General features: G+C 37.7%; 1 protein-coding gene across 3 annotated transcripts; it reads left to right on the top strand.

Annotated features, from left to right (window-relative positions):
- The first annotated feature begins 44932 nt into the window (after positions 1-44932).
- On the top strand, positions 44933-140109 carry LOC123787927 (cullin-4B-like). Of its 3 annotated transcripts, XM_087859343.1 has the most exons (21): positions 44933-45155; positions 48810-48925; positions 55558-55661; positions 55904-55973; positions 58450-58523; positions 59211-59373; positions 59472-59561; positions 60759-60841; positions 61593-61660; positions 65815-65933; positions 80005-80197; positions 80987-81091; positions 81946-82056; positions 105649-105734; positions 105892-105897; positions 106622-106729; positions 114816-114929; positions 124067-124172; positions 124244-124416; positions 138078-138230; positions 140014-140109. In XM_087859343.1, exons 1-21 carry the CDS (start codon positions 44948-44950, stop codon positions 140107-140109), a joined length of 2346 nt encoding a protein of 781 aa, XP_087715469.1. In that variant the 5' UTR covers positions 44933-44947. The 3 variants fall into 3 exon arrangements, with proteins under 3 accessions (XP_087715469.1, XP_087715470.1, XP_087715468.1); XM_087859344.1 differs by lacking the exon at positions 105892-105897; XM_087859342.1 differs by lacking the exon at positions 105892-105897 and having other exon boundaries at positions 44948-45155; positions 55558-55673; positions 55916-55973.
- Positions 140110-144179: the final 4070 nt, after the last annotated feature.

Below are 144179 nucleotides of genomic sequence, written 5' to 3'. Positions count from 1 at the left end.
AGGTAACTCCATGCACACATGATGATGTTAGGAGCCATCTAGCATAAATGGGGAAGGAAAAATTAAAAGTGAGATATTTCCAAACATGTTTTTTTTTTCCAAAGGAAGAAATCACAAAACCTGCTGACAGCTGCTGACCTTCTTACCAGAATAGATCTTCTCTGCTCAATCCCATTATAAATGTTATGAATCCAGCCCAAAAGGAGATGTACCATGGCTCAGCATGAAAATTATTCATTCATTCTCCTTGACTCCTTTTGTCACTAGGGAAATAAGGAGTATTATAGCAACTGCAGATGGTCCCACACTGCTCAGCAAGTACAAAATCTTCTATGATGGAAAGAACGACAGCGAGTCCAATTGATGCTTTCAATCACTCCACAACAGCACAGGCTCTCTTGAAGTTTTCTGGAGAGCAGCTGGTGTGGCTTTGCCGTGTATAGCAGGTAAACCAGCAGTTTCTTCAAGGAGCTGGGCAATGAATCACAGCTCTTGATGGCACCTGTTTTACTGTCCTTTAGAGCCCTGCTGTCAGTCACCCAGCACCATGATTTCATAGGACTCCTTTAGAGGTCATTAGCTTGGGGGTTCAAGAGAGCACAGAGATAAATAGACCATGAGAAGACCTAGCTTCTGGCACATGTGATGCAGGAAGAAGGAATTTTGGAGATATTGGGCTAAGGATAGTAGGTTAAGGTTTTGCACAGAACCATTGAAGTCCACCAGTGGTGTGCTCAGCATAAGAAATGGATATCCAGGACCCCTGAAAACAGCCCTTTTCTTTCCCCTATAGGCATCTCATTCAATCTTGACAGTCTATCAGTGGAATCACCATGCACCCAGCCTGGACTCCAGACAACTTTGAGGCAATTCCCAGTTCCTTCAAATTTATGAAATATTTTTAAAGATTGTATTTATTTATTTTAGAGAGGAGGGGGAGGGAGCAGGTGAGGGGTAGATGGGGAGGGAGAGGAATAAGAAGACTCTGTGCTGAGCACAGAGCCTGACATGGGGCTCAGTCTCACAACCCTGGGATCATGACCTGAGCTGAAATCAAGAGTCAGCCACTTAACTGACTGAGCCACCCAGGTGCCCCAATATTCATGAAATATTTTGGTATGGCTGGTTGCCAGTATGTAGATAACCCATATTATGTCCTGTTTCTCCATCTTTCACACCTTCTATACTACAGGTATCTTATTGACAGATGAAATGACCACTGTGGGTTGTGCACACTTTCCCTTCCTTCCCCCAAACCCCTGCAAAAATATTGGAAGTGCTCGTCCAATTTCCCACCTTTCTTTCCTTCCCTGGCCTTTCAAATGAGTCTTGATCTCCAATACCTGTTGTGTAAATTTGATCACACAGACTTGGGAGATGGAGACAGTCAGCATCAGGGAGGTGATCAGATAGGAAGCTACACTGAAGAAAGCTAGGTCGGTGTTCCTGGCCAGAGCTGGGAGATGGGCAGAGGAGAGGATGCAGCGTGCCTTGGCTGCGGACAAGGAGGTAGTTTTATGTTTTCTGTGTGGGCAGGTATTGTGAGTAAATGGCACTAGAGAGGGTAAGGTATTAAAAAAATAGAGAATTTTAAAAAGGGAACGCTGAAAATATTGTTGATGTGTACCTTTTATACCTCCTAACACCTTTGAAGAGAGGCTAAGGAAGGTTTGTGTTGCTTTGGCTTATTACCTGAGCCTCTAGAACTTGACACCACTCAGAGACAGCGTGCTTAGGTCTCAGACCTGTTTTCTGTGCAAAAAGCAGTATAGTTTTGGGGAGAAGCCATTGTCTCAGTTGAGTCCAAGGGGAAGGGTCCAGCACAGTTTATGAGGACTCTCATCACACCACACACAAGGACCTGCTGATGTTGGAGATTACCTCTTTACTCAGAGTTAAGGACCTGCTAAAATGGGAAGCAGATACTTTTGGGGTATAAAGGAAGGGATAGGAGAAAGATGGCAGAGTTGAGAAGAGACTGGGGTGAGAATCCCCATGGAAGGACTTCAGCCATCTTGTCAGAATTCTACCCCATAATGCTGCCTGATGGAAGATGCCAAGCCTGAGCTAGTGGGGAGGGTCCTAGTGTCTGCAAAAGAACAAAGAAATGATGCCACACTAAAGGACCCAATGTCTAGTCAAAGGCAAACAGAAAAACAGTAGATTCTACATCTTGCCATGCATGAGCATGAACAGGCAATTGCGAGCCATCTGTATATGTTCTCCCTCCCTCCATGATGCAATGGGAGAGGTGCCTGAGAGCAGCCCATTTCCCCTGCCCAGCCTATCAACACCAAAAGTCAGAGCCACACATCCAGCCTCCACTGGGTGGAAGGAAAGAAGCTTTTGTGAAACTGATGCATTAAAAGGAACATGATAGAATCTTAAAGAACTGTAATGTGACTATCAATCAAAGATGAGTGAGTGGAAAGTTCTGGAAGCCTTGATATACTGCTAAGGGAGCTACTTTGCAATGGAAAGGAGAAATTTAACAAATAGTCACCAGAAAGCAATGAAACCGTGCTCTAGATAGAAGCAGGGCTGGCGCTCCTAATCACACCAGCTACATTTGTTCACATTTTTCTCCCCCATAGGATTATAATCCCCCTGAAGGCAAGGACCATATCTGCATCATCTCTCAGACACTTACAGAAGTCTTTCCCCAGACTCAATTTGCAAACATTAGAATTATCTGACTGTATTTCCATCAGAACTGCGAAGTCTTGAAGGCAAAGGCTGTCTTTTTCTGCTGTGTCCCCAGCTTCAAGAACAGACCTAGAACAGAAGGGTCATTCAATAAATGCTAGTTGGACTGTAGAAATTATGAAAGACAGATACCAACTGTAATGAACCGAATGATCCCCCAAAGATGCCCATATTCTAATCCCTGGGACCTAGGAGTATGTCACATGGCAAAGGGACTTACACAGCAAAAGGAACTTTACACATGTGGACTACGTTAAGAATCTTGAGATGGTGAGATTATTTTGGATTATCCAGGTAAACCCAAAGTAATCACAAGTGGCTTTATACGAGAGAAGCAAAGGAGTCAAATTCAGAAAAAGGAGATGTGATGGCAGAACAAGAGGTAGGGAGGATGAGCTTGAATTTGGAGGAAGGGGCTATGAGTCAAGAATGCAGGCAGTTGTGGAAGCTAGAAAAAAACGAGTCAGACTTTCCCTGGAGTTTCCAGAAGAAATGTCACCTGGCCAACACCTTGATTTTAGACTCCTGGTCTCCGGAGCTGTAAGAGAATACATTTATGCTGCTGGCATCCACTGAGTTTGTGATAATTTATCATAACAACAATAAGAAGCTGACACACCAATATAGGCCACTGTAAACATCGCTACTGAAGACCCAGAAAAGAAAGCGCCTGAAACGTCCTGACACTGGCACCTTGTGCAGCCCCCGAAGAGGCAAACAAGAAATAAGGACTGGGACCTGCCCAGCCCCACACTCTCTCATTATCATAATTACACCTCACTAGAACTCTCTCATGTGAAAATGTAGTCTCTGGATGCTTACTTTCTCTCTTAAATTTCTATGACGTTCTCTTTATAGCTTTTTCAAGCTTTGTCATCCCTTATTTCTAAGTACATAGTGGATTGTTTTTTTTTTTCCTTCTCCTTGTCTCTGTTTCCTCTAAGTTTGTTTACTATTTTGTCTTGATCTTTATCATGTTACAGATTCTATCAGATGTCTGATGATCCTTGCTTTTCTGCTTAAATTTGAAAGTGAAGAACTTAAAAGCCTCCAGGAAGTTCTGGGCACTATATGGCAGGGTTCTGAACTTTGACACTGCTAATGTTTTGGAAGCAAGAAGGCAAAGGAGCCCAGTCCCATGCTGAAGCAGTCCATATATTCAGCCTTTTGGAACACACAGCACAGAACACAGGACAGGGAAGGGAGAATGGATGGGGGCAAAAAACAAACAATAGACAGCACAGGTATCATATTCCTATTTTCAGAGAGGAAAACTGAGGATACAAGAGATTAACTTGGGGCTCCTGGGTGTCTCAGTCAGTTGGGCATCTGCCTTCAGCTTGGGTCATGATCCCAGTGTCCTGGGAGCAGGTTCCCTGCTCAGCCGGGACTCTGCTTCTCCCTCTCCCTCTACCCACCCCCTGCTCATGAGCGCTCTTTCTCTCTCTCTCAAACAAATAAAATATTTTAAAAAATAGAGAGAGATTAATTTGGCCTAGTCAGAGCTAGTAAATAGCAAAGAAAAAATTGAATCTGGGAGGCCTATGTTTATCTAAGGGTGGGGCTCTTTTACCTATACCAGGGTGAAGGTAAGTCTGGAACAGAAACGGTGAGTACATGGAGGAATATTTGAGTGTACATATTTCAGAGAGTGTATGAAATTCATCTTTAGATTTAACTTATGTTATTGAGCATTTACTATACCTAAGCCCCAGGACCTGAGATTAGGTGAGCAGCTAGTACAGGCAAGGCACACGCAGTTCATAATCCACCATCCTACCACAGCCTCTATTGTAGACCACACACTGCCAGGTGTCTGAAGCCTCCTCTACTGCAGGGGACATGATAAACAATTCAACATCTTTCCCAACTTTCTAGACAATGTTAAATTCCCTTGTTGGGCCTCCATGACCAGGTACTGTGTGGCCTCCTAAAATTTCTGTTGTACTTCCTTGTCCTAGTTTGTGTTCTGACTGAAAGCAAGCAGCTTTCCCTCCCAGAGCCCCTTGCCTGGGACAGCCTCCTCCTCTTTCTTGCTTACCTGTCTCAACCTCCAGGAATCCATGCTCCCACTGCACCCTCAACTTCTTCCCACCTAATGTCAGTTAAACACTATTATGATCGTTTCCTTTTCAGCCTCATATTTGAATGACTTAACCACTTCATCTCACTCTGTTCCATCTTCCTCAAGCATCTTGCTGATCCCGTGTTCAATTCCTATTGGGAGATCATGTGCCAATTACAGTCACACAAACACTGGTCTGCTTGGTGGTTTTACTTCTCATTTTAATATAACGAATTGGCAGATTGGTTTACTCATCTCAGCCTACAATTGATGTGGGACATCATCTGGCATCCCTTCAAATCTAAAACTTCCTGCATTGGGGCAAGCAAGCTTTCCTGCATCTCCACATGAGAGGTGGAGAGAACTGGCCAGCCTCTTCCAGATAAAGCTCTTTCCCTGCTTCCCATGTATTTGCTGTGTGAATTCGGGTTCAGAGGGCCATGTACTTGCTGGTAAGAAGTGTGGCTGTTTGATAATGGTGATCTTGTATCCAACAGTCTTGCTGAACTTGTTTATTATTCTAGCAGGTTTACTTAAGGTTTTTTTTTATATATCAGATGGTGTGATCTGTGAATAGAAAGTTTTAATTCTTTTTTTCCAATATGGATGCTTTTTATTTCATTTTCTTTCCTAATTCCTCTGTCTAGAATCACCACTGAAATGTTGAAATGAAGTGGCAAGAGTGGACGTCCTTGTCTTCCTCCTGATCTTAGGGAAAAAGAATTCAGTCTTTCATCATTAAGTGTGATGTTAGCTGGGGGGTTTTCATAGATGTCCTTTAATGGGTTGAGGAAGTTCCATTTTATTTTTAGTTTGCTGAGTGTTTTTATCATGAAATGGCATTAGATTTCACTAAATGCTTTCTCTGCATCTATTAAGATAACCATGTGGGGTTTTTTTCCCTTTATCCTATTGATATGGTATTACATTGATTGATTTTTGTGTTCTGAACCAACCTTACACTCCATAGATAAATCTAACTTGTTCATTGTATGCAATAATACATTTATAAACTACTGGATTTGGCTTGCTAGTATTTTGTTGAGGCTTTTTTCCTTCACATTCATGAGAAATATTGGTCTAGAGTTTTCTTTTCTTCTGATATTTTTGTCTTGTTTTGTTATCAGGGTAGACAGGCTCCATAAAATGAGTTCAAAAGTGTTCTCTCCTCTTCTATTTTGGGGAAAAGCTGAAAAATTGGTGTTAATTCATTAAATATTTAGTATAGAATTCAGGCCATCTGGGACAATTATTTTTTCTTTATGGAAATTTTCTGTAAATCACCAATTAAATATCTTTACTTGTCATAGGTAAATTCAGATTTTCTATTTCTTCTTGAGTCAGTTTGGTAGTTTTCCTTATTTGGCCATTTCTTCTATTTTTTTTTTTTTTGTTGTTGTTGCTGTTGTTCCATTCCTTCTAGATTACCTAATTTCTTGGCATGCAGCTGTTCACAGTAGTCTCTTGTAATTGTTTATTAATGTATATGCATGTATGTATGTAAGTATGTATGTATGTATATTAGCTCTGTAGTGACGTCCCTTCTTTCACTCCTGAATTTGGTAACTTGACATTCCCTCGCCCCTTTTTTTCCCTAGATAGTGTAGCTTAAGATTTGTCAGTTTTATTAAGGAACAACTTTCTGGTTTCTTGCTATTTTTTAAATTATTTTTCTATTCTCTATTTCATTTATTTCCATCCTAATGTTTATCATGTTCTTTCTTCTGCTTGGTTTGTATTTAATGTACTCTTTTTCTAGATTCTTGGGGTAGAACTTTATGTTATTGATTTGAAATTGTTCTTTTTCAATACATGCATTTGTAGCTAAAAGTTTTTCTCTGAGCATTTCTTTTGCTGTGTGCTATAAGTTTTTATATGCTGTGTATTCATTTTCATTAATCTGAGTATGTTCTAATTTCTCTTATGGTTTCTTTTTTTGATCCATTGGTTGTTTATGAGTGTGTTGCTCAGTATTAACATATTTATGAATTTCCTTAATTTCATTCTAGTGATTTCTAATCTAATCCCCTGTGGTCAGAAAACATACACTGTATGCTTTCAATATTTGTATTTTTATTGAGGCTTCTTTTATGGTCTAGCATATGGTATAGCCTGGGTAATGTTCCACATGCAATTCAGAAGAATGAGTATTTTATTGACACTGGACAGTATTCTACAGGTGTCTGTTGTTTACACCATTGAGGCCCACAGTTTCCTAGTTGATCTTTGTCCGAGTGATTCTATCCATTAAAATGTGAAGTTGCCTATTTTCCCTTCACTTCTGTCCATTTCTGTTCCATATATTTGGGGGCTCTGCGTTTATGTGCATATGTGTTTAAAATTGTTAAATCTTATCCCACCTTAGAAAATGAACAAGAATTCATTAATACTGTCTAATAGCTAGTGTATATTTAGTTTTCCCCACTTGTCCTTATATAATATATAATATATAATAGTTGGGTTTTTCAAATCAGAATTCAGTCAAAGTTCACACATTGCATTTGGCTTCATTTGAATTTTGTCATGGAGTCATTTTTACAAAATATTTGTAATTTTTAAAGTCTGTTAGCCACTTGTATGTCATCATTGGAAGAGTCTGTTCATATCTTCTGCCCATTTTATGATTTATTTATTTGTTTCTCCCGTATTGAGAAGTTCTTTGTAGATCTTGGATTCCAGTCCTTTATCTGTAGTGTCATTTGCAAATATATTCTCCCATTCCGTGGGCTGCCTCTTAGTTTTTTTGACTGTTTCCTGGCTGTGCAGAGGCTTTCTATCTTGATGAAGTTCCACAAGTTCAATTTAGCTTTTGTTTCTCTTGACTTTGGAGATGTGTCATGAAAAAGTTGCTTTGGCCAATGTCGTAGAGGTTGCTGCCTCTGTTCTCCTCTAGGATTTTGATGGATTCCTGTCTCACATCGAGGTCTTTCATCCATTTGGAGTTTATCTTTGAGTATGGTGTGAGAGATTGGTCAAGTTTCATTCTTTGCATGTAGCTGTCTAATTTTCCCAGCCCATTTATTACAGAGACTGCCTTTTTTCCACCAGATGTTATTTCCTGCTTTATCAAATATTAGTTGCCCAAAGAGCTGAGGGTCCATTTCTGGGCTCTCTATTCTGTTCCATTGGTCTATGTGTCTGTTTTTGTGCCAGTACCATGCTGTCTTTGTGATCACAGCTTTGTAGTACAGCTCGAAATCAGCCATTGTGATGCCCCCAGCTTTGTTTTTCCTTTAAACAGTTCCTTGGTGATTCGGGGCCTTTTCTGGCTCCATACAAATTTAAGGACTATTTGTTCCAGTTCTTTGAAAAATGTCCTCAGTATTTTGATCGGGATAGCATTGAAAGTGTAGATTGCTCTGGGTAGCATGGACATTTTAACTATGTTAATTCTTCCTATCCATGAGGATGGAATATTTTTCCGTCTTTTTGTGTCTTCTTCAATGTCTTTCAAGAGTGATTTGTAGTTTCTAGAATATATATTCTTTACGTCTCTGGTTGAGTTAATTCTGAGATAACGTATGGTTTTTGGTGCTATTGTAAATGGGACGGATTTCCTAATTTCTCTTTCTTCAGTCTCATTGTTCGTGTATAGAAATGCAACTGATTTCTGAGCATTGATTTTGTATCCCGCCACATTACTGATTTGCTCTATAACTTCTAATAGTTTGGGAGTGGCTTCTTTTGGGTTTTCCATATAGAGTATCATGTCATCTGCAAAGAGAGACATTTTCACTTCTTCTTTGCCAATTTGGATACCTTTTATCCCTTTTTGTTGTCTGATTGCTGTTGCAAGGAATTCTAGGACTATGTTGAATAATAGTGGCGAGAGTGGGCATCCTTGTCGTGTTCCTGATCTTAAGGGAAAGGCTTCCAGCTTTGTCCCTTTGAGAATGATATTTGCTGTATGCTTTTCATAGATGGCTTTTATGAGATTGAAGAATGTACCCTCTATCCCTACACTCTGAAGGGTTTTAATCAGGAAAGGATGCTGTATTTTGTTAAATGCTTTTTCTGCATCTATTGAGAGAATCATATGATTTTTGGCATTTTCCTTCTGGATAAAATCTAGGATACTGATCGATTTGCAAATGTTGAACCACCCTTGTATCCCAGGTATGAACCCCACTTGGTCATGATGGATAATCCTTTTAATGTACTGTTGGATTCTATAGCCAAGATCTTGTTGAGGATTTTGGCGTCCATATTAATTAGGGAAATGGGTCTGTAATTCTCCTTTTTGGTGGGGTCTTTGCCTGGTTTGTGGATCAAGGTAATATTGGCCTCATAGAATGAGTTTGGAAGCTTTCCTTCTGTTTCTACTTTTTGAAATAGCTTTAGGAGAATAGGTATTATTTCTTCTTTGAATGTTTGGCAGAATTCTCTAGGAAAACCGTCCGGTCCTGGAGTTTTGTTTTGTGGAAGGTTGTTTATCACTGACTCAATCTCTTCATAATTAATTGGCCTGTGTAAAAACTCAATTTCTTCCTGTTTCAGTCTTGGTAGTTTATAGGTTTCCAGGAAGGCCTCCATCACTTCCAGATTGCTTAATTTAGTAGCATAAAGCTGTTGAAAAAAGTTTCTAATAATCCTTACAATTTCATTGGTGTTGGTTGTGACCTCTCCTTTTTCATTCATTATTTTATTAAATTGGTTCCTTTCTCTTCTTTTGGATAAGTCTTACCAGTGGTCTGTCAATTTCATTAATTCTCTCGAAGAACCAGGTTCTAGATCTGTTGATCAGCTCTACAGTACTCCTGATTTCTAATTCATTCATTTCTGCTCTAATCTTGGTCAATTGCTTCCTTGTGCGTGGATTAGGACTGTCCCTCTGTTGCTGTTCCAGCTTCTTGTGGTGAGAATATAAAAACTGCATTTTAGATTTTTCTGTTATTTTGAGTGAGGCTTGGATGGCTATGTATTTCCCCCTTAGGACTGCCTTTGCAGTATCCCATAGGTTTTGGACTGTTGTGTTTTCATTCTCGGTGGTCTCCATAAATTGTTTAAATTGATTTTTGATTTCCTGGTTTATTGAATCATTCCTGAGCAGGATGGTTCTTAGTCTCCAAGTGTTTGAGTTTCTTCCAAATTTTTCCTTGTGGTTGAGTTCCAATTTCAGAGCGTTGTGGTCTGAGAATATGCAGGGAATAATTTCAGTCTTTTGGTATCAGTTGAGACCTGTTTTGTGTCCCAGAACATGGTCTATTCTTGAGAATGTTCCATGGGCATTAGAATAGAATGAGTATTCTTTGGTTCTGGAGTGTAGTGTTCTATATGTATCTATGAGGTCCAACTCGTCGAGTATGGCATTCAAAGCCTTTGATTCTTTGCTTAGTTTTTGCCAGGGTGTTCTGTCTATTTCTGATAGTGGAGTGTTGAGGTCCCCTACTATTAGTGTATTTTTATCTATATGTCTCTTTATTCTGGTTAAGCGTTGGCTTGTGTATCTTGCTGCTCCCCTGTTGGCGGCATATATATTTATAATTGTCATATCCACTTGTTGAATACTTCCTTTAAGAATAATATAGTGCCCTTCTGCGTCTCTAACTATAGTCTTTAGTTTAAAATCCAATCTATCTGATATGAGAATTGCTACCCCACCTTTCTTTTGAGGTCCATTGGCGTGAAAGATGGTATTGCATCCCTTTACTTTCAGTCTGAATGCCAGAATAATTAGGAAAAGATAAATAAATGAAGTAAATAGAACTTCCAATACCATGTTAATTAAAATAGAGAAAATGGACATCTTTGCCTAGTTCCTAATCTGAGGAAAAAAAGTATTTGGTCATTTACTACTAACTCTGATGTTAGTTGTAGCTTCTGTAGATGTTGTTTTTCAAGTTTAGGAAGTCCTTTACTCCTAGTTTTCAAAACATTTTTCTCTCTCTCTCTTTCTTTTTAATCATGAATGGACCTCAAATTTTGTCCGATACTTTTTCTATATTAATTGATATGTTCATATGATTTTCTTCTTTATCCCAATGATACGGTGGTTTATATTGATTGATTTTTTAAATTGAGATATACTTGATTCATAACATTATATTAGTTTCATGTGTGCAACATAATGATTCAATATTTATATATATGTTACAAAATGATGACCACAGTAAGTCTAGTTAAGACCCATAGGCCAGTGATGGGTAGTAAGGAGGGCACGTATTGCATGGAGCACTGGATGTTATACACAAACAATGAATCATGGGACTTTACATCAAAAACTAAGGATGTACTGTATGGTGACTAACATAATATAATAAAAAATTATTATTAAAAAAATAACCACCCATCAGCACACAGTTACTTTTTTTACTTGTGATGAGAACTTTTAAAATCTATTCTCTTAGCAACTTTCAAATATGAAATACAGTATTATTAACTACAGGCACCATGTTGTGCATCATCCCATGACGTACTGGTTTTATAACTGAAAGTTTGTACCTTTTGACCAACTTCACCATTTTGCCCATCCCCAAATCTTGTTTTTGGCAACCAGCAATCTGTACCCTGTATTTATGAGCTTTATTAATTGATTTGTAATTATTGAATAAGCCCTGGAAACCTTGGATAAGTCTCGCTTAGTCATAGTATATAATTATTTTTATATATTACTGGATTCGATCTGCAAATTATTTTTTGAAGAATTTTTTTCATCTAAGTTCATGATATACAGGCATATTGGCTTAAAATTTTCTTTTTTGTACTGTTTTTATCTTGTTTTTTATCAGAGTGATACTGAGCTCATAAAATTAGTTTAATAATATTTTTAAAGACTGAAGGGCTTCAGAGGGAAGATTTGTGGGGGATTGGGATAGACTGGTGATGGGTATTAAGGAGGGCACATATTGCATGGTGCACTGGGTGTTATACGCAAATAATCATGGAACATTGAATCAAAAACTGGGATGTACTGTATGGTGACTAATATAACAAAATAAAAATTATAAAAAAAGAAGAAAAAAGAAAAAATTTTGTAAAGAACAAATTTCTCTTTATTCTGTATTAGTCTTCTCTTTTATCATTTTCTGCTCATGTTTTTATTATTTTCTTCCTTCTGTGTGTGAGTTTCCTTGTGTGTGTGTGTGTGTGTGTGTGTGTGTGTGTGTGTGTGTGTTTAATTTTCTATGCTTTTCTTCATTTCTTGCAGGTGGATTCTTATTGATTTTTAGTGCTTTTTCTTTTTTAATATGCATGTTTAAACCACAAATTTCTCTCTAAACATGGTTTTAGCTGTATTCCACATTTCTGATGATATTTTTTATTGACATTCAATATAAGATATTTTCTAATTTTCATTATTAAATCTTTAATAGGGTTATTTAAAAATGATTATGTTGCTTAATTCCCAAATTATTAGTTTTTTCCAAATTATTTTTTTTTAATGGAATTTTACCTTGGTTACATTTATGTCAGAGATCATACCCTATAACTTCAATACTCTGAAATTTATTGAGACTTGCTTTATGGCTCAATATATGGTTAATTTTGATAAATTGTTGGTGCACATTTGAATGGAACTCTAGGCTTAACATTCCATGTTCATGAATCAAATCAACTTTGGTAATCTTTTTGAAATTTACCTGTTGATATTTTTATCTCCTTGTTTTATCCATTACCGAAAGGATGGTGTTGAAATCTCCCAATATAATTGCACATTTTTCTATTTCAACTTTTATTTTTGTCAGTTTTTGCTATATGTTTGAGGCTGTCTCATTAGGTGCATACAAAGATGTACTTATTATATCCTCCTGGTGAAATGAAACATATTTTTATCCTGTTTACTTCTAGTAATGCATCTTGTCCTCAAATCTACTTCACCTGATGCTAATATAGGCACTTCGCCTTTCTCTACACTTGTATTTACATGGTATTTTCCCACCCTTTTCCTTTCAATCATTCTATGCCTTTATTATTTAACTTGAGTCTCTTACAAACAACATATTGCTGCTGCTGTTGTTTTTCAATTCACACTAATATTCTTTGTCTTTCAACTGGAATGTTTAGTCCACTAACATTTAAAATGAATGCTGACACATTTTCTTTCTGCTGCCTGCCTTAGTTGTCCCTCCTCATCTTTGTTCCTTTTTTCTTTTTTGTCTTATTTTAAATTTATTTGTACCTTTACACTTTCCTCATAAGTTCTTGTTAGTTATATGTTCTTAACGATTTCTTTAGCAATTGCCATATAAACAATAATGTTCGTTCCTGACTTGTTAAAATTTAATAAAATTAGTTCTTTTCTGCTTTGTGGTTCTTTTACCTTTCTCATTTTCTACTTTGTCCACTCCTTTTTCAGTACAAAGTTTTCAGAGAACTCAGCCACTTACCCATTTCCTGTTATATAGTTCTTGAGTATTTACATTTTCTATAATGCGGTTATATATCACAAGATTTTTGGAATTGTGCTTGTTTGTATTAATTGGTCAATAAGTATTTAAATTTATCATTTATGTCTCTCCTCCATCTATGGGTAGTAAACGGTACAATGCTTTTGGTTTTTTATGACCACTTGATTGGCTTTGGCCTTGACCAATGAGATAGGAGTAGATAGGATTATGCCATATACAGGCAGAAGCTTTACACGTAGTTGTGTGGGTCAGTTCCACATTTTCCTTTTAGTCTCCCCCATAACAACGAGCACGTTTTTCATAAGGGCTATTCCTTCATAACCATCCTTATGTGATTGAGTAATAAATGTTTATAGTTGTAAACCACTGAGATATTAACTTTGTAATGAGGAAAGGCAGGCAATAAAGTGAGCTTCCATCCTAGGGCATTATCCTCTGTCTTTAGTGTAGGTGTGCTGAGAACATAGTTTTTAAGTTTCTGTTAACTTGAAAACTTTATTCCACATTCACTTTCCTTGCATTCTGTTTTGAGATATAACATAAAATTAGTAAGTGCACAGACTGATGAATTTTTACAGGGTAAATACACCTTTGTAATCAGAACCCAGATCAAAAAGCATGCAGCATCAGCATCACAGAAGCAACATTTTTCACATTTATGGCTATCCTGATTTTAAATATCATACATTAATTTTCCTATTTTTGAACTTTATGTAAAGAGATTCTTACAGTGTATATATTTTGTCTGATTTCTTTGTGCTCGTCAATATTCCAATATTTGAAAAATATTCACAATATGTAATTATATCAAACTTTACATCTTTAATGTGTTACACCTGCCAGTGGGAGTGCAGACACTACTAAGACAGTGTCTCAGCTTTAGTAGGCTCACAGTCTTGGGTGGATATAGGTAATTAAGTAGTGTGATGACTGTCACAACTGGAGTAAGTATTGGATTCTTGATTATTATGTAGTAAACAAATAAATAAAAACTTAGCTGTTTGCTACTTTTGTGGCAGCCCTATGCAATTATTGAACACATCATTATTGAGCAAATCCCTATGTTTATGGCACTGGGCTAAGATACAGCAAAGGTTATGATGTCTCAGCTCTCTTGTGACTTTGAATTGAGTTTAGCACAGATCCTGAACAAATAAAACAATAAATGTGTTGAGCACTGGGTGTTATACACAACAAAAGAATTGTTGAACACTACATCAAAAACTAATGACATACTATATGTTGGCTAACTGAACATAATAATAATTTTTTTTTAAATGAGGAAAAAAACACTTCTTGAATAATATAGCCATATTACTATGTAAAAAATTTTTAAATAAATGAATGATAACAAACAGTGATGCCTGCTGTGAGTTGAATATAGCAGAATGCTCTGAATAAGAGGACTGGAACAGAATATCCTTGGCAAGAAGTGATGAAGCTCCAAAGTTGAAGCAGCGTAGCTCAGTCAAGCACAGAAAGGTCAGGTGGTTGTGGCCTCAGGACCAAGGAAATGGTGAATGGCATGACATGAGACTGAGGAAAGCAACAGGACCCAGCCATGGCAAGCTTCAGAGGCTATGGTGGGAAGTTTAGTTTTTATCCTGGGAATAAAAGAAAGCCAATGCAGACCTTGAAGATGAAAGCTGAGAAGCAAAGGAGGAGAATGCTCAGGGTATTTTGGAGAAAAAATAGAACTGATAATGCTGTGACCCACCCAGGGACAGTGAGACCCCCTCATCTTGCTCAAATTTCAGGCGTAAGAAGTAGTGGAGATGAGCTTGAAGAGACACATCATGAAGGGTCTTGAATGCCAGGATGAGAGTTTGAAACATTACCCAGGGGGAAGAAAAAGTCGCAGAAGGATTAAATCTAAGAAAGGGACATGAGCAAAGAGAGGTTTGGGTATTGATCTGAGGGTGCTGAAGGATGGCTTAGAGTAGAGACACATGTCACCCTTGATTCTGAAAAGGCTGGTGCTCAGGCAAACTGGCACATTTGATATGGCACTTTAGGAAGAAAAATTAGAGAAAACTTGGATTTTTGTCTTCAGACTTTCCAGTTTCCAGGCCCACTCTGCAGACCCTGATAAATTTGGAAAATGTCACAAAGGTGAGGCTGTGAACAAGTTTCAGGGGTGGGAACCTAGTCCGGTCTCCCCTCCTCTTCTCCGAGGCATTGTTTCTTGACCATCCTTGTCCCTTTAGAAGCAGGCAGTCTGTGACTCTCTGCTTTGCCATGTTGCTCACTGAAGAGGCTCACTGATTACTGATAAGACCCAGAGGCTGAATGAGGCTGTGCAGTGGGGCAGAGATATGGGAGGGGCCACACTGATGGCTAGAAACCTGAGTAAGAAGGAGTCAGAATTAAACACAGTAGGGAGCCATGGGTGGCTTCTGATCAGGGGAGGACATGGGAAAATGGATATTTTAGGAAAATTTGCTTGGTAGTGGTAGGCAAGATAAGAGCATCATTTTGATAATGGAGCTAGTAGAAAGCAGTCGGATTTTAAAAAGTCATTACATATAAATGTAGGTTTCCATTCAAAAGGGATTGTATAGATATCTGAATATTTATGTTTCTAACTATAGAGAAAGCATGGTGCTTCAAGGGACATAATGACACATTTGAGTTTTAGCCAGAAATATATTATATGAATCTAAATTGTTTCTGTGTATATTATCACATTTTATTCCCATCACCCTTAGGAAGTGGGGATATATAGGGAACAGTCCCATTTTCAGAGTGAGAAAAATAAGCCAACATTTAAGCCCTTACCCTGGATGAAGAAGGCCATAGAAGACAGAGTCTGGTAGCTTAACAACCTGGATCATTGAAGCTAAGCCTACCAAGTGGTCTCCTCTTTCCATACGATAGACGCAAATCTAAGTTCCCAGCCCTGCTGTGTTTAACAGAACTTTATGCCATAAAGCAAATATTTTGTATTTCAGCTGCCCAAATACAGTATCCACTAGCTGTATCTGGCTTTTGAAGACTTGAAATATGGCTTATGTCAATGAAAATCTTTTTTTAAAAAATTTTATTAAACTATAGCTAATTGAAACTTAAATGTGAATGTCCACATGTGACTAATGGCTGGGACTTGAGCCCACTGCTCTTTGCTGAACTTTCTCCTTGGATTTTAATCACTCATCTGTCAACTATTGGGTTGCTTTTCTTTTCTCTTCTTTTCTTTTCTTTTCTTTCTTTTTTTTCTTTTCTTTTGTCTTGTCTTTTCTCTTCTTCTCTTTTCTTTTTAAATTTTGTATTATGCTAGTCACCATCCTTAGTTTTTGGTGTAGTGTTCCATGATTCATTGTTTGCCTATAACACTCAGTGCTCCATACAATATATGCCCTCCTTAATACCCATCACTGGCCTATCCCAATCCCCCACCCCCCTCCCCTCTGAAACCCTCAGTTTGTTTCCCAGAGTCCACAGTCTCTTGTGGTCCATTCCCCCTTCTGTTTACGCCCCCATTCATTCTTCCCTTCCTTCTCCTACCGATCTCCCTGCTATTTCTTATGTTCCCTAAATGAGTGAAACCATATGATAATTGTCTTTCTCTGCTTGACTTATTTCACTTAGCATACTCTCCTCCAGTCCCGTCCATGTTGCTGCAAATGTGGGTAATTGTTCTTTCTGATGGCTGAGTAATATTCCATTGTATATATGGACCACATATTCTTTATCCATTCATCTGTTGAAGGGTATCTTTGTTCCTTCCACAGTTTGGCTATTGCGGACAATGCTGCTATGAACATTGGGGTGCATATGGCCCTTCTCTTCACTACGTCTGTATCTTTGGGGTAAATACCTAGTAGTGCAATGGCTGGATCATAGGGTAGCTCAATTTTTAACTTTTTAAGGGACCTCCACACTGTCTTCCAGAGTGGCTGTACCAGCTTGCATTCCCACCAACAATGTAGGAGGGATCCCCTTTCTCCACATCCTCTCCAACATTTGTTGTTTCCTGCCTTGTCCATTTTTGCCATTCTAACTGGCGTAAGGTGATATCTTAGTGTGGTTTTGATTTGAATTTCCCTGATGGCTAATGATTTTGAACATTTTTTCATGTGTCTGTTAGCCATTTGTATGTCATCGTTGGAAAAGTGTCTGTTCATATCTTCTGCCCATTTTATGATTTGTTTGTTTCTTGAGTATTGAGTTTGAGAAGTTCTTTGTAGATCTTGCATACCAGTCCTTTATCTGTAGCATCATTTGCAAATATCTTCCATTCCGTGGGCTGCCTTTTAGGTTTTTTTTTGTTTGTTCGTTTTGGGGTTTTTTTTTGTTTTGTTTTGTTTTGTTTTTGACTGTTTCCTTGGCTGTGCTGAGCTTTTTATCTTGATGAAGTCCCACAAGTTCATTTTTTCTTTTCTTTCTCTTGCCTTTGGAGAGGTGTCATGAAAGAAGTTTGCTGTGGCTGATGACGAAGAGGTTACAGCCTATGTTCTCCTCTATGATTTTGATGGATTCCTGTCTCACATCGAGGTCTTTCATCCATTTGGAGTTTATCTTTGTGTATGTTGTGAGAGAGTGGTCATGTTTCATTCTTCTGCATGTAGCTGTCCAACTTTCCCAGCACCATTTATTGAAGAGATTGTCTTTTTTCCACTGGATGTTTTTTCTGCTTTATCAAAGATTAGTTGCCCAAAAAGCCGAGGGTGCGTTTCTGGGTTCTCTATTCTGTTCCATTGGGCTATGTGTCTGTTTTTCTGCTAGTACCATGCTGTCTTTGTGATCACAGTGGTTGCTTTTCTTAAGCTATTCATCAGAGAAACAGCATAACTGGGGAGGTAGGTCAAGCAGCAGAATGTCAGTTCAGAGTTCTTCATGGTGTGTTTGATGTGATAAAATGTCTCAGGAGGTCTGGGGAGTTGTAGGTTGAACTGGTCTTGGTTAAACAAAGGTAAATGAGGTATTTACTGCAGGACTTCTTTGAGTCTTTTCTATGCTAATGTCTCCTTAAAACTCCAAGCTAAAGAGATTCAGTAACTATAAGCCCATTTTCACAGAGAGTGTACTAAGGAGTGTATTTTTAAAAACTGATTTCAGAGAAAGAAAAATATGGCTGAATCAGTTATTGGTTGTGTCACCTTGAATTACTTCTTCAACCGGCCTTTTTTCAGTTCTCTTACTCAGCAAATGCTAATAATGTCTCCTAACTTAGAGGATGCAGTGAGTATGTGTCTGGCAAAGTGATTACTTAGGAGTGACTCAGGCCTTGCTGTTAATCATGGAAGGTAACTATACAGAGATGAGTAGTTCAGAAAGAAGTGGCACAGAGCCTGCTGTTGGGCAACAGGTTTTCAAATCTCTTCCCTCACCTTCATTTTCTGTCTCACCCAAAGGTTTGCAGTTGCCTGAGGGGTTTTGCATTTATACAGTGTTGTTTTCTTGAGCACTCTGTCCTTGTTCAGTACGTGTGTAGTGTGGGGAACACTTTTATAAGTTTGTTAGAGCGTGGTCAAGTGTGGATGCTGCTGCTGGAGACCTTGTGTGAGTGCTGTGTGTGTGAGTGCTGTGTGTGTGAGTGCTGTGTGTGTGAGGAGCATGTGTGTGTGTTTGGCCCATTGTATGTGCCTGTAAGTATAAGACAGTGCGTGTTTGTTTGTGTTTGTTGTGTTTGTGTGTGTTGTTGGGACCACGTTTTTAATTTGTATGGTGCTGCCAAGAGTGGATGCCTCTGCTGCAGCCCTAGTGTGAGTGCTCTGTGTGTTTGAGTGTGTGTGAGTTTGTATTTGTGTGGGTCCTAATTGGAAGCCTCTGGCAAAAAGACCATGAGTGTTTGTGCGTGTTTATTCTTTATGTGTATATTGTGGAGACCACATTGTGTGGTTGCTATGGCGGTGCCAAGTGTGGATACCTCTGCATCAGCTAGTGTGTGCGCTGTGTGTTTCAATGTGAGTGTGTATCTGTGTGTGTGTTTGTGTGAGGTCTATTGATTATGTTTATAAGAAAAGGACCATGAGTTCATGTGTCTTTGTTGTGTACGTGTTTATTGTGGGAAACGGTTTTATGAGTTTGTTAGAGTGTGGTCAAGTGTGGATGCCTTGCTGGAGACCTTGGGTGAGTGGTGTGTGTGTGTGTGTGTGTGTGTGTGTGTGTGTGTGTGTGTGTTTGAGTCCCCTTGCATATCCCTGTATGAATAATACCATGGGTGTTTGTTTGAGTTTGTTGTGTTTGAGTGTGTATGTGTGTGTTTGTCTAGGCTAATTGTGTATGCTTGTAAGAATACGACCATGTGTGTTTGTGTGTGTTTGTTGTGTACATGTGTTTTGTGGGGACCACGTGGTGAGTTTGTTACAGCAGGTCAGTATGGATGCCTCTCAGAGGCCTTGTTTGAGTGCTGTGTCTGTGAGTGTGTGTGGGTGTGTGTTTTTTTTTGTGTGTGTTTCTGAGGCCCTATGTTGGTTTGAGTATGCTTGTAAGGAAAAGACCGTGGGTGTTTTGTGTGTTTGTTGTGTATGTGTGTGCTGTGGGGACCACCTTTGTGAGTTTGCAATGGTGGTGTCAAGTGTGGCTGCCTCTCCTGGAGAAGTACTGTGAGTGCTGTGTGTATGTGTTTGAGTGTGTTTGTTTGTGTGACGCCCATTGTGTATGCCTTATAAGAAAAGGTCCATGAAGTTCGTGTGTCCTTGTTCTGTACGTGTGTGTTGTGGGGTACACTTTTATAAGTTTGTTAGCATGTGGTCAAGTGTGGATGCTGCTGCTGGAGACCTTGTGTGAGTGCTGTGTGTGTGAGAGTGTGTGTGTGTGTTTGGCCCATTGTAAATGCCTGTATGTATAAGACCATGGGTGTTTGTTTGTGTTTGTTGTGTTTGTGTGTATTGTTGGGACCACGTTTTTAATTTGTATGGTGCTGCCAAGAGTGGATGCCTCTGCTGCAGACCTAGTGTGAGTGCTCTGTGTGTTTGAGTGTGTGTGAGTTTGTATTTGTGTGGGTCCTAATTGGAAGCCTCTAGGAAAAAGACCATGAGTGTTTGTGTGTGTTTATTCTTTATGTGTATATTGTGGAGACCACGTTTGTGAGTTTGCTATGGCGAACACACTCACACACACAGCACCTTCTCTATACATATAGCCCTCCTGATATGGATCTAATTATATTCCGTGTCTGGTTTACACAATCAGTTTTTAATGTATGGATATTGGATAGTGCAGAAACAACTGTTGGTCAAGAAGGACAAGCAGCCTGGCAGCCCATACCCTCAATTACTGACAGAAGTAAGTCCTGTTTTTGGAAATTTGGGTCACTGCAGTTTTGTGTTTGGCCAGTGTGTAGAAGCCTGAATGAAGGGCAGAACATTAAACCAAAGAGCATTATTCTTGGGCTTTAAGACCCAATGGAATTGGCTTTTCTAGGTTTGGGACTTGCTTGGGACTGGTCACCCCTTCCTGCCTTCTTTCTTCTCCCTTCCAGAATGGTACTGTTGTTCCTCTGCCTGTCCCATCATTGCATTTTAGAAATGTCTGGTTTCGCAGTTCATACAACTAGAGAGGAATTTTGCTTCAGGATGGACTGCACCCAGAATCTTGCCTATACCTAATTTAGCTGATATTTAGGTGATGCTTTGGGCTTTGGACTTTAGAGTTTCTGCTAGGTTGATATTTGGGGCTGTTGGAATGGAATGGAATGGATGTACTCTGCATGCAAGGACATTAATTTTGGAGGACAGGGGTGGAATGTAATGGACTGAATGTGTCCCCTCAAAATTCATATGTTGAAGCCCTAGCCCCAACTGAGATGGTATTTGGAGATGAGGTCTTGGGGAAGTAATTAGAATTAGACAGAGTCATGAAGGATGAGCTCTCATGGTAGATTAGTGTCCTTATTAAGAAGAGACACCAGAGAACTTCTTTCCCACCCCCACCCCCCGCCATGTTAGAGCACAGCTAGAGGGTAGTCATTTGCTAAGCAGGCAAAGGGCTCTCACCAGAACCAGCTCTGTGCTGGTGCCCAGGTCTCAAGACTTCCAGCTTCCAAAACTGTGATGACTAAATGTCTGTTATTAAAGCTACCTTGTCTGTGGTATTGTGTTCTAGAAGTCTAAGCTGAATAAAATACCCACCTTAGACAATGCATTCTTTCTTGGCTGTAACTGCACTGATGTTCCTCTACATGGCCAAGCAATGATGAGGCCTGGCATGTAGTATTTACTTCATTTGTTGATGGAACTTAATGGCAGGGCAAGCCTGCTCATCCCAAATGGTACAAGTCTTTCACTGCTTGTGTACTCATATTGTGACAAAGTGACTGACTGGGAAATTATTGTTTTGAGAGAAAGAGCAGAAAGGAAAGCCAGTGGGGGTTGGTTTTACCTGTAAAAAGAACCTTTCTTATGAAGGGTAAGACTAGGGAGTGGCAGCATGAGCAAAGAAATGAAGCCCCTGAATGCAGAAAACAGGTCTGTGTCAACAGTGGCAAGGAATAATGGGGGATGAACTAGGTACCTAAGGTGTGGAGGCCTGATCTCAGCCCATTCTCATCCCAGAAGCTGATGTATCAGGGCACAGTCCTGCCAGCTGCCCTTCACTCCTTCACCTGCTACCTCAGCCTGTGAAGTTATTTCCCACATTTATTTTGCTTTCCCCTTACTCTGAAAGAAACTGTATTGCCTGAAGGTAGCAACCTGGAGAATTGTTGGCCAACCCTGTCTCTGATACCAGAGATGGTAGGCATGGACTCAGCTGACAAAACCAGACCTCCCAGGACAGCCCTGCTTTGTGAGAAAGAAAGGAGCTGGCGGTGAAAGTGAGGGGCATGGGATAACCATAAGGAAGGCAAATGCTCCGGGGATACACAGTCTCCTTGGGCATCTCTGGAGAGTAAGCCATTGGAGCAGAGGGTTCTTCAGGGTCCATGCCCTAGCAAAGCTAGGCTAGCCTCCACTGCCCCATGAAAACCACAATAGGTATGCCTGTATCAGTCCATATACCAGATACACAAAGTAGTAGTGACTGTCAGCACCCCAACTAATCAAGGCAGCATCAGCTGGCCCCTGCCCCACACTGAGCCAAAATGAAAGGAGAGGGAAGAAACTGCAAAGGAAATCCTCTTCTTCATGGGGCAGAAGCTTCTGAAGCCCATTCTGGAGGTTGCAAGGAGGAGAGGAATTTGTCATAATGGGTATTATGAATCTCCAGCCAGCAGCCCAGAGAGTCATACAACTACAGGTAACTTTCCTTGGACTTTAGCATCAGTAAGGTTGCTATAGGTTTTCCATGGGTCCTAAGAGGTGAGGTGGGCTCTGCCTGTCTCATCTGATTGATTACTGTCATTGTGACCAGGCAACATAAGTTAGGTCAAGTTTAATAATGCTTACAAAACATCGTGGCCCTGGGGCTTTAAAAGAAAAACAAGTATGTGTGAAGGAAGGTGGTGTGGTAGTGGAAAGAGTACATCCATCCTGTATTATAAATTCAAAGTCATTATTTAATGCAGTGTGAGGTGTTCTGGAAGATGTTCAACCCCTATAGGCCGCAGCCTCCTTTCTGTAAAATACTTGTCCCACATCATTTTTGTACAAGTTAAATCAGTCTAGTGTGAGGGCACTCCTTTTGCTTATATAATGTCGGTTTACACAATGAATTTGAAATATAACCCATTTATTTTGGGCAGTAACATAAACCTGCACAGTATTATAAACACTTTTTTTAAAAAATAAACACTTCCAAGTAGGATTTGGTATTCATTTTTTTTTTTTTTTTTAGTGAAATAACAAAAAAAGTCATGCAAGAAACGGATTTTAGGCAACAACCAGAATTAGTGAAGTATCAGGTCCTTCTTACATACATCACATGACTATAGCTCTTTGTAAGGCATTTTTGAAGCATCTTTTCCACCCAAACTGCAGACAAGTAGCAACTGAGTTAAGAATCATAACAATGGGGGCCCCTGGGTGGCACAGCGGTTAAGCATCTGCCTTCGGCTCAGGGCGTGATCCCGGCGTTATGGGATCAAGCCCCACATCAGGCTCCTCCGCTATGAGCCTGCTTCTTCCTCTCCCACTCCCCCTGCTTGTGTTCCCTCTCTCGCTGGTTGTCTCTATCTCTGTCAAATAAATAAATAAAATCTTTAAAAAAAAAAGAATCATAACGATGAAGCATGAGAGACTATGGGCTCTGAGAAACAAACTAAGGGCTTCAGAGGGGAGGGGGATGGGGGAATGGGATAGACTGCTGATGGGTAGTAAGGAGGGCACATATTGCATGGTGCACTGGGTGTTATACGCAACTAATGAATCATCGAACTTTACATCAAAAACCAGGGATGTACTGTATGGTGACTAACATAATATAATAAAAAATATAATAAAAAATATTATTATAAAAAAGAATCGTAACATCATTTTTAAAAACTGAGATATTATATAAGAGGGGTCATCTCTTTCTTTCATATCAGGAAGTACATTTGTGGTATGTTAAAGTACTAAACATAACCTCCTCCCCACTCCATCAATGAAACAGAATGACCATGCATGGAAGAGTCCACAAAGTAGAAGCAGCTGTGTCAGTGGAAACATCACTGGAGTCAGAAAGCTCCATGATCAAAAACTGGGTTCATCAGCTGTATGACTTTGGAAAGACTGCTCAGCATTTTTGATCTTTCTGTGCCCTCAACTGTAAAATGAAGATAATAATGGCTCATAGGGCTATTAAGTTACATAATATAACAGATTTAAAAAGTTATTTTTAACAATAAATAAATATGTTGGCACAATGCCTGGTATATAATGAGCACCCAAAGGTGCTCACTTAACCAGTATATTAGTGACATTGTTCTAAACACATTTTTTGTGTGCCAAATTCAGAGCCCAGTAGAGGAGTGAGCTCTCATCCCATTTACACATCCCTGGGCACACTTGCCTTTGTATTTACAGTTTCACTTTGCTGATTTATGCTCAGCTGTGGTGCACTCTGACTCTGACTGCTTTTTCAGCCATCTGCTATGTGAACAGAGATATTCCTGACAGATGTACCAAATTTTCTTTGCTCAGTCCCACAAAGCTAAGTAATAAATAGTAGAATGTTATTCGTGATGGTTGCTGACAGCTGTAACAGAAATGGTAACCCATTCATGTATGACACTGAAACTTCTGAATTTCTGTCTTGGAAATGTCTCCCAACTTTTATTTCCCCCCTTTTATTCTAGAAAGGGAGTTCTGTGAAATAATAAGTTATAATCACCAATGCCAGCTTTGACTTGTTTTTGGTTTCCTTAAACACAATCTATTATTTGTTTAGAATAGTAGCATTAAAGTGATTAATAATAATAATAATAACAGCAGTTTGTACTTATTGAACCCTAGGCACTGTGTAGACATTTAACACATTTATACTGTATAGTACTCTGGATAGCAGCTATTATCATTCCCATTTTACCGATGATGAAGAAATTAAGGCTCAGAGAGGTTAAGTAGCTTATTTCAGGCTATTCAGCAAGTAAATGGCAGAATTTAAATTCAAATCTAAGTCAGTTCAGTGCCAAAGCCCTGTGAGTTTCTACTGCATTCTGTGGACCTCCCTTTTTGGTTGGTATTTCCAGAGTGCTGCATAGGGATCGTTTTTATGTGTGTGTTGAATGAGTGAATGAATGCATGAATGCATGCATGCATGCATGCATGAATGAATGAATGAATGAATGAATGAATGAATGAATGAATGCATGAATGAATGAATACATAAGTAGTTTAATTCAAAATCCTTTCATAACCATGATGCACTGAGAAACACATTTTTCTGGCCAAATTAACACATTTTCCTCCCATTTGGTCATGTATCCCCTTGGGACAAACAACTGATGAGCTGACACACTCTCTGTGCTTTTCAGCAGCTCCTGCCAGGTGGGGAATGAGCTGTGTACATTTGCACTTGCAAACAAGTCCTCCTAGGACCCACAAACCCTGGGGAGAAAGGAGAAGAACAGGAGCTTCTGCACTGCTTACTTCTCTAGCAATGTTTACAAGAAATGAGAGATTTATAGAACTTGAGGAAACTGGCTGGAGAAACAGAAAACTAAAAGCAGACATGATAATGGGAACAGGTCTTGTGCCTCAGACCATCCCTGCCTGCCTGGAGACTTTCCCTGACTCAGGGACCTTGGGTGTTGGTGTTCTCCAGGCTGCTGTTTGTCAAAAACAGGAAAATAAGGCAGACGAGCATGAATGCAGTTACAGTATGAGGGCTTCCTACCAAAGGAATTTTGTCTAACTTGAGAGAGAATAGAAAGTCTACATGCAAAGCGCCTGGAAGGTGCAAGGAGTTAGGGTTTCATAAACAGTAGCTTGTGTGTTGATCATCCAGTCAGATTTGAACTCATCTTTGCCTCCCATCTCTGCCACTTGAGATGCTGTTACTCCCTATAGCTCCAGGTTTCCACCCCAGCAACTTGCTTGAGATCACAAAATTAAGACACACAGCCTATGCTGGAACTCATGACTTCCACCCCTTCTGTGCTTTCCGACACCAATCGAAGGTTGATCCTTCCATGGTGCTTTACTAAGTACTTTTACACAGGTAATCTCATTTCATGGCCATGACAGCCTTATTTTTACATCAATTTTATGTGTGAAAAATCTCAGACTCAGGTAAAAACATACCCCAGTTCACATAGTTAGTAAATTGTGCCTTGAGCCAGGTACACCAGGGTCATCATTTACAATGTTCTTGTTGTGCTGTACTATCCTGCTGTTAGGTGACGAGGTCCTTATACTTACTGGCAGAGGTCTGGGCCACCAGGTGCTGGCGCCCTCAGGTCCAGTACATCCTGGCAGGGAGAGGCCTCTGCAGGGATTTTCTGTCTACTCAGGAAGTCTGTCCTGTGAAGTTCTTTTGGTTTCCACCTGGGCTTCAGAGAGATCACTGCAGGGGCCTCTGTCTGCCAAGTCTCTGAGAAATTCACAAGCCCTTCCTGACTGCCACCCCCTTTGATTAAGAGACAGCACCGCAAGCTACTGGAGTGCAGGCCATTCATCTCCTAGAAAAAGGGCACCAGCTGAAGGGACAAGGTGATAAATCAAAGCATTTAGGGTCAGTTCAGAGAATGTTTGCCTTCCACACTGAGAACCATGCTTTTCCAGAATGGGGGAAGCATGGCTGATGGGTAATGTCATCTTGAGGAACATGTGCTGGGTTTTACAGACAGAAACATGCAGCTGTTCTTGTTCTTGTTTTGACAATGAATTCTAAAGCAAACCTCTCTCATCTTCTCTGTCTGTGTGCACGCTGATTAGCAGAGAATTGGGCACACAGGAAACGTTCTCAGTAATGGCTTGGTCATTAATTTAAAAAAGGTTTGTTTTAGATCATTCATTCATTCATTGATAAAATATTAACTTACTGTCTGCTAAGTAGTGAACTGATAGTGAACTGAAAATTATGCAATCATCATGCTAAAAAAAAAAAGGTTTTGTTCTTGTAGAATGCAGCCTTATTGGGAGACAGCCAGTAATTAAAGAACATATTTGAGTGTAAAACTGAAAAAAGGCCTGCCCAGGCATTTAGCCTAGTCAGGGGTTCAAGAAAAGCTTTGTCAAGAACATGGATCTTCAACTAATATCTGGCTTAATTAAATGAAGAGAGGAAGTAGCCATTCCAGATAGAGGAAGCAGCATGTGCAAAGTCCCCGTGGCAGGTAGGAATATACTAAAGATGGTTTAGTAGGTAGAGCAGAAAGAGGAATGGTACCCAAGAGGCTGAAGACATGGGAGAGGAGGGGACAGACCAGACAAATCTGGGCACCATATTCAGGAGGTTGTGTTGTCTGTCTTGTCTTTTCTTTTCTTTCTTTCTTTTTTTTTTTCTTTTCCTTTTCCTTTTTCTTTTTTTCTTTTTCTTTTTTTTCTCCTCCTCTTCCTCTTCCTCTTTCCCTTCCCTTCCCTCCCCTCCCCTCCCCTCTCCTCTTTCTTCTCTTCTTTTTCTTTCCTTTCTTTCTTTTTTTTTTTTTGATTTTTCTACTAAAGGGTTTACAGTTTATCATTGGTATTATCACAAGTGTTTGTTTGCTTATTTTAACTGACACTCTAGCTGTGGTTTGAATAACTGATTACAAAGGATTAGGGAGAATTCAAGGAAATCTGTTTAAAGACATTTGCAGCAGTCTAGAAAGAAAGGAAGGTGGCTTGGTCCAGATGGTGGTGGTGGCAGAAATTTGCAAGATGTTTAGAAGATAAAACCACAGTACTTGTGCAAGTAGGGCTTTGGCTTGAGCAGAGCTGCCCCTGACCTTCTGAGCAGCTCTGAGCCAGGGAAAGAGTCTGCTCTCTCAGTTCTGGCACCCAGTAGGTCATCAAACTCAGCCCCAACTCCTGCGCTCTACATAGTCTCTATTCTGTTCCATTGGTCTATGTGTCTGTTTTTGTGCCAGTACCATGCTGTCTTTGTGATCACAGTTTTGTATTACAGATCAAAATCCGGCATTGTGATGCCCCCAGCTTTGTTTTAACTTTTCAAGAGTTCCTTGGAGATTCGGGGCCTTTTCTGTTTCCATACAAATTTAAGGACTATTTGTTCCAGTTGTTTGAAAAATGTCCTTGGTATTTTGATCAGGATAGCATTGAAAGTGTAGATTGCTCTGGGTAGCATGGACATTTTAACTATGTTAATTCTTCCGATCCATGAGCATGGAATATCTTTCCATCTTTTTATGTCTTCCTCAATGTATTTCAAGAGTGATTTATAGTTTCTAGAATATAGGTCCTTTATGTCTCAGGTTAAGTTAATTCCAAGGTAACGTATGGTTTTTGGTGCTATTGTAAATGGGATGGATTCCCTAATTTCTCTTTCTTCGGTCTCGTTATTCGTGTACAGAAATGCAACTGATTTCTAAGCATTGATTTTGTATCCCGCCACATTACTGATTTGCTCCATAACTTCTAATAGTTTGGGCGTGGATTCTTTTGGGTTTTCCATATAGAGTATCATGTCATCTGCGAAGAGAGACATTTTGACTTCTTCTTTGCCGATTTGAATACCTATGATCCCTTTTTGTCGTCTGATTGCTGTTGCAAGGACTTCTAGTACTATGTTGAATAATAGTGGCGAGCGTGGGCATCCCTGTCGAGTTCCTGATCTTAAGGGAAAGGCTTCCAGCTTTTCCTCATTGAGAATAATATTTGCAGTAGGCTTTTCATAGATGGCTGTTATGAGATTGAGAAATGTACCTTTATTCCTACACTCTGAAGGGTTTTAATCAGGGGAGGATGCTGTATTTTGTCAAATGCTTTTTCAGCATCGATTGAGAGGATCATATGGTTCCTGAGTCTTTTCTTGTTGATATGATGTATCACGCTGATTGATTAGGGAATGTTGAACCTCATTTGCATCCAAGGTATGAATCCCACTTGGTCATGATGGATAATCCTTTTAATGTACTGTTGGATTCTATAGCCAAGATCTTGTTGAGGATTTTGGCGTCCATGTTCATTAGGGAAATCGGTCTGTAATTCTCCTTTTTGATGGGGTCTTTGCCTGGTTTGGGGATCAAGGTAATATTGGCCTCATAGATGAGTTTGGTAGATTTCCTTCTGTTTCTATTTTTTGAAATAGCTTTAGGAGAATAGGTATTATTTGTTCTTTGAATGTTTGGTAGAATTCCCCAGGAAAACCGTCGGGCCCTGGAGTTTTGTTTTTTGGAAGGTTGTTTATCACTGACTCAATTTCTTCATGAAATCAATTTCTTCCTGTTTCAATCTTGGTAGTTTATAGGTTTACAGGAAGGATTCCATCTCTTCCAGATTGCTTACTTATTGGCATATAGCTGTTGATAAAAATTTCTAATAATCCTCCAATTTCAATGGTGTTCGTCGTGACCTCTCCTTTTTCATTCATAATTTTAATAATCTGGGTCCTTTCTCTTTTCTTTTGGATAAGTGTTGCCAGTGGTCTGTCAATTTTATTGATTCTGTCAAAGAACCAGCTTCTAGTCCTGTTGATCTGCTCTACTGTACTTCTGGTTTCTGCTTGATTGATTTCAGCTCTAATTTTGGTCAACTGCTTCCTCGTGCATGGATTAGGCCTGTCCCTCTGTGGCTGTTCCAGCTTCTTGAGGTGAGAATATAAAAACTGCATTTTAGATTTTTCTATTCTTTTGAGTGAGGCTCGGATGGCTATGTATTTCCCCCTTAGGACTGCCTTTGCAGTATCCCATAGGTTTTGGACTGTTGTATTTTCATTTTCATTGGTCTCCATAAATTGTTTAATTTGATTTTCGATTTCCTGGCTTATCGAGTCATTCCTGAGCAGGATGGTTCTTAGTCTCCAAGTGTTTGAGTTTCTTCCAAATTTTTCCTTGTGGTTGAGTTCCAATTTCAGAGCATTGTGGTCTGAGAATATGCAGGGGATAATTTCAATATTTTGGTATTGGTTGAGACCTGTTTTGTGTCCCAGAACATGGTCTATTCTTGAGAATGTTCCATGGGCATTAGAATAGAATGAGTATTCTTTGGTTCTGGGGTGTAGTGTTCTATATATATCTATGAGGTCCAACTCGTCGAGTATGGCATTCAAAGCCTTTGATTTTGCTTAGTTTTTGCCAGGGTGTTCTATTTCTGATAGTCGAGTGTTGAGGTCCCCTACTATTAATGTATTTTTATATATATGTCTCTTTTCTGGTTAAGAGTTGGCTTGTGTATCTTGCTCTTCCCCTGTTGGGGGCATATATATTTATAATTGTCATATCCACTTGTTGAATACTTCCTTTAAGAATAATAATAATGCCCTTCTGCGTCTCTAACTATAGTCTGTAGTTTAAAATCCAATTTATCTGATATGAGAATTGCTACCCCAGCTTTCTTTTGAGGTCCATTTGCGTGAAAGATGGTACTCCATCCCCTTACTCTCAGTCTGAATGCATCTTTGGGTTCGAAATGAGTCTCTTGCAGACAGCAAATGGATGGCTCATTTCTTTTTATCCAATCTGCAACCCTGTGGCGTTTATGGGAGAATTTAAGCCATTAACATTAAGACTGAGTACTGAGAGATATGATTTTTATGATGCCATGTTACCAGTAAAGGCTTTGTTTGTATTGGCTGTGGCTTTCTGTTCTGTATCACTCTTGGGGCCTTTTTACTTTTATAGAACCTCTGTAATATCTCCTGTAGGGCTGGTTTCGTGGTTACAAAATTGGTTAGTGACTGGTGATTCTGAAATGTCTTTATTTCTCCATCAATTCTGAATGACGGCCTTGCTGGATAAAGGATCCTTGGCTGCATGTTTTTCTCTGAAAGAGCATTAAAAATGCTCCCCCAACCCTTTTTCTCATTCCAGGTCTGTGTAGACAGGTCTGACGTAATTCTGATAACTTTGCCTTGGTACATGAGAAATTTCTTTGCCCTGGCCGCTTTTAATACTGTATCCTTGGATCTAATATTTGCAAATTGCACTGTGACGTTACGTGGCATAGGTTTGTTGTGGTTGAGCTTTGGAGGGGTCCTCTCTGCCTCTTGGACACGAATGTTTGTTTCCTTCACTATATTAGGGAAGTTTTCAGCTACGATTTATTCAAATATCTCTTCTAGACCTCTGTTTTTCTCTACCCCCTTGGGGATGCTGATGATTCTAACATTGGATCATTTCATTGAGTCAGTAATCTTTAGTGACCTACTTTCGTGGGCGTGGATTTTTTTAAGACCAGCTTCTATTTTCGTTTTTTCCTCTATTAACCCATCCTCCAAATCACTAACACCTTCCTCTGCTTTGGTGACCCTGGCCGTCAAAGCCTCTAGTTTTTCCTCCATTTGGCTCATAGAATTTTTAATTTCTGTCAGATTTGCTCTCATTTCTGTCCTTAGGGATTCTATATTCTCAGTAACCTTTTTGTTAATACTTGTTTCAATTCTACTCATCATTTTGACCATCGTTACTCTGAATTCCATTTCTGATAATTTGGTTACATCCATATCCATTATTTCTGTGGCAGAGGCCACAGACTCACCGTCTTTTCTTTGCTGGGTGGAGGGGGCTTCTCCTTCTTGTCATTTTGATGAGGAGAGGTTGCGGGGTGTCCATATCCCAAATTATTGACTGGGTCCCAGGCCGTGCCCCTTGTTTTATAGGGATCTTAGGGATGTGGGCTTCTTCTTTAAAGACGTTATTTATTTATTTACCTGAGAGAGAGAGACAGACAGTCAGCAAGAACGGGAACAGAAGCAGGGGAGTGGGAGAGGAAGAAGCAGGCCCCCAGCGGAGCAGCCCGATGAGGGACTCCTTTCCGGAACGCTGGGATCACGCCCTAAGTCGAAGACAGGCACTCAATGACTGCACCACCCAGGGGCCCCTGGTTGTGGGCTTCTTGATTTTTTCAGCCTGCCTTCTGTGTTCTGGGGGTGGGGCCTGCCGCGCCGATACTCAGGCAACCCTGTTTGGGTAGAGTCTCCTTGTCCCCTGCGAGGGGGGATGGGGATGGGCTAGCTGTGAGCAGGTATTTCCAGGCTTTTGTTCTCTGGTGACTTTCCCTGGTGGTCTGTTATGCCTCTTCTGAGAGTCAGAGCAGCAGCAGCCAAATCCCAGCCTCTGTCTCAGAACAGAAGGATTGCAGCCCGTTCCCCACTGATGTTCTGGCCACTTTAACTCCGTTTATGTTGGTGCTGCTCAACCCTACAGAGTCCCGGGATGTGTGCCCCATACCCAGCATCCCTGCCCTCACTTCCTGGACCCGCGCATCTCTGTCCTTTGTGTTTCTAATGCCGCCAGCTGCCAGCCACCAGCTGCCCCTACACGCTCCCGGATCTCTGGGGCTCAGTCTATTTCTGGTGAGCACACTGGGATTCTGGAGTTCCGTGAGAAGCCTGGTGGCACGCGCACCCAGTTCAGGGTCTCAGTCTGCTGTTTCACGGGTGCGACCACGAGTCCACCAGCTTCCCGGTGCAGGTGGCTACCACTTCCGGGCACCTGAATGAGGCGGCTCCCTCCCCCTTCCATTTATCTTCCGATATCTGTGGGCGGTTTCATGGCTCCCCGCTTCGTACCTCAATACTCAGCACTGGAGATGTTCGTTTGTAGAGATCCAGATGTATCTTCCTGTGTCTCAGGCTGATTCCGTGGTTGTTTAGGCTGATCTGGTACCTATCCAGCTCGACTCAGGACCGGCTGGAAAAGGGGTCCCCTACTCCTCCGCCATCTTACCTATCCCCCTGTGCAGAAGCTTTTAATCTTGATGAAGTCCCATAAGTTCATTTTATCTTTTGTTTCTCTTGCCTTTGGGGATGTGTCATGAAAAAGGTTGCTTTGGCCGATGTCATAGAGGTTGCTGCCTTTGTTCTCCTCTAGAATTTTGATGGATTCCTGTCTCACATCAAGGTCTTTCATCCATTTGGAGTTTATTTTTGTGTATGGTGTGAGAGAGTGGTCAAGTTTCATTCTTTTGCATGTAGCTGTCCAATTTTCCTAGCACCATTTATTGAAGAGACTGTCTTTTTCCCAGCGGATGTTTTTTCCTGCTTTATCAAAGATTAGTTGCCCAAAGAGCTGAGGGTCCATTTCTGGGCTCTCTATTCTGTTCCATTGGTCTATGTGTCTGTTTTTGTGCCAGTACCATGCTGTCTTTGTGATCACAGCTTTGTAGTAGGGCTCAAAATCCGGCATTGTGATGCCCCCAGCTTTGTTTTTCCTTTTCAACAGTTCCTTGGAGATTCGGGGTCTTTTCTGGTTCCATACATTTTAAGGACTATTTGTTCCAGTTCTTTGAAAAATGTCCTCAGTATTTTGATCGGGATAGCATTGAAAGTGTAGATTGCTCTGGGTAGCATGGACATTTTAACTATGTTAATTCTTCCGATCCATGAGCATGGAATATCTTTCCACCTTTTTGTCTTCCTCAATGAATTTCAAGAGTGATTTATAGTTTCTAGAATATTGGTCCTTTACATCTCTGGTTAAGTTAATTCCAAGGTAACGTATGGTTTTTGGTGCTATTGTAAATGGGATGGATTCCCTATTTTCTCTTTCTTCGGTCTCGTTATTCGTGTATAGAAATGCAACTGATATCTGAGCATTGATTTTGTATCCCGCCACATTACTGAATTGCTCTATAACTTCTAATAGTTTGGGCGTGGATTCTTTTGGGTTTTCCATGTAGAGTATCATGTCATCTGCGAAGAGAGACATTTTGACTTCTTCTTTGCCGATTTGAATACCTTTGATCCCTTTTTGTCGTCTGATTGCTGTTGCAAGGACTTCTAGAACTATGTTGAATAATAGTGGCGAGAGTGGGCATCCTTGTCGAGTTCCTGATCTTAAGGGAAAGGCTTCCAGCTTTTCCCAATTGAGAATAATATTTGCAGTAGGCTTTTCATAGATGGCTTTTATGAGATTGAGAAATGTACCCTCTATTCCTACACTCTGAAGGGTTTTCATCGGGAAAGAATGCTCCATTTTGTCAAATGCTTTTTCTGCATCTATTGAGGGAATCATATGATTTATGAATTTTTTTTTATGGATAAAATTTAAGACACCAATTGATTGGCGAATGTTGAACCACGCTTGCATCTCAGGGATGAATTCCACTTGGTCATGATGGATAATCCTTTTAATGTACTGTTGGATTCTATTAGCCAGGATCTTGTGGAAGATTTTGGTGTCCGTATTCATTAGGGAAATGGGTCTGTAATTCTCCTTTTTGAGGGGGGTCTTTGCCTGGTTTGGGGATCAAGGTAATATTGGTCTCATAGAATGAGTTTGGTAGCTTTCCTTCCTTTTGTTTCTATTTTTTGAAATAGCTTTAGGAGAATAGGTATTATTTCTTCTTTGAATGTTTGGTAGTATTCCCCAGGAAAACCATCTGGGCCTGGAGTTTTATTTTTGAAGATTGTTTAACACTGACTCAATCTCTTCATAATTAATTGGTCAGTTTAAAAAATCAATTTCTTCCTGTTTCAGTCTTGGTAGTTTATGGGTTTCCAGGAAGGCCTCCATCTCTTCCAGATTGCTTAATTTAGTGGCATAAAGCTGTTGAAAAAAGTTTCTAATAATCCTTCCAATTTCATTGGTGTTGGTTGTGACCCCTCCTTTTTCATTCATAATTTTATTAATTTGTGTCCTTTCTCTGTTCTTTTGGATACGTCTTACCAGTGGTCTGTCAATTTTATTGATTCTCTCAAAGGACCGGCTTCTAGTCCTGTTCATCTGGTCTACAGTACTACTGGTTTCTAATTCATTGATTTCTGCTCTAAGCTTGGTCAACTGCTTCTTTGGTGAGTGGATTAGGTCTGTCCCTCTGTTGCTGTTCCAGATTCTTGAGGTGATAATATAAAAACTGCATTTTAGATTTTTCTATTCTTTCGAGTGTTGCTTGGATAGCCATGTATTTCCTCCTTAGGACTGCCTTTCCAGTATCCCAAAGGTTTGGACCGTTATGTTTCATTCTTGTAGGTCTCCATAAATTGTTTAAATTGATTTTTGAAATCCTGATTTATCAAATCATTCCTGAGCAGGATTTTCTTAGCTCCAAGTGTTTGAGTTTCTTCCAAATTTTTTCTTGCGGTTGAGTTCCAATTTCAAATCATTGTGGTCTGAGAATATGCAGGGAATAATTTCAGTCTTTTGGTATTGGTTGAGACCTGGTTTGTGACCCAGAACATGGTCTATTCTTAAGAATGTTCCATGGGCTTTAGAATAGAATGAGTATTCTTTGGTTCTGGGGTGTAGTGTTCTATATATATCTATGAGGTCCAACTCATTGAGTATGGCATTCAAAGGTCTTGTTTCTTTGTTGATTTTCTGCATGGGTGTTCTGTCTATTTCTGATAGTGGAGTGTTGAGGTCCCCTACTGTTAACATATTTTTATCTATATGTCTCTTTATTCTGGTTAAGAGTTGGCTTGTGTATCTTGCTGCTCCCCTGTTGGGGGCATATATATTTATAATTGTTATATCCACTTGTTGGAGACATCTTTCAAGAAAAATATAGTGCCCTTCGATGTCTCTATAGTCTTTATTTCAAATCCAATCTGTCTGCTATGAGAATTGCTACCCCAGCTTTCTTTTGAGGTCCATAGGCCTGAAAGATGGTATTCTATCCCTTTACTTTCAGCCCGACTGCATCTTTGGGTTCAATATGAGTCTCTTGTGGAGAGCAAATTGATGGGTCATGTCTTTTTATCCAATCTTCAACCCTGTGGCATTATGGGAGCATTTAGGCCATTTACATTGAGAGTGATTATTGAGAGAGATGATTTTAATGATACCAGTAAAGTCTTTGTTTCTAATGATTGTGACTTTCTGTTCTGTATCACTCTTGGGGCCTTTTTACCTTTATAGAACTCCCGTTAATATCTCCTATAGGGCTGGTTTCGTGGTTACGAAATTGGTCAATGACTGGCGATTCTGGAAGGTCTTTATTACTCCATCAATTCTGAATGACAGCCTTGCTGGATAAAGGATCCTTGGCTGCATGTTTTTCTCTGAAAGAGCTTTAAAAACGCCCCCCCCACCCTTTCTCTCATTCCAGGTCTGCGTAGACAGTTCTGACGTAATTCTGATAACTTTGCCTTGGTACATGAGAAATTTCTTTGCCCTGGCCGCTTTTAATACTGTATCCTTGGATCTAATATTTGCAAAATGCACTATGACGTGATGTGGCGTAGGTTTGTCGTGGTTGAGCTTGGGAGGGGTCCTTTCTGCCTCTTGGACAGGAATGTTTGTTTCCCTTGCTAGATAGGGAAGTTGTCAGCTACAATTTGTTCAAATATCTCTTCTAGACCTCTCTTTCTCTTCACCCCCTCGGGGATGCCGATGATTCTGACATTGGATCGTTTCATTGAGTCAGTAATATCCCGTAACCTACATTCATGAGCCGGATTTTTTTAAGTCCAGATTCTATTTTAGTTTTCTCTTCTACTAACCCATCCTCCAATTTTCCAATACGTTCTTCTGCCTCATTTACCCTGGCCATCAGAGTCTGTAGTTTTGAGTGCATTTGGGTCATAGAATTTTAATTTCTGCCAGATTCACTCCCATTTCTGCCCTTAGAGATTCTATGTTCTCATTAACATTTTCGTTAATACTTTTTTCAAGTCTACACATCATCTTGTCCATTGTTACTCTGAATTCTATTTCTGATAAGTTGGTTATATCCATATCCATGAGTTCTGTGGCAGAGGCCACAGACTCATTGTGTTTTCTTTGCTGGGGGGACGGATTTCTCCTTCTCATCATTCTGATGAGGAGAGGTTGCGGGGTTGTCCAGAGCCTAAGTTATTGACCAGTACCAGGCCATGCGCCCTTGTTTTATAGGGATCTTAGGGATGAGGTCTTCTTGATGTTTCAGCCTGCCTTCTGTGGTAGAGGCCTGCCATGGCGATACTCAAGCTACCCTTTTTGGGTAGAGTCTCTGTGTCCCCTGCGAGGGGTGATGGGGATGGGTACACTGTGAACCTGTCTTTCCAGGCTTTTGTTCTCTGGTGGCTTTCCCTGGTGGTTTGCTTTGCCTCTTCTGAGAGTCAGACCACAGTGGCTGAATCCCAGCCTCAGTCTCAGAACAGAGGGATCGCGGACCATTTTCCACTGATGTTCTGGCCACTTTAACTCTGTTTCTGTTGGTGCTGCTCAACCCTGCAGCGTTCTCGGATGTGCGCCCCACACCTGTTGTCCCAACCCTCACTTCCAGGGCAGGTGTGTCTCTCTCTTTTGTGTTCCTAACACCACCAGCCGCTAGCTGCCAGCCGTCCCCGTGTGCTCCTGAAGCTCCTGGTCTCAGTCTGTTTCCACTGAGCACACCGGAGCTCTGTTTCAGTCTGGTAGTGCATGTCCCCTGGCCCACAGTCTCAGTCTGCTCTCTCACAATTGCCGGTCTGCGAGTCCTCTTGCTCCCCAGTGCAGGTGGCTACCACTTCTGGATGCCCGAAGTCAGAGGCTCCCTCCCCCTTCTACCATTATCTGTTTGCGGTTTCATGGCTTCCACTTTGTACCTCAATACTCAGTGCTGGAGATGTTCATTCGTAGAGATCCAGATGTATTTTTCTGCATCTTATGCTGATTCTGTGAATGTTCAGGCTGGTCTGGTACATATTCAACTCAACTCAGGGGACCAGGTGAAAAAGGGGTCCCCTACTCCTCCACCATCTTAACTCCCCATCTCATTCATAGGATTTTTAAGTTTGGTCGTATTAGATCTCATTTCTGCCCTTAGAGATTCTATATTGTTACTAATGCTCTTTCCAATCCTAGCTATTAACTTTATGAATGCTATCCTGAATTCTGTCTCAACATCTTGCTTATATACGTATCCGTCTCTTTTGTGGCTGAGGACATTGTTTGAGGTTCTTTTTTTGTTTAGAGTTCCTCTTCCTGGTCATTCTGTCAAGGTATGGTTGAGGAAATGAACAGAGTCCAAAATATCAACCTTGACCCCATAAAATGCACCCTAAAAAGAATCTGAAGTGGTTGGAAGTCCAACAGATATACAGCCAAAGTCAAGATGATCCAAAACAATTTTTAAAAAAGGTGGAGGTGGGAGAGATTGTAATTTTCAGGATGGACAAAGCAGGGTGATCTGCCTGTTCCTGATTGAGTTTTGGTCTATGTGTTAGAAGGTACTATATCCCAGAATTGTAAAGATAGACACACACACACACACACACACACACACACACGTATATATATATACATATATAAAGATAAAATTGAAAAGAATAAAAAATGGGCTAACCTTGGGCATAAATATATAAAACTAGGTGTTGATACTCCACAGACTTGCACTATTCATCCCTGACACTGCTCCTCCAGGGGCATTCCGGGGACCTGCAAGCATCTCTGTGCTTTGTGACTTTGCAATTGCTACCAGCTGTGGGCTCTAGTGTTCACTCTCTTTGCATCTCCTAGGTCACACTGGGGGCCACTTTCAGGGGTCACACTGCCCTGAGAGCTGTTGCCCAGTAATGGGTGTGGCATATTTGTGTGCCAAACTGCTGAATCACATGGTTCCATCCCACTGCATCTCTCCCAATGGAGTTATGGGGACCCATGAGCAACTCTGTGCTTTCTGACTTTGCAATTGCAAGTGGCCATGGGCTCACACATGCACCGTCTTCCTTAGATTTCAGTTCACAGCTGGATGCCACCCCAGTGTTGTGGGCCACATCGCCATGAGAGCTCTTGCCCTGTCATCTATGAAAGCCATTTATATCTTCCCTGGGATATTAAACAGCCCGCACCTTCTAGTCTTTTTCAGGGTGCCCAGGCAGAGAGTTGTTTCCCTACTGGCCAGTTCATGGTTTATGGTGGTCAGAGCTGACAGTCCCCTCTGGGCTCACTGACCATAACCAGTCTCCTTGCTCCACGGCTTGGACACTCCATTTTTTAGGCTCCCCATTCTTTCTGTGTTTCCTGTGATTCTGAGACCACAATGATCCACCTAGAATTCTGCCCTATTCACACCCTGTGCCCTTTTCAGAAAGGGGTGTCTTTCACTGGCACAGATTTCCAAGGGTTTTGATTTTTTCTCCAGTGTTATATCACTTTCCAGTGGCTGGATTATGGAGGTTCTCCCCCCACCCCGTTTATCTTCCGATAATTTCCCCCAGGGATTATCTTGTAAAAAGTAGTTGTTTTTCTGCTTGGAGAGATCCAGATAAATCTTCTTACATCTCAGGTTGAATTCGTGTGTGTTCAGAATGGTTTGATAGATATACAGCTAAATTTGAGGGACCAGATGAAATGACGTTCCCTACTCTGCTACCATCTTGCCACCCCCAATATCCTGTTAGAATTCTTAAGGTTATATGCCTTTTCTTTATACTGCCTTTCATCAGGCCTTAGGCTGACAGCCTTCCTTTGGCTTTCCCAAAAGTATTGTGCTAAATTCAATTTAGTGGTCTCTCTAAGGTCTGTAAAATCAGACCAGCTTTCTGCATATACTCACCTGCTCTCTGAAAATTATATTACTATTGTCATGAGCACACAAAAGAAGCTGGTCACAGAGTGGTGTGTGTATGTATTGGGGGTGAGGGAGGCATGTAGAGCCTTGATGGTTCCCATGAATCAGTCCCACTGGGGGATTTGTGGCTGAGTCATCACCCTGAACATGTCTTCTTGATGGAGTCTATGATGTAGTTAATAGAATTTTCACGTTTCCAATGCCTTCAGAGTTCTGTCACTCTACCAATCCTTTCCCACTCTCATTATGCAGCTCATGAATCAATACTCTTGACTGGATGAGAGAGAAATGAGCCTCTTTGGCAACATCCCATACAGTTGGGGAAGCTGAGTGTTCATTTACATTGTCTCATTTTTCTGCAGGAGAAACCACAGGATGGTAAGATCTTTCTTGTCCCTAAGCTGAGTTGTCTTGGTGGAGAAGGGATATGAATAGTCAATCTGTTCCCTTTACCCTCTCCCATGCATCCAAGCTTGTATTTTGTTTGTTTGTTTGTTTGAATTATGTGGTGAAACTTCTTTTCTGGACTTCTACAAATGTTCTCTTGTTTGTGGGTGATTGTCTAAGACTGTGTTTTAATCTGAACTGTAGCTGAAGCAGTTCACAGGGTAGGGTCTATTCGCAGATATGTACATATTACCTGACACCAAGGTGGGTAAAACTCCATTTGGGTCTCTTGGCATTTGGTGCTAGATCCCACATCTCCTACAGAAGCACTTGTGTGCATGAGTGGATGCCAATTTGTTCTTAATATGAAGGACGACAAGACAAGGATATTGATATCACCATTTTTAAACATAAAATCCCATAGCATTAAGTGCATCCACAATATTTCACAATAGGTACCACTGTGCATTTCCAAAGTTATTTCATCATCACAAACAAAAACTCAATACCTATTAAAAATAATTCTTCAAATTGGAAAGAAAGTAAAACTATTTTGAAGATACCCTTGATAGAGATACCCAATGACCATTTACAAAGCAACATTTATAAAGACTACAAAGACAGCCTACTCTGGAGTCGTTAACAACCTATAAGAAGCTGATAGTCCAAAATAGGACTTGGCTAAGTAAAACTGAGAACCGTATTAGTATTGTTAAATCAGATTCTTTTGTGGCCCAACAGTTCAACACTTCAAGAGTGGAGACAGATTAATGAATGAGTGTTTGTGAGGGACTTTTAGTAAAGCTTGGATCAAAATATCCTATTACCAGACTGGCAAATAATTCAGTTTCAGTTCATCTGACAGAGCATGGAGGGAAGATATTTTCCTGATGTCACAAATCAAGGTTATGTAATTGTAGCAGTATATATTGGATACAAGAATTCTGGTAAGATTCTCAAAGGATTAAAAAAATCAATTGTAGGGTTTAGGGAGAGTGTTGGGTTATATAGAAGGAAAAAAATCAACTTTCTCCCTAATTTAGCTCATTAGGACAATAAACTCCATTTGTATGTTCAAAATCATTTCATATCTTACCAACATCTGTTAAACTTAGAAGATGAAAAAAATACATATTTTGGATTTTCTTATAGGTTTTGTATTTGTTTTTACCCTTCTTTGGGACCTTCTACCCCACTGGGAAAGAGAGAGTTTTAACATTTATACAAATTATTGAGAAAAGAAGAGGAAGGTGGTAGTGTCTTGTTTGTTTGTTTGTTTGTTTAGATTCTGAGGAAGGAGAGGGTTTAGGTTGTATTGACAGTGCTGAAATTTTAGTCACTCTTTGACCAGGATTGAAGTGGAGAAACGAATTTAACTCATTAGTGCAATATATTGTTAAGGTAAATTGTTGAAAATATAGACATAATTGTCCAAGAATAGAAACAGGTGTACTACTGACCCCAGAATACTCAATTGAGTCACTGCAACCTTTATTTTAACGGGCTAAATTCTTCCTTCTGGAGTACATTTCTGTTTATCCAAGGCATAAAGAAGACCAATGGGTCCTTGTTAGTGGACATTAATAGCAATGATTTAGAGATTCAGTAGTCGGAGTTGAAGTAGACTTAGTGCAAAAGTCAAAAGGTTTTCAATCTGACCCTTTTTTACTCTTTGTGAATCATGGGGATCAGTATTTTATATCATCTTCCTCAAAGCTGAAAACATGATTCGCTTCATCTAGGAAATATTTATTGTGCTAAGTAGGATTCTAAGGGATGGGATTATAGATGGGAATAAAAGAGACAAAAGTTCTGACCCTTATGAATCTCACATTTTTGATAATGCCTTTGGTGTCACAACCGTTCATCACTATGGGGGAAAAATAATAAAGGGTTCCTGCAGTACCATAAGAATAGTAATATCTCTTTCCTTAGCTTTAAACAATTGTAACCTACTCAGCTCTCTTGAATTTCTTTCCTTTCGAAGAATGGAATAATTAATGTTTGTACATCTCCTAAGATTGGTAATAGAATTAAATGAAATAACTGTAATGAAGTACTTGGCACTCTGTTATTATTGTCCTTTTTTTACTATTTCTACAACTAAAAAGGAGACAAACTCTTAAGGAATGCAAATAATTTGTAGAATTTTTAAGGTTAAAAAAAGGACAAAGGAGTGTTTCCCCTGTTATCTGAAAAAGAGGTAGTCAAATATTTTTTGAGTTATTAAAATTCTAGTTCATTAACATGACAGTGTAGTATTAGTTTCAGGTGTATGATATACTGATTCAAATATTTTTTGATAGATAGATGTCATAAATGGACATGAACTATATACAATTTCTTTAAATATATTTACAGTGATTTAATGGAATTAGCAACCCATTAACTATAACATGTAGCAAAATGAGATTAAGAATAGAAGTGAAATTTGTTTTTATCTTCACATCTACACCAAAATTTACATTGTTCAGTTTAACCATACTATTTATTTTGGTCCACATAGCGGTTAATTTAAATAATAAAATTACCAGGATTTACACCACAAACATAAAAGCTAATCAGAATAATTGTTCTTTTTATAAAATGATGAAGAACTTTAATTAAGCTGCTTGGAGGTGATTTTCCCGTATATCATCACTGATGACTTTTGGCAGGTTTTACGTATTGCTTAAAAACATAGTAGATGGAGAGGCTTAACCCTCCTTCCCCTAAGGAAAGGATATGCAGAATTGATACATTTAAGTTCGATGTTTAGGTCATTTAAATAACTGCATGCATTTGGGGGTTCAAAGATGGACGCAGTCTCCTTTTTTCTTTTTTTTTTTTTCCTTTTTTTCCCCAAAGTGTTAATGATCTTGTAATCGTACAACATATTTCCATTGACATGGACCTAGCTCCTTTCCTTTTCCTCCTTGCTGAAGTCAGGGAATAACTTTGCTTGCCAACTGTTCGTCATAATGGGAATTTTGGACCGTCATTTCCGGTGGAGGTAAGTTGAAGTCTCGCCTCGCGAGACCGTGAGGCCGTGGGGTAGTCAACGGTCGTTTCTGAGGTACTTTTACATCTTCTAGAGAGGTAAGTACTTTGTAACCCAAAAAGAAAAAACTGTGTAAATTATTACTACTTCATTGTGCCTTAATATCAAGAGTACCGTGTTGCTGTTTTAGTTGTCAGCAGTTAACAGGCTTCTGTCGTTAATTTCGTAACCGATGGTGTGTGTGAACATTTTCGCTATTGACCCTACTTCAGGTTTCCTTTTCGTTTTCGACTTAACATGCTATTTTTGTCAGCCTTTTAAGTTTTTATATATTTCCTTTATATATTGTAAATATTTCTTTGTTTCTGTTTCATTATATCTAATTTGACTTTCTCTTTGACTCAACATTTGTTCGTCTATTCTGTGGCTTAGTGCTGTAACTTGAACTCTTCTAAGATATTTCTCAATATATTTCTTCTTTTCCACCTTTTCTTGTGATTTCTCTCTTGTTTATCGGCTTGTTACTTTTGACCTTTGTTTCTATGCTTTGTTTTTCTATTAATCTAATTTTGAATCTCTGACTTTTTGTGTACCCATTTTTTATGTTCATCTGTTCCCATTTTCTGTGTCTTGGGTTTATGTTTGTTTGTTGTTTTTTAAATACTTCAAAATTGTACTATCGATCCTTGCTTCTTTCCGTTAAAGTCATTTAATCTTTTCATAAACTTATCCTCTCCAATTCTTGAAGTTTTTTGTTTCTTTGTTTTCTTTTCACTAATTCTTTCCCTAGTTTTGTCTTTAAGGAAAGAGTTCTCCACAGATAGAGATTTTGCCTTGTGTCTCTGACTCTTTTATCTCTATTTCTGAATCTTTCATTTTTTTATCCCTAGTTAATATAATTTGTTTATATCCTCTCTGCCACAATGCTCCCTTCCTGCCACTAATTTCTTCTCTGCCTCTCTTTCTTTTCTTTTTCTGGGTATTTTGTGTTTTCATTATTCTTTGTGATGACATGTTTATTTCTTCTTGGATACTTTTTAAAAAATGACTTGTATGGTTTCTGTTGTCCATTATATTTGTTTCTGTCTAGTGTTGCTACTGTCTCTTCCCTTAAATCTCTCTCATGTTTACCATATATTCATTTCTTTCATAGTTTATTTATGCCTTTCTTATTATGTGAGTAAATATTATTTGCCTTGCTCTTTCTTTTGTTTTTTATCTGGTTTTCCCCTTCCTTTTCTTATATATATCCTTTCCCTCTTATTGCCTCTATTTTTCCCCCTTTACACTCTAATTAAACTTAATTCTTTCTGCGTCTGCATCAGTTTTTACTGATTTATTTTCTCATTTTGCATCTTCAGTTTTAGACTTCCTAGATTTTCTGTAGCTTTATAATGGATGTTTCATAAGAGTCCACAGATTCTTTTGTTTACTGTTGTATACCCTAACACCTGACAGGTACACAGGAAACAAATGCATTATGTTCTGCCTTTTCTAACTTTCTGTATTTCATTTCTTTATGTCTGATTGATATTTCTTTTACCTATTTCTGTGCTTCCTATTTGTCTGTTTTTTCCTCATACTAGCATATTGCAACACGTTGTGAAAAGTACTAATGATAGGTGTCTTGTATGTTCTTTTTCTTTCACTCTCTACTTCCATTTTCTGTCTCTGAGTTACTCTTTTATGTCTTTTTCTTTTCTCTCTGCTTCCCTTTTGTTTGTTTGTTTGTTCTCTAATCTTTGGTGTTTCCTTCCCATATCTACCCTCTTCACATTATTATAAAAAGTTTTTCAAGATAATTTTCTCATTTGCTACTAAGTTATCACTGAAACTCACTTCTTGTTTCACTTTTGTTTTGTTTTTTTCCCCTATGCTCTGGGTTATTTTCCTATTTTTGTTTTGATAGTTGTTCATTTTTTTCATTCAGTTTACTTTCATGTTTTCAAAATATTTCAAGAGTTAGTGTCCATTTCTCTAGAGATTATATATGCTTGGTGATTGTCTGTCTTCATCTGCTTCTGTGTGCTATTAAGGAAAAAAAGATTAAAATATACCAGAAGGGTTCAGGAGTATTGTAAATGTTTTTCTTATTTATTTCTCTTTCTCTCTCTCTCTTTTTTTAAAAATTTCATTTATTTATACCTGGGGGGGGGCAAACAGAGGGAAAAGCTGACTCCTCGCTGAGCAGGACCTTGGAATTATCACCTAAGCCAAAGGCAGATACTTAACTGACTGAGCCACTCAGGTGCCCCTTGTTTATCTCTTTCTGATCCTTATCTTCCTCCTTTTATCCAACTTCTTAAATCTAGTAAACCAATTTAAAAATTGGATTTTTAAGGGGCACCTGGGTGGCACAGCGGTTAAGCGTCTGCCTTCGGCTCAGGGCGTGATCCCGGCGTTATGGGATCGAGCCCCACGTCAGGCTCCTCCGCTATGAGCCTGCTTCTTCCTCTCCCACTCCCCCTGCTTGTGTTCTCTCTCTCGCTGGCTGTCTCTATCTCTGTCAAATAAATAAATAAATAAAATCTTTTAAAAAACTGGATTTTTAAGAAAATTTTATTTTATAGGACTTAATGTGAAAATGGCTGAGGAAGACTCATCATCACCTTCATCTGCTACTGCCTCTCAGGAACAAGAACAACTTAAAAACAGAAACTTGATAGTTTTCTCTGTGGCTGCAGACCATCACACAGAAGACTCAACTGAAGCCCCCGAAACTCTATCTAGTTTTGCCAGTATCAAGCTTGGTACCGGCTCTGTCAAAAAATTAGTAATCAAAAACTTTAAAGGTAACATAATGATCATTTTATTAAGATTTCAGTTTTAGCTCTTCATACCCTATTGCTGCAATTTTATTTAAAATTCGGAGAGATGCAGTTATATTTTTTGAGGCATCGTTAATTTTTAAAAGATTTAGGAACATTGCTTTTGCACTCTGAAGACCTGAATCCTGGCCATGATATAAACATGGAGTGATTTTTGACCTTTGGAAAATCACTCCATGCTTCACTTCTTTGTTTCCCTCTAAACTACATTTTAAGTTTTCTCTTTGTGAAATGCCGTTCTCGACTGCCACACCTTTGTAGATTACATTCTCTCCCATCTTCTAAGTGAGTGGATCTATAATATCACTGAAAAGTGGTCTTACACAGGTAGTAAAAATATAAACATTGAAATCATCATAAGATCCATTACTCAGAGTAGATGCATTTTAGCATTTATAAAATTCTGAGGAAATATTAATATAAACAAATTAGAAACTCAACAGAATTTTTGAAACAGTTTTTTCATGTCAAATTTATAAAATGAAATCATTATATGGGTATTTTTGAATTTTAAAAACCAACATTTTTGGTATCTTGTCACAGTGCTCAATTTTAGTTTACAGAGTTTAAAGAACATATGCCAACCTTGTTGCTGTCTTTATCAGGAGAAAATTTAACTTTTTCTATTTTAATTCGTATTATTAAATAACTCGTATTCAGTTCTTTTCTGCTTACAAAGTAAAGCTCTTCGTTTTAAGTAAAATTTCGAATATTACAAAACTTAACACGCTGCATTTTCTAGAACTTTTCAAAAATAAATATTTTTAACATTTTGCCCCCTGGTTTTTTCCTTTGTTCTTTCCGGAACCTAATGCTTGCTGGATTTATTATGCAGAAGTTTGGCTACAGATTGTTGAAGTGTAAAATAGCGATCTTTAGGAACTAAATAATATTTCAAATAACTAATTTTTGGAATTCAAGGTACAGTCATGCATTTTGAATGAATGAATATTTGAAAATCCAATATTTTTTGGTATCTTTTCATATTTATAGGATAAATTTCAGCAACTGGAATGCCCTGGTCTATGCATATTGTTTTCATTTTTTATTCAATATTAGTAATTTATTTAATTTGTATTTTCATACTTACAGCTTAGCTATAGTAAATATCTCTTACAGTTATTTAAACAATTTAAATAATTTTGACTAATTTCATATTCTTATATGAAGTACGTAAAAAATATACCAGATTTTAAAACAGTAAAAACAAATTTAGAAAATATTCTGGTGCACTGAGATGGAACACTGAGATATTTCTCTTGATCATCATAACCAAATACATGACTTTCAATTTTTTTTGCTGACTTTTTTATATAAACTTGTAGATTTGAAGAAACACCTCATATTCCTTTTTTCATGACATAATTAATAATGTTTTTCAGGCTTTGAAAATATCTCATTCTTTCAGGGAAAAAATTGTATAATAGTAAATTTATTGCGAGTAAGGGAGTGAATGTGATATAAAAAAGAAACCTGAGGTGCCTGGGTGGCTCAGTCAGATGGGCGTGCAGCTCTTGATCTCAGCTCAGGTCTTGATTTCAGGGTCTTCAGTTCAGGCCTTGCACTGGGCTCCATGCTGTGTGGAGCCTACTAAAAAAAAAAAAAAAAACAAATCCAATTTTGAAGTTGCTATTCTTTGCCTAACAAACTACCAAAGAATTTTGAAATAAAAATATCAATTTTTCTTAAAGATTATATTTCTGATTTGATGTTTTGCCTTTTAGGTGGCCTAATTTATATAAATATTTACACATGTGATAAATACATGTATTATGAATTATAATTATATATGTTACACATATGTAATGTAAACATGTAATATAACACTTAACTATGTGTATATATAAATTCCCTTCCAAAAGTTGAATTTTGGTTGTTTTCTGGCTCATTTTATGTTTAATTTTGTGTTACTGTTTTTCTTATTGTAGACTCACTTTATTAGGCTTTACAATTTCTTAAGTAGAATCCTATCATTTAATTGGAACATTATTTTCTTTAGTAATTTAAGCATGAGAGTTTCTTAGTTTTTGATGAGACTCTGTTTTATTAATTCTGTGCTTATATTTTTACTGAGGTGAAATTCACATAGCATAAAATTAGACATTAACTGCTTTAAAGTATACAATTGTACACTTAGTAAATGACAATATTTGGCAACTACCACCTCAGTCTAGTCCTGAAATAGTTTTTAAAGATTTTATTATTTATTTATTTATTTATTTATTTATGTATTTATTTATTTATTATTTGAGAGAGATACAGTGGGGGGAGGGGCAGAGGGAAATGGGCAAGCTTCCATACTGAGCACAAAACTTGACTTGGTCCTTGATCTGAGATCATGACCTGAGCCAATATAGTTAGTCAAATGCTTATCTGACTGAGCCACCTACATTCCCCCAATTCTGAACTAAATAATTTTAATCATTTTCATTTAATCTCTTCATTTTAACCACCTTAAAATGAAACCCCATATTCATAGCATTGTCATTTCCCTGTTCATCTCTTTTCCCTTCCTTCTTAACCTCTACCAGGCAGTCAGCAGTTTGCTTTCTGTCGCTGTGGATTTACATATTTTGGATGTTTCATATAAATGATTTCATAGAATGAATCATTCTGCAAGTGACCTTTTCTGTCTGGCTTCTTTCAAGTTCATTCATGTTGTGGCATGTATGAATGCTTCATTTTTATGACTTAAATAAAATTCCATTGTATGGACATACATGGTGCTTTGAACATTTATGTATAACAATTTGTATGAATGCCTGTTTTTGGTTCTTTTGGATATATACCAAGAAGGGAATTGTGGGTCAGATGGTAATTTTAAGTTTAATTAGTTGAAGAACTGCCAAACTTTACCACATCGTCCACAGATTTTTATATTCCCACCAGAAATGTACAGGGTTTCCAGTTTCTCTGCATCCTCTCAAAAATTTGCTATATCCTTCTTAGTAGGTGTGAAGTGGTATGTCATGGTTTTGACTTGTATTTATCTACTTATTATGTTGAGCTGCTTTCATAAGTTACTTGGCCATTTGTATATATTCTTGAAAATGTCTGTTCAAATCCTTTGCCTATAATTGGGTTTATCATTTTTATAGTTGAGTTGCAAGAGTTTTTTATTCTAGGTACTTGATACTTATCAGTTATATGATTAGCAAATATTTTCTTGTATCATGAAGGTTGTGTTTTAGGTTTCTTGATTTTCCTTTGATGCACAAAAATTTTACATTTTAATTTAATGAGCTCTCCAATAAATTATTTAATGTTCCTTATTACTTAGATGTCATGTATGAATCTATTGCAAATCCAAGGTCATGAAGATTTATTCCTGTGTTTTCTACCAAAAGCTTTATTGGTTAAGCTTTCATATTTATATTTAGGCCTTTTATTTTGATTTTTTTTTTTTTAGTTTAATAGGATAGCAGTTTGTCTTCATTCTTTTGAATGTGGGTATCCTGTTGTCCCAGTACCATTTGTTGAAGAGATTATTTTTACCCACTGAGTGGTCTCAACATACCTGTTTAAAATAAATTTGTCTTAAATGTATGATGTTATATTTTGTAGTATTTTGACATTGTGTTCCAGACATATGCTCCATAATCTTTGTTTATTTATTAGTTAAACCTCTGATACTGGAAAACTACACTGAAGAAACATGGCAAAAATTAAAAGAAGCTGTACGGGCTATCCAAAACAATATCTCTGTTAAATACAGCTTGGAAGAACTCTATCAGGTATGCGTTATTTTGGGGTATAACTACTCATTAATCATAATGGAGTTAGAATTTATATTAATAATTGTATTATATTTGCTTGGATATGCCTTATTATCATGCATTGTAATTATGGAATCCATCATAGTTCACAATCATGCAGTTCAGTTTCTGCATTTATATTTGATGCATTTCTCTAGCTACAATTATGCTGTATACACTCTGCTTTTATGAATATATTCTCATTCTTCAAATTATTTTAATTCAGTTTAGTTTAGCAGGCTCTTGTATATGTTTTTCTTATTTTAAAAGGAGTCTGGAATGGCTCTTTGTTAAAATTGGAGAGAAAATATAGTTTATTTATTTTTCCCTCTTTTCCCGTATGTTCATGTTTTCTTTCCTAAATTCCACGTATAAATGAGATCATGTGGTGTATGTCTTTCTCTGCCTGACTTACTTCACTTAGCATGATACACTGTAGCTCCATCCACATCGTTGCACATGGCAAGATTTCAATTCTTTTGATGACTGAGTAATATTCTGTTGTAAATATACTACTTCTTTATCCATTCATCTGTCAATGCACATTTGGACTCTTTCCATAGTTAGGCTTTTGATAAGTGCTATAAACATCAGAGTGCATGTACCTCTTTTGAATCTGTATTTTTGTATCTGTAAATACCTAAGAATACAGTTGCTAGATCATAAGTTAGTTCTATTTTTAACTTTTTAAGGGACCTCCACACTGTCTTCCAGAATGGTTGTACCAGCTTGCATTCCCACCAACAATACAAGAGGATTCCCCTTTCTCCACATCCTCACCAACCCCTGTTGTTTCTTATATTAATTTTAACCATTCTGACAGGTGTGAGGTGGTATCTCATTGTGATTTTGATCTGTATTTCCCTGATAATAAGTGATGTTCAGCATTTTTTCATGTGTCTGTTAGCCATCTGATGTCTTCGTAGAAAAAGTGTCTATTCGTGTCTTCTCATTTCTTGACTGGATTATTTGTTTTTTGGGTTTCGAGTTTAAGTCCTTTATAGATTTTGGATACTAGCCCTTTATTAGACATCTCATTTGCAAATTTCTTGTCCTATTCTGTACATTGCCTCTTAGTTTTGTTGATTGTTTGCTTTGCTGGGCAAAAGCTTTTTATCTTGGTGAAGTCCTAATAGTTCATTTTTGCTTTTATTTCCTTTGCCTCTGGAGACATGTGTAATAAGAAGTTGCTGTGGCTGGGGTCAAAGAGGTTGCTGCCTGTTTTTGATTGGTTTCCTGTTTCACATTTAGGTCTTTAATAATTTTTTAATTTATTTTTGTTTATGGTATAAGAAAGTATTTCTGTATCATTCTTCTGCACATGGCTATCCAGTTTTCCCACCACCATTTGTGAAAGGGACTTTCTTCCACTGGATATTCTCTCCTGCTTTGTTGAAGATTAGTTGACCACAGAATTATGGGACCATTTCTAGGTTTTGTCTTCTGTTCCATTGATCTTTTTTTTTTTTTTTTTTGACAATACCATACTGGTTTTTTGTTTTTTTAGTACACTTCTGTCTTGATGATTACAGCTTTGTAATAGATCTTGAAAACTGGAATCATGATGCCTCCAGTTTTCTTTCTGTTTTTCAGGATTGCTTTAGCTATTCAGGATCTTTTGTGGTTCCATATAAATTTTAGGATTGTTCTAGCTCTGTGAAAAATGCTGGTGGTGTTTTGATAGGGATTGCATTAAATGCGTAGATTGCTTTGAATACTATAGATGTTTTAACAATGTTTATTTTTTCAATCCATGAGCCTGGGATGCTTTTCCACTTATTTGTGTCTTCTCCAATTTCTGTCATAGATGTTCTGTAGTTTTACTTCTTTTACCTCTTTGTTAGTATATCTTACTGGTTTTGGTGCAATTGCAGATGGGATCCATTCCTTGATTTCTTTTTCTGCTGCTTCATTATTGGTGTAGGTAAATGCAGCAGATTTCTGTGCATTGATTTTTTTATCTAGTGACTTTGCTGAATTCAAGTACTAGTTCTGGCATCTTTTGAGTGGAGTCTTTTGGTTTTTCGCATAGAATACCATGTCACCTACAGATAATGAAACTTTAACTTTTCCTTGCTGCTTTTTTCTTTCTTTTCTTTTTTTCCCCCCACCTTATTGCTAAAGCTAAGTCTTCCAGTACTATGTTACATCCTTGTCTTGTCCTTAACTATAGAGGAAAGGCTCTAAGTTTTCCCCATTGATAATGATAATAGTTGTGGGTCTTTTGTATATGCCCTTATGATGTCGAGATATGTTCCATCTGCACTTATTTTGTTGAGGGTTTTTTAAAGAATGGGTGCTGTATTTTGTCAAATGATCTTTCTGCATCAATTGAGAGAACCATATGGTTCTAATGCTTTCCTTCCTGAAGGTGTGTATACTGATGATTGATTTACTAATATCGAACCACTCCTTCAGCCCAGGAATAAATCCCACTTGGTAATAGTGAATAATTCTTTTAATCTACTGTTGAATTCAGTTTGCTCGTATCTTGTTTAGAATTTTTGCATCCATGTTCATCAGGGATATTGATTTGTAATTCTCCTTTTTCTTGGGGTCTTTGATTTGGGAATCAAAGTAATGCTGGCCTATTGGAAGGAATTTGGAGGTTTTCCTTCCATTTCTATTTTTTTGGAACAGTTTCAGAAGTATAAGTATTAGTTTTTCTTTAAATATCTGGTAGAATTCCCTTACAGGCCATCTGGCTCTGGACTTTTGTTTTTTGGGAGATTTTTGATTACTGATTCAATTTCTTTGCTGGCTATGGACCTGTTCTAATTTTCTCTTTCTGTTTCAGTTTTGGTAATTTGTTTCTAGGAACTTGTTCATTTCTTCCAAGTTGCCCAATTTGTTGGCGTATAATACTTATAATCTCTTATAATTTTTGTATTTTAGTGGTGTGGTTGTGTTCTCTCCCGTTTCATTCATGATTTTATTTTATTTTTTTGAGTCCTTTCTCTTTTCTTTTTAATAAATCTGGCTAGAGGTTTATCAATTTTATTCTTTCATAGAATCAGTTCTTAGTTTCATTAACCTGTTCTGTTTTTTGTTGTTGTTTCTGTGTCCTTTATTTCTGCTCTAATTTAATTTCCCTTCTGCTGCTGCGTATATAGGCTTTATTTTCTCTTCCTTTTCTAGTTCCTTTCAGTGTAAGGTTAGGTTCTGCATTTGAGGTAGGTCTGTATTGCCATACGTTTCTCTTTTAGTACTGCCTTTGCTGCATTCCAAAGGTTTTGTACTGTCATGTTTTCATTTTCATTCGCTCTATGTACTTTTTTATTTCTTCTTGAATTTACTGATTGACCCATTCGTTCTTCAGTAGGATGTTCTTTAACCTCCATGTATTCATGGTCTTTCCAGATTTTTTCTTATGGTTTACTTCAAGTTCCATAGCATTGTGTTTTGAAAATATGCCTCGTATGATTTCAGTCTTTTTGTACTTTTTAAGGGCTGATTTGTGACTCAGTATGTGATATCCCCTGGAGAATGTTCCATGTACACAGGAAAAGAATGTGTATCTTCTGCGCAAGGATTAAATGCTTTAAATGTATATTAAGTTCTTCTGGTCCTGTGTGTCCTACAAAGCCATTGTTGGGGCAGGCGCCTGGTTGGCTCAGTTGGTTAAGTGTCGACTCTTGATCTCAGTTCAGGTCATGATCTCCAGAGTCATGAGTTCAAGCCCCACATTATACTTAAACAGGAAAAAAACCACTGTTTCCTTGTTGACTTTCTGCTTAGATGACCTATCCATTGCTGTTAGTGGGATGTTCAAGTCCCCTACTATGATGGTATTATTATCAATGCATTTGTTTATCTTTGTTAATTGATTTATATATTTGGATGTTCCCAAGATGGAGCATACTATTTACCATTGTTTTATCTTTTTAATGGATAGACCCCTTAATTATGATATAATACCCATCTTCATTTCCTGTTATAATCTTTAAAATCTAGTTTGATATGAATATGGCTATTCTGGCTTTCTTTTGAAGTCCATTTGCATCATAAGTGGTTCTCCATCCCCTCACTTTCTATCTACAGGTGTCTTTAGGTCTAAAGTTACTCTCTTGTAGACAGCATATAGATGAATTTTGTTTTTTTCTCCATTCTGATACTCTTTGTCTTTCAATGGGAGCATTTAGTCCATTTACATTCAGAGAAATTCTTGAAAGATATGAATTTAGTGTTTTGTGTTACCTGTAGAGTTGTTTCTGGTGATGGTCTGGTCCTTTTTAGCTAGTCTTTGTTAGTTGCTGAGTTCGTTCTGTACATCTACTTTCATGATTCTTCGTTTCCATCTTCTTTTCACTTTATATTTCATAATTTTATCCTCTGTATCACTGATTCATTCCTCTGCTTCATCCATCATTGTGATGGCATCCATTTGGGATTGCATCCCAGTTCTAGCATTTTTAATTTTGGCCTGACTAGATTTTAGCTCTTTTATCTCTACAGTGAGGGATTCTCTAGTGTTTTCTCTGCCTTTCTGAAGCCCAGCTAGTATCCTCATAATTGTTTTAAATTCTAATTTAGATATTTTACTTATATCTGTATTGATTAAATCCCTGGCCTACATTTCTTCCAGTTCTTTGTTTTGGGCTGAATTCTTCCATCTTGTCTTTTTGGAGGGGAAAAAAAAGTAAAATGTAATTAAAATTTTTAAAAATTTGAAAAATAAAAAAAACTAGATCATACATGTTTTGGTCTGCTTGTTACAAGAAGCTTCCAAGGGTCGTTTCCTCTGTTTGGAGATATGCGGCTTTGTTCTTGAAGACTTCCAGTTGAGTTCTTAGGTTTCAGAAAGAGTTGAAATTTATCTAGCTGTGTTTGAGGGAGGAGGCTAGTTAGGATGCCCTACTCCTCTGCCATCTAATCCCTCCCTTCAGAGGTTTTGTTTTTGTTTTGAATTCAAAATTTCCAGTTGTATTATGACAACTCTGGAGATCAGCTTCTGCCCTTCCCACAGTTTGTTGCTACTGCTTTGGGAGACAAATTTTTTGTTTTGTTTTGTTTTTGTTTGTTTTAGTCACTTTTCTAAACTGTTTTTGTAAAGACTGTATTTCTTTGTGATGTATGGTCATTGGATGCTCCTGTTCCATTAGCTTAGTGGTTAGCTACTTTTTTTAATTGAGATATAGTTAAATTTTACAGCCAAACAAAACAAAACAAATTTTTCACTGCTTTTGAAGATTACTTTTGTATTGGGGCATTCATTCATTGGTTCGCCCTGCTATTTACAACTCTTAGACTTATTTCATTATATTTGGGTATATCCTAAATGTAAGCCTAAAGTGAAATTAGGGTCTCTTCAGCTCTTTTCTAGGAATGTTCTAGGATACGTGTGGCCACCTTCTTTTTTTTTTTTTTTTTTTTTTTAAGATTTTATTTATTTATTTGACAGAGAGACAGCCAGCGAGAGAGGGAACACAAGCAGGGGAAGTAGGAGAGAAAGCAGGCTGCCAGCGGAGGAGCCTGATGTAGGGCTCAATCCCAGGACTCTGAGATCACGCCCTGAACCGAAGGCAAATGCTTAACGACTGAGCCACCCAGGTGCCCCATGTGTGGCCTTCTTTTTTCTGGCATACACAGGAACTCCCAAAGCACTAATTTTTTTTGTATTTCTTTTCCAACCTCTGATTCTTTCTAGGATTTTCTTGTGTGCTACTTATCCTGTTATCTCTGCCTTAGTCAGTATATTTGCCTTTAAACTTTTTGATAAAGTCCCCCAGTTTGGTCCTTCTGCCTGAAGATTCAAGGCAGAAAGCATAGAGACAAACTCCAGAGTCAAAATACATTTACAGTTCTTTGAGAACAAAGTCTATATTTCTCCCTTACTATAACCAGTAAACCATACGGCAATAGGTTTTTACCATGGTAGGTGGGTAAGGTAATACCAAAAAGCTCTATTGCTGAAATGTAGCAGGTTTTTTCTTCATTAAATGTTCCTTTGATTGTAAGGATTTTGGTGAGATTCCAGAGCTCTGAAAAAATTGATTCTGATAGTTTTGCTGGCCTAATATTTTATTTAATGGAGAGTTTTTCACCAGTTTTGATGACATCACTCCAGTGGTCAGTGGGTGTATTTTAATAAAAACAAAGTAGTTTGTTTTATTGTTTTTACAGATATTTTAAGCCACACTTGATAAACTTGTGTATGGTTATAATTATTTTACACAATATGGTAAATTCATTTCTTAATTTTTAAATTTTAAACAGATTATAACCTTTTAAACATTCTGAATGGGAAGACATTGTTTAACTTATGGTTTAACCAACTAATTTCAGGAAATTATTTTAAATTTTAAAAAGTTAATTATGGTGAATGTCTGGATACTTAGAATTACTGCTTAAGAATGGGTTTGTACATACTAATTTGGATGGAAGATTGTAAATACATTTTCTTAGGCTTCCTGAATTATAAATTTTGAAATCTGTATTTATCATTTAATAGTCATTAATATGTTAACAGCTTTCCTATTCATTTATTAATTAATATGAAAGAAGTTCATAATCAGTGGTCAATATCATCAATAAATGTGGAAGAAGTAATTTAAACTATATTTTGTTTTTTTCAACTTACACATATACATTTTTAATTTTTAATTTTCCAGAGTGTTGAAAACCTTTGCTCCTACAATTTATCTGCAAACTTATATAAACAGTTGAAGCATCTTTGTGAACAGCACATCAAAGCAGAAATTCATCAGTTCAAAGAGTATCCTTTTCTTTTCTCTTGAGTTGTTTTTCCTCCTTTGTCCAATTTCCATGCCAGTATCCGTTGAGTGGAATAATTAACTTGGCATTTGGAATTAATTTTGTTTTTGATATCTTTGTTTAAGACTTAGAGATGCTTGAACTTGTGGTTAGCATTTATCAGTTTTAGTGTCTTATAGAAGTTGTATTTTCCATTTGCAGAATGTTAGTTTTAAAACAAACTTTTTCTTAACATTACTTCATGTATTCTTTGGATACTGGCCCTTTTCTAAAGAAAATGGATAAATGCTGGCAAAATCATGGCAGACAAATGGTAGTTTATAGAAATTATATATTTAGTTAAGAGAATTATTATGGAATGTGTTAAGTGGTCTATAAAAGAAAAAAATCCAAAATGTAGTGACTCATGCTTTATTTAAAAACATATTTGGAAATGCTTTTATGGTAGAAGTCTATTCTTAGTTCTTTAAAATTTCAATTGTAATTTACTGGCTTGCCTACAATTTGGAAAGCTTTTTTCCAAAGAGATAATTATATCTTAGATATAGCTGTGTTTAACATTAATCTGAGATTAAATGAGAGTCACAAAGTATATGCCAGATCTGAAATTAGTAATTTATCATCTGAGGTTTGATTATACAAGGGAATGTATTGTAAAGGAATTGAAGCTGTAGCAAAGGGAATTTATGAAGTTAGGTAAATAGACTGTTATAAATTTTTCAACACAAGATATTTCTGCATTTTGAAGATGAAAATATGATGCAAATTGTGGTTGCTTTTCAATTTTGGCATAATAAAGTATGAGGTAATATAATGTGTTAATACTATTACTATAAGTTTTAAATATTTAATGTGTGAAAACAAAACTATGAATCCAAATCATTAATGGAAAGCATTTTTCTCAGGTTCTTACATAAAGACTAAAAACTAGAATAGTCTAAACTCTTCATATTCTTTAAAATAGTGATAGGAATTTATATTTTTAAAACATAAAAGGGAGGGGGCCCACATGAATTATGATATGAAATTATTTATCTGGTTGGTTTTTTTATGGTTCTTTTTAAAAACATCTTTATTGGGGTATAACTGATATATGATAAGCCACAGATACATGAGCATAGAGTTTATAAGTTTCGATATATTTATACCCCTGGGTAGCCGTCACCACAATCAATAGTGAACATATCCATTATCTCCAGAAGTTCCTCTTACCCTTGGTTGTCCCTGTCCCTGAGACAGAACAAGAGTTGGACATGGGTCCTCTCACTCTGACAGCAAAATCTTTGGTTGCCTCCATAAGGAGAAGAAAAAGCTAACCCTGTATGCCTCTTGTGTAGCTTATCTTATAGGAGTTCAAAGGGAGGGGGATGTGAACTTTGTTTAAATGTATGTTTGGAGTTAAGACCCATTCTCACTCATTTCCAATTCTCACTCATATCCTGTAGTCATAGATGGCTACCACATCACAGCTTTCTAGTTTTCACATTTATTTAAAAAAGTGATCATGGGTCTTGGCTCAAAATCAAGGCTGTGAACCATGCAACTATCAATCTCCTTAATCTCACATAATCTTATTATTTAAGGTACAGTTCACAGGTTACCACTTCTTTCAAACTTCTAGGTTCTTATCTCTTTACACCACTCTGGTTTTCTCTTGTTTCTCTTTTAGTTTCTTCCATCTGTTTATATAAGCAAGCTTGTATTATACACAAAAGTGTATTTAATTATTAACGCTCTATTTCTTTTTAAGATGATGAATTCTTTACAATTTCCTGAGATATAATTGAGATAATATTGTGCAAGTTTAAGATGTACAGTGTGATAATTTAATACATTTATATACTACAAAATGATTACCACAGTAGCATTAGCTAAGACCTTCATGATCTCACAAAATTATTGGAACATTTAAGGATCTCTGTAACTTTCAAGTGTTTCCAAGTATACAGGGTGTTTAATTTTCATCACCATGTGTCACATTAGGTCTCTAAAATTTATCCATAATATATGTAAAAGCACATATCCTTCGGCAGTTACTGTTTTAAAATTAAAATGATTAAAAACTTATTTCTTAACAAATTAAATTTTTATTACTAATTTAGTGTAACTTGAATTTAATACTTAGAGTTTTCTCATTTTGGTTTTCTAGCACAGCAAATATTTGTGGATAACACACAGTGAAAATTCTTTGTGTTCATCAATACTTTTTAAAAATATAAAGGGGACTTGAGACAAGAATGTTTGAGAACTGGTATTCTTGTACATGCTCACATTGCAGTTAATTTGTACATAACCATTATATTCAAAGCTAGAATTCTCTTGTTACTCTGTGTGTCTTCAAATATAAAGCATAAGATTTTATACTTGTACATAGCTTTGGTCCTAGTAGGTATTGCTGTTAATTCTTCATATTTCTTGTTTTATTATGTCCAACTCTAGCTGTCTTTTATTTTTAGTCATCTAATTTCCTATTGTTTCTTCAAAGATTTGTTAGGCAAACTGTATTTATCACTGATACTGATATATCAGCAGTTTTTAGATAAGAATAAGTTATGTGAATAAATTTTATTTTTATATCTCCATTAATCTTAGAGAAGGAGTGAAAAGTTTGAAAGGTTCTGTTTCCAAGATAAACTAAGTATGTTATTGCCCATGTTTGATTTACAGATTAATAGGGATGTTTATAAATAATGTGCTTTTCTAAAGAATTAAGGTTTCATTAGATGGATAATAATTTAACCCAAAAATCTTTCAGATATAATGTTTTACCTTTGTTTTATTTCTGACAGAGCATGATTAGGAACATATTTTTGTTCCTAGATAGAACTTATGTTTTTCAAATTTCGATGCTGTCTTCCATTTGGTAAGAATACAAACAATTATTTGAAAAATTATTGTATGTAATTTATGATCACTCTTCTATCCCCTAACTGAAAGAAGACATAAGATAAATTTACAAATTGCCAAAATAAGTTTGAAAATCCCTATTTCTCTACATTTATCATGAAACAAAAATGTTTTAAAATTATGTTTGATCGCACAGCACAACTTTAAGTGTTAATTTTTAATTTATCTCAGTGTTAATAAACTAATTCAGGAAACATACCAATTCTAAGATATATTCTAGGATAATGAATCACATTTCACACACTTTATTATTAAAACATTAGAAAATCAGTAAATTTATATTAAATTGTGCTAATGAAGGCTAAAAATCTAAAATAAGTCAAGTAGCAGCCTTGGAGTCATCTTAAATTTTACTTTATTTTTTTTAATTATGGAATTATGCATGACCTCCAGTATACTTTACATACTCTGAAATCTTATATATTTCAATTGATATCCACCCATCTAAAAACAAAACAGAAGAATTTAGCCAAGTGTAGATAGAATGAACTTAACATCAAAGTATGTTTTGTCTTGCCTGTGGGTAATGCGTTATATACATGAAAGTATAACTGATGGCAAAAAAAAAAAAAAAGCCAAAATTTACAGGGTTTTAAAAATATTATTTATTTAGACAGGTTTTTTGTTGTTAATGTTGTTTCAGGGACATGGGCCTTGAATTATTTAAGTCATATATAATTTGTGATCAGGATGTTCACAGCAGGATCATAGATGGAATTCTTCTGTTGATTGAAAAAGAAAGAAATGGTGAAATGATTGATCGATGTCTGATTCAAAGACTTTTAACTATGCTTTCTGATTTGCAGGTAAGTAATTTTCTAATTTTAGTTAGATTGAAACTAATTTCTAATCTAATATTTTAAAGATCAGTTTTAACTGAGTTTTTTAATATACTGCATCTTAGATTTACCAAGAATCATTTGAGAATAAATTCTTAGAAGAAACAAGCCGGTTCTATGCAGCAGAGGGAAAGAAGATAGTGCAAAAAAAGGAGGTATTTGAAATCAAGATGACAATTATAAACGCTTTTGTTATCTGTAGAACAGATTCTTAAATCCTTGTGGAGAACCATGTTTATAACTCCTGTATATATTTTGACATACTTTTCTTGCTGACACTTATATTTTTTTCTTTTCTTCTTGGTCAGTCTTGCTAAAGTTTGTCAGTTTTGTTGACCTTTTCAAAGAACCAGCTTTTGCTTGTTTTTTTTTTTTTTCCTATTGATTTTCTCATTTCTGTTTCATTAAATTCCACACTATTACGTCTTTCTTGCTTCAGGTTTAATTTGAGCTTTTTCTAGTGTCTTTAGGTAGAAAATTAGGTTAAAAAAAGTTATTGTTTTGAGAGCTTTCTTTTTCTGTTGTAATTATTTACAACTATAAATCTCGCTGTAATAGGTCAGCTGTAATCCGTAAATTTTGGTATGTTTTAGCTTCATTTTCAATCACGTTAAAGTATTTCCTAGTTTCCCTCTTGATTTCTTCTTAGACATATTAGTTGAGAAATGTCTTGTTTAATATCCACATATTTGTGAATTTCTCAAGCTTTCTTTTTTCCCATTTTTCCTCCATTGTGATGAATGCGTACATTTTGTATGATTTCATTCTTTTAAAATACATTCACTTGTTTTTTGGTTTGCAGGGGTCTGTCTTGCAGAATGTTCTATGTGTGCTTAAGTAGAATGTGTATTCTGTTGGGTGGTGTTTTGCAAATGCCTGTCAGTTCTTGTTTAGTGTTGTTAAAGTTTTCTGTTTCTTTGCTGGTTTTTATCTTGGTGTTCTATCCATTATTTATCTTATATACCATCTATATCATTTTATATATCACATATGTATATTCTGTGTATACTATATGTCATATACATATATGTCACCAGCTATTGATGTCACCTGCTTTGTTGAATTTTCAGTTTCTCTTTTCATTTCTGACAGCTCTTTGCTTCAAGTATTGTATAGTTTTGTTGTAGTTATATTAAATTTCAAACCATATTGTTTCCAATTATAAATTATACTGTTTTATAATTCTTGGTATTCTGGCTATGTAGAAATGAACTGAGCATATAGTTGTGTCTTTATGAAACTAAGCTGACTTGATACAGGGATGTTTTTGTTCGCTTCCTTGTTCTGTTTGTTACTTTTGTGCTTTAAGTCTTATGATTCTTAGAAATAGGAAGCTTAAAATATGCTTTCAGATCCCTGGGTGTCTTTACCATATCAAGAAGCTCCTAGAAGAAGAAGTAGACAGAGTTAGAACCTACCTACGCCTTAACACACAGTAAGAATTATATATTATGTAATTATATATATGATTATATATTTATTTACACTTTGAGATTGCTACTATTTAAACAGATTAATAATTATATGGTAAGATGAAATCATAAATTTCTTTCCTTTTTTTGCTTAGTTCTTCCCTCCCTTCTTTCTTCATTTGTATCAAAGTAATGGGAATGCCTAACAAATAGAAATTTCTTCAAAAGTTCATTTTTCAAGTTTTTGGTGAGCCAAAGTAGGAAAATTAAGTTTGGAAAATTTGTTCTTGATTTTACTGAATTACAGATGAAAGAATATTTTTTATGTAAACTCAATGTCTGTTATTACCTAATTTCCTCCAATTAAGTAATGATAATTATGTCATTTTTCAAATCAGGAGAACTTCATGCAATGAAATTCAATCTTACTGAAGACCATTAAGAGCATCAAAAATAGCAATTTTATGGCCCTGATACATAAGTAACAATTTAAAACGAGAAGTCAATGGGGGGGGCTCAGTCGTTAAGCATCTGCCTTCAGCTCACGTCATGATCCCAAGAAGGGTCCTGGGATCCAGCCCTGCATCGGGCTCCCTGCTCAGTATGCTTCTCCCTCTCCCACTCCCCCTGCTTATGTTCTCTCTCTCTCGCTCTCTCAAATAAGTAAAATCTTAAAAAAATAAAGAATAAAACAAGAATCAGAATTGGTAACAAAGCAGTTTTAACTCTCTAGTATGAGAATCTTTTAGTAATCTAAACTTTGTTTTTAAACAGAAAGCTCCTGATAGCTATTGTAGAAAAGCAGCTTCTAGGTGAACATTTATCAGAAGTTCTTCAGAAAGGTAAACAAGAACAGATATGTTTAACAAAACAGTATTAAGGAAGAATAATTTTGATTTTTTCAATTTTTAAATTTGATTATTGTTCCCTCTGTGATATGTTTTCTTTTAAAGTGATATATATGAAATGAAATATAATTTTTTTCTCATTTGCAAAGGTAGCTTATGTCATATAAGTATATTCAGGGTTTTTAAAAGTTTATACTAAATGAGAGTTATATATATACTCCAAAATAGTAATGTGGCGAAGGGTTTTTTTTTTTTTTGGTTGACATTTTAAAAATGTATTACATTATTAAATGTATAACATTTTTCTGGTGTTTTAAAACTTTAGATTATAGATTCTCTTAAATACATGTTTTGATTTTCTTTTGGTATTTTCCCATTCTTCACATAACGTTAACATTTGTTCAACAAATATGTATTGAGTATTTTCTTCTTGGCGCAAAATAGGTGGACTTGATACAGTTTAGTAAACCTTATTAAGTGGGTACATGTAAACTAAAACCTAAAGTTGAAAAGAAGGAGATCTTTGAAAGAAGGAGAGTCTATGAGTGCCTGGGTGGCTTAATTGGTTAAGTATCGTGGGACTCTTGATTTGGCTCAGTTTGTGATTTCAGGGTACTGAGATTGTCGTCTCCGCCCGGTTCCACCCTCCACTTTGTACTTCCAGGCTCAGCAGGGAGTGTGGCTGAAGAGTATTTCCCTCTGCTCCTCCCGCAGTCGTGCACAGGCATTCTGTTGCTCAAACAAATAAATAAATCTTTTAAAGAAAAAAAAGGAGAGTCTGTACCTCTAGTGACCTTCGAGCAACAAAAAGATTCAGGCATAATTAGGGTAAAATGGGAGGGCTGGTGTTACTGAACTATATTGAACAAAATTTTATTAGAGAATGATGAATGTTGGTTTTAAGCTGGAGAGAGTAGATGTAGTTGATCACATTGGCCTCTTGAGCAGTTGGGTGATTGTAGATATGATTGAAATATTTTTGAGCAGAAAGAACACGTAGGAGAATATTTTAGTTAACTTTGCAGAGAGAGTGGGCCCTGGCCTTATGGTTAAGAAGGGAGAATGTTTCATTAATTAAGGTAATTTTATTGTTGGGCAAGGATTTGATTTCGTGTGTTAATCCAAACTGTTCTATAATTTTAAGTTTTACTCTTAACTATGGTACATATTTGGCTATTATGTTTACTTATTATCACTTGAAGTGATTTGTAAACAGATAAACTAAAATTTAACTTTTTTTTTGACAAGAGATATATAAAATAGAGAAGGGAGAAAACACAAATACTGTTTTTTTTCTGTGTTAGAAGTACATTCATATCATCAAAAAGAGATTTATTAAAAATAACCTACTTGAACTGCTTGATACGTCTCAGGGGCATCTTTAGCCCTCCACATTGCGCAGTGCCAGTAAACACCTTTCTAAACCTCCTCGGAACTTAGAGCCTGCAGACTGGCTCAGGCTGCGTGGCTTCAGCTGGAGCTTTTCATGGCAGTATCAGCGGGACTGCGTACAAGCTGCTTGGCGCCTCACGCTGTTACTGCAGGGACCCCAGGTGCAGTGATGTTGGGCAGCTTTGAGGTCTGGCCGTAAATGGATTTGGAAAACTTAGTTTGTAAGTCAAATTTGATTTGACTTCAGAATTACCCTTGGAAGAGTTAATTTGATTGTCTTTATAAAAAGGGGCTTGGAAGCCTTCTCCTGAAATTAAAAAATAGTTTCAGTAAAACAGATAAAAGTTTTAGCATTCATTTTCCTAAGCAACTTGACCATAATCTAAGCATATTTATCAGTTGTGACAATCCTGAGACTCAGCCCTTTGTACACGCTATGAAAACGCTATTTCATTCATCATCAACTTTTACACTTTACCGAAGTCACAATTATTTAAAGCCTGTTAAGGTGTTCAGGTTTATTTTAAAGCATAAGATAAAAAACTACATAAAGGATTGACTAGATCTTATAATGAATTTGTAAACAGAAAAATACCCAAGGTTATTAGCACTGAATAAATATACTTTTAACCTTTATACACACAAATATACAACTATATGAGCTGCTATTAGCATTTTTCTGTTAATTGGCTTTTAATTGGTGCTTTTTCTTGTTTTGCACTAATGCTTTGTGTTCTGCGAATAAAATAAATTAACTTTCCTAACAGTATTAGCACGAGAAGCTGATACCATGGATCGTTTACCAGCCTTACAACGATTTTGCTCCTTAAATCTTAGATTACCAAAACAGGAGGACTTATCTTATTTTTTCCAGTCAAATATATAATATTTGCCCACTTTTAGAATAAAAAATCCAGCAACTTTAGGGGCGACTGGGTGGCACAGCGGTTGAGCGTCTGCCTTCGGCTCAGGATGTGATCCCCAGCATTAAGGGATTGAGTCCTACATCAGGCTCCTCCGCTGTGAGCCTGCTTCTTCCTCTCCCACTCCCCCTGCTTGTGTTCCCTCTCTCGCTGGCTGTCTCTCTCTCTGTCGAATAAATAAATTCTTTAAAAAAAAAAAAATCCAGCAACTTTAAAAAATATTCAAACAGTTTTATAGAATTACATACCAATGTTTTTAAATCTCAGTTTGAAGAAACCACAGGAAAAAACAGGTAGATTTCTAGTAAAAAAGGGGTCTTTGTTTATAGGATGAGAAGAGAATAAAACCAGAGAAGTGTTGAGTACATGTGTACATTTGAAATAAACCAGAAATTTATTACCTTAAAAAAAAAAAAAAGCCTTATTTTCTTTAGCTTTATTTGGTTTTGTTTAAAAGAATCAATTTACCAGATTACTGTTTAGTTTATGGAATAAATTGCTTATACACTATGTTCCCTTTGTAAAAGCAGTGAACATTAATATTCTTTATGATGCAAATTGAATAAGGTTTGTAAAAGTAAATTGAGGCCCCAAATGTAGAACATTTAAATTTTTTTCCTATTTTAAGGATTTTTAAGGAATTCCTATTTTTAAGGGTTTTAAGTCCTACTTCAAGATTCAAAAATTATTTCACTGCCAAGGTTCTACTTCTTTTTTTAAAAATTGAGATATAATTTTTTACCATAAAATTAATCTATTTTAACACATATTATATATTAACAAAATTAGGCAGTCATCACCCTATGCATTTTAGAGCAACCAATGGCTTTTTAATGATTGACAATTTTCAGTTGACCATTAGTGTTTATTTTGATAATTGGAAAAGTCAGTGAAAATCCATCATTGTATCTTTTTTCATGTTTTTTAAATAAATTTAAATTTAAAATACAAAAACATTTATACTTCACACAAACCATACTAAAATACTAACCTGATAGTGTGGATTGATTAAAAAGGTAGGAGTTTATCAACAGTACAGTAGAAAGTGAGAAATGAACTAAAGTAAAATAGATTTTTAGATCTTTGAAGTTGAGGAATGCTGAAAAAATTCTAAAGCCTTATGTTATCGAACTTACTTTACTGATACTATATGTTAAGTATGGTACATAGAGTTCCAAGAAGCAGAGTTGGCAGAAAGTTTCTTTGGACAGTGAGAATTTGTTCAGTTAATGATGAATAGAAAAAAGCTGTAGGTTATTAATGTATTCTGATGCTGAACAAATGACTTCTTAGAAACAAGTATATTTCTGTATATCCTTTGCAATTTGGGGTTTTTATGTTTATTTATTCAGTGATAAGATTTATTCATATATTTGGACTTGGTCATCTCTAACTTTCCTATTTCTCTTCTCATGTAAAAATCAGTATCTGATACTTAACCAGATATTTAATGTTTCTCATTACTAATTTTTTAATTAGAAATTAAATTTCTCATTTTTCCTGCATACTAATGTCTGTACTACAAATTTGTTTATTGTATTATTTTTTCGTATAATATACATTTGAAACAATAATTGGAAATATACAGTGGTTTACAAAGACAGCAGTTATGAGAATGAAAAAACAAAAAGTCCAGAGGCATATATTATTTTTTTCATTTTCCATCTGATTATTGCTTAATAAACACTTATTGATATTACTTTCACTTGTAAAGTTTAGGACTGTTCCATTTTTAATTAATCTTAATGTAATAATCTCAAAATAATGATTTAATGTATATCTTGAGGTCAGTATTTTTATTGATGATGTTGCCTTCATGTTTCTAATATTCAGGCTTAAGCTATCTTCTTGATGAAAACAGAATTGAGGATTTGTCTCTACTTTACCAACTGTTTAGTAGGGTAGACTGTGGAGTTCAAGCTCTTCTCCAACATTGGATTGATTATATAAAGGTATTAATTTAAAGAAGATATAATTGAAAAATAATTTAGATTATTTATGGCTTATTTCCCCACCTTAATAATGTATTGTACTTTTTACTCTAGAACTTTTTCTTATTTAAGAAATGTTTATTAACTTGAAATTCCATAACATATCTGTATTTTAAAATTTCTTAAAACTCTTTTTTCTCTGTTTATAAAGCCCCACCCTGCCCCAAATAATATTTGCTTTTTGAAGGGAAAGATGGGAACATTATTTATTGGTGTAGCATTTTATTTTGTTTCTTAGCTTACATTTCTTTTACTATGTCACATTTTTAGTCTTTTGTTTAATAACAATTATTGAAAGATACTGTAAACTTAAATTGTCTCAGGGAAGCAGAGAGGAAGGCAACTTTCCTATCCTAAGGATCAGAGGGAGTCCTTCACCAGCTCAATGTTCTTGCAGTTCAGTGTTTTTCAATGAATAATTAATAAATTTTTGTAAGTGATGAATAACACTTAACATAAAATTTACTATTTTAGCCATTTAAAGTATGCAGTTTAGTGGCATTTAGTACATACATATAGCATACACATAGAGACAGAAAGAAAATAGCTTGCGAGATGTCAGAGACTGGGTCGGAAAGATAAAAGGAGTAGCTGCCTTAATGGGTGCTGATTTTCAAAACTATCAGTGTCTACCTCTGGACTATGTTCATTATCTGCTACAGAAATCTAGTACCCGTTGGAATTCGCTCTCTTTATCTTCTTCCCAGATCCCCTGGCAACTACTCATCAACTTTCTGTTTATTCTGATTTGTCCATTCTGGGTATTTCCTAGAAATTGAATCATACAATATGTTGGCTTGCTTTCTGGATTCCTTTACTTAGGATGTTCATCATGTTGTGACACTTTCATTATTTTTAGTGACTGATTAATATTCCGTTGTATACTGCACCACATTATGCTTGTCCACTTATGAGTGGACACACATTTGGATTTTCCCACCTTTTGGTTCCCAGCTTTTTGGGGACAGGTTTTGGGAATAATTCTTGTTTTAAAATTTTAACTTAAATTCCGGTCAGTTAACATATAGTGTAATATTAGTTTCAGGTGCACAATTTAGTAATTCAACACTTCCATACAACACTTTGTGCTCATCACAAGTACACTCCTTAATCCCCATCTCCTATTCAACTCATCCTCCACCCACCACTCTTCAGGTTGCCATCTTGTTTGTTCTCTAGAGTTAGAATCTTTTCCAGGTTTACCTCTTTCTCTCATTTTTGCCTTTTGCTCATTCGTTTTGTTTCTTAAATTCTATATATGAGTGAAATAATATGGTATTTCCTTTTCTCTGAATTATTTTGCTCTAACTCCATAGATGTCATTGCAAATGGCAAGATAACATGCTTTTCATGGCTCACTAATATTCCATCGTATATATATATATATATACCCCACCTCATCTTTATCATTCAAAACCAGTGAACGTGTGGGTTGTTTCCATAGTTTGGCTATTGTAAACAATGCTGCTATAAATATCAGGGTGCATGTATCACTTTCACTGAGTGTTCTATTATTTGGGTAAGTACCTGGTAGTGCAATTCCTGGGTTGTAAGGTTGCTCTATTTTTAACTTTTTGAGGAACCTCCACACTGTTTTCCAGAGTGGCTGCACCAACTTGCATTCCCACCAACAATGTAAAAGGGGTCTCCTTTCTCTGCATCCTCTCCAACATCTGTTGTTTCCTGACTTCATAATCTTAGCCATTCTGACGAGTGTAAAGTGGTATTTCATTCTGGTTTTGATTTGTATTTCCCTGATATGAGTGAGTTGAGTGTATTTTCATGTATCTGTTGGCCATCTGGATCTCTGGGGAAATGTCTATTCATGTTTTCTGTCCATTTTTTTAAAAGATTTTATTTATTTATTTGACAGAAAGAGTCCATTTTTGATTGAATTATTCATTTTTTTGATGTGCAGTTTTAATTTCTTATATACTGTGGATACTAACCCATTATCCAGATATGTCATTTGCAGATATCTTCTCCCATTCAGTAGGTTGCTTCTTAGTTTTGTTGATTGTTCCCTTTGCTATGCAGAAGCTTTTTATTTTGATGAAGTCAAATAATTTATTTTTGCTTTTCGTTTGTTGCCTCAGGAGACATAGCTAGAAGACAGTTGCTAAGGCTGATGTCAAAGAAGTACTGCCTGTGTTTTCTTCCAGGATCTTAATGATTTCATGTCTCACATTTAGGTCTTTCATCCATTTTGGTTATATTCTTGTGTATGGTATAGGAAAGTGGTCCAGTTTAATTCTTTTCCATATGGTTGTCCAGTTTTCTCAATACCCATTTGTTGAAGACACTGTCTAATTCAATATTCTTTCCTTCTTTGTTGAAGGTTAATTCACCATATAATTGTGACTTCATTTCTGGGTTTTCTATTCTGTTCCATTGACCTGTGTATCTATTTTTGTGCCAGTACCACACTGTATTAATCATTACAGCTTTTTAATACAGTTCGAAGCCCAGAACCATGGTGCCTCAAGCTTTTCTTTTCAAGCCTGCTTTGGCCAGTGGGAGTCTTTTGTGATTTCATACAAACTTTACGTTTGTCCCAGTTCTGTGGAAAATACTAGTGGTATATTGATAGTGATAGCACTGAATGTGTAGATTGCTTTAGTTAGTATAGATATTTTAACAATATTTGTTTTTCCAATCCATGAGCATGGAATGTTTTTCCATTTCATTGTGTCCTCTTCAGTTTCTTTCATCAGTGTTTTATAGCTTTCAGAGTACAGATCTTCTCCCTCTTTGGTGAGGTTATTTCTAGGTATCTTACTATTTTGAGTACAATTATAAATGGCAGTGATTCCTTAATTTCTCTTTATGTTGCTTCATTATTAGTGTATAGAATGCAACAGATTTCTGTATATTGATTTTGTATCCTACCACCTTACTGAATTTGTGTATCCTTTCTAGCAGTTTTTTGGTGGAATCTTTGGGTTTTGTAGATGGAGTATTCTATCATCTGCAAAGAGTGAAAGTTTGACTTCTTCCTTGCCAATTTTATTGCCTTTTATTTCTTTGTTTGTGTTATTGTTGTAGCTAGGACTTCCAGCACTCTCCTAAATAACATGGTGAGAGTGGACGTCCCAGTCTTGTTGAGGAAAAGCTGCCAGGTTTTCCCCATTGAGGATATTAGCTGTGGGTTTTTCATAATTGGCCTTTATTATGATGAGGTATGTTTCATGTAAAAACCTACTTTGGTTGGTTGTTTTTATCATGAATGGATGTTGCACTTTGTCAAATGCTTTTTCTGTATCTAGTGAACTGATCGTATGGTTTTTATCCTTTATTGATGTGGTGTATCATGTTGATTGATTTGTGATATTGAACCACCCCTGCAGCTCAGGAATAAATCCCACTTGATCGTGATGAATGATTCTTTTAGTTTACTGTTGGATTCAGTTTTCTAGTATTTTATTTTATTTTATTTTATTTTATTTTATTTTTTTATTTTGTTTTATTTTATTAAGATTTTATTTATTTATTTGACAGAGATAGAGACAGCCAGCGAGAGAGGGAACACAAGCAAGGGGAGCGGGAGAGGAAGAAGCAGGCTCATAGCTGAAGAGCCTGATGTGGGGCTCGATCCCATAACACCGGGATCACGCCCTGAGCTGAAGGCAGGTGCTTAACTGCTGTGCCAGCCACGCGCCCCCTCTAGTATTTTATTGAGAATTTATGCATCCCTGTTCATGAGGGATATGGCCTATAATTCTCTTCTTGAGTGGAAACTTTATCTGTTTTTGAAATCAGGGTAGTGCTGGCCTCAGAGAATGAATTTAGAGAGATTTTTTCCTTTTCTATTTTTTAGAATAGTCTGAAAAAAATTGGTATTAACTCTTCTTTACGTGTGTGATAGAAATTTACCTATGAAATCATGTGTTCTTGGATGTTTTGTTTCCTAGAAGCATGTTTTGATTGCTGATTCGGTTTATTTGCTGGTTATCAGGCTGCTCAAGTTTTCCGTTTTTTTTCCTCTTTTAGTGTTGGTGGTTTATATGTCCTTTTCTTCCGGGTTGTCCAATGTGTTTTTCTAATATTCTCCATAATTGTTAGTGTTTCTGTGGTGTTGCCTGTTATTTCTCTTCTCTCATTTGTGATTTTATTAATTTGGGTCCTTTCTCTTTTCTTTTGGATAAGACTGGACTGTGGTTTATTGATCTCATTCATTCTTTCAGAGAACCAGCTTCTAGTTTTGCGGATCTGTTCTACTGTTTTTCTGATTACTATTTCATTGATCTCTGCTCTAATCTTAATTATTTCTCTTTCCCTGCTTGGTTTAGGTTTTATTTGCTGTTCTTTTCCAGCTTCTTTATGTTAAGGTTAGCTTGTGTATTTGGGATATTCTAAGTTTTTGGGTGAGGCTTGAATGGCTATGTATATCCCCCTTAGGCACACCTTTGCAGTATCCCATAGGTTTTGGACCTGTGTTCTTTCATTCTCCTTTGTTCCTATTATTTCATTCTCCTTTGTTCCCATTATTTAACATTGTTTAAGTTCTTTAGTTTATTTGTCGATCCCACCTTTTCTTTTTAATGATTTTTTATTATGTTAGTCACCATACAGTACATCCCCGGTTTCCGATGTAAGGCTTGATGATTCATTAGTTGCGTATAACACCCAGTGCACCATGCAATACGTGCCCTCCTTACTACCCATCACCAGCCTATCCCATTCCCCCACCCCCCTCCCCTCTGAGGTCCTCAGTTTGTTTCTCAGAGTCCATAGTCTCTCATGCTTCATTCTCCCTTCTGATTACCCCCCCTTTCTTTATCCCTTTTTTCCCCTACTATCATCCTAGTTCTTATGTTCCATGTGAGAGAAATCATATGATAGTTGTCTTTCTCTGCTTGACTTATTTCACTTAGCATTATCTCCTCCAGTGCCGTCCACGTTGCAGCAAATGTTGAGAACTCGTTCTTTCGGATAGCTGAGTAATATTCCATTGTATATATGGACCACAGCTTCTAAATCCAGTCATCTGTTGAAGGGCATCTCGGTTCTTTCCACCATTTAGCTCTTGTGGACAATGCTGCTATGAACATTGGGGTGCATATGGCCCTTCTCTTCACTACGTCTGTATCTTTGGGGTAAACACCCAGTAGTGCAATGGCTGGATCATAGGGTAGCTCAATTTTTAACTTTTTAAGGGACCTCCACACTGTTTTCCAGAGTGGCTGTACCAACTTGCATTCCCACCAACAATGAAGGAGGGATCCCCTTTCTCCACATCCTCTCCAACAATTGTTGTTTCTTGGTTTGTCTATTTTTGCCATTCTAACTGGCGTAAGGTGGTATTTCAGTGTGGTTTTGATTTGAATTTCCCTGATGGCTAATGATTTTGAACATTTTTTCATGTGTCTGTCAGCCATTTGTATGTCTTCATTGGAAAACTGTCTGTTCATATCTTCTGCCCATTTTTTGATTTGTTTGTTTCTCGTGTATTAAGTTTGAGAAGTTCTTTGTAGATCTTGGATACCAGTCCTTTATCTGTAGTGTCATTTGCAAATATATTCTCCCATTCCGTGGGCTGCCTCTTAGTTTTTTTGACTGTTTCCATGGCTGTGCAGAAGGTTTTTATCTTGATGAAGTCCCATAAGTTCATTTTATCTTTTGTTTCTCTTGCCTTTGGGGATGTGTCATGAAAAAGGTTGCTTTGGCCGATTTCGTAGAGGTTGCTGCCTATGTTCTCCTCTAGAATTTTGATGGATTCCTGCCTCACATCGAGGTCTTTCATCCATTTGGAGTTTATTTTTGTGTATGGTGTGAGAGAGTGGGCAAGTTTCATTCTTTTGCATGCAGCTGTCCAATTTCCCAGCACCATTTATTGAAGAGACTGTCTTTTTCCCACCAGATGTTTTTTCCTGCTTTATCAAATATTAGATGCCCAAAGAGAGAGGGTCCATTTCTGGGTTCTCTATTCTGTTCCATTGGTCTATGTGTCTGTTTTTGTGCCAGTACCATGCTGTCTTTGTGATCACAGCTTTGTAGTACAGCTCGAAATCCGGCAATGTAATGCCCCCAGCTTTGTTTTTCCTTTTCAACAGTTCCTTGGAGATTCGGGGCCTTTTCTGTTTCCATACAAATTTAAGGACTATTTGTTCCAGTTCTTTGAAAAATGTCCTCAGTATTTTGATCGGGATAGCATTGAAAGTGTAGATTGCTCTGGGTAGCATGGACATTTTAACTATGTTAATTCTTCCGATCCCTGAGCATGGAATATCTTTCCATCTTTTTATGTCTTCCTCAGTGTCTTTCAAGAGTGATTTATAGTTTCTAGAATATAGGTCCTTTACGTCTCAGGTTAAGTTAATTCCAAGGTAACGTATGGTTTTTGGTGCTATTGTAAATGGGATGGATTCCCTAATTTCTCTTTCTTCAGTCTCGTTATTCGTGTATAGAAATGCAACTGATTTCTGAGCATTGATTTTGTATCCTGCCACATTAATGAATTGCTCTATAACTTCTAATAGTTTGGGAGTGGCTTCTTTTGGGTTTTCCATATAGAGTATCATGTCATCTGCGAAGAGAGACATTTTGACTTCTTCTTTGCCTATTTGAATACCTTTTATCCCTTTTTGTTGTCTGATTGCTGTTGCAAGGATTTCTAGGACTATGTTGAATAATAGTGGCGAGAGTGGGCATCCTTAAGGGAAAGGCTTCCAGCTTTTTCCCATTGAGAATGATATTTGCTGTAGGCTTTTCATAGATGGTTTTTATGAGATTGAGGAATGTACCCTCTATCTCTACACTCTAAAGGGTTTTAATCAGGAAAGGATGCTGTATTTTGTCAAATGCTTTTTCGGCATCAATTGAGAGGATCATATGGTTCCTGAGTCTTTTCTTGTTGATATGATGTATCACGCTGATTGATTAGGGAATGTTGAACCTCACTTGCATCCAAGGTATGAATCCCACTTGGTCATGATGGATAATCCTTTTAATGTACTGTTGGATTCTATAGCCAAGATCTTGTTGAGGATTTTGGCATCCATGTTCATTAGGGAAATCGGTCTGTAATTCTCCTTTTTGATGGGGTCTTTGCCTGGTTTGGGGATCAAGGTAATATTGGCCTCATAGAATGAGTTTGGTAGCTTTCCTTCTGTTTCTATTTTTTGAAATAGCTTTAGGAGAATAAGTATTATTTCTTCTTTGAATGTTTGGTAGAATTCCCCAGGAAAACTGTCCGGTCCTGGAGTTTTGTTTTTTGGAAGGTTGTGTATCACTGACTCAATCTCTTCATAATTAATTGGCCTGTTTAAAAAATCAATGTCTTGCTGTTTCAATCTTGGTAGTTTATGGGTTTCCAGGAAGGCCTCCATCTCTTCCAGATTGCTTAATTTAGTGGCATAAAGCTGTTGATAAAAATTTCTAATAATCCTTCCAATTTCATTGGTGTTGGTTGTGACCTTTCCTTTTTCATTCATAATTTTATTAATTGGGGCCTTTCTCTATTCCTTCGGATAAGTCTTGCCAGCGGTCTGTCAATTTTATTGATTCTTTAAAAGAAGCAGCTTCTAGGTCTGTTGATCTGCTCTTCTGTACTTCTGGTTTCTAATTCATTTATTTTTGCTCTAATCTCGGTCAGCTGCTTCCTCGTGCGTGGATTAGGTCTGTCCCTCTGTTGCTGTTCCAGCTTCTTGAGGTGAGAATATAAAAACTGCATTTTAGGGGCACCTGGGTGGCACAGCGGTTGAGCGTCCGCCTTCGGCTCGGGGCGTGATCCTGGCGTTATGCGATCGAGCCCCACATCAGGCTCTTCTGCTATGAGCCTGCTTCTTCCTCTCCCACTCCCCCTATTTGTGTTCCCTCTCTCTCTGGGTGTCTCTATCTCTGTCGAATAAATAAAATCTTTAAAAAAAAATCCTGCATTTTATATTTTTCTATTCTTTTGAGTGAGGCTGGATGGCTATCTATTTCCTCCTTAGGACTGCCTTTGCAGTATCCCATAGGTTTTGGACCATTATATTTTCATTCTGTTGGTCTCCATAAATTGTTAAAAATTGATTTTTGATTTCCTGGTTTATCAAATCTTTCCTGAGCAGGATGGTTCTTAGTCTCCAAATGTTTGACTTTCTTCCAAATTTTCCTTGTGGTTGAGTTACAATTTCAGAGCGTTGTGTTCTGAGAATATGCAGGGAATAATTTCAGTCTTTTGCTATTGGTTGAGACCTGTTTTGTGTCCCAAAACACGGTCTATTCTTGAGAATGTTCCATGGGCATTAAATTAGTGTGAGTATTCTTCGGTTCTGGGGTGTAGTGTTCTATATATATCTATGAGGTCCAACCCGTCAAGCATGGCATTCAAAGCTCTTGTTTCTTTGCTGATTTCTTGCTTAGATGATGTGCCTATTGCTGATAGTGGAGTTTGAGGTCTTGTACTATTAGTGTATTTTTATCTATATGACTCTTTATTGTGATTTAGAGTTGGCTTGTGTATCTCGCTGCTCCGCTGGTGGGGGCATATGTATTTATAATTGTCATATCTACCTAATGGATATATCCTTTAAGAATAATATAGTGCCCATCTGTGACTCTAACTATAGATTTTAGTTTAAAATCCAATCTGTCTGCTATGAGAATTGCTAGCCCAGCTTTCTTTTGAGGTCCATTGGCGTGAAAGATGGTATTCCATCCCTTTACCATCAGTCTGAATATATCTTTAGGTTCAAAATGAGTCTCTTGTAGACAGCAAATGGTGGGTCATTTCTTTTTATTCAATCTGCAACCCTGTGGCATTTATTGGAGCATTTAGGCCATTTACATTGAGACTGAGTATTGAGAGGGATGAATTTAATGACCCATGTTGCCAGTAAAGTCTTTGTCTATAGATTGTGACTTTCTGTTCTGTATCACTGTTGGGGCCTTTTTACTTTTATAGAACCCCCCTTAATATCTCCTGTAGGCCTGGTTTTGTGGTTACGAAATTGGACAATGACAGCAATTCTGGAAGGTGTTTATTTCTCCATAAATTCTGAATGAAAGCCTTGATGGATAAAGGATCCTTGGCTGCATGTTTTTCTCTTAAAGAGTTCTAAAAATGCCCCCCCCCCCAGCCCTTTCTCTCATTCCAGGTCTGTGTAGACAGGTCTGATGCAATTCTGATACCTTGGCCTTGGTACATGAGAAAATTCTTTGCCCTAGCCACTTTCAATACTGTATCCTTGGATCTAACATTTGCAAATTGCAGTATGACGTGACGTGGTGTATGTTTGTCGTGGTTGAGCTTGGGAGGGGTCCTCTCTGCCTCTTAGATACGAATGTTTGTTTCCCTTGCTAGATTAGGCAAGTTTTTAGCTACAATGTTTTCAAATATCTCTTCTAGACCTCTGTTTTTCTCCACTCCCTCGGGGATGCCGATGATTATGACATTGGAACGTTTCATTGAGTCAATAATCTCCCGTAACTTACATTCCTGAGTGTGCATTTTTTTGAGTCCAGATTCTTTCTTCGCTTTTTCTTCTACTAACCCATCCTCCAATTTGCTTATACGTTCTTCTGCCTCAGTGACCCTGGCTGTCTGACCTCTAGTTTTGACTGCATTTGGCTCGTAGAATTGTTAATTTCTGCCAGATTCGCTCTCCTTTCTGTCCTTAGAGATTCTATATTCTCATTAACATTTTCATTAATACTTTTTTCAAGTCTACACATCATCTTGACCATTGTTACACTGAATTCCATTTCTGATAAGTTGGTTATATCCATATCCATTAGTTCTGTGGCAAAGGCCACAGACTCATTGTCTTTTCTATGCTGGGGGGGATTTCTCCTTCTCGTCATTCTGTTGAGAGGTTGAGGGGTTGTACAGAGCCCAAATTATTGGCCGGGACCCAGGCCATGCTTCCTTGTTTTATAGGGATCTTAGGGATGTGGTCTTGATTTTTCAGCCTGTGTTCTCTGGGAGGGGCCTGCCGCGCCAATACTCAGGCAACCCTGTTTGGGTAGAGTCTCCATGTCTCCTGCAAGGGGGAGTGGGGATGGGCACACTGTGAGCCCGTATTTCCAGGCTTTTGTTCTCTAGTGGCTTTCCCTGGCGGTTTGTTGTGCCTCTTCTGAGAGTCATAGCAGCAGTGGCTGAATATCAGCCTCAGTTTCAGAACAGAGGGATTGCGGACCATTCTCCACTGATGTTCTGGCCACTTTAACTCTGTTTCTGTTGGTGCTGCTCAACCCTGCAGCGTTCCGGGATGTGCGGCCCACACCCGGCTTCCCAGCACTCAATTGCAGTGCCGGTGCATCTCTGTCCTTTGAGTTTTTTGGTTTTTATTTTTACGATTTTATTTATTTATTTGACATAGATAGAGATAGCCAGCGAGAGAGGGAACACAAGCAGGGGGAGTGAGAGAGGAAGAAGCAGGCTCCCAGCAGAGGAGCCTGATGTGGGGCTCGATCCCATATCCCGGGATCATGCCCTGAGCCGAAGGCAGACGCTTAACCGCTGTCCCACCCAGGAGCCCTGTCCTTTGAGTTTCTAACGCTGCCAACCATCAGCCGCCCCCGTGTGGTCCCGGGGTTCCCAGTCTCAATCTGGTTCCAGTGAGCACACTGGAGCTCCGTGTAAAGTTTGGTGGCACACGCTCCCCGCTCACGGTCCCAGTCTTTTCTCTCAGGGGTACTGGTCTGCGAGTCCACCCACTCCCCTGTGCAGGTGGCTACCGCTTCCCGGCGCCTGAATGCGGCGGCTCCCTCCCCCTTCCGTTCATCTCTTGAGATCTGTGCACGGTTTCACAGCTCCCCACTTGGTACCTCAATACTCAGCGCTGGAGATGTTCATTTGTAGAGATCCAAATGTATCTTCCTGCATATCAGGCTGATTCCATGGATGTTCAGGCTGGTCTTTTACCTATCCAATGAGACTCAGGGGACCGGCTGAAAAAGGGGTCCCCTACTCCTCTGCCATCTTAACTCCTCCCCCCTCTTCTGTTGTGCTCTGGTTGTTATATCACTTTCCTGTTTCCAGCTTATGGTGGTTCCTTCCTCCTTCTGTTTATCTTCCAGTATTTCCTTATAAATTCACGGCTCACACCTCACACCTGCCAGAGTTTTTATGCTTGTTAGATCCAGATATATATTCTTATGTCTCAGGCTGATTTTGTGGGTGTTCAGAACAGTTTGGTAGATATCCAGCTAAATTCAGCGGACTGGTTGAAATAAGGTCCTGTACTCCTCCACCATCTTGCCTCCCAATTTTTCTAATATTGTTTCACTGTATGATATCACTTATCTGTCAAATTCTCCCCTTGTTATCCTCTAGTTGTTTCTCTCTCTTTTTCTTGGGTTCTTTATTCTCCATCATTTTTTCTTTGGTATCACTAATTCTGTCTTTTCTCATCTATCTGCCTCATTTATTCTAGCACTTAGAGTCTCCATTTTTTATTGCATCTCATTAATAAACTTTTCGATTTCTAATTGATTAGATTTTAGTTCTTTTATTTCTCCAGAAAGGGATTCCCTAGTGTCTTTTATACTGTTTTCTAGCCCGGCTAGTATGTTTATAATCGTTATTCTAAGCTCTAGTTTTGACATCTTGCGTATAACCATACTGCTTCAGTCCCTGGCAGTCAGTATTGCCTTTTGTTCTCTTCTTTGAGGTGAGTTTTTCTGGCTTGTCGTTCTGTCTGGAGAACAGATGAAGAAGAGAACAAAAATACTAAATAACAACAAGACCCAGAAAAATATACACTAAACAAATCAGAAGAGACCTGAATCCTAAGAAAAAATAATTAAAAAACAAAGAGAATGTAATCAGGCAGGTGAATAGAACAGAGCAATACACTGGTTCCTGTGTGTATTTTGGTCTGTTTGTTAGAAAGGTAGATCCCAAAATTGTAAATAAATAAAAACTTATATATTACAAAATAAAATTAAATATAATGAATGCATAGAATGTAACTCCGAAAATGAAAATTAAAAGACCGGAAAAAAAAAAAGAAAAAATAATTAAGACTCTAAATAGACAGGTGAACAAAACAGAGCAATACACTAGATTCTGAGTGTAATTTGGTTGTTTTTTTTTAGAAAAAACTACATCCCAAAATTGTAAAGAAAGGAAAACTGTATATAATAATAAAACTCGAAGGATGGCGTCTAAGTGTAATGATGAAAATTTAAAATAGCTTTAACAACAAAAAAAGAATATGATCAGACAGTTGAAGAAAATAGCCATACACTGGATTCTCGCTGTATTTTGGTCTCCTTTTTTAGAAGAAACTTGATCTCGAAATTGTAAAAAAGAAGGAAAACCTTATGCATATATACATATGTGTGTATACACACACACAATGAAAGGATACAATGTAAGTGTAAAAATGAAAATTTAAAAAAGAGTTGATAAAGGAGAAGATTGGTTGAGAAAGGAAAGAGGATAAAAAATTGAAATTGAAAGACTGAAGCATTTTGAGGAAAAAAAACATGAATTCTATATAGCATTTTCCCCTAGCACTGGAGCTTTGCAGTTCTGTGTGATCAGCAGCCAACTTGGTCTTTGCTGGATGTTCTTGCAGCTCTTCTGCGGGAGGGGCCTGTTGCTTTGATTCTCAAGTGTCCTTGCCCCAGGGTGGAATTGCACCCCCCTTGCCAGGTAGCCAGGCTAAGTGTAAGCAGCTCCAGATCGCTCTATGTGGCTTTTGTTCCTTAGGGCTTTCAGTGCCCTTTAGAGGATGAGAATGAAAATGGCATCTTCCTCCAGCCCTAGAGCTGAAAGCTCAGGCCCCACTCCTCAGTGTGCCCTCCAAGAGAAGGAGTCAGTCTCTCCTGTCTGCCTGGTCTCTGTCTGCACTCCATGCTCACCCAGCCTGCGACCGAGCGTTTCTTCTCGGGCACACGACCCCGTTTCAAGTCTCCAAACCCTGCAGACTCCTGCAGCATACACTCAGGCACGCTCATTGTTCCTGAGACCCCAGGGATCCCGAGACGACACTGCCCCACCAGGAATGATGCCCTGTTTGGCCGCCTGAGCACCTTTCAGGCAGGGACATCCCTCACCGGACAGCCTCTAAAGGTTTAAATTTTGGGCTCAGATGCTTCATCACTTTCCCGTAGCCAGCTGATGGAGCCTCACTGGCTGCCGCGTTCTATCTTTCCTTATATCACTTTGGATTCAGTTCTCTCCACCTCCTGCCTTGCAGAAAGTGGTCGAGTAGCAGCTATTCTTTTCTTTGATGTCTGGTTGAGTTCATGCATGTTCAGAATGACTTGATAGCTATCCAGCTGAATTCCTGGGACCAGACGAAATGAGGTTTTCTACTCCTCTGCCATATTGGACTCCTGCTAGATCTTCTTTTGTATTTCTTATAGGGTAGGTCTGCTAGCACACAACTAGCTCAGCATTTGCTTATCTCATAATTTCCTAATTTTCCTTCACTGTGAAAGAATGGTTTTTCTGGATATAGGATATCTGGTGACAGTTTTTTCACCCAGCTTTCAAAATAGGTTATCCTATTGCCTTTTGACTTTCATAGCTTCTTTCTTCATTAAATATCACCTTGGCTTTTGTAGGTTTGTGATTTTATTCCAGCATTCTGCATGGAATGTTACATCAAAAACTAGGGATATACTGTATGGTGACTAACATAATATAATAATTTAAAAAATTCCAGCATTCTAAAAATTTGATACTGACAATTTTGGTAGCTTTATCATTTCATTAATGAACAGAAATAAAGTAAGCCCCTTTGTAGTAAGCCCTTTCACTTTCCCCTTTTTCAGATACTTTTCATCTATTTATTCCTGTGAGTCGAATATATTTATGATTCTTTTTTGACTTACTGTTTAGGCATCAGAGAGTTGCATTTTGATATGTTACTAGGTAGTTCTCCACTCAGATAGTGAGTTAGTTTACACTTATTTCTGTTGGCTTCATTTCCAGAATACCTCGTCCTTATCTAGCAATACCTTTTTCTTTTGATGTTTTCTGCATATTTACTATTCTGAGATTTTCTTGCAAATGAAGTTAACTTTTCTATTAAATTTATGGTGTCTTACTTTGTATGTAATAATAATATTTTAAGGTAATTGTATTTTTCAGAAGTTTGGTAACAGCATAGTGATCAATCCTGTGAAAGATAAGACAATGGTGCAAGAGCTTCTGGATTTTAAAGATAAGATTGATTTTATTATTGAAACATCTTTTCTGAAAAATGAAAAGTTTATTGTTGCCATGAAAGATGCTTTTGAAACATTTATAAATAAAAGACCTAACAAGCCAGCTGAGCTTCTAGGTATGCGTTTTCAATTTTATGAAATACGTATTTTATTTTTTGTTTCATTTCATTTAAGTTATGTAATAAGACCAGTTTGACCTCCTAATTTATCATAATATTGCAAGAGTAATTATCAGTGATTGTAATAAACTATTTCCCTCAAGTTTAGTGTTCACAAGACATTGTTCCTCTGTTGTTTAGTTGTAACACAGCACTTTGGAAACTTCAATTCCTTTAGCTTCTTATAAATTTAGCAGTATTTTAATCAGTAGATAAAACTAAAAAATTATAGATAGGACCAATACTTATTCTTATTTTTTTAAATAACTGAAAGCTTTCCTTATTCCCACAAAACCTAATGATTTTATATTTTAAGGTATTTCTTTTTATTGACATGGTTTCTAAAAGTTGAAACAAAATAGCAAATTGATATTCTTTTGTTCCTTAAAATGAATATAATCAACACTTAATAAATCTTTAAGATTTTGGGATTCATATCTCAATTTTACATAATATTTTACAATTTGGGGGGATTGTAACAAAGATTGGGGGCAAGGGGTTAAGGAAATGACTGTATTGTAACATTTGGACATTGAGTTTATAGAAATATTAAAAGCACTTAAAGTAATCTGTCTTTTATTTTCCTTTCATTCTTCTATCCATCAACTCATTTATTCATTTCTGTTTTTTCAAAATTGATGCATCTGGCTCAGGAAGAAAGTATTTGTTTGAAGAAATAGTTTTTGTTCATAGTACATGTTTGAAAATATGGCATTACTTAGAAAAATTATTTTTTTTACATTTTAGCAAAGTATGTGGATTCAAAACTTCGTGCAGGTAACAAGGAAGCTACAGACGAAGAACTTGAAGAATTATTAGATAAAGTAATAATTTTATTTAGGTTCATTAATGGTGAGTAGTTTGGTTTAAAATGTCTATTTAAAACTTTAAAACAGGGCACCTAGGTAGCACAGTCACTTGAGTGTCTTAACCACATTGGGCTCCCTGCTCGGTGCACAGCCTGCTTCTCCCTCTCCCCCTGCTTGTGATCTCGCTATCACTCTGTCTCTTAAATATATAAAATCAATTAAAAAATAAATGTTTAGGGGCGCCTGGGTGGCACAGCGGTTGGGCGTCTGCCTTCGGCTCAGGGCGTGATCCCGGCGTTGCAGGATCGAGTCCCACATCAGGCTCTTCTGCTGTGAGCCTGCTTCTTCCTCTCCCACTCCCCCTGCTTGTGTTCCCTCTCTCGCTGGCTGTCTCTCTCTGTCAAATAAATAAATAAAATCTTAAAAAAAAAATGTTTAAGACAATAATACCATTTGTGGAAGAAGTCTAAAGAAGTTATGTGCAAATCCCAATATAAATTGAACTCAATTTTTTATGGTAGTAAAACTGTTAATTTAAAAAAATTTGCAATTTAGTGACAATAAGTATATTCACATTGTTGGGCAGCCATCACCATACCATCTCATTACCTAGTTTTAAACTTTTTCATCATAAACTCCGTACAAATTAAGCAGTCATTCCTCATTTCCATGTTGCCTTCAGCTTCTGGCAACCAGTAATTTGTTCTATTTGGATTTATGTATTTTGAGATATTTTATATAGATGCAGTCAGGTAATGTGAGAAACTTGTGTTTCAGTTTCTGTTTACATGATTTTCAAATATTATAGGATATAGTATATCATTTAGTTGGCATCTGGTATTATCATTTTGTATTTTCCAATTCTGACTTTAAGGTATTTTTCTTTAAATATTACAGGGAAAGATGTTTTTGAAGCCTTCTACAAAAAAGATTTAGCCAAACGTCTTTTACTTGGTAAGAGTGCTTCGGTTGATGCAGAAAAATCAATGCTGTCCAAACTTAAACAAGGTGTGTGTCTTTGTATAGTGTTTATTTCAGTCATTTTTGGGGTTCTGTGCTTCATGAATCTGCATGGAAAATTATTTCATTTCAGTGTTTCACTGTCTTTGTGCATCAGCTTGTTTTACATATCAGTTTACTTAGTATCTTCAAAGCTACCAAATTAATGTGATCATCCAAAAGTATATGCATATATTTTGCAACTTCCTCATATTTATGTGTTCCAGCAGGCAAAATACTTTAATTTTATATTTACAAATTTAGCATATGTGCTAAACTCTGTACATGTAAGCTGCAATCAGTAGTGAATATAAGTAAAAAAAAGCATGAACACTTAACCAACTCAAGAAATTGAGGACAGTTTCTCTAAGGAAGCATAATTGAAATGAAACATATAAAGATACCGAAATTCTAATCATGAAGGCTCAGGTATAGTTCATGCTACAAAGAGTTTGAAAACCTGGGAAGTCAGAGTAATCACAGAGGAGGAACATATAGTAGCTGTCCTAAAAGCTGAAGTAAGAAGTTAACCAAAATCAGATTTTGCTTGACCTTGGAGACCTTGTCTGTGATATTGTTTTATATACTAGGAGCAGAAAAATTATTTTAGGAGTTTGAAACAAGATTAAAAATACTCATCTTTTTTCCTTTTTTCAAGTTTAAAAAAATTCTAGTTAATTAATATAAAGGATAATATTTGTTTCAGGAGTAGCTTTTAGTGACTCATCATTTATGTAAAACACCAAGTGCTCATCACAATAAGTGCTTTCCCTAATGCCTATCACCCATTTAACACATCCTCCTACCCATCTCCCTTCTGGAAACCATCAGTTTTCTAGACCTAAAAATAGGTTTTACAGTTTAGCTCTCTTTCCCCTTATGTTCATCTATTTTGTTTCTTAAATTCCACATATGAGCATATTCATATATTTGTCTTTCTCTGACAAACTTACCTTGCTTAGCATAATACTCTCAAGCTCTAGTCAAGTTGCAAATTATAAGATTGCATTCTTTTTGATGCTTGATGGCCTGATGGCCATTATATGTATACCATATCTTTTTTATCCATTCATTAGTCCATGAACATTAGGAATTACTCCATAGTTTAGCTGTTGTTGATAATGTGGCTATAAACATCCGGATACACATAATCCTTTTGAATCTGTATTTTTATATCCTTTGTGTAAATACCTAGGAGTGCAATTCCTGGCTCATACGGTAGCTCTATTTTTAAGTTTTTGAGGAAACTCCATACTGTTTTCCAGAATGGCTGCACCAATTTTCATTCCCACCAGCAGTATAAGACACTTCCCCTTTCTCCACATACTCACCGGTATGTTATTTCCAGTGTTGTTAATTTTAGACAATCTGACAGGTATGAAGTGATATCTCATTGTAGTTTTGATTTGTATTTCCCTGATGATGAATAATGTTGAGCATCTTTCCATGTGTCTGTTAGCCATCTGTATGTCTTCTTTGGAAAATTGTCTATTCAGGTGTTCTGCCCATTTCTTAACTGGATTATTAGCTTTTTCGAGTATTGAATTTTCTAAGTTCTATATACATTTTGGATACTAACACTTTATGAGATATGACACTTGCAAATATTTTCTCCCATTCCATAGATTACATTTTAGATTTGTTGTTTGTTTCTTTTGCTGTGCCAAAGTTTTTAATCTTGATTAAGTCCCAATAGTTCCTTTTTGCTTTTGTTTTCCTTGGCTCTGGTGATATGTCTACTAAGTAGTTGCTATAGTTGATGTCAGAGAGGTTGCTGCCTGTGTTCTCCTCTAGGATTTTGATGCGTTCCTGTCTTACTCTTTCATCCATTTAGTGTCTATCTTTATGTATAGTGTAAGAGAATGGTCCAGTTTCATTCTTCTGCATGTGGGTGTCCAGTTTTCCCAAGACCAGTTATTGAAGACACCGTCCTTTTTCCATTGGATGTTTTTTCTTGCTTTGTCGAAGATTAGTTAACCAGATCATCCTGGGTCCATTTTGGGTTTTCTATTCTGATCCATTGACTTTATCTTTGTGTATGGTGTAAGAAAATGGTCTAGTGGCATTTCGGACACTGTGGCTGTCCAATTTTCCCAACACCATTTGTTGAATATACTTTTTTCCATTGGATATTCTTTTTTGAAGATTAGTTGACTGGATAGCTGTGGGTCCATTTTGGTTTTCTCTTCTGTTTCATGAATCGATTTGTCTGTTTTTGTGCCAATCCATGCTGTCTTGATGATCACAGCTTTGTAAGAGAGCTTAAAGTCTGGAATAATGATGCCTCTACTTTTGTCTTTTCTTTTCAGCTTTATGTTGATTATTTGGGATCTTTTGTGGTTCCATACAAATTTAGGATTGTTTGATCTAGCACTGTGAAAAAATACTGCTGTTACTTTGATAGCGATTGCACTGAATATGTGGATTTCTTTGGGTGGTACAGACATTTCAACAGTGTTCTTCCAGTCCCTGAACATAGAATGCTTTTTCATGTCATTTTGTCCTCTTCAATTTCTTTCATCAGGGTTCTATAGTTTTTGGAGAGCACATCTTTTACCTCTTTAGTTAGGCTTATTACTAGGTATCTTTTTTTGGTGCAGTTGTAAATGGGATTGATTCCTTGATTTCTCTGTCTGCTGCTTCATTTTTGCTATATAGAAATACAACAGATTTCTGTACACTGATCTTGTATGCTGAGGATTTACTGAATTCATTTATCAGTTCTAGCAATATTTGGGTGGAGTCTTTTGGATTTCTTCGTAGAGTATCATGTCGCCTGAGAACAGTGAAAATTTGACTTAATTCCTTGCTGATTTGGATGCTTTTTATTTTTTTTATTGTCTGATTGCTGAGTCTAGAATTTCTAGTACTGTTTTAAATAACAGTGAATATCCCTGTCGTGTTCCTGAGTCTGAAGAACGAGCTTTCAGTTTTTCCCCATTGAGGATGGTATTAGCTGTGGGTTGTTCATTTGGACTTTATCATGTTGAGGTATGTTCCCCCTAAACCTGACTTTTTGAGGGTTTTTATAATCAAAAATTGTTGCTGTACTTTGTCAAATGCCTTTTTCTGTGCCTGTTGAAAGGATCTTCTGGTTCTTATCCTTTCTTTTACTAATATGGTATATCACATTGATTTGTGTGCAAATATCGAACCATTTCTGCAGCCCAGGAATAAATTAATTATAGTAACTAATTCTCTTAATGTACTATTGGATTCAATTTGCTGATATCTTGTTGAGGATTTTTGCAACCATGCTTATCGGAGATACTGGCCTGTAGTTCTATTTAGTAGGGTTATTGTACAGTTTTGGAATCAAGGTATGACTGGCTTCACAGAATGAGTTTGGAAGTTTTCCGTCTATTTCTATTTTTTTGGAAGTTTGAAAAAATAGGTATTAACTCTTCTTTAAATGTCTTGTAAAATTCCGCTGGGAAGGCTTCTGGGCCTGGATTTTTGTTTATTTGGAGATTTTTGACTACTGATTCAATTTCTTTGCTGGTTATAGGTCTGTTTAAATTTTTTGTTTCTCATGAGAGACTATGGACTATGAGAAACAAACTGAGGGCTACAGAGGGGAGGGGGGTGGGGGAATGGGATAGACCGGTGATGGGTAGTAAGGAGGGCACATATTGCATGGTGCACTGGGTGTTATACACAACTAATGAATCATCGAGCCTTACATCGAAAACCGGGGATGTACTGTATGGTGACTAACATAATATAATAAAAAATCATTATTAAAAAAAAATTTGTTTCTGTTTTAGTATTGGTAGGGCTTTTTGTTTGTTTGTTTCTTTGTTTGTTTGTTTGTTTCTAGTAATTTGTCCATTTCTTCCAGATTGCCCAGTGTGTCGGTATATAATTTTTCACAGTAACTTCTTATAATTGTTTATATATTCTGTCATGCTGGTTATGACCTCTCCTTTTTCATTCATGATTTCATTTATTTGGGTCCTTTCTCTTTTTTTTTTTGATAAGTTTGGCTAGAAGATTATCAATTTCATTTTTTTCCCAAAGAATCAGCTCTTAGTTTTGTTGTTCCTTTTTACCCTTCGTTTCTATATCATTTATTTCTGCTCTAATATTTATTATTTCCCTTCTTCTGCTGGCTTTGGGCTTCATTTGCTGTTCTTTTTCCAGCTCCTTTAAGTGTAATGTTAGGTTGTATATTGGAGACTTTTCTTGCTTCTGCAGGAAGGCCTGTATTGCAATATACTTCCGTCTTAGGACCACCTTTGCTGCATCCCAGATATTTTGGACTATTCTGTTTTCATTTTCATTTGCTTCTATGTATTTTTCAATTTCTTCTTTAATGTCACCTATTCATTCTTTAGGAGGATATTCATTAGCTTCCATGTATTTGTTGTCTTTCCAAATTTTTTCTTGTGGTTGACTCCAGGTTTCCTAGCATTGTGGTCTGAAGGTATGCATGGTATGATCTCAGTCTTTTTGTACTGGTTGTTTTAGGATGAATGATCTGAATATATCTGTTGAGTATTTCCAGATGAGTGTGTCATTCAGAGCCCTCGTTTCCTTGTTGATCTTCTGTTTTGATAATTTGCCCATTTTTTTGAGTGTGGTATAAAGTTCCTTATTATTATTGTATTATTATCAATGAGTGTCTTTATGTTTGTGATTAATTGATTTATATATTTGGGTGCTTCCATGTTGGGTCATAAATATTATTTATGTTAGAACTTCTTGATGCATAGACCCCTTAATTAAGATGTAGTACTGTTCTTCATCTCTTGTCATAGTCTGTTTTAAAATCTAGTTTGATATTAGGATGGCTGCTTCAGTTTTCTTTTGACATCCATTAGCGTGATAGGTGTTTATCCATCCTCTAGCTTTCAGTCTTCAGGTATCTTTAGGTCTAAAATAAGTCTCTTGTAGGCAGCATACAGATGGGTCTTGTTTGTTTTCTTTTTAATCCATTCTGATATCTTTTATCATATGATTGGAATATTTAGCCCATTTACATTCAGGGTAATTATTGATTTGAGTTTAGTACATTGTGTTACCTGGGGTGTTGGTATTGTGGTGATATTCCCTGGTCCTTTCTAGTCTCTGTTGCTTTTTTTTTTTGGCCACTGAGAGTCCCCTGTAAATTTCTTTCTTTTTTTTTCTTTTTTAATGATTTTTTATTATATTATGTTAGTCACCATACAGTACATCCCCGGTTTCCGATGTAAGGCTCGATGATTCATTAGTTGCATATAACACCAAGTGCATCATGCAATACGTGCCCTCCTTACTACCCATCACTGGTCTAAACCATTCCCCCACCCCCCTCCCCTCTGAGGCCCTCAGTTTGTTTCTCATAGTCCATAGTCTCTCATGTTTCATTCCCCCTTCTGATACCCCCCCTTTCTTTATCCCTTTCTTCACCTACTGATCATCCTAGTTCTTATGTTCCATAGATGAGAGAAATCATATGATGGTTGTCTTTCTCTGCTTGACTAATTTCACTAGCATTATCTCCTCCAGTGCCGTCCATGTTGCAGCAAATGTTGAAAACTCGTTCTTTCGGATAGCTGAGTAATATTCCATTGTATATATGGACCACAACTTCTTAATCCAGTCATAGGATGAAGGGCATCTCGGCTCCTTCCATGCTTTAGTTATTGTGGACATTGCTACTATGAACATTGGGGTGCATATGACCCTTCTCTTCACTACGTCTGTATTTTTGGGGTAAACACCCAGTAGTGCAATGGCTGGATCATAGGGTAGCTCAATTTTTAACTTTTTAAGGGACCTCCACACTTTATCAGAGTGGCTGTACCAACTTGCATTCCCACCAACAATGAAGGAGGGATCCCCTTTCTCCACATCCTCTCCAACAATATTTGTGTCTTGCCTTGTCTATTTTTGCCATTCTAACTGGCATAAGGTGGTATCTCAGTGTGGTTTTGATTTGAATTTCCCTGATGGCTAATGATTTTGAACATTTTTTCATGTGTCTGTTAGCCATTTGTATGTCATCGTTGGAAAAGTGTCTGTTCATATCTTCTGCCCATTTTTTGATTTATTTGTTTCTCGTGTATTGAGTTTGAGAAGTTCTTTGTAGATCTTGGATACCAGTCCTTTATCTGTAGTGTCATTTGCAAATATATTCTCCCATTCCGTGGGCTGCCTCTTAGTTTTTTTGACAGTTTCCTTGGCTGTGCAGAAGCTTTTAATCTTGATGAAGTCCCATAAGTTAATTTTATCTTTTGTTTCTCTTGTCTGTGGGGATGTGTCATGAAAAAGTTTGCTTTGGCCGATGTTGTAGAGGTTGCTGCCTATGTTCTTCTCTAGCATTTTGATGGATTCCTGCCTCACATCGAGGTCTTTCATCCATTTGGAGTTTATTTTTGTGTATGGTGTGAGATAGTGGTCAAGTTTCATTCTTTTGCATGTAGCTGTCCAATTTTCCCAGCACCATTTATTGAAGAGACTGTCTTTTTCCCACTGGATGTTTTTTCCTGCTTTATCAAATATGAGTTGCCCAAAGAGCCGAGGGTCCATTTCTGGGTTCTCTATTCTGTTCCATTGGTCTGTGTGTCTGTTTTTGTGCCAGTACCATGCTGTCTTTGTGATCACAGCTTTGTAGTACAGCTCGAAATCCGGCATTGTGATGCCCCCAGCTTTGTTTTTCCTTTTCAACAGTTCCTTGGAGATTCGGGGCCTTTTCTGTTTCCATACAAATTTAAGGACTATTTGTTCCAGTTCTTTGAAATATGTCCTTGGTATTTTGATCGGGACAGCATTGAAAGTGTAGATTGCTCTGGGTAGCATGGACATTTTAACTATGTTAATTCTTCCGATCCCTGAGCATGGAATATCCTTCCATCTTTTTATGTCTTCCTCAATGTCTTTCAAGAGTGATTTATAGTTTCTAGAATATTGGTCCTTTACATCTCTGGTTAAGTTAATTCCAAGGTAACGTATGGTTTTTGGTGCTATTGTAAATGGGATGGATTCCCTAATTTTTCTTTCTTCGGTCTCATTATTCGTGTATAGAAATGCAACTGATTTCTGAGCATTGATTTTGTATCCTGCCACATTACTGAATTGCTCCATAACTTCTAATAGTTTGGGAGTGGCTTCTTTTGGGATTTCCACATAGAGTATCGTGTCATCTGCGAAGAGAGACATTTTGACTTCTCCTTTGCCGATTTGAATACCTTTGATCCCTTTTTGTCGTCTGATTGCTGTTGCAAGGACTTCTAGTACTATGTTGAATAATAGTGGCGAGAGTGGGCATCCTTGTCGTGTTCCTGAACTTAAGGGAAAGGCTTCCAGCTTTTCCCCATTGAGAATAATATTTGCAGTAGGCTTTTCATAGATGGCTTTTATGAGATTGAGAAATGTATTCTCTATTCCTACACTCTGAAGATTTTCATCAGGAAAGGATGCTGTATTTTGTCAAAAGCTTTTTCGGCATCAATTGAGAGGATCATATGGTTCCTGAGTCCTTTCTTGTTGATATGATGATTCACGCTGATTGATTTGCGAATATTCAACTACGCTTGCATCCCAGGTATGAATCCCATTTGATCATGTTGGATAATCCTTTTAATGTACTGTTGGATTCTATTAGCAAGTATCTTGTTGAGGATTTTGGTGTCCATATTCATTAGGGAAATCGGTCTGTATTTCTCCTTTTTGAGGGGGTCGTTGCCTGGTTTGGGGATCAAGGTAATATTGGCCTCATAGAATGAGTTTGGTAGCTTTCTTTCTGTTTCTATTTTTTGAAATAGCTTTAGGAGAATAGGTATTATTTCTTCTTTGAATGTTTGGTTAGAATTCCGCAGGAAAACCGTCCGGGCCTGGAGTTTTGTTTTTTGGAAGGTTGTTTATCACTGACTCAATTTCTTCATAATTAGTTGGCCTGTTTAAGAAATCAATTTCTTCCTGTTTCAATCTTGGTAGTTTATAGGTTTCCAGGAAGGATTCCATCTCTTCCAGATTGCTTAGTTTATTGGCATATAGCTGTTGATAAAAATTTCTAATAGTCCTTCTAATTTGAATGGTGTTGGTCGTGACCTCTCCTTTTTCATTCATAATTTTAATAATGTAGGTCCTTTCTCTTTTCTTTTGGATAAGTCTTGCCAGTGGTCTGTCAATTTTATTGATTCTCTCCAAGAACCAGCTTCTAGTCCTGTTGATCTGCTCTACTGTACTTCTGGTTTCTGATTGATAGATTTCTCTTCTAATTTTTGTCAGCTGCTTCCTCATGAGTGGATTAGGCCTGTCCCTCTGTTGCTGTTCCAGCTTCTTGAGGTGAGAATATAAAAACTGCATTTTAGATTTTTCTATTCTTTTGAGTGAGGCTTGGATGGCTATGTATTTCCCCCTAGGACTGCCTTTGCAGTATCCCATAGGTTTTGGACCATTGTGTTTTCATTCTCGTTGGTCTCCATAAATTGTTTAAATTGATATTTTGATTTTCTGGTTTATCGAATCATTCTTGAGCAGGATGGTTCTTAGTTTCCAAGTGTCTGAGTTTCTTCCAAATTTTTCCTTGTGATTGAGTTCCAATTTCAGAGCGTTGTGGTCTGAGAATATGCAGGGGATAATTTCAATCTTTTGGTATCAGTTGAGACCTGTTTTGTGTCCCAGAACATGGTCTATTCTTGAGAATGTTCCATGGGCATTAGAATAGAATGAGTATTCTTTGGTTCTGGAGTGTAGTGTTCTATATATATCTATGAGGTCCAACTCGTCGAGTATGGCATTCAAAGCCTTTGATTCTTTGCTTAGTTTTTGCCAGGGTGTTCTGTCTATTTCTGATAGTGGAGTGTTGAGGTCCCATACTATTAGTGTATTTTTATCTATATGTCTCTTTATTCTGGTTAAGAGTTGGCTTGTGTATCTTGCTGCTCCCCTGTTGGGGTCTTATGTATTTATAATTGTCATATCCACTTGTTGAATACTTCCTTTAAGAATAATATAGTGCCCTTCTGCGTCTCTAACTATAGTCTGTAGTTTAAAATCCAGTCTATCTGATATGAGAACTGCTACCCCAGCTTTCTTTTGAGGTCCATTTGCGTGAAAGATGGTACTCCATCCCCTTACTCTCAGTCTGAATGTGTCTTTGGGTTCGAAATGAGTCTCTTGTAGACAGCAAATGGATGGGTCATTTCTTTTAATCAATCTTCAACCATGTGGCATTATGGGAGCATTTAAGCCATTCACATTGAGACTGAATACTGAGAGTTATGATTTTAATGATGCCATGTTGCCAGTAAAGTCTTTGTTTGTATTGGCTGTGACTTTCTGTTCTGTATCACTCTTGGGGCCTTTTTACCTTTATAGAACCCCCTTAATATCTCCTGTAGGGCTGGTTTCATGGTTACGGAATTGGTTAGTGACTGTCGATTCTGAAATGTCTTTATTTCTCCATCAATTCTGAATGACAGCCTTGCTGGATAAAGGATCCTTGGCTGCATGTTTTTCTCAGAAAGAGCTTAAAAATGCTCCCCCATTCTTTTCTCTCATTCCAGGTCTGTGTAGACAGGTCCGATGTAATTCTGATGCCTTTGCCTTGGTACGTGAGAAATTTCTTTGCCCTGGCCGCTTTCAATACTGTATCCTTGGATCTAATATTTGCGAAATGCACTATGACGTGATGTGGTGTAGGTTTGTCGTGGTTTAGCTTGGGAGGGTCCTCCCCGCCTCTTGGACACGAATGTTTGTTTACCTCTCTAGATTAGGGAAGTTTTCAGCTATAATTTGTTCAAATATCTCTTCTAGACCTGTTTTTCTCCACCCCCTCGGGGATGCCAATGATTCTGACATTGGATCGTTTCATTGAGTCAGTAATCTCCCATAAGCTACATTCGTGGGTGTGGATTTTTTTAAGACCATCTTCTATTTTCGTTTTTTCCTCTATTAACCCATCCTCCAATTCACTAACACGTTCCTCTGCTTTGGTGACCCTGGCCGTCAAAGCCTCTAGTTTTGCCTCCATTTGGCTCATAGAATTTTTAATTTCTGTCAGATTTGCTCTCATTTCTGTCCTTAGGGATTCTATATTCTCAGTAACCTTTTCGTTAATACTTGTTTCAATTCTACTCATCATTTTGACCATCATTACTCTGAATTCCATTTCTGATAATTTGGTTACATCCATATCCATTATTTCTGTGGCAGAGGCCACAGACTCACTGTCTTTTCTTTCCTGGAGGGGGGCTTCTCCTTCTTGTCATTCTGATGAAGATAGGCTGCGGGGTTGTCCAGAGCCCAAATTATTGACTGGGTCCCAGGCCCTGCCCCTTGTTTTATAGGGATCTTAGGGATGTGGGCTTCTTCTTTAAAGATTTTATTTATTTATCTGAGAGAGACAGTCAGCAAGAACAGGAACAGAAGCAGGGGAGTCGGAGTGGGAAGAAGCAGGCTCCCAGCGGAGGAACCCGATGAGGGATTCCTTTAAGACAGGCACTCAATGACTGCACCAGCCAGGCGCCCCGGGTTGTGGGCTTCTTGATTTTTCAGCCTGCCTTCTGTGTTCTGGGGGAGCGGCTGCCGTGCCGATACTCAGGCAACCGGATTGAGTTTCTGTGTCCCCTGCGAGGGGGCATGGGGATGGGCACTCTCTGAGCTGGTATTTCCAGGCTTTTGTTCTCTGGCAGCTTTCCCTGGCGGTTTGCTATGCCTCTTCTGAGAGTCAGAGCAGCAGAGGCCGAATTGTCACAGAACAGAGGGATTGCGGCCCGTTCTCCACTGATGTTCTGACCACTTTAACTCTGTTACTGTTGGTGCTGCTCAACCCTGCAGCATCCCGGGATGTGCGCCCCACACCCGGCGTCCCTGCCCTCACTTCCAGGGCCGGCGCCTCTCTGTCCTTTGTGTTTCTAAGGCTGCCAGCCACCAGCCGCCCCCACACGCTCCCGGATCTCTGGGTCTCAGTCTATTTCTGGTGACCACATCGGGGTTCCGGAGTTCCGTGAGAAGCCTGGTGGCATGCGCACCCGGTTCAGGGTCTCAGTCTGTTGTTTCGCGGGTGCCGACCACAAGTCCTCCTGCTCCCCTGTGCAGGTGGCCCGCCAGCCGCCAGCTGCCCCGCGCGCGCTCCAGGAGCTCCCCGTCTCAGGCTGGATCTCCTGAGCACACCGGGATTCCGGTGTTCCACGAGAAGCCTGGTGGCGCGTGCTCCCTCTCACTGGTCTCAGTCCGCTCTCTCGCGGGTGCCATCGAAGAGTCCGCCGGCTCCCCCGTGCAGGTGGCTACCGCTTCCCGGCTTCCGAACGTGGCAGCTCCCTCCCCCTTCCGTTTATCTTCCGATATCTGTGTGCGGTTTCTTTGCTCCCCGCTTCCTACCTCAATACTCAGCGCTGGAGATGTTCATTTGTAGAGATCCAGATGTATCTTCCTGTGTCTCAGGCTGATTCCGTGATTGTTTAGGCTGGTCTGGTACCTATCCAGCTCGACTCAGGGGACCGTCTGAAAAAGGGGTCCCCTGCTCCTCCGCCATCTTAACTCTGCTCCCCCTGTAAATTTCTTGCAGGGCTGGTTTAGTGGATATGGACTTTAGTTTTGTTAGGTTTTTTTGTCTGAGAAACTTTTCATCTCTTCTTCTAGTCCGAATGACAGCCTCGCTGGAAAAAGTTTCATATTTTTCACCTTTAGCATGTTGTGTATATCTTGCTACTTTTTTCTGATCTGTCTGGTTTCTGTAAACTGATCTCCTGTGAATCTGATTTGTGTTCTCTTGTAGGTTAGGGATTTCTTTTTCCTTTTGCTTTCAGGATTATCTCTGTATTTTGCAAAGTTTACTATAGAAAGTGTTGGTGTTGACCAGCTTTTGTTGATTTTGGTGGGACTTCTCTGTGCTTCTGGGATTTGAGCATCTGTTTCCTCCCCCAGATTAGGGGGGAATCTATAAATTGATTAAACTAAGCTGTTGCTGCTTTTCTCTCTCTTTTTCTTCTGGGACTCCTATAATAGTGTTTGTGTTTTAAGTAGATGATGAGTTCATAAGTGTACATTGTGATCCAGTACTTTTCTTTCCCTCTTCTTTTCACCTTCATGATTTTCCATAATTATTCTTCTATGTCACTGATTGATTCCTCTTCTTCATCTATACTTTTTGTTATGGCATCCAGTCAGTTTTGGACTTAGTGACAGCATTTTTTATTTTAGTCCGACTAGTTTTTCATTGTTTTATCTCTGTAATAAGGGATTCTCTCATGTCTTCTATGTTTTTTTCACAAGCCCAGCAAATATCCTTATGATTGTATTTTAAATTCTGATTCAGGTATGTTACTTATATCTGTTTTGTTTACATCCTTGGCCATTGCCTCTTCCTGTTCTTTGTTTTGGGGTGAATTCCTCCATCTTGGCATTTTGTCTAGGTCACTGTGTGTGTGTGTGTGTGTTAGGGAAGCCTGTTATATTGCTCCTCCTACTATATATTAATAGTAATATATTAAGTTAATATTAATAGCAATAATTCATTAATAATTAATAACATATTAGGAAGAGCCCTATATTGTCTTGGACCTGGTAATTCAGGAAGTGTTTCATACACATTCTGCTGTTGTGTATTGGCTGCCATTTCCTTCAGATCATTCCTCTGCAGAGTTTCTCTTCACCTACAATGTGGAGTGCTTGGGCCTTGTCCAGCATGTGGCAGTTTTAACTAGGTGTGTTTTGGTCTGGTTGTTAAAAGAAGGTAGATGCTGTTTCCCATAGAGCTGAAGCTTTGTAGTACTCCATGATCAGTAGACTTAGTGCTTGTGAAGGGTTTGTGCTGGTCTTCTGGGGTGGGGCCTGCTGTGTTGGTTCTCATGTGGACAGTCCTAGGAAAGATGCACCTGTAGAGCACAAGGTGGTGGGCCTTGTGGCTCTAGCCTGCACTGGGGGTGCTGTGCTGCTCAGTGAAGTAAGTCAGCTTTGGGGGGGTGTCACTGCACTCTGTCATCCTTGGAGCAGAGAGTTCCTACCTGCCATTCCTCAGGAAGCCCTTCCAGAAGAGGAAACAGTGTCCCCTCTTGTGTCCCAGATTTTTATCAGATCCCTGCCTTCACCCTGTGACAAGCTATATGCCTTCCAGGCAGCACTTTCCTCTTGTGTTTTATTTCAGCGTGGGCCAGTGTTACAAAACTACAAAATTTATGGACCTGGCACAGTGTGGACCTGCAGTGACTCTCTGGGAGAGGGTAATGGCATGCTGCAGCTAGTACCACTTTATCCCAGAAAAGTAGTCTTAAGACCTGACACTGGTTCAGTTTATGGTAAATATCAAAAAGCCGGTCCCAGAGAATTACAGACTAATATCCTCAATGAGATGGATGGAAAAATTCTCAAAACGTACTAGCTAAACAGATGCACAAGTACAGTAAAAGAACTGTTTATCACAACCACATGGAATTTATTCCTGGGCTGCAAGTTTGGTTCAACATCTGCAAATCAATCAATGTGATACACCACATTAATGAAAGAAAGAACAAGAACCATATGATCCTCTCAATAGATGCAGAATAAACATCTGACAAAATAGAACACCCTTGATAAAAACCATTAAGAATGTTGGGATAGAGGGAACATACCTCAGCATCATAAAGACCATATACAAAACACACACAGCTAATATCCTCAGTGAAGTATAACCAAGAGCTCTTCCTCTAAGGAAAATGATAGGAACATGACAGTGATGTTTGTACTCTGACTACTTTTGTTCAAATACTGGAAATCCTGGTCTCAGCAATCAGACAACAAAAAGAAATAAAAGGCACTCACGTGGCAAGAAGTCAAATTTTGATTCTTCGCAAGATGGCAGAAGTGTAGGGGAACCTGTTTCAACAGGTCCCCTGATTTTACTGAATAGCTACCAACCATTCTGAACACCCACAAAATCAGCCAGAGATGTAAGAATATATATCTGGATATCCAAGCAGAAAATCACTGCCTGTTTGAAGGTAGGAAGGGAAGAGTCATAATCTGTGGGGAGATATTGAAAGAGAAACAGAAGGTGGGGGGGATCCTCCATAAGCTGGTTCCTGGAAAGTGATATAACTCCAGAGCACAAAAGTGACCTGCACTGGAGACCAGGCAGTGATACAGCCGGAAAGCAGCACCCAAACAGGACCGAGTCGCTGTGGATGCATGCATGAGACCACAGCTACTTGCAATTTTTTTTTAATTTTTTTATTATATTATGTTAGTCACCATACAGTACATCCCTGGTTTCCGTTGTAAAGCTCGATGCTTCATTAGTTGCGTATAACACCCAGTGCACCATACAACACGTGCCCTCCTTACTACCTGAACTTGCAGTTTTAAAACCACAAAGGGCACGGACAAGCCTGGGCCACTGAATTGACCTCTGAGAGAGTCATGGCAGGTGCACACATCTGGAGGCTGTGGTTTTCATCAGCAAATAGAGAAACAGACTGTGTGTCCTGGAGGATTTAGTGAAGAGAGCATACTGTGATTTCTTTGCCCTGGGACAGAGGTTTCGGTGTGGCCATTTTTTTTTAAATGTTTTTTCATTATATTATGTTAGTCACCATACACTGCATCCCTGGTTTAAGATGTAAAGTTCATGATTCATTATTTGCGTATAACACCCAGTGCACCATGCAATACGTGCCCTCCTTACTACCCATCACCGGTCTATCCCATTTCCCCAGCCCCCTCCCCTTGAGCCCCTCAGTTTGTTTCTCAGAGTCCATAGTCTCTCATGCTTCATCCCCCCTTGTGATTACCCCCCTTCTTTATCCCTTTCTTCCCCTACTGATCTTCCTAGTTATTGTGTTCCATACATGAGAGAAATCATATGATAATAGTCTTTCTCTGCTTGAATTATCTCACTTAGCATTATCTCCTCCAGTGCCGTCCATGTTGCAGCAAATGTTGAGAACTCGTTCTTTCTGATAACTGAGTAATATTCCATTGTATATATGGACCACAGCTTCTAAATCCAGTAAGGGGTTGAAGGGCAACTCAGCTCCTTCCACGATTTAGCTATTGTGGACAATGCTGCTATGAACATTGGGGTACATATGGGCCTTCTCTTCACTACGTCTGTATCTTTGGGGTAAATATCCAGGAGTGCAATGGCTGGGTCATAGGGTAGCTCAATTTTTAACTTTTTAAAGGACCTCCACACTGTTTTCCAGAGTGGCTGTACCAACTTGCATTCCCACCAGCAATGGAGGAGGGAACCCTTTCTCCACATGCTCTCCAGCAATTGTTTCTTGCCTAGTCAATTTTTGCCATTCTAACTGGCGTAAGGTGGTATCTCAGTGTGGTTTTGATTTGAATTTCCCTGATGGCTAATGATTTTGAACATTTTTTCATGTGTCTGTTAGCCATTTGTATGTCTTCATTGGAAAACTGTCTGTTCATATCTTCTGCCCATTTTTTTGATTTGTTTGTTTCTCGTGTATTGAGTTTGAGAAGTTCTTTGTAGATCTTGGATACCAGTCTTTTCTCTATAGCATCATTTGCAAATATATTCTCTCATTCCGTGGGCTGCCTCTTAGTTTTTTTGACTGTTTCCTTGGCTGTGCAGAAGGTTTTTATCTTGATGAAGTCCCATAAGTTCATTTTATCTTTTGTTTCTCTTGCCTTTGGAGGTGTGTCATGAAAAAGGTTGCTTTGGCCGATGTCGTAGAGGTTGCTGCCTATCTTCTCCCCTAGGATTTTGATGGATTCCTGTCTCACATTGAGGTCTTTCATCCATTTGGAGTTTATCTTTGTGTATGGTGTGAGAGAGTGGTCATGTTTCATGCTTTTGCATGTAGCTGTCCAATTTCTCCAGCACCATTTATTGAGGAGATTGTCGTTTTTCCACCGGATGTTTTTCCCGCTTTATCAAAGATTAGTTGCCCAAAGAGCCAAGGGTCCATTTCTGGGATCTCTATTCTGTTCCATTGGTCTATGTGTCTCTTCTTGTGCCAGTACCATGCTGTCTTTGTGGTCAAAGCTTTGTAGTACAGCTTGAAATCCGGCATTGTGATGCCCCCAGCTTTGTTTTTCCTTTTCAAGAGTTGCTTGGAGATTCGGGGCCTTTTCTGTTTCCACACAAATTTACGGACTATTTGTTCCAGTTCTCTGAAAAACATTCTCGGTATTTTGATCGGGATAGCATTGAAAGTGTAGATTGCTCTGGGTAGCATGGACATTTTAACTATGTTAATTCTTCCGATCCATGAGCATGGAATATTTTCCCATCTTTTTGTGTTTTCCTCAATGTCTTTCAAGAGTGATTTATAGTTTCTAGAATATAGGCCCTTTACGTCTCTGGTTAAGTTAATTCCAAAATAACGTATGATTTTTGGTGCTATTGTAAATGGGATGGATTCCCTAATTTCTCTTTCTTCGGTCTCATTATTCGTGTATAGAAAAGCAACTGATTTCTGAGCATTGATTTTGTATCCCACCACATTAATGAATTGCTCTATAACTTCCAATAGTTTGGGCGTGGATTCTTTTGGGTTTTCCATATAGAGTATCATGTCATCTGCGAAGAGAGACATTTTGACTTCTTCTTTGCCGATTTGGATACCTTTGATCCCTTTTTGTTGTCTGATTGCTGTTGCAAGGACTTCTAGTACTATGTTGAAGAATAATAGTGAGAGTGGGCATCCTGTCGTGTTCCTGACCTTAAGGGAAAGGCTTCCAGCTTTTCCCCATTGAGAATAATATTTTCAGTAGGCTTTTCATAGATGGCTTTTATGAGATCGAGAGATGTACCTTCTATCCCTACACTATGAAGGGTTTTAATCAGGAAAGGATGCTGTATTTTGTCAAATGCTTTTTCGGCATCAATTGAGAGGATCATATGGTTCCTGAGTCTTTTCCTGTTGATATGGTGTATCACGCTGATTGATTTGGGAATGTTGAACCATGCTTGCATCCCAGGTATGAATCCCACTTGGTCATGGTAGATAATTCTTTTAATGTCCTGTTGGATTCTATTAGCCAGGATCTTGTTGAGGATTTTGGCATCCATATTCATTAGGGAGATCGGTCTGTAATTCTCCTTTTTGAGGGGGTCTTTGCCTGGTTTGTGGATCAAGGTAATATTGGCCTCATAGAATGAGTTTGGTAGCTTTCCTTCTGTTTCTATTTTTTGAAATAGCTTTAGGAGAATAGGTATTATTTCTTCTTTGAATGTTTGGTAGAATTCCCCAGGAAAACCATCCGGACTGGAGTTCTGTTACATGGAAGTTTGTTTATCACTGACTCAATCTTTTCAATATGAATTCGTCTGTTTAAAAAATCAGTTTCTTCCTGTTTCAGTCTTAGTAGTTTATACGTTTCCAGGAAGGCCTCCATCTCTTCCAGATTGCTTAATTTAGTGGCATAAAGCTGTTGATAAAAGTTTCTAATAATCCTTCCAATTTCATTGGTGTTGGTTGTGACCCCTCCTTTTTCATTCATAATTTTATTAATTTGTGTCCTTTCTCTATTCTTTTGGATAAATCTTGCCAGCGGTCTGTCAATTTTATTGATTCAAAGAACCAGCTTCTAGTTCTGTTGATCTGCTCTACTGTACTCCTCGTTTCTAATTCGTTGATTTCTGCTCTAATCTTGGTCAACTGCTTCCTCCTGTGTGGATTAGGTCTGTTCCTCTCTTGCTGTTCCAGCTTCTTGAGGTGAGAATTTTTCTATTCTTTTGAGTGAGGCTTGGATGGCTATGTATTTCCCCCTTAGGACCGCAGTATCCCATAGGTTTTGGACCGTTGTGTTTTAATTCTCATTGGTCTCCATAAATTGCGTAAATTGATTTTTGATTTCTTGGTTTATTGAGTCATTCCTGAGCAGGATGGTTCTTAGTCTCCAAGTGTTTCTTCCAAATTTTTCCTTGTGGTTGAGTTCCAATTTCAAAGCGTTTTGGTCTGAGAATATGCGGTGAATAATTTCAGTCTTTTGGTATCAATTGAGACCTGTTTTGTGTCCCAGAACATGATCTATTCTTGAGAATGCTCCATGGGCATTAGAATAGAATGAGTATTCTTTGGTTCTGGGGTCTGGTGTAGTGTTCTACATATATCTATGAGGTCCAGCTGGTCGAGTATGGCATTCAAAACCCTTATTTCTTTGTCTGTTTTTTGGATGGGTGTTCTGTCTATTTGATAGTGGAGTGTTGAGGTTCCCTACTATTAACGTATTTTTATCTATATGTCTCTTTATTCTGGTTAAGAGTTGGCTTGTGTATCTAGCTGCTTCCCTGGTGGGGGCATATATATTTATAATTGTCATATCCACTTGTTGGATACATCCTTCAAGAATAATATAGTGCCCTCTGTGTCTCTAACTATAGTCTGTAGTTTAAAATCCAATCTGTCTGCTATGAGAACTGCTACCCCAGCTTTCTTTTGAGGTCCATTGGCGTGAAAGATGGTATTCTATCCCTTTACTTTCAGTCTGAATGTATCTTTAGGTTCAAAATGAGTCTCTTGTAGACAGGAAATGAATGGGTCATGTCTTTTTATCTAATCTGCAACCCTGTGGTATTTATGGGAGCATTTAGGCCATTTACAGTGAGACCGAATATTGAGAGATATGATATTAAGATGCCATGTGCCAGTACAGTCTTTGTTTCTATTGATTGTGACTTTCTGTTCTGTTTAACTCTTTGAGCCTTTTTACCTTTATAGAACCCCCCTTATTATCTCCTATAGGGCTGGTTTCGTGGTTACGAAATTGGTCAATGACTGGCGATTCTGAAGGGTCTTTATTTCTCCAAACATTCTGAATGACAGCCTTGCTGGATAAAGGATCCTTGGCTGCATGTTTTTCTCTGAAAGAGCTTTAAAAATGCTCGCCCCCCAGCCCTTTCTCTCATTCCAGGTCTGTGTAGTCAGGTCTGACGTAATTCTGATACCTTTGCCTTGGTACGTGAGAAATTTCTTTGCCCTGGACGCTTTCAATACTGTATCCTTGGATCTAATATTTGCAAATTGGAGTATGACGTGACGTGGTATAGGTTTGTCATGTTTGAACTTGGGAGGGGTCCTTTCTCCCTCTTGGACACGAATGTTTGTTTCCTTTGGTAGATTAGGGAAGTTTTCAGCTACAATTTGTTCAAATATCTCTTCTTCTCCCCTCTCTTTCTTCACCCCCTCGGGGATGCCGATGATTCTGACATTGGAACTTGCATTGAGTCAGTAATCTCCCGTAACCTACATTTCTTGAGATTGGATTTTTTGAGCTAAGTTTCTGTTTTATCTTTCTGTTCTACCATCCCATCCTGAAATTCACTGATTTTTTCTTCTGCCACATTACCCTGGGCATCAGAGCACCTAGTTTTGACTGCATTTGATTGATAGCATTTTTAATTTCTGCCAGATTTGCTCTCATTTCTGCCCTTGGAGATTCTATTTTCTTGTTAATATTTTTTTCAAGTCTACACATCATCTTGACCATTTTTACTCTGGACTCCATTTCTGATAATTTGGTTATATCCATATCCATCAGTTCTGTGGCAGAGTCCACAGACTCATTATCTTTTCTTTGCTGGGTGAGATTTCTCCTTCTCGTCATTCTGAGGAGGAGAGGTTTCGGGTTGCACAGAGGCCAAATTATTGACCAGGACCCAGGCAGTGTGCACTTTTTTTATAGGGACCTTAGGGATGTGGGTTTCTTGATTTTTCAGCCTGCCTTCTGGGGGAGGGTCCTGCCATGCTGTTACTCAGGCAGCCCTGTTTGAGTAGAGTCTTCCTGTCCCTTGTGAGGGTGGATGGGGTTTGGCATAATGTGAGCTGGTATTTCTGGGCTTTTGTTCTCTGTTGGCTTTCCCTTGCGGTTTTCTGTGGTCTTCTGAGAGTCAGAGCAGCAGTGGCCATATAGCCTCAGTCTCAAAACAGAGAGATGGCAGTCCGCTCTTCACTGAGGTCTTCTGGCCTCTTTAACTCTCTTTCTGTCAGTGCTGCTGAAAACCCTGTCCTGGGTTGTGCGCCCTAGAGCCATTCTCCCAGCCATCACCTCCAGGACTGGCTCATCTCTGTCTTTTGTGTTTCTAACATCGCCAGCCGCCCCCAGTTCCCATGTGCTCCGGATCCCTGTTTCAGTGTGGTTCACGCTTGCTCCGGAGAGCCGGTTTGCAGTTAAGTAGTGAGTGTGCTCTCAAGTTCTCGGTTTCAGTCTAGTTCTAGTGTGTGCTCATGAGCTCTGGTTGTCAATCTGGACATGCGCCCGCTTCTGAGCTCCCAGATTTAGTCTGGTTCCAGTTAGTACTCCAGAGCTCTGGTGTTCGTCTGGTCTCATGCATTCCCGGGCTCACCATCTCAGTCTGTTCTCTCGGGGGTGCAAGTGAGGTTAGCTCCCCAGTGCAGGTGGCTAATGCTTTCCGGCACCCGAGCAGGGCAGCTCCCTCCCCCTTCCGTTTATCTTCCAATATCTGTGTGTAGATTCACAGGTCCCCGCTTCGTACCTCAATACTCAGTGCTGGAGATGTTTGTTTGTAGAGATCCAGATGTATCTTCTTGCGTCTCGGGCTGATTCTGTGAATGTTCAGGATGGTCTGGTATGTATCCAGCTCGACTCGGGATCGGCTTAAAAAGGGGACCCCTACTCCTCCACCATTTTTTCCCTCCCCCAAGTGTCCCACTCTTGATCCTGGCTCAGGTCATGATCTCAGGGTAATACGTTGGAGCCCTGCATTGGGCTCCTTGCTGAGTGTGGAGCCTACTTAAAAAATGTTATGTTCATACATTGTGTGGCCAAAATATATATATATATATAAAACATATAATAACTCTTATAAATATATGGACTTATAATTTATAGTTTATAATATTTAAATTTAATAATATATTAATAAGTAAACATGCATAGATATGTAAACATATATATAAATATGTAAACATATACTTAAATAGACAAATTATAATATAAAGTACATGTGTATATATACATATGTGTAATATAAAATATATATGTAAGCATGTAATATAGCATAGTATGTATAAAATATACATATTTATATGTGTTATAACTTATCTAAAATATCTGTATATACTAATATATGATAGGTACAGTTTTGTGTATGTATATGTGTATGTACATACTTTTATTATATGTACAATATATAATATGCATATACATTATATGTACAATTTTGTATATATGTAACATTTTAGATATTGTATATTGCTTTTGTCAATGAATCATAGGAAATAGAGAACTTCCAAACCGAAAATATACTATAGCTGGGTTTATATTTATCTATATTTATCTATATAAATATATATATCTGTATTTATCTATATAAATATAATGTATTTATATAGATAAATTTATATTATACATATAATATATATTATATAATATATATTTTATATTATAATTAATAGATAAATATAAAATATATCCTTTATCAGTGTTCTTTATTTCTTCGTAGAGCTTTGATTTACTGTCTGTTAAGCTTTCTTGTGGGATGGAGGTAATTGTATGTAACTCCCTCATCATTTTTTGCCTTAATGTCTCTTTCATTTTTGAAATATTGCTTTGGTGAATATAGATTTTGTATTTGAGCTTTTTTCCATTTCAACACTTTGTATATATATTGTTCCACTGTCCCTCTTTTTTGAAGATACCCCTAATCTTATCGAGAGTTTCTTTTATGGACAAAGCTCTTGTATCTGTTTTCAAGATTCCAACTTTGTCTTTAGACAGTTTTATTACAATGTCCCTTGATGTAGAACTGTTTGAATTTAATCTTCTTGGAGTTCATTGAGCTTCTCTTATGTGTAGAATATTGTTTATCATTTAATGTAGTATATCAAATATTATTTCTTCCCATTTGTCACTACATTGTCTCAGAGATTCATGAACTATATGTTGGCACAATTGCCCATGTCCCAACATATTGTAGTTTCTGCTTATTTTTCTTTATTGGTTTTCTTTCTTCTCTTCAGATCGAATACTTTTTTATTTGAGTTGTTTTCATGAGCATATAAAGGTAGTTGATTTAAAGCCATTTTTAAGTAAGTCTAACATCTATGCTCCCTCACAGGCAGTTTCTGGTAATTTCTCTTTTTCTTATGAATTGCCATATCTTCATACTTTTTTTTTTAACGTCTTGTAACTTTTATTAAAAACTGGCCATTCTAGGGGCACCTGTGTAGCTCAGTCATTAAGCGTCTCCTTTTGGCTCAGGTCATGATCCCAGGGTCTTGGGATCAAGCCCCACATGGGGCTCCCTGCTCGCGCCGGGCTCTCTGCTTGGCAGGGAGCCTTCTTCTCCCTCTCCCTCTGCCTGATGCTCCCCCTCCTTATGCTTGCTCTCTCTGCCAAATAAATAAAAATAAAATCTTAAAAAATGGATCATTCTGCCTATTTTAATGAAAACAGTATTCTTTTTAGTGTGTGATCCCTGAAGTCTCTATTCCTTTAGCTTAGACTTATTCTAGCCATTTTACATTTTTATTAATAAAAGGTAACTCTGGAAAGTGGATATTTTCTCTGTCTAGCATTTGTTGTTGCTGCTTGTGAGCTGAAGTTGTTCACTTGTTTTGGGACTTTTTCCAACTATTCTTTCAGAGTGTATTTCCTCTTGTGTATCGTAATAAAGTCTCCTTTGCATTACCTCAGTAGTACCTGTGCCTGACAGATTTTCTGAAACTCTTGGAATGAGAAAAATAAGTAAGCACAACACACACACACAGAAGGAAATAAAGAAAAAGAAAATTTCTGTTGATCTTTTAAAATCGGTTCTGTGTTAGGTCATTTTCCTTTACTCTTTTTTTTTTTTTTTGAAGATTTTATTTATTTATTTGACAGAGAGAGACAGCCAGCAAGAGAGGGAACACAAGCAGGGGGAGTGGGAGAGGGAGAAGCAGGCTCCCAGAGCAGGAGCCTGATGTGGGGCTTGATCCCATAACGCCGGATCATGCCCTGAGCCGAAGGCAGACACTCAACGACTGTGCCACCCAGGCACCCCCCATTTTCCTTTACTCTAAGGATATGTACAGTGCTGTCTTACTGGTCTTTGCTTTTTTTTCCCACTGAACCTAAGTTTAAATGGGTGATAATTTAAAGTTTTGACCCATTTTTTCTAACATGCTTCCTGACTTGGGCCTACAAGTAACCCTAATTGGCGTACTGGATTCCCTACGTTGCCTGTGCTTTTCCAATTTCTTATTCCTGAATAATGTACCCTGTGGCTTCTCCTCCCAGTCTGTTGACACATCTTTTTTTTTTTTTTCTCTTGTTATTTGTGTTTTAGGCAGAAAAAGCTTACTTGTCTTTGAATGTTTGGGGGAACTTTGTGTAGATGCTCTGTACTGATTGAAATATGGTAAAACACACCGTATTTCCAGTTACTCTGGAAAACCTGAATTCAGTCCAAATAGTTTCTTGGGAACTAGATACACTGGGAGCATGAACTGTCATGTACAAACAAAATCCACTTATACAGGAAAATAGAATTTGAGGTAAAAATACTGCATATTTATATTTATGTTGCCTTTATACTGGTTAGGTGTTCACTTGGTTTAAGAGAACCTTCGACTGTCTCTCAAAATTTTCGTAAGACAGATTCTGACACTTGTATAAAGTTTCTTAGTGTTTATTTCAGGGACATGGACTTCTAGATTTCCCTGCCTGTTCTATTCTCTGATATACCTATATTGGTTGTTTTAAAATATCTTACAGAATGTGGAACTGCTTTCACTAACAAACTTCAAGGAATGTTTAAAGACATGGAGCTTTCCAAAGATATCATGATTCAGTTTAAACAGGTATTTCTAATCCAAAAGAGTTTTGTTTTTAATGTTAAGTGTTTGAATGGTTTAGTTCTTTTAGATTTACAATTAAGACATATTAAATCACATTTATTTTTTAAATTTTTATTCAAATTCAATTTAATTAACATATACAGTATTATCTATTTCAGAGGTCGAGGTCTGTGATTCATCAGTCTTATACAACACCCAGTGCTCATTACATCACGTGCCCTCCGCAATGTCCATCACTCTGTTACCAAATCCTCCCAACCACCTTCACTCTAGCAACACTCAATTTGTTCCTAGAGTTAACAGTCTCTTATAGTTTTACTCATATATGGAATTTAGGAAACAAAACTGATAAACATAGGGGAAGGGAAGGAAATATAAAATAAGATAAAAATAGAGAGGGAGACAAACTGGCAAAGCAAATCACATTTCAGTTATGACTCCAACTTTGTGTTTTTTGAAAGGAAAATCAATGACACTTATGTATTTAAAGAACTATACAACATATTTTGAATAACTATTTTTAATTTATTTTCCTACCCTTATTTGGCTTTCCATTGCTTTCCTACATATATTTAAGTTTTTTTTGGCAGTGCATATGTATTTTTTTCATAACTTGCCTCAGATCCTTTTTAATGTAAGATGGATTTAAAAAAATACAATGGAAAGTTAATTGTAACTTTTTAAAATTTAGGCAGCCAGGCTCCATTGTTATGGTTCTTAAGAGCATTTTCTTAGAATACAAATGTCCATTTCGTTTTCAAGATATGTTATTATCTCAGTGAGAAATTTATCATTAAGATAATTTTTAGTAATGAATTTCTATTATACAGTTATAACCATGAAAGAGTTTTAAAATTCTTATTACTTCATTGCATCCTTATATTTTGCAGTATATGCAGAACCAAAATATACCACGAAACATTGAATTAACTGTGAATATTCTAACAACAAGTTTTTGGCCAGCCTATATCCCTAAGGAGATACAGTTACCCCCAGAGGTAAGAAATTCACTGTTTTAAGACTCTAGTATATGCTAAAGCAGTTTGGTTTTAATGTGACCTTTTAAGTTACTATGCCATGTTTAATGCTGATGTAAATATCACCTTAATGTTATTCATTTTGAAACGTAGTTATTCAGGTTTTAGAATGGAGGGCAACCAGATTAAATAGTTCAGTGTTCAAGTAATTCAGTTGTTTAAATAGTCTTGTTATGCAGTCAGATGTAGATTTGTTTTTAATGTTTTTTTATTATATTATGTTAGTCACCATACACTACATCCCTGGGTTCTGATGTAAAGTTCGTGATTCATTACTTGCGTATAACACCCAGTGCACCATGCAATATGTGCCCTCCTTACTACCCATCAGCAGTCTGTCCCATTCCCCCATCCCCCTCCCCTCTGAAGCCCTCAGTTTGTTTCTCATAGTCCATAGTCTCTCATGCTTCATTCCCCCTTCTGATTACCCCCCCTTTCTTTATCCCTTTCTGCCCCTACCGATCATCCTAGTTCTTATGTTCCATAGATGAGAGAAATCATATGATAGTTGTCTTTCTCTGCTTGACTTATTTCACTAAGCATTATCTCCTCCAGTGCCGTCCATGTTGCAGCAAATGTTGAGAATTCGTTCTTTCTGATAGCTGAGTAATATTCCATTGTATATATGGACCACAACTTCTTAATCCAGTCATCTGTTGAAGGGCATCTCGGCTCCTTCCATGATTTAGCTATTGTGGACAATGCTGCTATGAACATTGGAGTGCATATGGCCCTTCTCTTCACTACGTCTGTATCTTTGGGGTAAACACCCAGTAGTGCAATGGCTGGATCATAGGGTAGCTCAATTTTTAACTTTTAAGGGACCTCCACACTGTTTTCCAGAGTGGCTGTACCAACTTGCATTCCCACCAGCAATGTAGGAGGGATCCCCTTTCTCCACATCCTCTCCAACAATTGTTGTTTCTTGCCTTGTCTATTTTTGCCATTCTAACTGGCATAAAGTGATATCTCAATGTGGTTTTGATGTGAATTTCTCTGATGGTTAATGATTTTGATCATTGTTACATGTGTCTGTTAGCCATTTGTATGTCATCATTGGAAAAGTGTCTGTTCGTATCTTCTGCCCATTTTTTGATGTATTTATTTGTTTCTCATGTATTGAGTTTGAGAAGTTCTTTGTAGATCTTGGATACCAGTCTTTTAACTGTAGCATCATTTGCAAATATATTCCCCCATTCCGTGGGCTGCCTCTTAGTTTTTTTGACTGTTTCCTTGGCTGTGCAGAAGCTTTTTATCTTGATGAAGTCCCATAAGTTCATTTTATCTTTTGTTTCTCTTGCCTTTGGAGATGTGTCATGAAAAAGGTTGCTTTTTCCAATGTCGTAGAGGTTGCTGCCTATGTTCTCCTCTAGAATTTTGATGGATTCCTGTCTCACATCGAGGTCTTTCATCCATTTGGAGTTTATCTTTGTTTATAGTGTGAGAGAGTGGTCAAGTTTCATTCTTTTGCATGTAGCTGTCCAATTTTCCCAGCACCATTTATTGTGGAGACTGTCGTTTTTCCACCGGATGTTTTTTCCTGCTTTATCGAAGACTGGATGCCCAAAGTGCCAAGGGTCAATTTCTGGGTTCTCTATTCTGTTCCACTGGTCTATGTGTCTGTTTTTGTGCCAGTACCATGCTGTCTTTGTGATCACAGCTTTGTAGTACAGCTCGAAATCCGGCATTGTGATGCCCCCAGCGTTGTTTTTCCTTTTCAACAGTTCCTTGGCAATTGGGTGCCTTTTCTGGTTCCATACAAATTTAAGGTCTATTTGTTCCACTTCCTTGAAAAATGTCCTCGGTATTTTGATCGGGATAGCATTGAAAGTGTAGATTGCTCTGGGTAGCATGGACATTTTAACTATGTTAATTCTTCTGATCCATGAGCATGGAGTATTTTTCCATCTTTTCGTGTCTTCCTCATTGTCTTTCAAGAGTGATTTATAGTTTCTAGAATATAGGTCCTTCACGTCTCTGGTTAAGTTAATTCCAAGGTTACGTATGGTTTTTGGTGCTATTGTAAATGGGATGGATTCCCTAATTTCTCCTTCTTCAGTCTCATTAATCATGTATAGAAATGCAACTGTATTCTGAGCATTGATTTTGTATCCCACCACATTACTGAATTGCTCTATAACTTCTAATAGTTTGGGCATGGATTCTTTTGGGTTTTCCATATAGAGTATCATGTCCTCTCAGAAGAGAGACATTTTGACTTCTTTGCCCATTTGGATAACTTTTATCCCTTTTTGTTGTCTGATTGCTGTTGCAAGGACTTCTAGGACTATGTTGAAGAATAATGGTGAGAGTGGGCATCCTTGTCGTGTTCCTGATCTTAGATATTTGCCATAGGCTTTTCATAGATGGTTTTTATGAGATTGAGGAATGTACCCTCTATCCCTACACTCTGAAGGGTTTTCATCAGGAAAGGATGCTGTATTTTGTCAAATGCTTTTTCTGCATCAATTGAGAGGATCATATGGTTCCTGAGTCTCTTCTTGTTATATGATGTATCACGCTGATCAATTTGGGAATGTTGAACCACGCTTGCATCCCAGGTATGAATCCCACTTGGTCATGATAGATAATTCTTTTAATGTCCTGTTGGATTCTATTAGCCAGGATCTTGTTGAGGATTTTGGCATCCATATTCATTAGGGAAATCGGTCTGTAATTCTCCTTTTTGATGGGGTCTTTGCCTGGTTTGTGGACCAAGGTAATGTTGGCCTCATAGAATGAGTTTGGTAGCTTTCCTTCTGTTTCTATTTTTTGAAATAGCTTTAGGAGAATAGGTATTATTTCTTCTTTGAATGTTTGGTAGAATTCCCCAGGTAATCCATCCGGACTGGAGTTCTGTTATTTGGAAGGTTGTTTATCACTGACTCAATCTTTTCAAAATGAATTCGCCTGTTTAAAAAATCAGTTTCTTCCTGTTTCAGTCTTGGTAGTTTATACGTTTCCAGGAAGGCCTCCATCTCTTCCAGATTGCTTAATTTATTGCCATATAGCTGTTCATAATTTATTGGCATGTAGCCTTCCAATTTCATTGGTTTTGGTTGTGACCTCTCCTTCTTCATTGATAATTTTATTAATTCGGGTCCTCTCTCTGTTCTTTTGGATAAGTCTTGCCAGAGGTCTGTCAATTTTATTGATTCTCTCAAAGAACCAGCTTCTAGTTCTGTTGGTCTGCTCTACTGTACTCCTGGCTTCTAAATCATTGATTTCTTCTCTAATCTTGGTCAGCTGCTTCCTCGTGCGTGGATTAGGTCTGTCCCTCTGTTGCTGTTCCAGCTTCTTGAGGTGAGAATATACAAACTGCATTTTAGATTTTTCTATTCTTTTGAGTGAGGCTTTGATGGCCATGTATTTCCCCTTAGGACTGCTTTTGCAGTATCTCATAGGTTTGGGACCATTGTGTTTTCATTCTCGTTGGTGTCCATAAATTGTTTAAATTGATTTTGATTTCCTGGTTTATTGAGTCATTCCTGAGCAGGATGGTTCTTAGTCCAATTTTTTCCTTGTGGTTGCGTTCCAATTTCAGAGCGTTGTGGTCTGAGAATATGCAGGGAATAATTTCAGTCTTTTGGTATTGGTTGAGACCTGTTTTGTGTCCCAGAACATGGTCTATTCTTGAGAATGTTCCATGGGCATTAGAATAGAATGAGTATTCTTTGGTTCTGGGGTGTAGTATTCTATATATATCTATGAGGTCCAACTCGTCGAGTATGGCATTCAAAGCTCTTGTTTCTTTGCTGATTTCTTGCTTAGATGATCTGCCTATTGCTGATAGTGGAGTTTGAGGTTTCCTAATATTAGTGTTTTTTATCTATATGTCTCTTTATTGTGGTTAAACCTGGCTTGTGTATCTAGGTGCTCCCCTGGTGGGGGCATATATATTTATAATTGTCATATCCACTTGTTGGATACATCCTTTAAGAATAATCTAGTGCCCTCCTGTGTCTCTAACTGTAGTCTTTAGTTCAAAATCCAATCCCTCTGTTGTGAGAATTGCTACCCCAGCTTTCTTTTGAGGTCCATTGGCGTGAAAGATGGTATTCCATCCCTTTACTTTCAGTCTGAATGTATCTTTAGGTTCAAAATGAGTCTCTTGTAGACAGGAAATGAATGGGTCATTTCTTTTTATTCAATCTGCAACCGTGTGGAGTTTATGGGAGTTTTAGGCCATTTACATTGAGACTGAATATTGAGAGATACGATTTTAATGATGCTGTGTTGCCAGTAAAGTCTTTGTTTGTATCGATTGTGACATTCTGTTCTGTATCACTGTTGGGGCCTTTTTACTTTTATAGAACCCCCTTTAATATCTCCTGTAGGGCCAGTTTCATGTTTACGAAATTGGTCAATGACTGGTGATTCTGGAGGGTCTTTATTTCTTCATCCATTCTGAATGACAGCCTTGCTCAATAAAGGATCCTTGGCTGCATGTTTTTCTCTGAAAGAGCTTTTAAATGCCACCCTAACCCTCTCTCTCACTCCAGGTCTGTGTAGACAGGTCTGTCATAATTCTGATACCTTTGCCTTGGTACATGAGAAATTTCTTTGCCCTGGCTGCTTTCAAATCTGTATCCTTGGATCTAATATTTGCGAAATGCACTATGACGTGATGTGGTGTAGGTTTGGCATGTTTGAGCTTAGGAGGTGTCCTCTCTGCCCCTTGGACATGAATGTTTGTTTCCCTTGCTAGATTAGGGAAGTTTTCAGCTACAATTTGTTCAAATATCTCTTCTAGACCTCTGTTTTTCTCCACCCCCTTGGGGATGCCGATGATTCTGACATTGGAACATTTCATTGAGTCAGTAATCTCCCGTAACCTACATTCCTGAGTGTGGATTTTTTTTGAGCCCAGATTCTATTTTAGCTTTCTCTTCTACTAACCCATCCTCCAATTTCTGATACATCTTCTGCCTCATTTACCCTGGCCATCAGAGCCTCTAGTTTTGAGTGCACCTGGCTCATAGAATTTTTAATTTCTTCTAGATTCACTCTCTTTTCCGCCCTTAGAGATTCTATATTTTCATTAACATTTTTGTTTATACTTTTTTCAAGTCTACACATCATCTTGACCATTGTTACTCTGAATTCCATTTCTGATAATTTGGTTATATCCGTATCCATGAGTTCTGTGGCAAAGGCCACATACACATTGTCTTTCTTTTCCTGGGGGGGATTTCTCCTTCTCGTCATTCTGATGAGGAGAGGTTCCGGGGTTGTCTAGAGCCCAAATTATTGGACGGGATCTAGGCCTTGAGCCCTTGTTTTATAGGGATCTTAGGGATGTGGGCTTCTTGATTTTTCAGCCTGCCTTCTGGGGGAGGGGCCTGCTGCACTGATACTCAGGCAGCCCTGTTTGGGTAGAGTCTCCGTGTCCCCTTGCGAGGGGGGATGGGAGTGGGCACACTGTGAGCCGGTATTTCCAGGCTTTTGTTGTCTGGAAGTTTTTACCTGGCGGTTTGCTGTTCCTCTTCTGAGAGTCAGAGCAGCAGTGGCCGAATCTCAGCCTATGTCTCAGAACAGATGGATCGTGGACCGTTCTCCACTGATGTTTTGGCCACTTTAACTCTGTTTCTGTTGGTGCTGCTCAACCCTGCAGCATCCAGGGATGTCCACTCCACACCGAGTGTCACAGCCCTCACTCCCAGGCTGGCGAGTCTCTGTCCTTTGTGTTTCTAACACCGCCAGCCTCCAGCTGCCCCTGCCCACTCCCGGAGCTCCCGGTCTCAGTCTGGTTCCAGTGAGCACACCAGAGCTCCATTTCAGTCTGGAGGCATGCATTTCCCGGCTCACGGTCTCAGTCTGCTGTGTTGCGGGTGCCGGTCCGCAAGTCCATCCGCTCCCCCGTGCTGGTGGTTACCGCCTTCCAGTGCCAGAATGCAGTGGCTCCCTCTCCCTTCCGTTTATCTTCCGATATCTGTGCATGGTTTCAGGGCTCCCCACTTCGTACCTCAATACTCAGTGCTGGAGATGTTCATTTGTATAGATCCAGATGTATCTTCCTGTGTCTCAGGCTGATTCTATGGATGTTCAGGCTGGTCTGGTACCTATCTACCTTGACTCAGGGGACCGGCTGAAAAAGGGGTCCCCTACTCCTCCGCCATCTTTAACTCTTCTCATCAGACGTAGATTTTGAATCTCCCAGCCTGGCTTTCTTTTGCTTTTAGGCTGTGCATTTACCAGTATTGGCTTATATTTTTCTTACTATGTTTTAATATAAACTATTTATTCATGTATCACATAAATATATGATGGAAAAAGTCATCAACACATCATTGTTCTACTCATTGTTCTACTTTGTAATCATGGAAACTTGTCTCCAGGTGTCACCTGTTTCAGCTTGCACCTTTGGTTTTAGCTTTTTCTTCTTTGCTAAATCAATTACCCATCATCTATTGTCTCTCTTACTAATGTTGGCAGCTCATTTGTATTAGTTTACTTTCTGTCTCCATGTATTTAATTTTTGTAATTATATTGCCATGTTGGTGAGTTTTCTCAGGAGCATATGTAAATTATTGAACACACCATACTAAACTAGAAGAAAAATGACTGTAGTTTGTTTTCTTGTTTCAGAACTACATTTTTCTCACCCAGTATTTTCAGCACATACTCCTATGATGGTGGTGGTATACGATTTTATTTTATTTTTTTAATTTTTAATTAATTGACTTTATTTTTAGTACAGTTTTAGGTTTTATAGAAAAAATGAGCAGAAAGTACAAAGAGCTTTCCCTGCATCTTTGCATTTTTACCTGTTATTAATATAGTGTATCAGATATAACTTATAATTTATTGCATCAGTTTATCACAGTTGATGACCCAACATTGACATAATATTATTAACTGAATATTAAGTGAAAAAATAAACTTCAGAGATTAAAAGCTGGCATAATGCACTTTTAAAATTTAAAACCAATAATATTAAGAAAAGAAATGTCTACAGATACAGTAAACTGTACAAAAAGGAAAGCAAAATCATGATGAAATAAATTTAGAATTATAGTTCTCTCAGGTTGGAAGTGGTAGGGTATGAGAACCATGTGGTTGACTATATTTTGTAAAGGTCTCACCTCTAATTTTACATTATTTAAAACATGTATAAGATAAACATTTACACCAACATTGCATTTGAGCATCTGTAAAATATTACTAAATATTCCACATAACAAGCTAATATATTTATAGGAAAGTTCCTGAACAAAAAGTGATAATTAACAGCAAGGAAAGAGAGATAAAATGAAAGCAAATCATATTCCCAAACTCAGTCAGGCTGTTCCATTTAGTAGAAGGCCACTGTCTTAGTATTTGAGAACATCTCATTTTTATAGGACAGCAAAATAATTAATGATGACAACAAGTTATGAAGAACCAGTAAAATTGTCTTCCGTGTACTCAGTTAGATAAGCCTAAGAAGTAGGAATTCTTTATTTATTTATTTATTTATTTATTTTTATTTATTTGAAGAGATAGAGACAGCCAGCGAGAGAGGGAACACAAGCAGGGGGAGTGGGAAAGGAAGAAGCAGGCTCATAGCAGAAGAGCCTGATGTGGGGCTCGATCCCGTAACGCTGGGATCACGCCCTGAGCCGAAGGCAGACGCTTAACGACTGCGCCACCCAGTCGCCCCAGGAATTCTTTTTTTTTAATTTGATAATTTATTGATTTTTTTTTCACTTCAAAGACAATTGTACTGAATACAGAAAACTTGGGAACCAGAAAAGTACAGGATAAAATAACAGCATCACACCTAATGCCAAGAAGATGTTTGCTATGTCTAGTTATATATATAAAATTGGAACTATAGTGATAATATAACTTTTATCCTGATATTTTAAACTTAGCAATACATTCTAAATATATTCCACTGTTAAATAGTGGCTTTAAATCTGTTTAAAGGTTGTGACATCTATTACATGATTTCATTTGAATATTCCTCTTAAAAATTGTATGTAATTTTAAATACTAGGGCTGCAACTGTGACTTTACTCACATATAAGTTTATCAATAATGTTTCTTTACTTCTTTCCTCCAGATGGAAAGACTTCAGGAAAATTTCAAAAATTTCTACTTAAGCAAACACAGTGGCCGAAAACTTCAGTGGCAGTCAACTCTTGGACACTGTGTTCTTAAAGCTGAATTTAAAAAGGCAAGCAAATAATTTTTAAAATAGCATTTACTTTTACTTTAAATTGCAATTTTACCTTGATAAAGAATATTTTTAATATATACTTTCTTTATGAAGAAAGCTCATTATTTAATGAATGGAGTGTTTGAATTTTGAATATGTTGACTTATGAATCATTTTTGTATAAATCAATTTTTAAAACATTCCTTGCCATTTATGTACATTTCTATCTCTGTGAGAGCAAGCAAGAGCCTTTGCTCTCTGATGTCTCAAAATCACTGTCGGTCATCATCAGAGCCATGGCCATTTATTATCCTGGCCTCACAAGACTGACAGAAGCCTGAACTAAGCTTACTTACCACAGTGTAAAATTAAGTCATGATAGTTGCATGAACTATTTTATTGAAAGTCTCTCTCAAGATTAAAGAAAAAAAAAAAAGGCCAGCTCCTTGGATTATGTGGAATAGAGTAATACATTAGCTTCTGATGCAGTGACATATAAATGAAGCAAAGAGGAAAAATGTAGACTGAACTCCCAGAGATCACTTCTTGATACCTAGGACTTAGGAGCTGTTTAGGACAAAATAGGCAATGAACTGCCTGTTTGTTTAGTGCAATTCATTGCCTGAACTTCTGAAATAATGACAAAGGAGTTGACTAGCTCTCTCTTCTTATCCAATACCTTTAACTCTTATCCTGGGTGGTAGGATGAAAATTGGGCCCCTAAGATAATCAACTTCCTATTCTCCAGAACTCTAACAGTTCTTTATATGAAAAAGTTCTTTGCAGATGTGATAAGAGACCTTGAGATGAGGAAGTCACTGGGTTATCTAAATGGCATACCAACTTTCCTTATCAGAGAGGCTCAGGAAACTTACACACAAACCCACACACACAATCCCTCTTTCACCACCACCCCCAATGTCAAATACACACACACACACACACACACACACACACACACACACACAGAGACAGAGAGACAGAGATACAGAGAGAGAGAGAAGAAATGGAGAAAGAGACATTATGTGAAGATGGAACTAGAGGCTAGAAGATACTATAAACCCTCTGAAGAGAATATAGCCCTGCCACACCTTGTCTTTTGCCCAGGGATACTCATGTGAATTCCTGACCTTCAGAACTGTGAGACAATACACATTTGTGTCACCTTAAGGCACTTTTTGTTGTAAGTCACTACAGCAGCCACAGGAAGTTATATATCTATCCTCCAAAGTCCCAGACATTGACAATCCATAGATAAATATGTCCAACATATTTCTGTCAGCCTTCAAAGAGACTGAACCTATTCCTTAAGTATATTAATTGAGTATGGTGACTCAGTGATCAAAGTATTAAGGGATGAGAAGACACGCTTTCTTTTTAATTCTGCCTCTGCCTGTTTAAGGAAGGCTTGGCTGAAGGGTAATAACTCATATTTGATCTGAGCAGAAAAAAAAGAACATGTTTACATTCCAGGAGTGATGCCAGTCATATGCTTAATGTTCTCAGGGTAATGTGAGATTCTCTTGATCTCCCAAGGTAAAGTTGGACCCAGATAAGGTAAATCCTCAGGTTACATCTAAATATTTAATATTACTGAAGGATGAATAATCATACCAAATTTTCATGCATATGTAGGAATGAGTTATTATGCTTGGCTCTTACACACAAGGAAAACTAAGTCTGTGCCTATGAGAACAAGTCAGATAGTACAGAGATATGATTTAAAATGACGAATTTAATCTTATTCCTTTCACTTCAGAAGCCTGAAATGAATAAAGAAGTTTGTATCCAGCCATGTTGTTTTCTGTGTTGATGCAAAAATATAACACTTAGTTTTACTAATTTGTCTATTTTACTAATACTGGAGATTCTACTGTACATGTTGCACTTCTTTTTATGCCACTGTAGATTCACCATGAGCATACTAATGATACCATTTTAATTTTATTTATTTATTTATTTATTTATTTATTTATTTATTTATTTATGTTATTGTTATCTCATAAATCTTTATTATGGAGTTTGTGATGATGTTGATTTAGGTAGGAGTATTATATGATTCTATGTACCACACAGTAGCAATTTTTCAAATATTAAAAACTTGACTCCTTCAGTTTAAAAAAAAAAAAACTCAGATGACCTGACTTCAGATGATGTATTTCTACTCCAAAAGTTATTTCAGAAAACAAGCCGCTCTTTCCAGAACAAATTACAGGGTTCGTCCTGCTGGTTGTTGTTTTGACCTCCTTCCGTTACCCTATATTTTCTCCACAAGGAAGCAAAGTGACTTCTTCTTGGCTTCCATTTTCATTTAACTTTCTCTCTTTTTTATTTTTTAATTTTAATTTTTTTTATGTAAAGTTCGATGATTCATTAGTTGCATTTTCCAGAGTGGCTGTACCAACTTGCATTCACACCAACAATGTAGGAGGGATCCCCTTTCTCCACATCCTCTCCAACAATTGTTGTTTCTTGCCTTCTCAATTTTTGCCATTCTAACTGGGGTAAGGTGGTATCTTAGTGTAGTTTTGATTTGAATTTCCCTGATGGCTAATGATTTTGAACATTTTTTCATGTGTCTGTTAGCCATTTGTGTGTCTTCATTGGAAAAGTGTCTGTTCATATCTTCTGCCAATTTTATGATTTGTTTATTTGTTTCTTATGTATTGAGTTTGAGAAGTTCTTTGTAGATCTTGGATACCAGTCCTTTATCTGTAATGTCATTTGCAAATATATTCTCCCATTCTGTGGGCTGCCTCTTAGTTTTTCTGACTGTTTCCTTGGCTGTGTAGAAGCTTTTTATCTTGATGAACTCCCACAAGTTCATTTTTTCTTTTTGTTTCTCTTGCGTTTGGAGATGTGTCATGAAAAAGGTTGCTGTGGCCGATGTCATAGAAGTTGCTGCCTGTGCTCTAACCTCTAGGATTTTGACAGATTCCTGTATCACATTGAGGTCTTTCATCCATTTGGAGTCTATCTTTGTGTATGTTGGGAGAGAGTGGTCAAGTTTCATTCTTTTGCATGTAGCTGTCCAATTTTCCCAGCACCATTTATTGAAGAGAATGTCTTTTTTCCACCGGAGGTTTTTTCCTGCTTTATCAAAGATTAGTTGCCCAATGAGCCAAGGGTCCAATTCTGGGTTCTCTATTCTGTTCCATTGGTCTGTGTGTCTGTTTTTGTGCCAGTACCATGCTGTCTTTGTGATCACAGCTTTGTAGTACAGCTCGAAATCCGCCATTGTGATGCCCCCAGCTTTGTTTTTCCTTTTCAACAGTTCCTTGGGGATTCGGGGCCTTTTCTGTTTCCAAACAAATTTAAGGACTATTTGTTCCAGTTCTTTGAAAAATGTCCTCGGTATTTTGATCGGGATAGCATTGAAAGTGTAGATTGCTCTGGGTAGCATGGACATTTTAACTATGTTAATTCTTCCGATCCCTGAGCATGGAATATCCTTCCATCTTTTTATGTCTTCCTCAATGTCTTTCAAGAGTGATTTATAGTTTCTAGAATATAGGTCCTTTATGTCTCTGGTTAAGTTAATTCCAAGGTAGCATATGGTTTTTGGTGCTATTGTAAATGGGATGGATTCCCTAATTTCTCTTTCTTCGGTCTCATTATTCGTGTATAGAAATGCAACTGATTTCTGAGCATTGATTTTGTATCCCGCCACGTTACTGAATTGCTCTATAACTTCTAATAGTTTGGGAGTGGATTCTTTTGGGTTTTCCATATAGAGTATCATGTCATCTGTGAAGAGAGATATTTTGACTTCTTCTTTGCCGATTTGGATACCTTTTATCCCTTTTTGTTGTCTGATTGCTGTTGCAAGGACTTCTAGTACTATGTTGAAGAATAATAGTGAGAGTGGGCATACTTGTCGAGTTCCTGATCTTAAGGGAAAGGCTTCCAGCTTTTCCCCATTGAGAATGATATTTGCTGTAGGCTTTTCATAGATGGTTTTTATGAGATTGAGGCAAAATCCCTCTATCCCTACACTCATAGGGTTTTAATCAGGAAAGGATGCTATATTTTGTCAAATGCTTTTTCTGCAACTATTGAGAGAATTATATGATTTTTGAATTTTTCTTTATGGATAAAATCTAAGACCCTGATCGATTGGCGAATGTTGAACCACACTTGCATCCCAGGGATGAATCCCACTTGGTCATGATGGATAATCTTTTTAATGTATTGTTGGAATCTATTAGCCAGGATCTTGTTGAGGATTTTGGCATCCATATTCATTAGGGAAATCGGTCTGTAATTCTCCTTTTTGATGGGGTCTTTGCCTGGTTTGTGGATCAAGGTAATATTGGCCTCATAGAATGAGTTTGGTAGCTTTCCTTCTGTTTCTATTTTTTGAAATAGCTTTAGGAGAATAGGTATTATTTCTTCTTTGAATGTTTGGTAGAATTCCCCAGGAAAACCATCCGGGCCTAGAGTTTTGGTTTTTAGAGGTTATCACTGACTGAATCTCTTCATAATTAATTGGTCTGTTTAAAAAATCAATGTCTTCCTGTTTCAGTCTTGGTAGTTTATTTGTTTGCAGGAAGGCCTCCATCTTCCAGTTTGCTTAATTTATTGGCATATAGCTGTTGATAAAGTTTCTAATAATCTTTCCAATTTCATTGGTGTTGGTTGTGACCTCTCCTTTTTCATTCATAATTTTATTAATTTGGTCGCGGACTGTCAATTTTATTGATTCTCTCAAGGAACCAGCTTCTAGTTCTGTTGATCTGCTCTACTGTACTCCTGGTTTCTAATTCTTTGATTTCTGCTTTAATCTTGGTCAACTGCTTCCTCGTGCGTGGATTAGGCCTGTCCCTCTGTTGCTTTTCTAGCTTCTTGAGGTGAGAATATAAAAACTGCATTTTAGATTTTTCTGTTCTTTTGAGTGAGGCTTGGATGGCCATGTATTCCCCCCTTAGGACTGCCTTTGCAATTTCCCATAGGATTTGGACCGTTGTGTTTTCATTCTCGTTGGTCTGCATAAATTGTTTAAATTGATTTTTGATTTCCTGGTTTCTCGATTCATTCCTGAGCAGGATGGTTCTTATTCTCCAAGTTTTGAGTTTCTTCCAAATTTTTCCTTGTGGTTGATTTCCAATTTCAGAGCGTTGTGGTTTGAGAATATGGAGGGAATAATTTCAGTCTTTTGGTATTGGTAGAGACCTGTTCTGTGTCCCAGAACATGGTCTATTCTTGAGAATGTTCCATGGGCATTGGAATAGAATTAGTATTCTTTGGTTCTGGGGTGTAGTGTTCTATATGTTCTGTCTATGAGGTCCAGCTCATCGAGTATGGCATTTAGTGTTCTTTTTTCTTTGTTGATTTTCTGCTTAGGTTATCTGTCTATTGCTGATGGTGGAGTGTTGAGGTCCCCTACAATTAATGTATTTTTATCTGTATGTCTCTTTATTGTGGTTAAGAGTTAGCTTGTCTATCTTGGTGCACCCCTGTTGGGTAGATAGTTATAATTGTCATATCCACTTGTTGGATACATTCTTCAAGAATAATATAGTGCCCTTCTGTATCTTTAACTACAGTCTTTAGTTTAAAATCCAATCTATCTGATATGAGAATTGCTACCTCAGCTTTCTTTTGAGGTCCATTGGCGTGAAAGATGGTATTCCATCCCTTCACTTTCAGTCTGGATGTATCTTTAGGTTCAAAATGTGTCTCTTGCAGACAGCAAATGGAAGGGTTATGTGGTTATCTGCAACCCCATGGTGTTTTATGTGGTTATCTGCAACCCTGTGGTGTTTTATGAGAGCATATAGGCCATTCACATTGAGAGTGATTATTGAGAGATATGCTTTTAATGATGTCATTTTGCCTGTGAAGTCTTCGTTTCTATAGATTGTAAATTTCTGTTCTGTGTCACTCTTGGGGCCTTTTTACTTTTATAGAACCCCCCTTAATATCTCCTGTAGGGCTGATTTCATGGTTACATAATTGGTCAGTGTCTGGCGATTGTGTAATGTCCTTATCTCTCCATCAATTCTGAATGACAGCCTTGCTGGATAAAGGATCCTTGGCTGCATGTTTTTTTCTGAAAGAGCTTTTAAAATGCCATCCCAACCCTTCTTCTCATTCCAGGTCTGTCTACACAGGTCTTACATAATTCTGATTATTTTTGCTTCTGTACGTGAGAAATGTTTTCACTCTGGCCGCTTTCAATACTATATCCTTGGATCTAATATTTGCGAATTGCACTATGACATGACGTGGTATAGGTTTGTCATGGTTGAGCTTGGGAGGTGTCCTCTCTGCCTCTTAGACATGAATGCTTGTTTCCTTTGGTAGATTAGGGAAATTTTCTGCTACAGTTGGTTCAAATATCTCTTCTTGTCCTCTTTCTCCTCCCCCTCGGGGATGCTGATGACTCTGACATTGGAACTTTTCATTGAGTCAGTAATCCCCCCAAATCTACATTCTTGAGATTGGATTTTTTTGATCCATGTTTCTGTTTTAGCTTTCTCTTCTATCATCCCATCCTCTAATTCACTAATTTTTCTTCTGCCTCATTTACCTTGGGTGTTAGAGCATCTAGTTTTGACTTCATTTGCATGATAGCATTTTTAATTTCTGCCAGATTCGCTCTCATTTCTGCCCTTGGAGATTCTGTTTTCTCATTAAGATTTTTGTTAATATTTTTTTCAAACTACACATCATCTTGACCATTCTTACTCTGGACTCCATTTCTGATAATTTGGTTATATCCATATCCATCAGTTTTGTGGCAGAGTCCACAGACTAATTATCTTTTCTTTGCTGGGTGGGATTTCTCTTTCTCATCATTGTGATGAGTTTGTGGGGTTGCCTAGAGACCAAGTTATTGACCTGGACCCCATGCAGTGTGCACTTGTTTTATAGGGACCTTAAGGATGTGGGCTTCTTGATTTTTCAGCCTGCCTTCTGGGGGAGGGGCCTGCCGCGCTGATACTCAGGCAACCTTGTTTGGGTAGAGTCTCCTGTCCCTTGAGAGGGGGAATGGGGATTCGCACAATGTGAGCTGGTATTTCTGATGGTTTTTTGTGGCTCTTCTTAGAGTCAGAGCAGCAGTGGCCGAATCCTAGCCTCTGTCTCAGAACAGAGAGATTGCAGTCCACTCTCCACTGAGCTCTCTTGGCCTCTTTAACTCTGTTTCCATCGGTGCTGCTAAAAACCTGCAGCATCCCGGGTTGTGTGCCCCACAGCCGCTCTCCCAGCACTCACTACCAGGGCCCTCACGTCTCTGGCCTTTGTGTTTCTAACACCGCCCGCAGCCCCCGGTTCCCGCACACACTCCTGAGCTCTCTGTTTCAGTGTGGTTCGTGCACTCTGGAGCACCGATTTTCAGACTGGTCACATGAGCGCTCTGAGCTCCCAGTATCAGTCCAGTTCCAGTGAGCGCTCCGGAGCTCAGTTTTTCAGTCAGGTCCTGCGACCGCTCCCGAGCTCTTGGTTTCAGTCTAGTTCGAGTGTGCGCTCCAGATCTCCTCATTTCAGTCTGTTTGCACACGTGTTCCTAGGCTCACGGTCTCAGTCTGCTTTCTCGCAGGTGTCGGTCTGCGAGTCCGGCCCGCTCCCTAGTGCAGGTGGCTACTGCTTCCCTGCACCCAAGCACAGCACCTCCCTCCCCCTTCCATTTATATTCCAATATCTGTGCATGGATTCACGGCTTCCCGCTTCATACCTCAATAATCAGTGCTGGATATTCGTTTGTAGAGATCCAGATGTATCTTCCTGCATCTCAAGCTGATTCCATGTGTTTTCAGCACCACTTTTTTTTTTTTAATTTTTTTTATTATGTTAGTCACCATACAGTAAATCCCTGGTTTCTGAGGTAAAGTTCCATGATTCATTACTTGCGTATAACACTCAGTGCACCATGCCATACGTGCCCTCCTTACTACCCATGACCAGCCTATCCCATTCCCCCACCCCCTCCTCTCTGAGGTCCTCAGTTTGTTTCTCAGAGTCCATAGTCTCTCATATTTCATTCCCCCTTCTGATTACCCCCCTTTCTTTATCCCTTTCTTCCCCTACCGATCTTCCTAGTTATGTTCCATAGATGAGAGACATCATATGATAATTGTCTTTCTCTGCTTGACTTATTTCACTTAGCATTATCTCCTCCAGTGCCGTCCATGTTGTAGCAAATGTTGAGAACTCGTTCTTTCTGATAGCTGAGTAATATTCCATTGTATATATGGACCACAACTTCTTAATCCAGTCATCTGTTAAAGGGCATGTCGGTTCCTTCCACGATTTAGCTATTGTGGACAATGTTCCGCACCACTTTCTGTCTTAATCTGGATCATCCTGTGGAGTTGTTTCTTCTTCTGGACACTCCCAAAGGTAGACACTTAACCAACTGAACCACCCAGGCTTCCCCATTGCCTGTTTTTAGTCAGCTTTTATTTTGGCTTTTTTTTTTTTCTGTTGAGTAGTGTGAGTACTTTATATATTTGGATATTATCCCTCATCAGATAGATGGTTTGTATATATTGCCTCCCATTTTACAGAATGCATTTCATTTTGTTGAAATGAACAATGAGTAAATCTGTTTTATTTCCTTTCCTGTGAAAAAATCGTTTATTATGACATATTATGACTTATTTAGTATGACATAGTTCCATTTGCTTATTTATCTTTTTGGTATCATATCCAAAAAGTTGTTTTCAAGACCAGTGTCAAGGAGTTTTTCCATTATGCTTAAAGCTTCAAGTCTCACATTTAAGTTTTTGATTGGTTTCAGTTTAATATTTTCATGGTCTAAAATAGGAGTATGATTTTGTAATCTTCATAATTAGTATCAGTGAATGGTAACTGAAAGAAACAATTGGGAAATTATTTAGCCAGAGTTATGTTAATGTGAATACCTGATGATGAGTAGATAATTATACAAATATTTTTTCTGGTTTTTTGATATTCAGTATGTTGTGAGGTTTAATGGAAAGTGTGTTTTATTTGTGGAAATTGTAAATTCCATCATTTTCTAGTAATATTCATGTACTTTTACTCTATTTTTATTTCCACAGGAATTATCCTTCAAATTGTATTAATATTTTAAATACAACAAATAGAGTATTTTACGTACCTAAAATCCTACCTGAGCCATTAATAAAGTGCTATTTTTCTATAAGTTAATGTAATATTGCTTCTGACAGGGTAAAAAAGAACTTCAGGTGACCCTTTTCCAAACATTGGTTCTGTTGATGTTTAATGAAGGAGATCAGTTCAGCTTAGAAGAAATTAAGGTGGCTACTGGAGTAGGTGAGTATTGATTGTAATTGTTTAAATCTGTGTTTTAAAAAGATTCTAAACAATTTTTTTTTCTCATTCAGAGGATAGAGAACTAAGAAGAACTCTACAGTCATTAGCTTGTGGCAGAGCTAGAGTTCTCATTAAAAATCCCAAGGGCAAAGATGTGGAAGATGGTGACAGATTTTTTTGTAATGAGGAATTCAAACACAAACTCTTCAAGATAAAGATCAATCAAATCCAGATGAAAGAAACGGTATTTTTTCCTCTTTATTTTAATATCTGTTTTAAATTTTCTGACACCTTTTAGAAGTCTTTTATCTTTTGGATCAGTAATAATTATAATAATATACTTTTTATTGTGGTAAAAACACATAAAATTTGCCATCATGACCATTTTCAAGTGGATAGTTCAGTAGTGTTAAGTATATCTACACTGTAGTGCAGTGAAGACCAGAACTCATTAATTTTAAAAAACAAAAAATCTGTCTTTAACAATGCTCCTCTTTTCTTGTTATCCCCAGTCCTGGTTAACAACAGTTTTGCTTTTTTTTTTTTTTCTATGAATGTCACTAATTTTGGTAATTTATATAAGTAGAACTATACAGTATTTGTCTTTTTGTGTCTGGCCTAATTCGCTTAGCATAGTGTCCTAAAATTTCACACATGTGATAGCATGTAACAGGATTTATTTCTATTTATAGCAAATAAATGTTCCATTATTTGAATATGTCACATTTGTTTATCCTTTCATCCATTCATGGTCTTTTGGCTATTTTGAATACTAATGCTATGAATCTGAGTGTACAAGTGTATACAAGTATCTCTTTGAGACTCTCCTTTCAATTCTTTGCATATATGTCCAAAAGTGGCTGTGTTGGATCATATGGTAATTTTATTTTAATTTATTTTGAGGAACCACTATACTATTTTCCATAGGAGTTGTGCAATTTTACAGACTGCCACCATTGCAGAAGTGTTCTAGTTTCTTCATATATTAGGAAAACTTGTTATTTTCTATATGTGTTATTATTACTGTTATTATTATAGCAGACATTCTACTAGGAAGAGGTGATATCTCATTATTTTGATTTGCATTCTATACAGATTAATGACATTGACTACTTTTTTTCATTTAAATTTTAGTTACCATAAGGTGCAGTATTGGTTTTGGGAATAGAGTTGGCTGATTCATCACTTATATTCACACCCCCTACTCACCACATGTGCCCTCCTCCCCCCCTTTTTTTTAAAAGAGAAAGCACACCCACACCACTTGAGGGAGGGGCAAAGGAAGAGGTGAAGCAGATTCCCTAGTGACCCTGGGGAGGCTGGGTGAGGGCTCATTCCCAGGACCCTGAGGTCTTGACCTGAGCTGAAGGCAGACAGATAACTGACCAAACCAACCAGGTGCCCCCAAATGCCCCCTTTAATACCCATCACCTATCTAGCTCATCCCCCACCCACCTCCCTCCATCAACCCTTAGTTTGTTCTCTATACTTAAGGGTCTCTTTTGGTGTGTTTCCCTCTTTCTGTTTCCCCCCACCTCCCATATATTCATCTCTTTTCTTTCTTAAATTCCACATATTAGTGAGATCATATGGCATTTGTGTTTCTCTAACTTATGTTGCTTAGTGTAATACATTTGAGCTCCATCCACATTCTGGCAGATTGGAAGATTTCATTTTTTTAATGGCTGAGTAATATTCCATTGTATATATGGACACATCTTCTTTATCCAGTCATCTGTTGAAGGGCATCTCAGCTCTCTCCATAGCTTGGCTATTGTTGATAATGCTGCTCTAAACATCAGGGTGCATGTAACCCTTCAAATCTGTATTTTTAATCTTTTGGGTAAATACCAAAGAGTGCAATTGCTGGGTTGTAGGGTAGCTCTATTTTTAACTTCTTGAGAAACTTCCATACAGTTTTCCAGAGTGGCTCCACCAACTTGCATTCCCACCAACAGTGTAAGAGGGATCCCCTTTCTACACATCCTCACCATTTGTTGTTTCTTGTTCTGTTTATTTTGGCCATTATGACTGGTGTGAGGTGGTATCTCATGGGGTTTTGACTTGTATTTCCCTGATGACAACTGATGTTGAACAATTTTTCATGTGTCTGTTAGCCATTCATATGTCTTCTTCGGAAAAGTGTCTGTTCGTGTGTCTGCTCATTTCTTAATTGGATTATTTGTTTTTGGGGTGGTGAGCCTGATAAGTTCTTTATATATTTTGGATACTAGCCCTTTATTTGATACATCATTTGCAAATATCTTTTTCCATTTCATAGATTGCTTTGTTAATTGTTTCCTTCACTGTACATGAGCTTTTTATTCTGATGAAGTTCCAATAGTTCATTTTTGGTTTTATTTCCCTTTTCTCAGCACATGTCTAATAAGTTGGTACAACTGATGTCAGAGAAGTTACTGTCTATGTTCTCCTCTAGGATTTTGATAGATTCCTGTCTCACATTGAGGTCTTTGATCCATTTTGTGTTTATCTTTGTGTATGGTGTAAAGGAATGGTCCAGTGTCGTCTTCTGCATATTGCTGTCCAGTTTTCCCAGCACCATTTGTCAAAGAGACTGTCTTTTTCCATTGGATAGTCTTTCCTGCTTTGTGAAGATTCATTGACCATAGAGTTGAGGGTCCATTTCTGGGGTCTCTATTTCTGTTCTGTTGATCTGTGTATCCGAGATTGTGCCAGTAACAAGCTGTCTTGATGATTACAGCTTTGTAATACAACCTGATATCTAGAATTCTGATGCCTTTAGTTTAGTTTTGTTTTTTTTTCTTTCTCAGGATTGCTTTGGCTATTTGGGATCTTTTGTGGTTTCATAAAATTTAGGATTGTTCTAGGTCTGTGAAATGCTGATGGCATTTTGATAGGGATTGTGTTAAATGTGTAGATTGCTTTGGGAAGTACAGACATTTTAACAATGTTTGTTCTTCCAGTCCATGACCATGGAATGTTTTTCTATTTCTTTCTGTCCTTTTAAATTTCTTCCACACATGATCTATAGTTAGCAGAGTATAGATCGTTTACCCTTTTATGTAGGTTTAATTCTAGATTTGTTTTTTGTTTTGGGTTGTTTTTTTGTTTTTGTTGTTGTTGTTGCGATTGCAAATGGGATCAATTCCTTGATTCCTTTTTCTGCTGTTTTGTTATTGCTGTAGAAAAAGGGAACAGATTTCTGCACATTGATTTTGTACCTGTAGCTTTGCTGGATTTATAAGTTCTAGCAGTTTTTTGGTGGAGTACTTTTGGGTTTTCTACCTAGAGTGTCAAGTCAGCTGCAAACAGTGAAACTTTGTCTTCTTCCTTGCTGATTTGGAGGCATATTATTTCTTTTCGTTATCGGATTGCCGAGGCTAAGACTTCAGTACTATGTTAAATACTAATGGTGAAAGTGGACATCCTTCTCTTATTCCTGAATGTAGAAGAAAGTATCTCCATTTCTCCACATTGAGGTAGAAATTAGCTCTGGGTCTTCTGTTTTTGGTCCTTATAATCTTGAGGTATGTTCCATCTATCCCTACTTTGTTGATCGTTCTTTTCAAGGAAGGATGTTGGAACAGTTTGAGAAGAATAGGTATTAATTATTCTTTAAATGTCTGGCAGAATTCCCCTGGGAAGCCATCTGTCCCTGAATTTTTGTTTGTTGAGAGATTTTTTATTGCTGATTCCATTTCTCTGCTGGTTATGGGTCTGTTCAAATTTTCTATTTCTTTCGGTTTCCATTTTGGTAGTTTGTACATTTCTAAGAATTTGTGCATTCTAGATGAGCAGTGTGTTGGCATGTAATTTTTCATAGTATTCTTTTAATTGTTTGTAGTTCTATGATACTAGTTATTATTCCTCTTTTTTTCATTTGTGTTTTAATTTTTTCCGTCCTTTCTCTTTTCTTTGTTAAGTCCAGCTAGGGGTTTATCAGTTTTATTAATTCATTTGAAGAACCAGCTCTAAGTTTCATCAAAATCTTCTACTGGTTTTTTATTCTTTCTATATCGCTTATTTCTGCTCTAATTATTATTATTTCCCTTCTGCTGCTTTTACGCTTTATTTGCTGTTCTTATTCTAGGTCCTTTACTTACACCTTAAGGTTAGGTTGTGTATTTGAGACTTTTCTTGTGTCTTGAGGTAGGCCTGTATTGCTATATATTTCTCTCTTAGAACTGCCTTTTCTGCATCCCCAAGGTTTTCTCTGTCATGTTTTCATTTTCATTTGTGTCTGTGTATTATTCAATTTCTCTAACTTCCTTGGCTAATTTATTTAAAATATAAAAAAAATAAATGTACACTAAATATAAATGTAAATCATAATTGAAATATAAATATAAAGGGAAAAAAGTGAGAGGAGAATTATCAAACATGCTAATGATGTCTAAAGAAAGCTCATATAGCAATACTTTTATTCTCCCTTGTTTTTTTAATTGTTAAATTTTGAATAGTTTAACATTACAGAAAAGTGAACAAATTATAAGGGCACAGTTCTAGATATACAAATAGAACATGAACTGTATCATCTAAGCCATATATATACCTAGACCAGGTCCATACATCTCTCTCAATCCTCCCTGAATAGTGACACTATCCTGAGTTCTATTTTTTATTATTTTAATTTTTTTTATTATGTTAGTTACCATACAGTACATCCCTGGTTTCTGATGTAATGTTCGATGATTCATTAGTTGCATATAACACCGAGTGCACCATGCAATACATGCCCTCCTTACTACCCATCACCAGCCTATCCCATTCCCCCAACCTCCTCCCCTCTGAAGCCCTCAGTTTGTTTCTCATAGTGCATAGTCTCTCATGTTTCATTCCCCCTTCTAATTACCCCCCTTTCTTTATCCATTTCATCCCCTACCGATCTTCCTAGTTCTTATGTTCCATAGATGAGAGAAATCATATGATAATTGTCTTTCTCTGCTTGACTTATTTCACTTAGCATTCTCCGCCAGTGCTGTCCATGTTGCAGCAAATGTTGAGAACTCGTTCTTTCTCATAGCTAATATTCCATTGTATATATGGACCACAACTTCTTAATCCAGTCATCTATTGAAGGGCATCTCGGTTCCTTCCACGATTTAGCTAATGTGGACAATGCTGCTATAAACATTGGGGTGCATATGGCCCTTCTCTTCACTACGTCTGTACCTTTGGAGTAAATACCCAGGAGTGCAATGGCTGGGTCATAGGGTAGCTCAATTTTTAACTTTTTTTTTTTATAATGATTTTTTATTATATTATGTTAGTCACCATACAGTACATCCCCGGTTTTCGATGCAAGGCTCGATGATTCATTAGTTGTGTATAACACCCAGTGCACCATGCAATATGTGCCCTTCTTACTACCCATCACCGGCCTATCCCATTCCCTCACCCCCCTCCCCTCTGTAGCCCTCAGTTTGTTTCTCATAGTCAATAGTCTCTCATGTTTCATTCCCCCTTCTGATTACCCCCCCTTTCTTTATCCCTTTCTTCCCCTACCGATCATTCTAGTTCTTATGTTCCATAGATGAGAGAAATCATATGATAGTTGTCTCTCTCTGCTTGACTTATTTCACTTAGCATTATCTCCTACAGTGCTGTCCATGTTGTAGCAAATGTTGAGAACTCGTTCTTTCTGATAGCTGAGTAATATTCCATTGTATATGTGGACCACAACTTCTTAATCCAGTCGTCTGTTGAAGGGCATCTCGGCTCCTTCCACGATTTAGCTATTGTGGACATTGCTGCTATGAACATTGGGGTGCATATGGCCCTTCTCTTCACTACGTCTGTATCCTTGGGGTAAACACCCAGTATTGCAATGGTTGGATCATAGGGTAGCTCAATTTTTAACTTTTTAAGGGACCTCCACACTGTTTTCCAGAGTGTCTGTACCAGCTTGCATTCCCACCAACAATGGAGGAGGGATCCCCTTTCTCCACATCCTCTCCAACAATTGTTGTTTCTTGTCTTGTCTATTTTTGCCATTCTAACTGGCGTAAGGTGGTATCTCAGTGTGGTTTTGATTTGAATTTCCTTGATGGCTAATGATTTTGAACATTTTTTCATGTGTCTGTTAGCCATTTGTATGTCTTCATTGGAAAAGTGTCTGTTCATATCTTCTGACCATTTTTTTATTTGTTTATTTGTTTCTCGTGTATTGAGTTTGAGAAGTTCTTTGTAGATCTTGGATACCAGTCCTTTATCTGTAGTGTCATTTGCAAATATATTCTCCCATTCCGTGGGCTGCCTCTTAGTTTTTCTTACTGTTGCCTTGGCTGTGCAGAAACTCTTAATCATGATGAAGTCCCATAAGTTCATTTTATCTTTTGTTTCTCTTGCCTTTGGGGATGTATCATGAAAAAGGTTGCTTTGGCCGATGTCGTAGAGGTTGCTGCCTATGTTCTCCTCTAGAATTTTGATGGATTCCTGTCTCACATCGAGGTCTTTCATCCATTTGGAGTTTATTTTTGTGTATGATGTGAGAGAGTGGTCAAGTTTCATTCTTTTGCATGTAGCTGTCCAATTTCCCAGCACCATTTATTGAAGAGACTGTCTTTTTCCCACTGGATGTTTTTTCCTGCTTTATCAAATATTAGTTGCCCAAAGAGCTGAGGGTCCATTTCTGGGCTCTCTATTCTGTTCCATTGGTCTATGTGTCTGTTTTTGTGCCAGTACCATGCTGTCTTTGTGATCACAGCTTTGTAGTACAGCTCGAAATCCGCCATTGTGATGCCCCCAGCTTTGTTTTTCCTTTTCAACAGTTCCTTGGGGATTCGGGGCCTTTTCTGTTTCCAAACAAATTTAAGGACTATTTGTTCCAGTTCTTTGAAAAATGTCCTCGGTATTTTGATCGGGATAGCATTGAAAGTGTAGATTGCTCTGGGTAGCATGGACATTTTAACTATGTTAATTCTTCCGATCCATGAGCATGGAATATCTTTCCATCTTTTTATGTCTTCCTCAATGTCTTTTAAGAGTGATTTATAGTTTCTAGAATATAGGTCCTTTACGTCTCTGGTTAAGTTAATTCCAAGGTAACGTATGGTTTTTGGTGCTATTGTAAATGGGATGGATTCCCTAATTTCTCTTTCTTCGTTCTCGTTATTCGTGTACAGAAATGCAACTGATTTCTGAGCATTGATTTTGTATCCCGCCACATTACTGAATTCCTCTATCGCTTCTAATAGTTTCGGAGTGGCTTCTTTTGGGTTTTCCATATAAAGTATCATGTCATCTGCAAAGAGAGACATTTTGAAATCTTCTTTGCCGATTAGGATACCTTTTATCCCTTTTTGTCGTCTGATTGCTGTTGCAAGGACTTCTAGTACTATGTTGAATAATAGTGGCGAGAGTGGGCATCCTTGTCGTGTTCCTGATCTTAAGAAAAAAACTTCCAGCTTTTTCCCATTGAGAATGATACTTGTGTAGGCTTTTCATAGATGGTTTTTATGACATTGAGAGATGTACGCCTTATCCCTACACTGTGAAGGGTTTTAATCAGGAAAGGATGCTGTATTTTGTCAAATGCTTTTTCAGCATCGATTGAGAGGATCGTATGGTTCCTGAGTCTCTTCTTGTTGATATGATGTATCACGCTGATTGATTTGCAAATATTGAACCACGCTCGCATCCCAGGTATGAATCCCACTTGATCATGATGGATAATCCTTTTAATGTACTATTGGATTCTATTAGCACGGATCTTGTTGAGGATCTTGGCGTCCATATTCATTAGGGAAATCGGTCTATATTTCTCCTTTTTGAGGGGGTCTTTGCCTGGTTTGGGGATCAAGGTAATATTGGCCTCATAGAATGAGTTTGGTAGCTTTCCTTCTGTTTCTATTTTTTGAAATAGCTTTAGGAGAATAGGTATTATTTCTTCTTTGAATGTTTGGTAGCATTCCCCAGGAAAACCATCCGGGCTTGGAGTGTTGGTTTTTGGAGGTTGTTTATCAGTGACTCAATCTCTTCATAATTAATTGACCTGTTTAAAAAATCAATGTCTTGCTGTTTCAGTCTTGGTAGTTTATGGGTTTCCAGGAAGGCCTCCATCTCTTCCAGATTGCTTAATTTAGTGGCATAAAGCTGTTGATAAAAGTTTCTAATAATCCTTCCAATATCATTGGTGTTGATTGTGACCCCTCCTTTTTCATTCATAATTTTATGAATTTGTGTCCTTTATTCTTTTGGATAAGTCTTGCCCACGGTCTGTCAATTTTATTGATTCTCTCAAAGAACCAGCTTCTAGTCTGTTGATCTGCTCTACTGTACTTGTAGTTTCTAATTCATTGACTTCTGCTCTAATCTTGGTCAACTGCTTCCTAGTGAGTGGAATAGGCTGTCCCTCTGTTGCTGTTCCAGCTTCTTGAGGTGAGAATATAAAGACTGCATTTTAGATTTTTCTATTCTTTTGAGTGAGGCTAGGATGGCTATGTATTTCCCCCTTAGGACTGCCTTTGCAGTATCCCATAGGTTTTGGACTGTTGTGTTTTCATTCTCATTGGTCTCCATAAATTGTTTAAATTGATTTTTGATTTCCTGGTTTATTGAATCATTCCTGAGCAGGATGGTTCTTATTCTCCAAGTGTTTGAGTTTCTTCCAAATTTTTCCTTGTGGTTGATTTCCAATTTCAGGGCGTTTTGGTCTGAGAATATGCAGGGAATAATTTCAGTTTTGGTATTGGTTGAGACCTGTTTTGTGTCTCAGAACATGGTCTATTCTTGAGAATGTTCCATGGGCATTAGAATAGAATGAGTATTCTTTGGTGGGGTGTAGTGTTCTACATATATCTGTGAGGTCCAATTCGTCGAGTGTGGCATTCAAAGCTTTTGTTCCTATGTTGGTTTCCTCTCCAGTGCTCTATCTATTGCTGAGAGTGGAGTGTTGAGGCCCCCTACTATTGACGTATTTTTATCTATATGTCTCATTATTCTGATTAAGTGTTGGCTTGTGTATCTTGCTGCTCCCCTCTTGGGGCATATATATTTTTAATTGTCATATCCACTTGTTCGATACATCCTTTAAGATTAATATAGTGCCCTTCTGTGTCTCTAACTGTAGTCTTTAAATTCCATTTTGTCTGATATGAGAATTGCTACTCCTGGCTTTATTGGAGGTCTATTGGCAGGAAAGATGGTATTCCATCCCTTTACTTTCAGTGTGATGTATCTTTAGGTTCAAAATGAGTCTCTTGTAGACAGCAAATGGATGGGTCATGTCTTTTTATCCAATCTGCAGCCCTGTGATGTTTTATGGGAGCATTTAGGCCATCTACATTTAGACTATTGAGAGATATGATTTTAATGATGCCATGTTGCCAGTAAAGTCTTTGTTTCTAATGATTGCCACTTTCTGTTCTGTATCACTCTTGGGGCCTTTTTCCATTCATAGAGCACCCTTAATATCTCCTGTATCACTGGTTTTGTGGTTACGAAATTGGTCAATGACTGGCGAATCTGGAAGGTCTTTATGTCTCCATCAATTTTGAATGAAAGCCTTGCTGGATAGAGGATCCTTGGCTACATGTTTTTCTCTGAAAGAGCTTTAAAAATGCCCCCCCACCCTTTCTGTCATTCCAGTTCTGTGTAGACAGGTCTGACATAATTCTGATACCTTTGCCTTGGTACGTGAGAAATTTCTTTGCCCTGGCTGCTTTCAATACTGTATCCTTGGATCTAATATTTGCAAAATGCACTATGACGTGACGTGGCATAGGTTTGTCGTGGTTGAGCTTGGGTGGGGTCCTCTCTGCCTCTTGGACACGAATGCTTTTTTCCTTTGGTAGATTATGGAAGTTCAGATATCTCTTCTAGAGCTCTGTTTTTCTCCACCCCCTCGTGGATGCCGATGATTCTTACATTGGATCGTTTCATTGCGTCGGTAATCTCCCGTAACCTACATTTGTGGGCGTAGATGTTTTTTAAGTTCAGCTTCTATTTTCGTTTTTTCTTCTACTAACCCATCCTCCAATTCGCTAATACGTTTCTCTGCCTCGGTGACCCTGGCCGTTAGAGCCTCTGGTTTTGCCTGCATTTGATTCATAGCATTTTTAATTTCTGCCAGATTTGCCCTCATTTTTGCCCTTAGAGATTCTATATTTTCGCTAATATTTTCATTAATATTTTTTTCAAGTCTACATATCATCTTGACCATTGTTACTCTGAACTCCATTTCTGATAATTTGGTTATATCCATATCCATTATTTCTGTTGCAGAGGCCACAGACTCATTTTCTTTTCTTTACTGGGGGGGGGGATTTCTCGTCATTCTGATGAGGAGAGGTTTCGGGGTTGTTCAGAGCCCAAATTATTGACCAGGGCCCATGCAGTGCTCACTTGTTTTATAGGGACCTTAGGGATGTGGGCTTCTTGATTTTTCAGCCTGCCTTCTAGGGGAGGGGGCTGCTGTACTGATACTCAGGCTATCCTGTTTGGGTGGAGTCTCCCTGTCCCCTGCAAGGGGGGATGGGGATGGGCACAGTGTGAGCCGGTATTTCCAGGCTTTTGTTCTCTGGCAGCTTTCCCTGGCAGTTTGCTGTGCGTCTTCTGAGAGTCATAACAGCAGTGGCCTAATCCCAGCCTCTCTCAGAAGAGAGAGATAGCAGACCGCTCTCCCCTGAGCTCTCGTGGCCACTTTAACTGTTTCTGTTGGTGCTGTTAATCCCTACAGCATCCCGAGATGTGTGCCCCTCAGCCATCGTCCCAGCCCTCACTTCCAGGGCCATGTCCTTTGTGTTTCTCACACCGCCAGCCATGCCCACGTACTCCAGAGCTCTGTTTCAGTGTGGTTCGCGCGCATTCCGGAGCTCTGCTTTTCAGACTGGTCGCGTGCGTTCCGGGCTCTTGGGTTCAGTCTGCTCTCTCATGGGTGCTGGTTCGTGAATCCAGCCACTCCCCAGTGCAGGTGGAATCCTCTTCCCAGTGCCCAAATGCGGCGGCTCCCTCCTCCTTCAATTTATCTTCCAGTATCTGTGCGGGGATTCACGGCTCCCCGCTTCCTACCTCAATACTCAGCACTGGAGATGTTCGTTTGTAGAGATCCAGATGTATCTTCCTTTGTCTCAGGATGGTCTGGTTCCTGTGCAGCTCAACTCGGGACCAGCTGAAAAAGGGGGGACCCCTACTCCTCTGCCATCTTAACTCCTCTTCTCTGGACTCTTCTTTTAAAAATAAAATCATAAATCTAGTGAAGGAGAAACCGACATTTAAACCTTTGACATGCTGAAAAACCACTTGGAAGGGAAGTGTAAGAGAAAATTCCTGTAACTTTATAGAAGTAGGAAACCATCATACACTTAGACTTTGAAGATATTTACCAATGAAAGTGGGATAAGATTGCAACAAAGTGGCCACCTGCAAGACAAAGGCACTAATTTAAGATTGAAGATGAATCGGAAAAAAAAAGAGAACATTCCCTCTAGTCCCACCACTACCCCCTTGCAAGTCAAGAGTACCACAAATGACAGATGCTGCTGCTGGAGGAAAAGCAAAATAATCGAAAGAGATACCCAAGAATAAAAGAGCCTTGGTAGAAGTCAGGGTTTTCAAACAATAAGTTAGTTCCACCACCATAGTAGAGCGAAACAAACGAAAGAATGCAAGTTTGAACGCAATGAAATGTTTAAAACAAACTTAGTAGCATCATCACACAATCACTCAAGCTGATAGGTGGAGGAAGCTGACAGTCCCTACCGTGGTGGAAAGGGAGCCTGGTGAGGGATTGCTCAGCTTCCCCAGTTGTGCAAGACTTTGGTAAAGAAATCCATCTCTTCTCTTGATAATAACAAGGTTTGCCTATTCTGTTAATCTTTTCAAAGAACCAACTTATTTTGCTGATTTTCTCTATTTTATCCTCTATTTTGTTTGCCTCTGCTCTTATCTTTATTATTTTTTTTCCTTTCAGTGGCATCAGTTCAGTTTTCTCTTCTTTTTCAGTTCGTTCTTTTATTGATTTGACGTCTCTTTCCTTTTTGAATGTGTGCATTGAAATTTTCCTTTGAGCACTGCTGTACACTATTCCATAGTTTTCTTTTTAGTTGTAGTCTTTCTTACTCATTTCTAAGTATTTACTTTTCCTAGTGATTTATTTTTTAAATTTATTTATTTTACAGAAAGAGAGAGAGAGAATATGTGCGAGGGGAAGGGCAGAGGGAGAGGGAAATAAATCCTCAGCAGACTCCCTGCTGAGCGTGGAGCCAGATGCTGGGTTTGATTCCATGACCCAGAGATTGTGACCTGAGCTGAAATCAAGAGTTGGACGCTTTTAATGGACTGAGCCATCCAGGCACCTTCTAGTGATTTGTTCTTAATATATTGGTTATTTAGGACTCCATTATTTATATCCATGTATTTTCTTTCCTTATTGATTCCTAGCTTGATCCTTGGAGAAAATATTTGATATAACTTTGATCTTTCATACATTATGGGTAAAAGAAATTTATTATTGTGTATTAGATATTTTGTATACAAAAACATTATGCTAAGTGAAAGAAGCCAGACATAATAGGTCAGTTATTGTGTGATTCTTTCCATGTTATATTTGAAAAGTAGGTAAATCCACAGATAAAGTAGAAGAGTGGTGGTAACCACGTCATAAGGAATGGGGAATGAACAATGATTACTTAATGTGTACATGTTGTTCTCTGGATGGTGAAAATGGTTTGAAACTAGAGAAAGATGGTAGTCACACAACACTGTGAGTATGTTTAAATGCTACCAACTGTATATTTTAAAATTTTAAACCACTTATACAATTTTAAAATGGTTAATTGTACACTTTGTGATTTCACTTCGATAGAAAAATTTGTCTGAAGAATAGCAGATAAATGAAGGTATTTTTATTAGAGATAGTATATTTAAAGGCTTACTGGAAAAACACAGCGTTGAGATAATCTTTAAAAAGAGAAAAGTAGAAAGAGCATTTAAGCAAAAATAGTACTGATGAAAGCACACACAGACCATGAAGTAGTAAAAATATAGAAAGTATTGAAAAATTAAAAGGAAGGCACTCTTACTTTGAGGATTTGGAGGCTTTATTTGGAATTTGCATCCCAGGAGGCAGTGAAAAAGATCATATATATTCTTAACTGGAAACTGAGATGATTTGGAAGATTACTGTTGAAGTTTTAGGACATAAGAAAAGATGGAAAATGTTTGAAGTTAGAAGTTTGAACATTTTTAAAAATACACTATGAAGTTAAAAAATAAATTGTACATGTCCTTTTAATTTGTGAAAGGCTAAAATGAGAAAGTCTCTGAAAATAAATGATTTAATGTAACGTAGAATAGAAAAATAAAATTTTAACTTGTATAAATTATTGATGGGGTTATTTTATTTGATATGATATTTATTTTTTATTTTAAAGATTTTGTTTATTTATTTGACAGAGAGAGACAGCCAGCGAGAGAGGGAACACAAGCAGGGGGAGTGGGAGAGGAAGAAGCAGGCTCCCAGCAGAGCAGGGAACCTGATGTGGGGCTCGATCCCAGAACACCGGGATCACGCCCTGAGCCGAAGGCAGACGCTTAACTGAGCCACCCAGGCACCCCTTTAATATGATATTTAAACACAATATCTTGAATCATGTAATAATATAAAATCACAAGAAAGTGTTCATGACCAAAGAAGACAAAGTTATCTTAAAAGAACTGGAAACTCAGATCATGGCTATGCTTTCATTTTAGTTTTCCTGGTTAAAAGGGGACTGACTAAAAATTGAGGCTGACTTAATGCAGACTTAAATCTAAAAAGGATACTATGTAAAAGATTTCCATTAAAAGTAATAACGAATTATATATATGTTTCTGTGACTGTTCTCTCTAAAAAATATTATCCTTTAAAACCTTTATTTTGCATAATGGTTTGAATAAATTGAAATTTTATATATTGTTTTATCTTTTAATTATTTTTACTAGGTAGAGGAGCATACCATCACCACACAGAGAGTTTTCCAAGACCGACAATATCAGATTGATGCTGCCATTGTTCGTATTATGAAAATAAGGAAAACACTTAACCACAATGTACTTCTGTCAGAATTGTATAACCAGCTAAAATTTACACTAAAGGTAAACAGATCTATCAAAAATTCCGTAACATTGAGTACTTTTAAATAAAATAAGTAGGGGCGCCTGGGTGGCACAGCGGTTAAGCGTCTGCCTTCGGCTCAGGGCATGATCCCAGTGTTACGGGATTGAGCCCCATATCGGGCTCTTCTGCTATGAGCCTGCTTCTTTCTCTCCCACTCCCCCTGCTTGTGTTCCCTCTCTCACTGGCTGTCTCTATCTCTGTCCAATAAATAAATAAAATCTTTAAAAAAAATTCCTTTAAAAAATAAATTAAATAAATAAATAAATAAATAAATAAATAAATAAATAAATAAATAAAATAAGTAAAATACTGTGTGTTAGTGTGGTTATCACAGTGAGTAGAATACAGGACTCATCTCCCTTTTTTGTTATAGTTTACCCTATTAAATTTTAGCTGTATCAATTTTACAGGCAGAAACAATAAATTGTGACATTTTGAAAAGTAACAACAGAAAAAAAGGAAAAATTAACCTCATGATCCAATTTTAAGTATTTTCACTCTACCTCCATAATTTAGATGCTTCTGCATGATATATCTCCTTTATAGAATACAAGAGTTGTCTTTTTTCTCTACTGCTTGTAACTGAATACTTCACAGTTACTAGCAGAGAGGCCTTTGATCTCATTATGATAGTCCTTTCTCTGTTTTTGCCTCTTATAAGGATTCATCTTGATGATGTATTAAATGTTATGATCTAGAAAATCATATAGCAATATATGGCAAATTATTTCTTGTTATCATTTTTAAAAATTGAGACTTTAAAAAAAAATAGTTACCTCTATTTTGATTGGTTCTTATAGCTTAAGTTTTTTAATAAATTTTCTGAGGTAATAATTATTAAAAATTTCAAGCAACTAATGAATCATTGAAAACCACATCAAAAACTAATGATGTACTGTATGTTGGCTAATTGAACATAATTATAATAAAAATATAATAAACAAAAATAACCTTAAAATGTCAAAAAAATTTTCAAGCAATTTGTCAGCATTTTGTCTTTAAAATGAAGTGAGGGGCGCCTGGGTGGCACAGCGGTTAAGCGTCTGCCTTCGGCTCAGGGCGTGATCCCGGCGTTATGGGATCGAGCCCCAGATCAGGCTCCTCCACTATGAGCCTGCTTCTTCCTCTCCCACTCCCCTGCTTGTGTTTCCTCTCTCGCTGCCTGTCTCTCTGTCCAATAAATAAATAAAATCTTTATTAAAAAAATAAAATTTAAAATTTTGAAATTTGAAAGCTGTTTCTTCTCTGAGGTAAAAATTCCTTACTCTTGAAGTCTCTCTGGGTTCTCTACCCATGGCTCTATTGGGTGCTTGTTGTATTTTAGTAAATTATGGAATTACTTTCCCTAATATGCTTACAGTGAGAGCAGTCTCTACATCCTAACTAAACGTGTGCCTAATAGAAACAGTTGTGCTGAGGGTATTAGCTATCTTCTGCATTCTAGAGCCTTTTTTATGTGGCAGTGGTGACTTCTTTGTCTCTGCAAAGTTATTAAAAAATTGAAAGTATGATTTTTTTTAAACAAGATGCAGTCCAGATGCACTTTTATTCCATTCCTTATGTACTAATTGTGCTTTATTCTTATTTAGTCTAGATTTCATAGTAGTAATTTCTCTTAGTTAAGAAATGTATTGTTCCTGAAAAATATGAATAATAAAAATATATAAAAATGTGATCATTTTTTTTTATTTGACGGGAGATCTGATGGGAAATATTGTAATTTCATTTTTATTAACCCTAATAATTTACTTTATTTCGTAGCCTTCTGATCTGAAGAAGAGAATAGAATCCTTAATTGACAGAGACTACATGGAAAGAGATAAAGAAAATCCAAACCAGTACAAGTATATTGCATGAAGCTCTGGCTTTAATTTGAATATCTGACATGATACCTACTTTCAGTAGGTGCCTCACGGTCCTGTTAATTGATTAAAATATTCCACTGATATTTGAATAAAAGCAATGCATTAAAAATACAAATGCAGAATTACAATTTTCACCAACATTCTCCATTAAAGTATACAATTTTCTGAATGACAGTTTTTTAAATGTCACTTTTACAGTGTATTTAATGATCTAAAACTTTCTGGAATACTTCATACCGTTTGCAATCTATCCTTCATTCCAGTGTAGTTCATGTTTATTACGTAAGTGTTCATTAGTTTCATAAAGAACAAGTCTCATATAAAGCAACATATATCCCAAACACATTAAATGTAAAATGCAAAATTAATTATATATTTGAATTATTTAAATTCTATTTGAATTTAGGAGCAAATGCCACTTATTTGTCCTTATGTTGGTTTTTCTGGTAAAATTAGTCATGGAATAATGCAAAATATTTAATATTAAGCATATAATCAATGTTAAAATTTACCTGTAATATGAAAAAATCATTTTAGACATCTTTTAACAATTTATTTCAGATACAGACAAACACAAATACACACACACATATATATATACACATATAAAATTGTGGTAAAATATAATTTGAAATTTACCATTTTAACGACTTATTTCATTACAGTTTTTGGCTTCTTTTTTATTTTGTGTGACAACAGATATGACTATCACTATTCTTTTCAGTTCTCATTTGCATGGAATATGTTTTCTATCTTTTGCCTTTTAGCCTGTGTGTGTCCTTAGATTTAAAAAAATGAGTCTCTTCTAGATAGTATATAGTTGGAAATTATCTTTTAATTAGGGATTTTAAGTCATATGCATCTGAAGTAATTATAGATGTAAAATAATTACTATTGCTATTTACTTTATTCTCCTTCCTTTCTTCCCTTTCAGCTTTCTCTTGTGTTTTCACAGATTTTTTTTGTAGTAGAATATTTTCATTCCCTTCTCATTTCTTTTTCAGCATATATTCAAAACCTTTTGCTTACTGTTTATTTTCCTTTCATTTTAAATGTTAACTCCCATTAGCATTTTGTACCCCATGTCAGGAGGTGAATTTTCTCAACTTTTGTTCATCTGAGAATGCCTTAACTTCTGAATTTTAAAGAAACACTTTGCCAGATATACTGTTCTTAGTAGTTAGCATTTTTCTATCACCACCTTAATATATCATCTCACTCCCCCTAAACTACATGATTTCTGTTCAGCAGCCTGCTAATATCCTAAGAGTAGTATGCTTGTATGAAATAAGTAGATTTTCTCTTGCAGCTTTCAAGATAATGTCTCTGTCTTGTGTGTGTCTTTTCACAGGTTGCTTATGATATATATTAGTATAGGTGTATGAGATTTTGAATTTTCATGTCCGTTTCTCTCATATTTGGGGACTCTTTGCCCATAGCTTCAAATACTTCACTTTTTTTAAATAATTATGTATGTTAGTCACCATACAGTACATCCCTGGTTTTTTATGTAAAGTTCCATGATTCATTAGTTGCATGTAACACCCGGTGCACCATGCAATTAATGCATGCCCTCCTTACTACCCATCACCAGCCTATCCCATTCCCCTACCCCCCTCCCCACTGAAACCTTCATTTTCTTTCCCAGAGTCCACAGTCTCTCAGGGTTCATTCCCCCCCATTTATCCCCCCTTCATTCTTCCCTTCCTTCTCCTACCGATCTTCCTACTTATGTTGCATAAATGAGTGAAACCATATGATAATTGTCTTTCCCTGCTTGACTTATTTCACTTAGCATAATCTCCTCCAGTCCTGTCCATGTTGCAGCAAATGTTGAGAAATCTTTCTTTTTGATAGCTGAGTAATATTCCATTGTGTATATGGACCACACCTTCTTTAGCCATTCGTCTGTTGTGGGGCATCTCAGCTCCTTCCACAATTTAGATATTGTGGACAATGCTGCTATGAACATTGGGGTACATATGGCCCTTCTCTTCACTACGTCTGTATCCTTGGGGTAAATACCCAGTAGTGCAATGGCTGGGTCATGGGGTAGCTCAATTTTTAACTTTTTAAGGGACCTCCACACTGCTTTCCAGAGTGGCTGTACCAACTTGCATTCCCACCAACAGTGTAAGAGGGATCCCCTTTCTCCACATCCTCTCCAACAATTGTTTCCTGCCTTGTCAATTTTTGCCATTCTTTTTTTTTTTTAATGATACGCTAGTCGCCATATAGTAATCATTAGTTTTTGATATAGTGCTCCATGATTGATTGTTTGCATGTAACACCCAGTGTTCCATGCAATACATGCCCTTCTTAATACCCATCGCTGGGCTAACCCATACCCCCAACCCCCTTCCCTGTAAAACCCTTGGTTTGTTTCCCAGAGTCCATAGTCTCTCGTGGTTCATTTTCCCTTCTGTTTACCCCCTTTCATTATTCCCTTCCTCCTACCAATTGCCCTGCTATTCCTTATGTTCCACAAATGAGTGAAAGCATATGATAATTGTCTTTCTTTGCTTGAGTTATTTCACTTAGCATAATCTCCTCCAGTCCCATTTCTGAGAGAAAACTTTAAATATCTAAACAAATGATGAGATATCTAAATCTCATTGATTGGGTGACTCAGAGTTGTTAGGATGTAACTTACATCCATTGTACAATAGCAATATAGTGACAGATTCCCAGCAGTCTTTTGGTTGTTTTTTTATTATTATTATAATTTTTATTATGTTAATCACCATACAGTACATCCCTGGTTTTTGTGTAAAGTTCCATGAATCATGAGTTGCATATAACACCTGGTGCACCATGCAATATGTGTCCTCCTTACTACCCATCAACAGCCTATCCCATTTCCCGACCCACTCCCTGCTGAAGCCCTAAGTTTGTTTCTGAGAGTCCACATCTCTCATGCTTCTATCCCCCTTCTGATTACCCACCCCCCATTCTTTATCCCTTTCTTCTACCGATCGTCCTAGTTCTTATGTTCCATAGATGAGAGAAATCAAATGATAATTGTCTTTCTCTGCTTGACTTATTTCACTTAGCATAATCTCCTCCAGTCCATGTTGCAGCGAATATTGAGAACTCGTTCTTTTTGATGGCTGAGTAATATTCCATTGTGTATATGGACAACAACTTCTTAATCCAGTCATCTGTTGAAGGGCATCTCAGCTCCTTCCATGATTAAGATATTGTGGACAATGCCGCAATGAACATTGGGGTGCATATGGCCCTTCTCTTCACTATGTCTCTATTTTGGGGGTAAAAACCCAGTAGAGCAATTGCTGGGTTATAGGGTAGCTCAATTTTTAACTTTTTAAGGGACCTCCACACTGCTGTCCAGAGTGCCTGTACCAACTTGCATTCCCACCAACAGTGTAAGAGGGATCCCCTTTCTCCACATCCCCTCCAACATTTGTTGTTTCCTGCCTTATCAATAATTTTAGTGTTTTATAGCAGTTTTTTAAATATTTTAATAAATTAATTTTTTTTTAAATTTTATGTTATTATGTTAGCATACAGTATCCCCGGTTTCTGATGTAAAGTTTGATGATTCATTAGTTGCATATAACACCCAGTGCACCATGCAATACGTGCCCTCCTTACTACCCATCACCAGCCTATCCCATTCCCCCAACCTCCTCCCTTCTGAAGCCCTCAGTTTGTTTCTCATAGTGCATAGTCTCTCATGTTTCATTCCCCCTTCTGATTACCCCCCTTTCTTTATCCCTTTCTTCCCCTACCGATCTTCCTAGTTCTTATGTTCCATAGATGAGAGAAATCAAATGATAATTGTCTTTCTCTGCTTGAATTATTTCACTTAGCATTATCTCCCACAGTGCTGTCCATGTTGTAGCAAATGTTGAGAACTCGTTCTTTCTGATAGCTGAGTAATATTCCATTGTATATATGGACCACAACTTCTGAATCCAGTCATCTGATGAAGGGCATCTCAGTTCCTTCCACGATTTAGCTATTGTGGACAATGTTGCTGTGAACGTTGGGGTGCCTATGGCCCTTCTCTTCACTACGTCTGTATCTTTGGGGTAAATA

This window comes from Ursus americanus, chromosome 37, assembly GCF_024610735.1.
Source record: "Ursus americanus isolate L20-20 chromosome 37, mUrsAme1.1.p, whole genome shotgun sequence".
Taxonomy (NCBI): Eukaryota; Metazoa; Chordata; class Mammalia; order Carnivora; family Ursidae; genus Ursus; species Ursus americanus.
This window is presented reverse-complemented; position numbering and strand designations above follow the sequence as displayed.

Coding starts and splice junctions, on each gene's coding strand:
- LOC123787927 (XM_087859343.1), top strand. CDS start 44,948: ATGGCTGAGGAAGACTCATCATCACCTTCATCTGCTACTGCCTCTCAG. Junction 59,374..59,471: donor CTATGCTTTCTGATTTGCAG/GTAAGTAATTTT, acceptor ACTGCATCTTAG/ATTTACCAAGAATCATTTGA. Junction 82,057..105,648: donor GCTGTCCAAACTTAAACAAG/GTGTGTGTCTTT, acceptor AATATCTTACAG/AATGTGGAACTGCTTTCACT.